The sequence below is a fragment of the Drosophila sulfurigaster genome, chromosome 3, assembly GCF_023558435.1.
Source record: "Drosophila sulfurigaster albostrigata strain 15112-1811.04 chromosome 3, ASM2355843v2, whole genome shotgun sequence".
Taxonomy (NCBI): Eukaryota; Metazoa; Arthropoda; class Insecta; order Diptera; family Drosophilidae; genus Drosophila; species Drosophila sulfurigaster.
In genome coordinates, this window is record NC_084883.1 from 15850507 (window position 1) to 15990184 (window position 139678).

A 139678-nucleotide genomic window follows, 5' to 3' on the forward strand; every position below is an offset into this window, starting at 1 on the left:
CATAAAACAGCTTAAATTAAACTTGACAGAAATGTTTCACAAGCAAGACAGTTGACGCTTGAATAATTCGCAAGGCAAAATAATCACGCTTATAAAAATACCCCTTAAATAAAAAATATGTGTAATAAATTTGCGCGAAAGTCATGTGCATTTTAAATACGAGTAAGAGGAAAAAGATATTAAACATAAAACATTTTGTAGCCCTTTCAGGATTACATTAAATTGCGATGACTTCAAAAATGAATGATGTCCAATTAAAAATAATATAATATAATGCCAAAATTCAGTCAAAATAACAATAGTCAAAAATATAGAAAAAATATTGATCAAAATAAAAATATTAAAAAAGTATAATTTTGAGTTTAATTATACCTCTGGTAGAATGTAGAATTTAAAACTAAATAAAATGACAAATGAATAAAAATTATTTCGATTTAAAAGAGATAATATAAACAAGACAATAAACATACGTAAATTACAAAATCTTTTTGTTCGATATTCTTTTTTTTCAATTATAAAATGTTTTGAAGTAAATTGCGTGGTAAAATCGAAATACAAAAATGATAGTCTAGCAGGCAAAAATGATAGATGCAAGAAAGATGAACAGGTTGTTACCTATAATATATATTGCAATTAAAGATTTTTTTATCACAAACTATTTTAAGTAAGTCGCAAAGAAGAATCCTAATTCTGAGTACTAAGTAGCTAAGCAAGTATCTTTTAAAATACAGTTTTATGCTTAAAACTCTTTAATCTGTCTTTAATGTCATTAGAAAGCTTTTCAACATCATAATATTCCTAGCAAATTTTCTTATGTAATAAAGAAATAAGTAATAATAAATACATACTAATAAACTTTCTCTTTTTAAAACTATTTTTCTTTAGTTTATTACAGAGTATTCTTAGTTCTTTCTTGTTCAGTGATCATTCAATATCCTACATTTCGTTCAGCTTGATAAGCTCCATAAAGCATTAAGGAGAAGCTGTCATGAAAATTGTTTTTCTTGGCAAGGAATATTGTAATTTAAATCTTTTGTTTCGTACTCACGAGCATAATCTTGATTAGTTTAGCGGTCATTGGCTGGCAAATGGAGTTGTAAAGGACAAAGGACAAGTGGGAATTTGCCATAAATTTGTGGAATAGTAAATTGCAAATACAGACGACGACGACGGCTAAGCATCTGAGGACATATGTGTGTCTGTGGTGTGACTAAAGCACTAAATTAAGCACACACTAAAACCAGAAACAGAAAACACATGCAGACGGAACAAGGCTGGTCCTTTGTGTTGTTGTTCCTGTTGTTGTTGTTGTGTTTGGCTGCGGCTAATGGCCAAATGGAATTTTCGTAAATTAGCATTAATTAATCAATGTAGCAAATGAATTTGTAAGCCAGATTTGTCCAAGCCAAAGGTGAGCATCAGGCAAGCCATTAAATAAATAAAATCAGCTTCTTGTTTAGCTTTGGATTTTGGCTTTTCCTTGCATGCATGCATACAAACAAGGACTCAGGACTGGGGTCCTTTCAATGTGTAATCAAGCAGTTTGTGATTGTGACATTTGAAAGCGAGATTAAATTTGATTGTGCGCAAATGCTGCAAGCCAAACACACACATACATTCGCATTTTGGTGGCAAGGACAACGTCTTTAGCGCTTGGGTTCCAATTGCTACGATTGCTCCGTTTGTAAAGCAAAGCAAAGCAAGCTTTGCTGGCAGCTGCTGCAGCAGTGTCAAATACGAGCAGCCAAAATCTGCATTTGCAAATACACAGCTAGCACGCACACGCACACACACACACATGCAGAAATTCCCTTCCCGGTTGGTTAAATTAAATATTGAGCCAGAGCATTGCTTCTGCCTCCGACTGTGATTAGCCCTAATGTCATATGCCTCGTTGCATGGCACAAAACAGACGCACAAATGCTTCACTCTAAAGTAAACACAGCATACAGTATACAATACTCGATCGCATTTGTGGTAGACACGAGGCAGCAGCACAGGTGTAATCAAGTCAGCACAATAAATGCCATTGATTGAACAGCTTTAAGGTAATTTCATTGTCAAAAGCCCAAACAATTTATGGTAAATAATAACGCCAAAGCTCAAGCACATCAAAGACCAAAGGCTGACTGACTGACGACTTGACTTGACTTCACTTGCCTTGGCTTTGGTAATTTGATGAGTTGCAAGCAAAGCTAAGCTAGCAGTCGATAAGCCGGCTATGTAATGCCACAAGCACATATACACACACTCATACACGCACACACGCCAGGCACACCTGTCTTCATTGCTCTGTCTCTCTGTTTATCTCTCTGTCTGCCTTTCTCTGTCTGTGTGCGTGGAATCAGGCGCAGCTTAAGACACTCAATCAAATGTGCAAAATCAATTGCTGACACACGCTAATCAGACAACATTTATACGTCTGCCGAGCTGTAAATGAAAATGTTGTTCAGCTGCGAAGAAAGACTTGCAGGTTACCCTGTATTAAAAAAAGAATGGGCAACATACCTAAATCAATATTTTAATATTGAATTTAATCATTTTTTGGTATGAACTATATTTTGTAAGTGAATGAAAGTTTTTTTTAATTATTTATAATTTTTTATTTCATTTTTTATTTGTAAAGATTTTATTTATTTATTGTACAGTTGTAAACTTTGGAATAGCAGGATTTGTCGCATATTTCTTTTTGTTAGTTCATCACATTATACTTGTGAAATGGAATCGAAGTTGCATGTGTAATAAATAGTATTTTGCAAATTTAAACGCGTAAGTCGCAAGCACTGCTATTTTAAAGTTCACATTTTAAAGTTAAATTTATTATTTTGGCATATCATTAATATTTTTGTTTACTAAATATGTATGTTTTTTAAATGTATTTATTTGAATTTATTTTTATATTATATTTATTTAATTTTCAAAAGATGACAACCAAGGTGTACTTTTTTAAGTTATAAATAATAAATTATTAATATTTCTATTCAGCTTCATTCCAATACAACCCAACAGTCTCATCCATACAGGGTATAGACGCTATACTATAGAGTGTACATAGAAATATAACCGTCAGGACGTGTTCCTTCTTTTGAGCCCCCCACACACAGCGCAATATAAGCTTTGCATAGCATACTTTTGCGCGTCGTTGACGCGTCTAAGAAAAGCTCAGCGTTTATGGTCGTAAATTCGATTTGCGCTTCAATCAACAGCTGCACACGTTCTTATTCCCCTTCCCCTTCCCTTTGGCCTGCGCCATGCTGAGTAATTGAAAACGATGGAGCAGATAGACGAAGCAGGTTTGTCAAGGCAAAACAAATTGTGGTAATCGTCTGAATCTAATCATTTTTAATCCAAAATCAAAAAAAAGTAATATGACTTCCAAATAACATACTATACTAAATACACGATAAATGTCTATGCATCGGGAGGTAACTACTTTTCAAGACTGAGAACAGGCCATTTGATACATAAACTGAATCACTGTGCGTGTTGGCCGTCCGGTCATGCAATCCCTCAGCAGATACGGCAGCGGATTAACCTTGGTCGTCATGCCGGTGCCCCGAATGTCCAGATGTGCCCAATCTAAGCACGGCACCAGCGAGTGCAGGACGGCAGCTGCCAAGCAGGACGAAGCGGGTCCACGGCCACAATTGCTCATGTCATACGTTGAGTTGCTGGTGATGATCTCCTTGAAGTAGCGGAAGAGCGGCATGCGCCAGATACGATCGCCAGTGATGCCGCCAGCCTTGCGGAACTGCTTGGCCAGGTACGCCGAATTGCTCCACAATCCCGTCGCGCTGCCGCCCAGGCCATAGTTGACGCCACGCGCCACCGATCCAATGGTCAAGATCATTTTCGGCTTGAAGTTCGCCTGCGCATAGAGCAGAGGATCTGCCATCATAACGACCGCCGCCTTGTCGACGTTCTTAATGCCCAAGGTGACGCCATTGAGCAGAGTCACCACATCGCCACACTTCACCGCCATGCCCGATGGCATGTGCTCGCAGAGCGGGATTACGGCCGTGATATTCATGGGCAACGAGAGGGCGGCGGCAGCGCGCAGGACGCCTACACAGACAGCAGCTCCGGACATGGCGCCACGATAGATGTCCATGCCATTCTTGGGCTTGAGGCACAGGCCGCCGCTGTGGAAGGTCAGACCCTGGCCCAACATAAGTACGCCTTTCTCCTCGGGTGCGGTGCCGCAGTAGGTGCACTCCAGCAGCAGCGGGGGCTCGCAGGATCCCTTGGCGATCATGAGGAATGAGTTGAGGCTCATATCTTCGATCCAGTCCATTGAGCGCACCTCCACAGACACGCCACACGGACACAGCGCATCCACAGCAGCTTGAGCAAAGATGGAGGGCGTCATCTGATTCGCCGGCGTATCGGAGAGACGTCTCGCCAGATTCTGTGACTCCGCCTTGAACAGACCACGCACCCAGGCATCGTGATCGCCCTTGCCGTACATGTGCAACTTGGGGGTGGCCAGACGATGTTTCTTCCGCTGGTTGGCATTGTAGCGCCACACGGCCAAGGCGGCACCCTCGGCCGCCTGTTCGGGAAAGTCCATGCCATCCACATGCACCTCGGCCATGCGTTGCAGCTGCAGGGCTCGCGCTCCCGTGCCCGCCGCAATGCGCACGTTTTCCATGCCCTCGTCCAGTTCCTCGAGCTCATTGTAGCCAGCTCCTGCCACGCCCATGCCGACCACAGCCACCGTAGAGTATTCACCTTCGAGACCATTGAAGAGTATTCCTCTGCCTGGCCTTCCGTCCATGCCACGCTCACGTATCAAGCTCATTATCTTGCCACCGACAGCGTCATCGAGCAGCACAGCATTCTCCGAGGATCGAATGGGCTTGTCGCCATCTTTCTGGTACACGCCCACAACAACGCCCTTGGGCTTGTCACACTTCGAGGAAAACGCACGCAACGCACGCACATTCACTCTGCTCTTGTAGGACAAGAGACTGCGAGCCACCTTAACCATACGAATATCGCGATACGAAGACATTATTCAAAAAAATAAAAAGCCAATGTTGAGTTTCGTCTTGGAAATGTACAAATATTGTATAAAATTAAACGAATCTAGAATTTTACGCTTTACACTTGAAATTTTTTACATTCGAAATTTTCAGAAAATTGGAAATGATTTTTAAGGAATTAGTTCTGTGCTCAGTCCGACAAGCTGTACTGAAGTGAACTCAAATGTTGATGAAAACTCACACACAAACTGCTGCACAGGTTGTGACACAGCCGGCCAACGCCTTCCTTGATCTGATGAAAAACTTTATCATACTCTTCTTTCTCTCATTTACTGAAATGCATAATGACACTTAATATGCAGCAAGTACTTCCGTCAAAGAGAAGTAAAAAAAATCAAATTTAATATCATATGAATTTTAATTTTGTGTGCGACGTGCGACGCAGGACAGACGTCGCTGCTGGCCAAATGCACAAGCTCAACAATAATAATAGGTGCACATAATTAATTTTCCAAGCCAGTGAATCAAGCATAATTGGGCTTAATTTTTTGGTGCGAAAAAATGCGCTTTAAGCGCAAATGAGGAGCTCAGATACGGCTACGGCTACGAATATGGAGACTGAGAAGGAGAAGGAGAAGGACGTGGTCGCGAGTTCAACTGGAACTCGGTGACAAAGCAGACTTCATGATTATGCAGGGGAAATGGCTGAGGATGGACGATGAGTTGGGGCTATATAATAGAGTTATCGCGATAGAAACTTGCTGAATATGTAAATCACTTTTGCGTAGTATTAGCTTAATAGTATTCAAGCTAATGTTGGCTGGCAATTTCTGGTATTATTTTAAGTGTTGTTATTTAGCAGCTAATTCATTATAAGTCAACATTTTAAAATACTCGAATTACAAGTATTCAAAGGTAATCAAAATAAGCTGAAGAAAAGCTTTTGTTTGATTTCTAAGCATTTCTTAATAAAAACATTATATGGCAAACGAGTAAGAAACCTACAGTCGGGTATGCTCAACTGTGGGATATCCTTCTTCCAATCTTCAATAAATTGTCGAAAAATTTTAGAAATATACCGCAAAATGACTAAAAAAAATGTCATAGGCTTTATTTGTTATATATGTAGGTATTGTACTACATTCAAAATATGTCATAGACTACCGAATATGTTAGAACTATTCCGCAAAAATACTAAAATATGCAAAAGGCTACGGTTGGTATGTAATACATACTATGATATTGTACTGCATTTAAAATATACCATAGAGTAGAGTAAAATATACCATAGCATCATCAGCAATACTTACTAAAAATATTCTGCAAATTGAAAAAAATTCTTAAAAAATCGAATGTACTAGATTTAGGTAACAAAAATCTTAAAATAATCGCAATTTCTATAAACTTGTTATTTAACTGTCAGTATTTTCGCACAACACTTCTCACTACTCTCTGTTAGTTTTAGCTGATGCCTTAGCTTATGCTAAGGAACATGCAGGTATACGATTTATTATGGAAAAACGAACATGGCAACCATAAAAAAACAAAAATTTGTTTTGCTCCTTTCGGTTAGTGCGTCTTCCGGGTATAACGACGTAAAATCCCTTGAAAGTCGCTATAACCGGAATCTACTGTAATTGAATTCTATTTGAATTTAATAGTGATGTGCATAATTCGTATAATACAAAAAACGATAGTAAATTAATATTTTATTTTATTAAATTTTTGTGGTTTTTACAGATTTTTCCTCTATACATAAGAACATCAAATGTTTTTGAAATCAATATGTGTTTTCTGAGATCAAGATTTTCATATTCTAGTACCAATAATAAAATCTTCATTTAATAGCTTTTTTGCCAGTGTGTGCATTATAAATTTAATTGGATTGAGAGCTGCTTTCGAATGGGTTTGGTTTAAAAAAGTCTTTTCCCTTTGTTCGCAATTTACTTTTGATCTCTTGCTTGCTAAGAATACAACAAAACTATGTTTCAACCAGAGTGCCAATCAAAAATCTTATCGTCAAGTGCCAAATGTTGCAAATGTATTTCCTTGCAAGCCGCATAACGAATATATTGTTAAAGATTTCCAATTAAAAGTTACAAACATGTATAGAAAGTTATATGAATACTCGTAAATCTGTAGTTTTAATTATACTTATCTTGTTGTCCATGCACAAATACTTAAGATTTGTATTTGTCAAACAGCAGTGAGACTGGAATTCAATTTAAGTTCAACAAAGTGTGGACTTTTGTGTCTGAATATGAATTTCGAGTATGTGTGAGTGCGAGTGTGAGTGTAAAACTGCCAACTGCTACAATTCACAAGCATAAAAGTGTGCAAATGGAAATACGAATTTGTAGCTGCAGTTCAAGGTATTTGTCTTTCATGGGATAGAACACAGAGATAGCAACAGACAGAGCGACATAGAGAAAGGGAAGTGTTGGAGAATTGGGTGTGCACATTAACCCAATAATCTTTGGTGCAGCAGCTGAAATGCCCCGAAACCAAATTTGAAATTTTGTTATTTCTCACCTTTGCGCTTGACCTGCTCGCTTGATAACACAGACATGGCCAAGACAGACACAGCTACAGAACAGAACAGAACAGCAAATATCCAGAACAGAATTGCTCAGCAAATGAATGTCCTGCAGCAGCAACCCACAATCACACTCACACACACACTCAGTACAAAGCAAACAGAAAAGCGGAGCTATAAGGACAGAAGACAGACGGAGAATGGGCAGAAAACTTGTGGTTTAGCTTTTGGCCTGCCTGGTTAGTATGTCTCTGAATGTGTGTGTGTGCGACAATCATAAATGTCGCCTTGTTGGATGATAAAATATTTGCACAAGTTGAATAGTTCAAAGTATTTCATTTTAAATTAACATTTGTCTTGGCGCACTCAGTTGGAATTATGCAATGTGGTCGCCGATAAGCTCATTTCAGCTCTCTCTCTCTCTCTCGCTCTCTGTGTATTCCGTCGACGCAATCTTTGCTTTTCGACTCAAGCATTCCAATTAATATGCAACTGCTAACTAACTAAGTGCAGCTTTAAGCCAGAGGTAAGAACATGCATACTCCCATAAACCTAAAGCTATGACCATAATTTAGCCGGATCTCTCTCCACTTTCTCTCCTCTCTCCGCCATCTCTCGCAACTTTTAGCCATGCACTTTGTCTGGCTTGAGTTAACACACACATCGCATCACACGTACAGTGAACAGCCCTCAGTCTCCTCTACGCGTGTGTGCGTGTGTGTGTATGTGAGATTCTCACGCATGAACACATTTTCGGGTCGCATTTGATGCTGCAGCTGTGTGCAGAAAGGACTTCGCAGTCCTATTAAGCGGCTTACAAGTAAAATGCTGCCAGATTTTAATTGTCTGCACGGAAGCAGTCGAAAAGAGCACGACCAAAAATACAAGAAACAAGAACAGCAACAACAATCATAGCACGTCGCATACGGGCCACGTTGCGTATGCGCAATGTGACATAGACTGTATGCCTGAAGGCTTATTTCGTGAGTATAAATAAGTGTGAGACTTCATGTGAGTGTTTGTGTGTGTGTGTGCCTCTTAAGTAAATTTCAGTGTAGTACATGGGGCAGGGCAAACACTTACGGTCTGTTGCGCATCAGTTGCTTGTCATGGTTTAGCAGCCAACCAACTAACCAACCAACAATCCTGCGGCAGTCAAATTAATTGTACCTGAACAGCAGCAAAAACCTGAAGACGCTATAAAAGTCTTTTGCATTTGCTCAGTTCATGATGTAATCCTAAAATTTCTTTGCAATTTCAATTTCATAACAAAATGCTTGCAATAAAAGTATGAGAGTTTATCGAGCAAGCAAAAAGTCAATGCTTTGCGTATTTAGAAACTGCATGCTAAAGTCAAAAGTAATGCTTGAAAATGTAGCTTAAGTTCCACCCCATATCACTATTCTTTATCTTACCAAATTTACATTTGATTGTCAGCAAAATTTCAAAGCCAAAGCGCCACTCAACACCCCCAAAGTACAGAGTATTTAATAATCGAGAATGTTCAGTGATATCTCTTCACTTTTGCGCCGTCGTGTGCCACAAAATAGGCAGCGAAAACGGCGTGTGATAAACTTTAAATTGTTTTTTAATGGTATTTGCCGTATAATCGAAATAACAACAAAAAAAGAAGAAGGAAAAGCGAACACAAGAAGAAAATAACACAAAAAAGATTAACTGCTGTTGGGCTCTTAAAATTTGCAATTTGGATATTCAACGTGCGCAGCAACAGCTCCCCGTCGAAATGCCGAAACACCGAAATGCTGAAACGCTGGACACAATAAAATAATGAGCACCAAATTACACAAAGCGTGGAAAAATGGCCGTGGGCACCATTAACCAGGCCCAGAGAGAGAGAGAGAGAGGGAGAGTGGATAGCGGAGCGCTCAAATGAATTCTAAAAGCTTTTGCGCCAAAGTGTTGACAACCATTTTGGTAATATGCTCAAGCAGACAGCCAGGCGCAAGTTGGCAGAATGGACGATGGCACCCTGCCGGGGCCAAAAGGATGCTAAAACAATTACAACGACTGCCAGGGACGAGGCAATAACAACAACAACAGCTACGACGAAGACAACGACAATGACAGGCGCAGATTCCAGCAAAATTTATTTGCTGTGCGATAATTTTAAAGAACAAAGACGAAAATTTTCGTAGCAATTCAGCTGGCTGGCGGCTGGCAAAAGGCGCAAAATATGGAAATCGGGGTATGGGTAACTGCCTTCGTTTTATTTTTTGCCCTATTTCGACCTTTGTGAAAGCCAAATATTGCTCGCAGCTTGGGCTTTAATTAGCTCAGGATATGCAAAAGGGATAAGACGCCTTAGAGCTCTATATTAATACAACTCTCTAACTTATTTCTGCATTAATTCATCTCTTTAATATGCAGTTTTTTATTAAGAATATTTCCTCTTGTCATAAACTAGGCCAAGTCATACCACAAATCCTGTTTCGTTATTTTTACTGCCATTTCTTTAGTGTGAAATTAAGTGCAGGAAATTATTTGAGGCATTTTCAACAATGCGTGTAATTTTTGTTGCTGCTGTTTTCATTTAATTTTCATTTCTTTTTTACAGACTGATTTAATTTCTCGCTCTTTTTTCCCCCGCCGCTCAACTTTTCTAATTCTTTTGTGATTGTGATTTGCGCCCGAACTTTTTTTTATCTTTCTCCGTTTTCACAGTCACAACTTGGGGTAGTTATTATCCACTTCATGGGGGCGCAGCATTGCAGATAACAAATTGTGGAAATGTAATGGAAAATTATGTTGATAATTTGAATTTGAATCATTGCCCAATGAAAAAGAGATCAAGTTTGTTTTTATAGATACGTTTTTTTTTTTTTTATTAAAATTTAATTTATAACTAAACGCTTAGTAACTAAAATGTTGTCGATTTAGCTTAAGTACACATAGAACAGTATGCTAAAAATTCATATTTTCGGTTTATTTTTGCTTTGTTGTGTCTTGGCAAGTTTAGTTGAAATCAAAATTCGGATTATGATATGAAGAAACGATTAAGTTGCATGTGAAATTGACAAAATTGCGAATTATGCGAGTTTTTATTATGTTATGTTGTGTATAAACTATGGACCGATTTGATGTAGATTGTATTTATATATTATTTGTATAATTCAGCGTTGGATATTTTACTGCAGCTGGCATTGTAATATTTTTATATATATTTATTATTATGTATGTATATTGCTCATTGACGTTACTTAGTTGAAGTTGCAGTTCATCTAGTTTAGTTTAGTTCAATTAAGCAAATCTGATTTAATTTCCATAATATTTTAGTATGCTTATCAATATGTATGTTTGAATGTGTTGTTGTGCGTATTTAATGCGGCAGTTGCTTTAAATGCATTTCATTTCATATTTAGTTACTCATTCATCTCGTGATATGATTCAGATGATGATGATTTAATCTGGCAAATTCATAAATGTATCAAAACTTAACATCACATTGCTTCTCCAATTACAATTACGTGTAGGTTTATTCGACTTTTATTTAGATGCAATTCGTGTTTATATGTATGCTAAATGCTAACTGCTATTTCGTATATTAAGGTTAATTTTAGTTTAATTATGATTCGATTGATTTAATTATGAATTACGTGAATGAAATGCTAGCTCATTTTGCTGATTTACTTTTACGTTTATGTGTGTAATACTTGTTTGCTTGTTCATCCTTTAGTTTTGTATTTGTCGATAGAATTATTAACATGTTGAAACGTTGCGTTTACTTTAAGTATGCATTAAGTATGCTTAAATATGTAATTTTATTTATATTGTATTAAATGTAAAATGTTTATTATATTAACGATATGAAGTGATCTTTTATTGTTTGTTTTTTTTCGTTTTTGTAGCTAACTATTGATGAATTATTATATTTCTGTTATTGCGCAGACGAATGTCTTATTTTCTTTAGATCTTTAGATGTTTGCAATTGCAATTAAAGTATCGAGTATGCTGAATAAATGCACTGTACTGGAAGTGGTTCGCTATACATATGTATGTGTTGATATCCGTATAAATGCAGTTGATCGAGTTTACGAGTTCACGGTTTACATATTGCTTAAATTTATTTAAACTTATTTATTCAGAATAGCGCCAATCGATTGCTATTTGCATCCACAACTCAACTCAACTCAAGTCGTCTATTGAATTTGATTTAAATTGGAAACTCATCGCTAGGTGGTTCAATGAATTTAGTAGAAACGTTTGATGGACGTGCTTGGTGGCGGCATGTTGACGGCAAAACTATTGTCGTGGTATCAAACATTGTTCTTGCGGAAGATATCATTTGGATGTTGGTTGCTGCTGAAGTTCTGGCGCGTCGAGCATTGCTGTTTTTTGGGGGGGGCGATAAAACAAATTGAAGGTAATGTTGATGAGTATTATATGCATATTATATTGAAGTACACAACAACGATACACAAAATGATTGCATTTTAATTGCTCATGTATGTGGCGCTGAATACCTGTCACATAGGCAATTAGCATACGTTCGAAACGTACGTATAAAGCATCGCTCAATCAGACCATCAGGACGTCAGGTGCGGGTGGCAGGTGGTGTTTAGATAATGATAGCTTAACTACTTTACACTGTTTGTGATTTGACGTTGTGTGTGCGGTGTGCGGTGTGTGGTGTCAGCTTGCCAGCCCGCGGCGGCAGCGGCAAGTTATTAAAATAATTGCCCGCCAAATCATTTATTATGGCATGTGTCTGCCCCCGATTGCACGGACATTGGACAACGGACACGACATCACGGCGTCGGATCATTAGTGTGCGGCCTAAGCTCTTATAATTTCAATCAGGCAAATAACTTACCGCTTGCTTCTTTTCCCAGGACTTCATGGCTGTTTTATATTTCTCGAATTCATGACACCAATCCGAATAGATTTTCTGATAGTCATTGCTTTTGTTCGGTGGCGTGCATCTGTGCGCGGGGGTAAAAAAGAACGGGGCAATAATTATAAGTCAATTATTGGCCATTTAATGTGTGGGACTCACCTATGCGCATCGACGGTTATGTTGTAGCTGCACAACAGCGAGCCACCAAGGTGGCAATCGTAGCGTCCACCGTCGGCCTCATTCACCGACACCACAACCAGTCCTCGCTCCGTGGTCTCAATGTATTTCGTTGGGCTGTACTTGATCTCATAGCTGCAAGCAAAAGCGTATTCGATTGAAGTCAACTTGAATATTGCATGCTTGACGCATTTTACTCACCGTCCTCGGTCCTTGGAGTGATGATACCAGGTGACCTGTTCGTTCTTCAGCACTTCGGGTATCTTGACAAAGCAACCCAGATGCACGCTCTGGCCGTAGGTGACTACGATTTTCTTCTTCAGCACACTGGAGTCACAAATGTCGCTTGTCTCGTTCGCCACATCCTGTTGTCGAACAATACATAAAGAGTGGAAAAATTTGCATTTTTGTTTACAACGAAATGATTTGGACTCTCTGAATCTCACCTGCAGCAAATCCAATTCGTATGGACGGCACGTGTTGGCCTCCTTATCCCAGCCGCAGTACGGATCACGGACGCAACGGAAGCAATTGTCGTAACGGCGATTGCACATTGCCAAATCGATTTGCTTGATGCGATGATCGGTGCCCACATACAGAGATTTACGTGTCTGGCTGATTTCCATCACCTGGATGGCCTCATTGGGTGCCACTTCAAAGATGTCCAACAGTTTCGACAGCGACTCGCCATTGCGATAATACTGCACGATTTTATAGATGCGACCCAGATTGGTGCCCACATAGTATACGGTGTACTCCTGGTTCAATATGTCGATTTTGATTCTGCCACACACACATAAAACAAAAGAGAGAAAATCCCAAACAGTTTAAAGTGCGAGTTGCATACAATGGCCGAGATTAAAATACATGGGGCGATGCGAAATTAAATGCTTATTTAATATGATAAACGACCTGAATATTAACGAAATTAAATATAACCCCATCTCTCTCTCTCTCTCTCTTTCTCTGATCCATCTGCATGCATTCTTTTCATTCGCATTTATGTTTTTTTTTGTTGTTGTCTTTTATTATTATTTTCCATATTAATAGCGGGCTTGTAACACCTGAGCGTGTCGGCAACTTGCAACTGTTGTGCGATGCGAGTAAATGTCGGTATTAAAATTCGTCACATGATTTCGCCATTTGCTGCCCGCCAGTTGTCAGTTGCCGAGCAATTAATCCATATAGAAAACCCCATGTAAATAATATTATATGGCAGTCACATTTTTTTGTATGCAATTATGCATATTATTTATCTATTTTTAATATTCGACTGCAATTAAATTTGAAATGCCAATAAATTTGCAAGTAATCACAATAGAACACAAAAAAAAACGAACTACATTTTTGCCATGTTTTTTAAGGTGAAGCAAAGGAAAAATGTGATTATCAAATAACATTTCATCAGAATGTTGCAATTGTATTTTTAATTACAACATTCATTTGCATTAATGCGTTAATGACTGAAAATGAGCCAGTTTTTCAGCTGCAAGCTGTTTTTCATTTCAATTTCAAGCACATTAATCTTATCCGAAGATTTCATTTTGTATTTGTTTTTTTATTATGTTTTTCAATCAGTTTTTACCAAAATGTTGTTATATAAGCAACTTAACAGTTTGAAAACTTAGTAACTGCATATGATAGGTGCTGAATTGTGGTGGCTTTGGTTAAAAATCTGATTTATTTTGTTTATTATGGTATATTTTGAATACCGTAGTATGTCAATATATGAAATTACAGTATTTTGTCAGTATATTTTAAGTAATAATACCGCTTTCGAATTATTTCGACATTATTCTCTATGGTATTTGAGATAAACCAAATATTACAGTAATCAATTTAATGTACATATGTAGATTGCGCTACAGATTGAACATGAGATATTATTGTTTTATATCTCTTCAATTAAAGTGATGTCAAATGAACATCGGATTTATCTAGAAATAAATTGTCAGTCCAAAACGTCATTTAAGTAGATTCATTAATAAAATGCGAAACTATCTTGATGTTGTCGACATCAAGGTATGCTTGGATAATTTGTTTCTATGTTATTTTTATTTATGATAAATCTGTGCTTTTGTTTGGCCACAATGAGGAATGTTTCAAATTGATGTTGATATCGCTTTTATTTTGGGAGCACAAAACACGCTTGACTTGGCTTAATTAAAGCACTCAAATGATGAAATGAGTTTGCTCGAACATGAAATTGCACTTTGAGAGACAAACCACAAACAGAAACACAGAAACAAATCGTAGAATACGCAAATAAATTAAAAATTGAATAAAAAACCATCCTTCATGTATAGGTAAAGAACATATACATACATACAAAATATACGTATGTATTTGAATAGAAGCAGAGCCAAGGAATGCGATGAGAAAAGGAAGGAGATAACAAGTGGAAATAAAACTTACTTGTCAACAACGAGCTTTGTGAACACCAAATCCCTTTTATAATAGACCGGATTGTTGTGCTCGTGATTTACGGCTTTGTCCATAAGTGGATGCGAGCGTATGAAATTCAGGACGGTATCTGGCAGATTTGAGGTATCGTTGACACATGTGCCGGGTCGCGGATCTGGCACACGAGAGTTCAGCACCGGCAGCCAGGCGGAGTTTGACGAGGATTGCTCCTTAAATTTACCTGCGAGAAAAGAGAGAATGAAAACAATATATATGGCATTATATTTTCGACTTTGAACTGAGCAACCAACATGCCAGGTGGCAAGTGTTGCAATTGAAGTTTTAAATCTGCGACCCCAAAGTGTCAGCTGTGTTGTGCTTGGGCGTAAACGTTAAGAGTCTCTAAGTGGGCGTGGCTCTGTGTGGCAGTGTGTGTGTGTGGCAATAATCCATTCAAATGGATTTTCTAATACGATTTATGTTGCTCCGCACACGCTGCAAAAAGAAAGAGAGAGCGGGCACTGAAATTACAAAACACTCAACGTCGTGAGTGCTCAGCTCCCACTCTACCTTCACAATGTGTGTGTTTGCTGCCGCTGCTGCTGCTACTGCTACTGCTATTGGATCTGTACGCTACACCTATATTGGATTTATCGCAACTGAAACTGTAGCTAGAGTTGTCCCCGTCCACTGAGCTCTGGGCTCGCCGTGTGGCACGAAAATCACATGAGGGCCAGCTGAAACCAATGTGCTGCAGTTTTGCAAATAAAATTTACCGATAAGTTGCATTTGCCATTTGCCAATCCTATTGCTATTGCTACTGCTACTGCTATTGCTATAGCTATTCGTATTTCGATTTCTATTTCTATTTCTATTCTTGTTTCTATTACTATTTCCACTCAAAGCACTTGAGGGATTGAGCGCAATTTAGTTGCTCGCTCGCAAAACAAAAGAGAAAATTGAACGTCAGTTGAGTTGACAGTTGGCAACATTGTGGCTCCGATAACGTTCATCACATGTGTGCGGGCATCCATTTTGCATACAACACTTAACATCTACATAAGCACATGCCTGCATACATAAGTAATACACGAGGGTTGCCTCGAAGGTTGTGAGACTCTCTTTACGACTTAAGCAGGTGAGAACTTGTGGCCTTTGTGTGGAGTTGACATTCTAGGCATCTAAGACTATTTAGGTTTCATTTAGAAATAGGACTCTTATTAATATTCTATTACTATTAAACTATCCCTTAAGTAATGAATTGCTCATCCAGATATATATTAAATAAAGCATTTATATAAAGGATAAAGAGACTTATCAGCTGTCATTTAAATATAGTCAGGAGATCAATAATAAAGGATTATATTTAAATGCCATTTAAATTTAGAAATTATATAAATAATTCACGAATCTATTACTAATCAGTTGACGTTTAAATATAGAATTTATATTCATAACACAGGGATTTATTTCGATTAAGTTGGCATTTAGATAAAAATGAAATTTTTTTCCAATAATTTCTATACTCTAATCTCTTATACTGCACATTGATGTTTCAAACTTTCTTTTTGCTTTATAAATAGTTAATAGTAGTAAATTTTTTCCACGCTTATGCAATCGAATGACTAGAATGGAACTGCTGCACTCACCATTGAAAGCGGCTTGGACCTCGTTAATGTGGAAGCTGCACACGGCTGATCCAATCAGGCCATTGGTACTGGTCGTGAATGTTGCATAGAAGCGTGTCTTGTCCGTGGGCAGTTGATAAACCGATTGTATCTCATTGAAGTAGAACGGAAATTCGCCCGAAATGCTGCAGTTGAGCCGTGCCTTTAGATATGTGGCCCAATTGTGGGCCAACAGATTCTTGCCTCCAACATCCTTTTTTTGCAAACACGTGCAATCCGCGAATAGACCGCCTTGCCGCAGTTAATGTACTCCACGGCTGTTTCTCGGAAAAAGAAGTACACATACTCGCCAATATCAAAGGAGCCAACGAAATTCGGTTCTGTAAAGAAACATAGTAAGTTGAGATGAGATGAGAGGAGCAGAGATTTCTGACGCAGATTGATGACCTGCTGCTGTGAGTAACGATCTACATAATTGAATAGCCTAAGCCGATTAGCTGTCGGCTACTCATGAATCGCATCATCACACAATACCACACACAACAGTGCGTATACGTAATGCAAACAAAAAGAATACATAACAAAAAATAAAAATAAAAAAATAGAAGAGGATTCAAGCGCGAAATCATTTGTAACGCGCCATAGCATCCAGAATCCTTTTTCAATTTTTATCTAGTGCCACAGCCATGAGCTTCGGTTGGCTTTGGTTGGGTTGCTTCTGTTCTCTTTTTTTTTTTGTTTGTTACTTACTGTCCAACCACTTGGAATCATATTTGAGCGTGCGTTTGAATTTGTATTCCAAGCGCTTTGCTGACGTATTATACAAATCCGTGCGAAAGATCACAGTATCCGCCTTCGTGAACTCAGCATTGGTACCCGAGTACTGTGTGGAAAGATACAAAATACAAATAGAGTGAATCAGAGTGAGATGCGCCAGCTGCTTGTTTAAAACTGTTGCTATTCCTGTGTTTAGGTAATGGAAGAGTTGCTGTCGAATTTCAGAGTGTACACAACTTTTTATTTGGTATATTTGCTATATAAAAGTTAAGTTTTGCATTCTAGAATTAAATTTATTACTACAAAAGATAGTATTTGCATAGTAATAAATTTAATTCCTTTGTTCTCATTTCCCTTGGCAGAAAGATTTTAAATACCAGATTGTGAAGTTCAATTTATTAAGTTTATCAATTTAATAAGTAAAAGGTTTGCAATCCTTTCTATCTTTTATAATAATAATACATTTATATCTTTTCTATTATTTTCCATATAAGATATGCTTTTCAATTGCAGTGTGTTAAATGAGATATGCAGTTCCATTTATTTGCTATACCAAATAAGTATGTCTACCCTTTTAAATCTGTAATATCTTTTATAATAATCATTTTATTTATTTTACTATTATGCCCCTTGAAAGTTAAATTTATTTGATCTACAAACAGAATAAGTCTAAGCTTCGTCAATTTTCTATGATTTCAATTTTTAAAGTCTATGTGAGAGTTCATAATATTTGCTATATCAACTGAGTAGGTCACAGTTTTCTATTCATTATAATCATAATAAATATATAATTTTATATTATTTCTCGTTTTACTTTTTTTTGCTTATTGTTGTATAGAAGAAATATGTTAATTGTTAACTTATTAAGTTCCCATAAATCTCTTTTTTTTTAATTTTATTAATTTACTTACCAGACCAGGCAATCCGCCAGGATTTCCCTCCTCAACGTAGATGGCCGTTGAGTTGTCCAACGGATCGTAGGGACACTTGGCAATGCCAAGACCAACTCCAATCACGTATTCCGAGCGTGGCAGATGCGTCAGATTGGACTATACCAAAGAAATAAAAAAGAGTTTAAATTACTTACTAATTTGCTGCTTCAGATCGAACGAAACACTCCAATTAATTTTCATTTCAATATTGTTTTGTGCATTTTCAAAGAAAAATCCCTTGAAAGTTGTTGCTAATTGTCGCTGTGGAACAATGAACCAAAAATATCTCTGCAATCCCTTTTTGCGCAAATATTGTTTTTGGTTTATAGCTTGGCTTGTTTTTGAGTATTTTGTGTACTTTTGAGCAGTCGCATCAGAATGCATTTTTGATTGGTGTTCACCTCTGTGAAAGTACATTCTCATTGTATTTTGTATTTCTAAAGAAATCAAAATGAATGAAGAGGTGTGAAGAGGGGATTGCTGCAAAAGGTTCAATAGTGTGTGATTTGAATGCAGCCGAGCAGTAATGACTATTTTCACAATGCATGGCAAAAAAACTTATATGTGTGCCAAGAAATCTGTAACAAGAAAGCTGTAGCCGAGTTTGCTCGACTGTAAGACACCAGATCATTATGTATATTTACTTATATACCGAAAATACCAAAATATACCGAAAGCTATATTTGGTATATTGATATAACACTACATTTAGTATAAATCCATATTATAAAACTATACCAAATTATTATACCGCAAAAATACTAAAATATACTGAAAGCTATATTTGGTATATTGATATAACACTACATTTAGTATAAATCCATATTATAAAACTACACAAATTTAATATATTCGGTATATTGATATAGTACTATATTCAAAACATACCATAGAGTACAAATTATAAATTATATCTTTACTCTTATAGTAGCTGGGATATAGGTTTTCATACAGACGGATATTGTCTCGGCTGTTGACGTTGATCGAGAATATATAAAGTTTATGGGGTCGAAGATACTTCTGCCTATTACACAAAGTTATAATACCTTTCTACCCTATACGTAGGCGGTATAAAAAGATGACAACGTCTATTCAGCTCGTATGAAAAGAACACATGCGTGGCTTTGCTTTGTGTGCGTGTAACGAGGCTGTTTCTGGATTGCGATCTTAAGTCAATACACACACAAAGTTGGCCTCAAAAATCTCTTTTGAATAGTTGCGTAGTTACAAAATGTGTCCTTGGCTGCAGCTGAAAGTTGTGTATACTCACATAGATGACATAATCCTTGGGATTGTGAGCATTGGTGCCACACACGTAGAGCCTATCGCCTTGCTGCATCGATTGTATAACACGCACGTGGTTCTTGCAATCGAACACCTGAAACGAGAGAAAATTTGACAGAAAATTATTGTATTGGGTTCAATTAAATCAGCTGCAAAGTATGCTACACAAAATGGCAACATTAAGTATACGCATAGTCGCACACACACACTCGTACGCAATAATAAATCAAAATTGGTCGAGTGTGCTCGAGAAATGCAACAATTTGTAATAGCACGCGTCGTTGCAGCCACTGTCGCTAAATCAATTGGCAACAATGCAACACAATGCTAGAAAATCCCTGCCACAGACGCAGCATTATGATGACTTAAGCAACACACACATACCCGACACACATCGAAGCATATATGTATATACAGACAGTTCAATTGACATCTAGTTGGAAGGCAGAATCAGCTGCAGACATGACAGAGCGCAATGTGTGTGTAGCATGCCACACACGAAAGTGGAGCGCACGATAGAAAGGAAAGAAAAAAAAAAAACGCGCTCGCTACAAATTGAAAAGCCACAAATAAATTGAAAAAGATTTCAAATGAAAGGATTTGCTGTCACATTATAAACGAGTTACAATAACAGCGCCAAGCTAACAGAAGCGCCAACGTTGCACTTGCAACTTGCCACACACACACAGCTACAGCTACAGCAATTCGGTTACGTTCGAATTTCAAATTGCAGCAACTCGCGTGTCTCGCCGCACTCAAAAATAGAGAAGAAAAATGGATTTGCGCGCGCTGTGTAATCAGTTAGCTCACCATATGATATAGAAATCAATCAAATCGTCGTGCATGCCACAATTGTGCTTGCTGCTAAGTGCCATCATCAACAACATCATCATCATCATCATCATCGTCGTCGGCTCATTGATTGTTTACATTACGTATACGACAAGGTTAACAAGCTTGTTGTTTTCTCTTTATGCACTCACCTGACTTTTGCCCTTCGACACACAGCTGACCACATCGTCACGCGTTGGCTCCAAATTGATCACATCGCGCTGCAAGTAAATAAATAAAAGCAGGTTAATAAACCAATCGATTTAATAGAAAATTTCTAGTAAATTATAAAACTGCAATACACATTTATTAATGACAATTCCGTCTTTGAAATATTAATATTAATACATTTGCTTGTAGCATTTTCTTTCCATTTTTTTTCGGCTACTCGCATAAACTACAACTAGAAGCTAAGAGAGAGGAGGTGGTGGAGGAGGAGGAGGAGGAGTTGGCATAGACTTCGTGGCATGCTTTCAAGCAAATTGATTTATAAATCACGTAATGTAACGAGCACATACGAAATATTTTCAAGCAAAATACGCGCACGCATCGCACAGACGGTTAAAACCACCCAACACAGAGCACAGCACAGAGTACAGAGCAGCTCAGAGAGCCAACATAAAACCAAAATCATGTATTATTTAGTAAAATTTGCATTTGCCGCATAAAGCAGTCACTGCGGCACTGACTGTGGCAGCAACAGCTACAGCAACACAGTGCGCACCTTGGCTGGTCGAGTATTTTCGTCCTGGCTGTAGGCAACGGAGCCAAATGATGCCCACGGCGAACGCAGTTACTCGCACTCTCTGCGAGTGTGTGTGTGTATGTATGTGTGTGAAATAACACATAAAATATATTGACGTATGCCGCAAGAGCAGCAGCTAGCTGACTGCCCCTTGTGCCCCCGCCCGCTTCAGGATGATGTTGATGGGTAGTTTGCCTGTTCGCCAGTTGGGCAGGTGGCGGCTCTGGAAATGTGGATGTCTCGAAACGACAGCAAAACGTGGCGTCTTTTCAGTTTTATGATACGTTTGCGGCCAGGTTTCAGCTGTTGCAGGTGTAGACACACACATAGCACACACACAGCATATACACCACACAACGTTTCACTCATAAAACACGCTTTTGTATGACATAAATTCATAAACAGCCTCCGCACACTACAGATGTTATAGCACTTGCTTGGCAAGTGTATATATGGCTATATATACAGAATGTTTCGTGTTATCGACTCTCACGAGTTTCGATAATTCGCAAGTTCGACGTTTATGTGGAATTACTCACAAAACACACACACAATCGCACACACCAAATATGTATTCACACCTTCGTAGGCCGAAGAATACTTTTCACACTGCGCAAAATATGAATGCCTTAATACGACAAAGACTATATTATGCACAAATCGAAGAACAAAGACAAAGGGCAAAGGATGCTTAGACATATTTTTGTATATCATTAAATATAGAATTAAATACTACATTTAATTTTAAGGAAAAGTGAGTACTGGCTCCGAGGGTTTCGACCATTTTAATTATGTTCTTTAAGAAGTAATTATATAACGTGAATATGTATATAATTAATATAGATGTATTATTCAGAGAACAATATTTGCTTTAACTTTCTAACTAATTCAATTAAGAAAACAGCCAATAATAATAATGATAATAGAAGTATTCTTTTACCTATATTTTTAATGTACATATATCTTTGCTAAACAATCTTAATTGTCTTGTTTAGAACTGAAATCATTTGTACATATTCCTTAAAAACAAAAATTCACAACATTTTTAGTACATACATGTAATTGTAAGATCTTTATATGTGATTTAACTTTCTAACAACTTCAATGAAGGCAAACACAAAAGGACATTTATTGCTTTACATTTTTAAATAGAAATTTTTTCTTGTATTTGCAATAATGAAATAAATTGCTGAGCAAAAACATTCCAAAATCATATACAGCTGTGCTCATTCAACAAAAGTATAATTTTCAATGGTACTTTTCAAAGTGATTATTAAGTTTTTAGTTACTTGTCTTTTCTAAGTAATATAAGCTTCATTAGAAGCAGTAATAGACAATTTAACAACGGTTGACTACAAAGCAGCTTAACTAATTCATGTTCTTGCTACAAAGGACATTCAGAGATGTAAGTTACATATTTTAATCAGAACTTAAACAATTTCCAACAAATTTGTATTTTCCTTCTCTCCAAGTTTAGTGTGAACAATTATTCAACGTAACTGCAATCAATTTACTACATGAGCTGCGCTAATTGATGAAAAATAGATTTGCCCATTAGATTTTTGTAAATAATTATTTATTTATTTAATTGTTTTCTCTATGAAATATAAGGTGTAATAGAAACTAGCTTTCACTAATTGATTTTCCTGCTGAAAGCTGTATTTTACATTTAGCTGTCAAAGTTTGACCCAGAAACTTCAATTTCTGTCTAATCGTGAGACTAAAATAGTCAAAGATTTGTAGGAAACTTAAAAGTAAAGCAGCTGCTGCTAAACTGAACTACAGCTTATATTTTATTAATACGCATAATAAATGGGACAGGATAAGAGAGAGTAATCCTTGTAAATGGTCGGTTTGAAAAGCATTGAAACATTCAGTTGTGGGTCCCACTACAGCTTTGAATAGTTGATTGTTTTTCTCTCAGTGTACATAAATTATGCGGTACTCAGCCATTACCACGTGGAGGAGCGTGGCAGTGGAGAGTGGAATCTGGGCTCGTGTGCATGGCCATGGCCAAAACTCGAAAGCGGAATGCCCATAATGCAGCCCCCAGAGCGCATATTAAATATGTTTTTTTCCATGCCTTGCCTTGCCCTTTTTTGTTACTTGTGCTTTGTTGTTCGTTGTATGTAGGTGGACAGGGACGAGTTTGGGTTTGGGTTGCGTAACTAAAACAGATATTTTTCACTCGTTTACTTCGGGGAATCGAAGATTTGTGGCATCGCATTTGATGCACGCCTAAAAGGTGGCTAAGCTTCTGCTCTGGTTGCGGTTGTTGGTGTTGTTGTTGTGTGTTGACAACGTCCGACAACAACAACATCAACAGCAATGGCTAAAAGGACAGGCTTAAGCCAGTGGCGGCTATTTGGCAACTACACACACACTAACACACCCACACATATACCCGGAGATATGGACAATTTTCGTGTGGAAGGCGCGTAATGAATTTTTAAAAATATGCCGCAGCGTGGCAAAGCTTGTTTGCCTAAAAGCGTGCTACACGTTTTATGTGCTGCTGCTGCTGCTGCTCGTTGTTAGATTTGTGGCCTGGGGAATTGTGCACAACAACAACAAGAGAGCAACAAAAAACAGCAGCAGCAGCAGCAACAACAAGAACAATAGCAACCACTCAACAAGCTGCGTTTGAAACGAAACTCGTGGGAGCTTAGCCTAAAAGCAAATGCTAGGATTATACTTGTATCCTTATTGTTATTGCCGCAGTACACACAGCAGTAGTTGGCTTGCTGTTCTCTGTATTGTTGTCAGTTTGTTACAGTTAAATGCATGCATACTTACATCACAATACGACGACGAAATATTCTGTAAATTCAAACGGAATACACGATCCCTGCAAATGGATAGACATTGATTTTATAGTTGAGTTGGATTTATTTTAATCGCTCTACTTACATGGCGCCCACATAAAGCGAATCGCGCTCCTCGTTCATATGGAAGGTGCGGTAATAGAGCTTGCCGCATGTGAATTCGCGCACATGATCTGTAAGTAAGAGAGAATGAGAAGTCACCATTTAATACACAGCAAATAAGCGTTAGTTAGCTTAATTCCATATTCAATATTTGGACAACAAATTTTCTTAAGTGAGAGCTAGCTGGCTGGCCACACACACACACACACACACTCACATAAACACACATATCACCCAAAAATTCAAGTTCTACTTCATTCCCATTCCCATTCGCAGTCCCAGTCCAATGTCCGACACAAATGAGCGCCTGTCAACAAAGTTTATGCACAGACGTTGACAAAACGCAAACACAGTGCACAGCAAGAAGGAGAGACAACAGCAGGAGGAGGAGGAGGAGGAGCAGGAGGAGGCACACAAAGCACAGCCACAGGCAGGCCACACACAAAGACAAACATCACAGAGAAAGAGACAGAGAGAGAGAGAGAATGGGAGATAGAGACGAAGCATGCGAGTGAGATATCCCATTTCAATCAAATGACATTTTGACATTTCTCTTTGCCGGACACTATCGCCGGCGACGTCGGCAAATGTAGCCAAAGTGCAAGCTTTAAATGTTGTTTATTTACTTTTAACTTTGGCCAACACAAATACACACTCACATAGTCACATTTAGAGACAGCGCGGAGAGGGGCAAAAAGTGCACTGACTAATGTAAAGAACTGCGCTGCTAACTGGACAAAGAAACTTTAGATCGTATTTCAATTTGGCAACTTTTGGGAGTATGCGTTGCTAGAGAGACATTTAATTTTTTGTTTGTTTAGATTTATTAAGCAATTGAAGGAGAGTTAGCAAATATACAAATTTTAAAAAATAAACTAAAAGCGCACAAAAGTATACTACAAAAAATAGTTGGATTTTGATTTGAATAAGCGAAAACTAATGAGTATCAAATTTTCTAAAAAATCGGAGACTGATTCGACTTTTTTGAATATATGTATAAAGCCATTAAATCAGCACAAGTAATATACTAGAAACATATTTCAGAATGATAAAACTGATAAACTCAAAAACGCCTAAAAGTATGCTACATAAAATTCATAGTTTGTTTTTTATAGACAGCTGCTGACATTTCCATTTTGCTGCTTAAGCTTTACTCTCCTTAAAGTTAGAGATTGGTTTCATTTCTGTTTCTATATTATTCTTAAGCAATCAAAGCAGTACAATCAATAGAGCAGCATGACATATTTGAGACTGATAAAACTACACTGAAAAAACGCACAAAAGTATGCTACAAAGAGTTGTGAGTTGGATTTTGATTTGAATAGGCGACAACTGCTGACATATCCAATCAATTTGCTGCTGTAATATGGGAATAAATAATAAAGCCTTGTTAATTATATTTAAGCATGTGATGTGCGTGTGTGTGCTTTGCGTGTGGATGTGTGTGTGTTGCGTATACTTATTATGTTAATTTCATTGACGTCGCGCTGTCTGCGCGTTGTTTGCGCTGAGCCTGAGAGAACGCTGAACATGCATTTACTTAATTAAACTAATTAATATTTGCTTAGAGTGCCTGACCACACACATACACACACACACACACTCGCACACACACACACTACTGAAGCGTTGTCATTTAATGTGATTGTCAGACAGTAAACTCTACATGTCGATATCGATATGTCGAGCAATTAATTTTCTGACATCTCTTGGCATTTATGCGATTATTGAAGAGTCTGCAAAGTGCCAAGAATTCAAGCTCTATTCTCAAATGAAAGCACATTTAATTGAAGTCATAATGATGTCAGGCTTAACAATGGCAAAAATGCTTTATAATCTTGTCTCGCATGCTAAGTAATGAAATGTATTCAGCATTCAGTTGACCCCAAAACACAAGATATGTCGCATCAAAATAAAAACAAACTCAAATCCGCATTCTTAACAAAAAACATTTCCACATATCGAAGAATATATCTGTCGATGTGTATGTGTGTGTGTGTGTATGACTAACTCTCGCATACAACAATGGAAAATGCAAATGCCCCTTTCATCGCCTCTTTCACCCGTCACCCGTTATCCCCCCACCTTTCCCCCGGCTTCACTCTTCGGCCACAAGTGCAGCTATTTTTGATTTCCGATTTAAAGAACATTTTGGACAAAAGCAAACACCGAAGCCAAGGCCCGGCCAAAAGTAGCTGCGTCAATAAAGGAAAAGCACAGAAAAAAAAAACTCCGAAAAAAAAGGAATCTGCGTCTTTTGTTTGCCAACGGGAAACAACTACAACAATGTACCATCTACATATGCATATATGCATGTGAGTGTGTGTGTGTGTGTGTTTTTGCATATATTGCGCACAATTCGGGTAAATGTCCTTGCCAAACCGGAAGTCGACTTGTATACGCTTGAATTGTTATTGTACCCGCTGACTTGTACTCTCCTTCCTATACACACACACATATACAAATACATATATGTATGTATAGTATATGTACTCGCATTTGTTTGCCGCTTGCTGTCGAACTTTTTCCGCATTTTGTAGTTTTGCTTTTTTACATTTTTTTTCTTGCCCGCTTCATTTTCTTTAATTTTTTTTGTTCTTGCTTCTTGTTTTTCTTTTCAGTTAGTTGTTGGCCGCTTTTCCGTTTTGTGCTGAGTTTTGTGACTTTAAGCTTTAAAACATATTCCCGATTTGTCTAAAGGCTAATGAATAAGCTTCAAATTGCACTTAAGACGAGCTAGCTTAAGGTGTCAAATGCCAGCTGGGAAGGCAAGTTGCGCTTTTAGAGCCTAATGAAGCACATAAGTTGTGCAAAGTTTGTGCAGCTAGCAAATTGAGTTTTTAACTTAACGAAGGGAAGTAGGTTAAGGCAACTGCTGTTAAACCTAGTTAGCTAGCCAAATTTAGTTAGTTCAACTAATTTGTAGTGTTTCTTGTACATTTTAGGCGCCAGTAGGGATAAGTAGTTTACCAAAAAAATAAGCAAAACATGACTATAAAAGCAGTCTGCATAAATATGGCAAAATATGTGCACTGAGAGAAATATAAAGTAATATTTAGGAATCAAGAATTTGCGGTGTTAAAGCTTTAACAAGAATTATGGTTTATGTACGAAATTTTAATTTTAAAATTCTTGATAAATTATGGTTCAAATAATTTGGAGCTTGTTTTATATTGGTTAAAAACATTATGTTCTTTTATTATTCACTTTAATATATATATACAATATTCTTATAAACATGTTCAAATAGTTTAATTCTTTTAGTTTTCAGTATTTCATAGTAACATATTATATCCGAACACAACTAAGCGTTGATCCGCTTGCATCATCTTTAATTATTAAACTGTCTTTAGGTCCAACGATGATAGAAAAGGAATTGCAATATTTGTTGTGATTTGATTGACAATTCACAAGAATTTGTCGAATAAAATATTTCCATTCTTTTTTTTATAGGTTGTTAAGAATCAATTACTTAATTCTATATTTAAGAATGTTGTTCTTTTAATAACAAGTGAGAAAATTTATTAATCATTTGTTCAAGAAACGGGATAGATTTAAGAATTGTATTTACAGCTCAGATTGTTCTGTTTTTTCGAGTGTACAGACATTTACGCATTAATTGGGTCTGTATCAATATGCTAACATTTGCTCGCATTGCTTTTAGTCAAATTTATGTGCACGAAAACTGTAAATGTTTATGGGGCTTATTAAGGGGGAACAAACGAACAAACGAGAGAACATCTTTGCAATGCCAAACGATCTGTGGCATATTTACGATGCCAATTTGCTAGTTCCATTGTCAGTCTACAATTGTCTCTCACACACACAGCATAAATACGCGTACAGCAGTCTATAAAAATATTATATATGTATCGCAGAGACAGAGAGAGATATGGCCATAAATGTTGTAGGGATATTGGAAGGATGATGATGATAGGCAAGTCTGCAATGTTTATTTACATGCAGAACGGGGCGACAGCATAAATTGTTACGAGTGCTGCGGAAACCAGAGACTAACTGTCTCTGTCTCTGTCTCTACCTCCATCTCTCCTTCTGCTGCTCGTTCTCGATTCTATCCTGGGAGCGATAATAAATTACAAATTGAACGGAAGCTAATCGTAGGCATATGTATTCTGGTTTGCGCCGGAAGGGCGACAACAATTTCAACAGCGTATTGATAGCTGTCAGCAGTGAGTATTTAGTTGCATTTGATTGCTGCAAGTTGGAAAGCTGTTGCATGCGACATTTCGAACTGGCAGCGAATATGGGAAATGCCATCAAATTTTAAGCCAAAAAGCAGTCGTAAATGTGCTTTAGCAACCTTCCAAAACTTGCCATCAACGTCGACGTCTGGTTTATTTGCTTTTAATCCAAGTCCAATCAAAATCAAATTGCATTTACGAGCTGCCTTTGAAAGCGCGCAATTTTATGGCATCCAAACATTTTTACTCGCTTTTTTTCTTTCTTTTTTGTTGTTGGTCGGCAATTCCTACTTTAGATTTTCGGGGGACTTTTCTTTCATTTCGTTTTTTTATATTTTTATTATGGATATACAGAGAGAAAGAGAGAAGCTCTGTATGCGTAAGTAAGAGAAGTACTCGTATTTATGACTCCATATATGTCAATAATTTTTATGCGCTTCATAAATATGCGTGCGTCTTTACGACCAACCGACAGTCTCAAGTCTGAAGTCTGAAGTCGGTTGTCCTCTTGCCTCTCGCTGTCAAATCAATTTTTTGTTAGCTCCCCTCGGAAATGACGGAAAAATGTCATTTTGAAAAGCGTTATTATCGAATCAAATACAAAAGAAATAACGAGACTCAAATGCAGTAAACATATTGCAAGCCCACCTCAGACGCATGCCTTCGGGCTTTCGAGTCAGAGCTTTGGTGGCAGCAGGACATTTGAAATCCTTTGAAATTTCACAATTACCCGTCCGCCCCTTTCCTGCCACAAACAGCCAAAGCAAATGAAAGGTAAGCTGCCACATGTGATGAAGGTTAACTGCAGCAAGAGCTATGTAAAACAGTTCAAAAGATTAACTTTTTATACCTGCTACCCATAGGGTAAAAGGATATTCAAGGAAATACTTTTGCGTTGGATTTTAGCTGCTTTGGCTGACAATTTTGTATAATTTGTACTCTATGGTATATTTCGAATGTAGTATTTCAGCGATATACTAATTATGACTTTCGGTATATTTTAGTATTTTTGTGGTATTATATTTAACTGACAATCTGGTATATTTTGTGCTCTATTGTATACATCGAATGAAGTATTGCATCGATATACCAAATATAACATTGGGTATATTTTAGTATTTTTGTGGTATTATGTTTGGCTGACAATCTGGTATATTTTGTGCTCTATGGTATATATCGAATGAAGTATTGCATCATTATACCAAATATAACATTGGGTATATTTTAGTATTTTTGTGGTATTATGTTTGGCTGACAATCTGGTATATTTTGTGCTCTATGGTATATATCGAAAGAAGTATTGCAACGATATACTAAATATAGTCTTGGGTATATTTTACTATTTTTGTGGTATATTTTAAAAATAATACCATACTATTTTGCTATTATTCCTTTGGGCCTTAGTTGATTTGGCTGGCTATCAATATATATATTAAATTTCCCTTCGGTATATATTAGTATTTTTAGTATATTTTAAGAATAGTTCCGCAGTGTTTTAAATTTATTGAAAGTGGGTAGCGAGTATCTCACAGTCTATCACACTTAGTTTTCCCATTTGTTCTCTTTTGTGTGAGAAATTTATCAGAAGAGAAGTTAGAAGTGGAGTTTTAGTTTGAATTGCAAAGAATTTATTGTTGCCAGGCATAAATTAGACAAGTTTCTAAACTTGGTTATAATATTTACCAAGAAGTATTTGTGCATAATTCATGCGTGTTTGCCAAAGACATTCGCCAAATATATATTTTCAGTCGCAGTCGCAGTCTCATTTTCAGTCTTAGTCTCATTCGGTAATCCCAGTTGACGATGACGTTGCATCTATGCAAATTTCCCATTATTTTCCTGGCTAATTATGAGCAATGGTTTCCTCTTCCTGCCGCAATTCTCTCTCGCTGTGTGTGTGTGCAACTACGTCAGCATAAAGCACTCGAAAACTGTCTAGACGTCTGATGTCTAGGCGTGTTGTTATCCACACTTGTGCGCTGATTCGTGGCCTGCGGCCCCAGTGGAGCAGAGCAAGTTGCAACTTGGATGTTGCAAGTTGCCAGTTGCCAGCTGCCAGTTGGCAGTAGTCTACAGACTGTCCCGACCGCTTTCAAGTGGTTGCCATTTCATTTGCTGAGAAATTGCATGTAAAAATAATTAAAACGCAGATGCACTTGCCACACACACACACATACATACACAGCTGTGACGCAAGCTGATCTTTAAGCTGCGCTTCATGCATTTTTGTGTTGGCATCAATATTGCAACTGCAGCGCGCATTAAAGTTGCTGCAGTCATTTTCGCTTGCATAGTGCGAAACATTTTCAACTCTATTTAGTTCGTTTTATAGCTGTCGACAACGCTCGGATCGTGGGGCAAGCAGCGGGGGACACAGCAGCAGTTGAGTTCATTTTGTTGCCAAATAGCAAATGCAAAAACAGTCGTCATAAAAAGCAGCAGCAGCAGCAGCATCGCCAACAACAAAAAGCAGCTGAAAAGCATTTATGCGCTAGCTTGCAACGACGGCGGAGGGAGGAGTCGAAGGAGCATTGCAAAGGACATTGAGTGGAGCTTGCGCCCAAAAGCAGGCAACAAAAACGCAACAAATGCGGCAAACGTTTCATTTTTGGTGTTTTACTTGCATGCAACGAGCGGCAGCAACTTCATTTGATGAGCCCGCAGCAGAGAAGAGAATGGAAGCAAGCTTGGGGGCAGCATCACGTGGCAGCGTGGCACATGTGTGTGCAGGTTTTTGTGGCGTGGCAGACACACACACACACACACATGGGGAGTGTGTCCATTTCGAGCGCCATAAACGAGCACTAACAATTTGAAGTTTTGTTTTTTTGTTGCATGCAACAACAACAACTCTTGGGTTACCTAGAGCAGTTAGTTAGTTGAGCGAATGCAGAAAACACACAGAGCTTGCTACATTTTGCGGTGGCAAAATGAGCACTTAAGTATGCGGATGATATGCTAACTGCAACTTTTGCATAATTAAAAGCATTAAGAGTTTACTCCCGAGACTCTCACTCTCTCACTGTCTCTCAAACCTTGCCACATCTTGCCTGCATTTGATTAACAATTCAAACGTTGCAATTTGCTAGCAACAAATTTCTGCACATTTCCTAAAATTAATTTGTTCATAATGTAATGCAATTCAAGTGACCAAAAACTAATACTCATGACTCTCTCTCTCTTCGAATCCATATGCAAATGCGAAATGCATTCGCAGGAGCTACTGTCAAAATTACAAATGCAAATTAATATTAAGTGACTTGTTTGTCTCTGTCGCTCTCTCAGTCTCTTGACTCTGTTTGTTGGGTATGTGTTGTGCAATTACTTGCACACACACACGCACATTTCATCTGGCATTTTCGTTTAAATAATTGAATTTCACTAACGACCAACAAAACATGACAAACTCTCTCTTGGCAAAAGCATTAAGTTGGCTTTTCCCCTAACTTCTAATGTGCAATTAATGTCATTCAGTTTGCATTTTGCATTTAACATTACATAATTAATTGCACTAGTTAGTTGTAACTGTTACTGCTGTAATTGAATCAGCTGCATTATGAGCATTTAATAGATTCTCGTTTGACTTTCTGCTCTACTGATAAATTATCCCATATTCATTCTCTGCTCTCTGCTCTCTTTTTCCCCCTCGTCTTTTTATCAGCCGCAACCGGAATTGCTTTTTGTTCTGAGTCGCTGCTAGTTGAGAGTTTATCAATCAAATGTTGCGAAACTTTGGCAAGCGTTTTATTCAGAAAAGTTTTCAGCTTAATGATTTGTAAATATGAAAAGCGAATGCGCGATAAAGAAAAGCACAGCGAATGCAATGAAAAGACACAGAGAAATGCTGTATGATGTATTAAGTTTATATATGCAGTGAAGATTTCAAGAAAACTATGAGTTTGGAAAGTTGATTGCGATCAGATAAAAATCAAAGAAATTATTCTAGAATAAACTGCTTATGCAAACGGATCTAGGTTGCTTTAGTTGACAATTTGGTATATTTTAAATGAACTTGTATATTGATATACCAAATATAGCTACTTCAAAGAAGTATTGATTGTTTTAGTTGACGATCTGGTATATTTTAAATGGACTAGTATACTGATATACCAAATATAGCTATGGCAAAGAAGTATTGATTGTTTTAGTTGACAATTTGGTATATTTTAAATGGACTAGTATATTGATATACCAAATATAGCTATTGCAAAGAAGTATTGATTGTTTTAGTTGATGATCTGGTATATTTTAAATGCAGTAGTATGTCGATATACCAAATATATGAGCTGCAAACGGATCTTGATTGCTTTAGTTGGCAGTCTGGTATATTTTGAACGTAATTTTATTATATTATATTGATTTGGTATACTTTAATAATAAAAACACACTGTCTAACCATTATTAAAAATACATAGCGGGTATCTTATAGTCGAGCACACTTGTTTGTAGGTTTCTTACTTATTTCATATTAATATTTATAACAATATAATTCTAATTATTTGACAATACTTAAAAACATAGTTTAAAGCACATCTTTTGTGCCTTCGTGACACAGTTTTAATGACCATTTTCACGATGACAATGGAACTCTGTTCAAAACAGCTGCATTGTGGGGGGAAGCGCCAAGACACACACAAAGCAGTGGCAAGTAGCAAGTGGCAAGTGTACTTGGTAAGTACTATAGTTGCAACTACTTATTTCGCTCATAAATTGTAGCGTCAAAGTTGTTGGAAAGAAACGTGATTTTGCTGTCGCTTATAAGTTCGAGTTGAGTTGAGTTGAGCAAAAGGACTTTAAAACATACTTTTTAATGATGGCTTTTGTCCTTTGCTGTGTCCTGTGTCCACACCCACAACTTGGCTGCTGTTGCTGCTGCTAACATTATTAATTTTTGCGTCAGGTGTTCGGATTGAAACTCAATTTTGTTAGCGCTCTGCTCTGCTCTGCTTCTGTTGCAAAGTTTTCGTTAACACACTTTGGGCCGGACTGAATACAGCAAAGAGGCTGATCAAAGCGCAACTGGGACAGAGTAACCAACAAGGACACACACACACACACGCACACATACAGTGACATTTAGAGAGAGAGAGAGGGAAGAGGGAGAAAGCAGCTTTTCTGCCGTGCGTTCTCAGCTTTTGAGCTAACAGCTTTTGACATTGCATTAACGCCAGTTGGCGACGCGTTCGCTGCTGCTTTAGCACAGCGTGTCAACCTCGATGGCAAGCAGGAACATGGTGCGGCGCAACGCCTGTACACTTCGTTACTCAATTTGTGGCAAGGAACTTTCATTATGTGTGTGTGCGCTGCGTAACATGTGACTCTCATAAAAGTCGACCCCGCGTCACCCACACAGCGACAAACACAAAAGCTTGAGTAGTACTTTACTGAAAACGTGTCACTGAGTTTTAATTGCGCGAACTCCAACACACACACACTCACAGAAAGTACAACATTACTGTTTTGTGCGTGGTCAGTGTTTGGATAACGCCTACACAGTTCAGCTTATCGCTTGCGTTTTATTGGGTCAAGCATTTGTGCAACAGTTTGAACTGCACCCCGCTACTTGCAGTGCATGCCCAACTGTGAAAGCAGTGCAATTGCAGATCACAAATAAATGTCTTGCTAAGCAGTGCAATTTCGTTGCTGCCTTTGCCAAACGGCTTCTTTGATCTGTTTTATTTATTGTTTCTTGAACTATAGATAGTCATCATTATTATAATTGTCAGACAGTTCCCCTTCACATTCTATAACACAAAAAACTAACTCAACTTTCGATAGAACTCTATAGAGACTGTGGCTGCTACCTGACTCGTCACCTTTTGTCCGTTTCCGTCTACCTAATGAAGTCATTCTATCAATAATGAGCAACTCTACACTCTTCACACAGCAGGGGCGTGGCCGAGCCGAAAAAAAAACAAAGGGCAACTGACAGGCAGACAGCGTTCTGTTCTCTTTCAGAGACAATTTAAAAATAGAACTACGAGAACATCTGCTCGCAACGCTGAGTCAACAAATGAACTGACAAAAAAATCGGAGGAAACAAGGCGAAGTTCGTTGATGCAGCGAAGTGAAACGGAGGAGTGGGAAACGTGCTGCACTTTGGGGCATTTGGGACTTCACAGCTGGACGAGTGTGAGCGCATAAATTGTGATCAAATTCGAATGCAATTAATTTCACTAAATCAATAAAAATAACAATTTTTCATTGCATGTGGCCAAACACAAACTAAGCAACTTTATTCGGCCATGAAAATTTATAGTTGACATTTTATTTAGTATAGTTTTAAGCTCTCTCTTTATATTTTTTTTGTGTGTTGTGTTTGTGGCTTTTCGCTTAATTTATGGCTTAAACCACACACACATACACACACACACACGTCTACATTTAAGCACATACATAGAAATATAAACGAGTCTCTAAAGCAGCTGCTGCATTTTTTAAGGAAGAGACAGCAACGTGCATATGGCTTAGTCAATAGACTGTGCAGAGGAGCAAGAGGAGCCAGGAGCAAGGACACTCTACTCTGGACACCTCGTTGCAGCATTCTGTGTTAAAAGTATGCGCAAACAACTTGAGCGTTTCCTTAATCGCCTCACGTTTCTGCTACAAGTGCTTAGCCGGCGAGTTTACTACAATATGCGTCAACAACAACAACAACAACAGCAACGGCAACGAGGAAAAAAAAGAATACAGTTTGTTGTTGCTGGAACGTGAACTTTGTGCTGCGGTTATAGCTGAGTCTGTCAGCCGTGTGTTGCATGCCACACTCACACAAACACACACACACACACTCCGCCCCCTTTTCGGACAGCATCTCTGAACGTGAACTATTAGAAAATGTTTACTGGACATGTACATGCAACATGAAGCTGCCTCTGTGCCACTGTGGCTGCTACGTATAAAAAGAACTTCAATAGACTATGAAAATAGTGCCAATCAAACTGCCTTTAGAAAATAGTTGTCAACCATTTGAATATGTGCTTTTTGTGCGATGTCTATTAACATTAACAGATGCTTTAACAGCGCAATAACATTAACGTAACATTAGGAAAACATAAATCGTTAATAAGATTAGCTTATTAATATATTTGTTCAGGAATTGAGTTTATTTTTAGATTATTTTCATGAATACAGTCTGTAAAATAGTTGTCAATCATTTACATATGCTGTAGTATTATGCTCTGTCCATTATTATGAACAGACGCCTTAACAGCTCAATAACATTAGCGTAACATCAGCAGTCGCTTAATAATCACGTGTATACGGTTGTTTTTAAGAAAACTGTATTGGAAACAGTCTCCCAAATAGTTATAAAACATTTAAATATGTTTATTCATTGAATTGGTGCTTTAGGCTCTATCTATTAACATTTGCACTCGTCTTCACAGCGAAATAACATTCATGTAAAAACAAAGATCAAATTGTTCATTTCATATGCTTTTTCTAAATACATAGTTATTAAGGAAAATGAGTTAATATTTCAAATAATACTAAAAATAATAGTTGGTTAAAATGGTGTTTTATGCTTTGTCTATTAACATTAACAGTAGCTTTAACAGCGCAATAACATTGGCGTTACATTTATAGTTTGTAACATTAGCTCATTACGTATGCGTTTAATAATCAGTTTCATTTCAATTTTGCAATTTGCTTCGTTTTCGATTCGTAGGAAATGTTGTTAAATTTATTGCATGCGTATATTTTCAAATTAAATTTTGCCGACAAAATGATTAATGAATCGTTTTTGGAGGCGACTTTGAAGAGAAACTGAAACAGAAACAGAAACCAAATAACATACAGTGAACAGCTTCCCAAGCTCATTTGGATTCGGTTAATGTAAATGACTCAATAAAGCGAATCATAATTTAACCGGTTTTTCAATCAGATGGTCGTAAAATTGCTTTTTCTTGTTTGAAAGAAATTGTGGTCTAAAAATGTACACAAAAAAGAAGAAGTATAAAACCTATTTGAGCTACTCTTGGCAACTTATTCGGGGGCTTTGAACTTTCCAATGCGTTCTTATATGCAGAGAATATAGCATAATCCCGCATTTTTAGTTAATATGTGTGTGATTACTTTGGTATTTATGCAATGCTGCAAAATGAATATGAATATGAATAACAATGCTTTCGCTCTGATATTAATATGCAAATTGCATGATGCTGTAAAAATAATATAAATTACAACAATACAGAAGGACAACCAATGCATTAAAAAGTAGTCAACGCTTAAAAAATATCATTTGTTCTTTTTTTTTTTGCTTAAATGCCTGTGGCAATAATGACAAAAACGTGTTGAATTAATATCGCGGCCAATAAAATAAATAACAAAAACAATATTGCGGCAAATAAATTACAATTATATTTTTTTGTTTATTATTTTGATTGCATGTAAATTGAAAAATAATAGCGCTTCCCAAAGTACAGATTCAATTTTATTGATGATTTTTTCAAAATGCATTCGCGCTGAGTTGCAATAAATAAACAATTAAGAATTAGCTAGATTGCTGACTAAGGAATGCAAAATAAACAATGAGTATTTAAACTGATTGTAGAAACCCAGTTAATTGCGGGTCTGCATTTTCTTTTTAGTTTGTTTTCATATTAGTTTGTTAAGAAGTTACAAAGTCTTGGAACATATTTAACATGTTATCAATGCAGTCAAAACACTAATTGCACTGCTTTGCGTAAATCCGACTGCAAGCAGTGCAAATGCATTCCTGTTGGCATTGCAGAGTGGGGCTTAGTCTATAAATATCGCGGATTTATATCATTAGTTTACCTCGCTTGTGTTTGCCATAACTGGACTGATCATTGCCGGCGCAGCAGGGTTGTTCATAGTAGAAATTCCATGTGTTTTCATAGTCGGCTGTAATTTGTTGTATTCCGCATGCCAGCAGAAGCAGCAGCAGCGGCAGCGAAAGAATCAATTGCACTTGCATGCTGAACCTGCTTGCACTGCTTGTTTTTCCTTACTTTTTTCTTTTGGGTGTGGGCACACTGTGCTGCCCAAACCTCAATTGGATTACTGCGTTTTTTTCGCCTTAATTTGCAGTCGGCTCACTTCCACTTACACACGTTCACCCAACAAGAGAGAGAGGGCGAGTTGGGAAATGTTTTCGATGCTGTTTGTTGATCCAAATGGCAACCGCTGGCAATTTACTTGCCAAGCCGCATGAAAAAAAGTCCTTTTAAATAACTGTTAACACATTTAAGTTGTATTATTTTTAATGGTCGCGCAATATTTTTACACTTGTTCCGCAATTGCGATGAAATTGATTTTCCAGCAGCAGCGGCAAATGGATTTTAAATAAATTTTCAGTGCGCAGTGCGTGGTAACAATTTCGATTTGATTAATTATAAATGCAGACTCACACACACACACATAAACAATTGAGCATACACACATAACGAGTGTAGTTTGAATTTTTACAGTTTCGCGCGTTTGTGCATTCAATTTTCGAGGCATTTAGCACTCGACAATTGATAAAAAAGAAAAAGGTACACACAGCATAAACACATAAAAAAAACCAGGCGACAAACTGGTTTCAGTAGTTGGAACCCACGCAGCAACAACCACAACAACGACAACAAAGAGCAGGCCGAAAAATTCTTCAACATTTCCGCCAAGCGATCGGACAAGTGTGAGCGAGAGGCTATGTGCGAGCGGCGCAACATGTAAACAAGCTGCTTTGCGAGGTTGCCAGAGCGTCGGCGCACACTCTTTTTGTTCATTTTATTGCTTAATTTAAATCTGCAGATAACCAAGATACACTTAACAAAGAAGGTGAAATACTAGACTCTTTGCTTTATGTCTTCTAGTTATCAGTTTCATTTAAAACATCTGTTGCGCGTATGCCTCTCTTTCTTTTTTAATCTGGCACCTCAAGTACTGCTTGCATTGCAATGCAAGAAATGTATACATTGACATATGTACATACGTATGTGTATGAGCGTATGTGCATACACACATAGGTCAAGATGCATACACACTAAATAAATACAAAAAAATAGCACTCGTTATATGAGAGAATTGCTCAATAAATTGTGTGGTGGGCATCTGCAACACTCTTTGTTTGGAACTAATATGTACATTCACGAATATCCGAAAGGCTATTTCCAATATAAAAACGACAATTCACATTATACAAAAACCGAACGCAGCCACAGACGCGCAAACTGTGTTAAAAGACAACAACAAGATCACTGACGGGTGTGACCGCAGGTGGAATTTCAAAATAATCCACTATGTGTTTAGCAATTGCTCCATAAGCACAAATTATTAGTGCGTGTACACTGTTTCAGGTATATTAGTATTTAATAAAAAAGTCATTTGGTTTTTATTCTCATTTATTCGAAATATAAGTTTTAGAATTGTCAACATAACCAATTTTTCAATTTATTCGTTAAAAAAATAATAAATAAAAATTGAGCGAAAGACGAGTAAGGTGAATCTGGTATTTTTAGTATTTTACTGGTCATACTGATCAGAGATTCCATGAAATAGTGAGGCCGTGTTTAGCAATCGGTGTTCATATATCGATAATATATTGGCGCGTTGGAAATGCTTAATTTAAATTGAAGTCAAACAATACTGACAGGCCATAATTCAATTAACGCCTTGTTAATTTGAAATCGCATCAACAACAGATGGCACAAAGAGTATATTTAACTTGTGCACTGAACTCTCAAATGATTTAATAACAATGGAAATCAATAGAAAGTAATTTTCAATATTTCATTTGGTCATCGTGGACATATTTCATTTGTGATTTATCATGAATTTCATAAACGGCATTTTCTCGAATGTGTTGTCGGTTTGCCTTTGCTCGATTTGCGGCATTTTGGCCACAAATAAAAGCCTAAAAGCAACAAAATGTGGCCGCACGACGCATAATTCCCAGACTGGGTGGCCAACTGGAATTTAAAATGGACACCTTGCTTTGAATACCAACTGTGAAGCTAAGGTGGGGTTAGGAGTGAGGAACAGAAAAAGCCGTGGGCTGCATGTGGCATCATGGTCATGGCTATTCTGGAAGTTTTTGCTGGGAAAGCGGCAACACGTTCTAACACGTTTGCTAGACAAAATTGTTTCAAAACGGAAAAGTATGCTAAAATTGCAGCACGCGCCATCGTCTGGTTGATTCTTCTCATTTTGCATTGCAGTTTCAATTTTGGAATGCAAAGTCGTGCACGACGCTTCCTCTCTGTGTTTGTATGTTGTATGTGTGTTTGTGTGTGTGTATGTGGCTATTCTAAAGTGCCTCTTGCTCTGTCTCTCCATTCGCATTGTCTTTACTTCTTTCTGTCTCTGTCTGGCTAGCTGTCTAGCTGTCTGTGCTTAATGCTCGGTGCTCAAAATGTGATTATTTTAAATGCTGCCGCCTGCTGCCGACGACGCCGGCGACATAACAATTTTGAATGGAGCTCGAAATAAAAGTCATTTTGTTAAGCAGACAAACGCACTCAAAGCGAAACGTCGTTTCACCTGCACTACGCACACACACAACCAAACGCACACATACATATGTATAGATATGCATGCCATTGACGTTGTCTGGTCTGGTCTGGTCTCTCTGTTTTTACCTTTGGGCGGCAATTAAAAACAGTTTGGCAGTCACAGTCGCTGCTGCAATTGAATCTCTTGCGGCGCCACAAAGTATGCAATGGCTTCTCCCTTAAATACGTCTTCACTATACACTCACACACATATGAAAGTGTGTGTAGTTACTTACATACATACATACATATATATTTAATTAAAAGGCAAGCCGTTTATGTTTTCATTTTTGGCAAGTGCGTCCTTTATGCTGCGCCGCATTTAATATCTGCAATTGTCAATGGAACTAGCTCCCTTGTCTCATTCTCTCGCTGACTATCTCTTTCTGTCTGTCTATCTGTTTGTCTGTTTGCCTGCTAATGAGTTTTCGCAGCGTCGCCTTGCCTCATTATGCCGCATGCATCATGTTTGTCTCTCTTGCCATGATACTCTTGAAAATTTTGACACATGCTACACACACACACACAAACACAGACACAACACGCATACACACATAGTCACTCATTTTGGTGGCTGCTTTGATGTCGTATACACTTTTTCCTTTCGTTACATTTTGTTTTTAATTTTTTTTCTCCCTTTTTTGGCAGCTTTTCAAGTGCAGCAGCTCTTTACATTGTTGTTGTTTGTATCCAAGTTGTTGTTGTTGTTGTTGTTGTTGTTGTTGTTGTTGTCGTTGTCATTGTCATTTGTTTTCGCATACAGCAGCAAAACGTTTCTTTACACAATGTCAACTTTCAACAAAGGACTTTAATTAAGTCCTTAATGACAGCTTAATTTAGCGCACTTTGGGCACACTTCGTGTGCTTTGACACATGCCAAAGACCGCTTCCCACCCCACTCCTCATTATCTACGCTCTCACTCTCCTTCTCTCCACCCATTTCTCATTCCTTCTTTCCTGTTTTTCGCTATTTGTCTGTGTTGTTAGTTTCGCCTTTCCTCTTGCATAATTTACATGACCATTTAATACCTTAAGCTCCTGAAATAGCATTTTGATGATCAACAAATAAAAACATGGCAAACTTGCTGCTTGACCAACAATGTTATTGTTGTTGTCACAGTTGTTGTATTGCTGTTGTGTTGTTATTGTCTGGTGTCTGTGGTCACTCAAGCTGTCAGCAGCGAGCGGCAACTTTTATGCATTATATAAAAAGTTGCACAAATAACCAAAGAACAGCGGCAACAACAAGAAAAACAGGCAAAAAAGTGATAAAAACTATTTGTAGTGTTGTCGTTGTCGTGGTTATTGTTGTTGTTGCTGTTGTTGTCGTTGTTATTGTGCCCAAGTTGGCTTACTCAAGTTACTTACAAAGATTTCAATGCACTTTACTCAGCAACTTGTTCGCGCAGAAAAAAAAAAGAGTGACCAGGCAACAACGACAACAATTTGACTTCTGCAAACTGTCAGAGCAAGCAAATGGCACTAAATATTAAGTTTGCCTTTGCAACTTGACCAGCAAGAAGAAGAACGAGAACGAGAAGAAGAAGAAGACGTAGTAGTGGAAAACCTTAACGTAAACTGTTGGGCAGGCTCAACACAGGACGACAAACAGCGCAAAACTTGGACGGGGCCAAAACTAATGAAAGCTTTTGTGAGCTGCGTGTGTGCGAGTGTGTGTGTGTGTGTGTGTGTGTGTGTGTAGTCTGGTATGTTGCTGCTGTTACTTTGCAAAGTTTTTGCCTTTTGGCTCGACCACAGAATTTCTCATGAGCTACACAACTATGAGTGTATAAAAACAACAACAGAGCGGCACTTATTTCAAGTTCAATTAATTTTAAGTGCGGCGGCCATTGTATTGCACATGCTTCTTCTTCTTGTTCTTGTTCTTCTTCTACATCTCTCTTTGGTTTCTGTTCTTGTTGCTGCGGCTTTTTGTTTGCTCTGCATGGCTTGTTTGTTTGTTTACTTGTGTTTTCTACCTCAACTTCAGTCAGACATGCAATGTCAACGCCTGTATTTATGCTATAAATAATGCAACATATTTTGCATAATGACAACTTTGGGCCCCAAATACCGCATCGCATCGAAGCAAAATGTTGGTGGCGTTGCGTTTATGCAACCGCAACGAAGCCTAATTGTATGTTGCACAAATTATATGCGTGTGGCAGCCACAGCAAACAAGCGTCGTTGCATAGTTTTGTGGCACAACAAATCGAATTCGCCAATGAACCATGGGAAATTTCGAAATAACAATAATATGAACGGAAAGACAGCAATGAAGACATGTGACAGAAAGTTAGACTATATTCAAATTAATTCAATCAATTTAACATATAATCAAATTAAATAAGCTAAGAAAATGACAATTGCTGAACATAATTCAAAAGAGTTAAATCAATTTAACAAATAAAATTGAAACAACTAGCGGCATTAAATTTATTCATTGTGCTAATAAAACAATGAAAAAATAAAAAACTCCTTTAGAAAACAGCTCAGTTCAAAGACAACACAATGAATTTCAAAAGATATATATTATATTTATGGGTTATTGACATGTTTGTAATGCAAAACCAAATAAATGTCATTGTAACAATACAGTTACATGTTTGAGTAACTAAAAAATATCCAATGCAGTTATTTGCATAAAAAATTAATGAATTCTCAAACAAAAAAAAGAAAAGCTTAAAGCATAAAAACTGTTATCCAATATGCAAAAGCATGCTTTAAAACTGCTTTAGGCGTTGTTCAGCAAAAAAAGCTTTGTGGAATAGTATTTTTTAAAATATCAATTAAATGCCGCATTTGAGTAGTTGGCAATCAAACAGTATTTTTTTCTTTTGCTTTTGTGTAGTATTTGGTTACAGTTAAAAATTCATTAAACTACTGTTTATTTCCATAAGCTTTTGTTGATTTTGCTGCATTTCATTGGCATATTTTTTATGCACGTTAATTTGGTTGCGATGCTTTTTATGGCCAAAAGCGGATTTGCTGCAACTTAAAGTTGCATTTAATATGAAAAATGCCAAGCCTTGATTTGAAGTGTGTGTATGAGAGAGAGAGAAGAGTGTGAGTGACACGCGACAGGGATTAATGTCAGCTAACATGACATTTAGCGCTGAAGGACTCAGAGACTCAGAGGCGGCCTAGGACAAAGTCAAGTTCTAGTCACAGTACAGCGACGTCTGTGTCACGGCCACCGCAACAGCAACAGCAGCAGGAGAAACAACAACAAAAACAACTGCAGACAGCGATAACAACAAAAGCCAAAAGGCAAATCTTGTCTAGCTGCCGTCTGGGTCGAGAGAAAGAATAAAGAAGAGTGTAAGGTGTACAGAGATGAGTGCAGTGAACAAACAAGCGATAGAGACAGCAACAGTTGAATGGAAAGAGATAGCAATCAGCTAGCCAGGAAGTGGCAAAGTCTAACTCTCTCTCTCATTGTGAGTGTGTGTGGTGCATAATTAAAAAACCATTTGGGCGACGTGGTTCAACTACTTTCGGATTTATATTGTGTCACTCAATGCAAATGCAGCAGACGGTGTAAAATTCGTTGCATTTCAAATGCGTCGGCAGCAGCACAAAAGCAACAACAACAACAACAACAACACCGACGACAACAACTAAAACAACGTGATGAACAGAAAAGGAAAAAAGCGTCGCATTCACAAACATTCACAAAAGGAATCAACAGACTAGAAGAAGTGCTTGCAAAACTTTTGCCGTCTTCTGATAAATGTTAGAACTTTGCCAGAAATCACTTTAAAACTGTTAGTTCAGAATGTATTTGCTTCATCTGAAAGATACTTTCCACCTAACGCGAATATATCAGCAAGTGTGTGCTATCTAGTTATTTATATCTTTGGGGTAGTTCATTTTATGAACTTCTTTAATTTTGTATGGTAATAATTAGTTGAGAAATTCTCTACAGCAACAATTTTAGTCTTAAATGAAAGCGTTTTATGACTGCAGAACTAAGAAACGTTTTTCTTTTTTCTTCATCAGTCTCTCAAATTATTTTTCCAGTTGTGGCCAGTTTATTTCCTTTTGTCGTTATTAATATGGGGTTTCCTTATTCGGTTTCTGTCTACTTCTTTTAGTTTTCCCTAGCTATGGCTTTTTTACTTAGTTAACTTTATTTCAAATTTATTTTTAATTTCTTCTTGATCAACATATTCTTTGCTTCAATCAAAAGATTGTGTAATTTGTTTGAGATCTACAAATTTGTGTTTATATTCAATTCAAGTATCATACTCCTTGGAAGAACAAATTAAATAAAAAATACAATCTGTATATTTTATATTTTGTTATATTTCTTTTTTAATCAATTTTTATCGACCACGTACAAATAGCGGTTTTTTTATCGATTTCGTAATTTCTTCCTTACGATATTTTCTTATTTCGAGTGTTGTGTAGTGCTTAATTACAGTGTTGAGAGTGCGTTAACTTATTAACTTCATTGAAGTGTTGTATAACGCATACAGATTTATGGAAAATAAAAGAAGCAACTCCACAAATCTAAAAATGTGAAATATTAAAAGTTCTTGAGTTGGCACGAGTTAATTTAATTGTTTAAAATTACTAGTAATAAAGTGACACAATCAATTGTGTGCAATGTGGTAAAGAAAAAACACTTCCATGTAAAATGTTTTTATTTGTTTGAGCTTTACTATTAGATTCAGATTCTTTTAGCAAAATATAGCCCGAAGTCCGTTTTAGCTAAATTAGTATTGACCATATTTCAATAAAGCCATTTCTCTGTAATAACTCATTTGCCTTTGGGCTGTCCAGGTGCTGTCATCGTCAGTTGCCAAAGTAAAAGCAAAAGCAAAGGTTTGTGGCCTAAACTCTTTTAATTAAATTTAGAATAATGAAAAATTAGCAATATAAAAGCTCAGCAACAAAAGTGAAAATCTGCAGCTGATGAAGGCAGTGTCGAGTGGCGGCAACAGCAAAGATGACAGCAGTTGCCACAGCAGCAGTAGCAATGGCAGCGGCACCAACAGCGGCAACATGAAGACTTTGTTGCCACTGAGTGTTGCCTGTTGTGGCCCCGTTCGTCACTTAAGCACAGAAGCCGCAGCCGCAGCGTTGTTGCATTTGCAGCAGCAATTGCTCCACAAAGGCTGAAAGGATGAGGATGAAGCTGAAGCTGAAGCTGAGGATGAGGATGAAGCGCCTTCGCCTCAGCTTCAGGCTCAACCGAAAAGCCAAACCGCACGCTAACAAGCTGGCAGCATGGGCCAAAAGTGCGCTTGACGGGGGTTGGCTTTGGCTTGAAAATTAGTTGGCAGCAAGTTGCGGGTGAGAGGTAATTGCAGCATCAGCAAAATGCTGCTCAGCACAACAATATGCACAGCAAGGACATTGAGGCGGCTCTGGCTGGCTCTATGTAACTTTGTGTGTGACCCATACGCACAATGCAACAGCAAAACAATTAACAGCAAAGACGAGGGAGAGAGGGAGGTGAAAGGAGCTTGCTTTGGTCTCTGCACCGACATCTCATGCATAAATCATCTGGCAGAATTTTAATTCCGAATGTCAAACTGACATAACAAAGCTGGGCGCATAGGCAAAACGGCAAACGCTTGCGCTCGTTTTGCATCTAGGGATTTTTGCCTTCGATTTTCGCTTCTGACATGTTGGTATTCAAATTGCCGTTTGTTAGGCCCGTTTGCAGCAGCAAGCAGCCAGAACTCTGCCTCTGCCACTGACTCTGCCTCATACTGCAATCCAATTCGGTTTGGTCTCAGTTCCAGGTGCAGTTTGCAATTGTTGCCTCGTCCATGTCTTTGGACAGGATAATAATTGAATTTCAAAGGCAACAATGACAATGACAGCAAAAAGTCAGCACACACATACGTTGCACATAGTTCGTCTTGTTTGTAGTTTGTGCATAGTTCTAGTTGCCACAGCAAAGTTGCCACAAAATGCCAGATTATGAATTTATCAATGTCGCAGGTTTATTGAAATTGATTTCCGCTCTTCTGAGGCAGTTGCATTTCCGTTTCCGTTGTCGTTCTCGTTGTCGTTGCGCAACAAGAGTTCCTGTTGTCTCGTGTCTCATGTCGACTTGCATTTATGCAAATAACACAAACGAATAGAGAGAAGGAGAAGGATGAATGACAGAGTCATGTATAAGTTTATTACATTTGCTCATAATTGATTGAGCAGCTTCAGCGATGTTTGCATTATGGGAAAAGGGAACAGTTCATTACTCCATATTCATTTGCATTAGATAAAGCTAAATATTCTATTCAATATTAAGATGAATTTTCAATTTTTCATTTTTGTTTTCCATTTGGAATTTTTGAGCTGCGTTTGAAAGTAGACACAATTTTCAATTTCAATTTCATTTTTGCATAATCGTAAGGTGTTTCCTCATTGAATTCATGCTGCACTCAGAGGGGGCGAAATACCCATAAGAACTTTACTAAATTCCTTTTGATGGGGAGACTTTTCCTTTGTTTGCTGCCGACTCGACTCGACTCGACTCGAGTCTGTCTGGGCTTGAAAGCCAATGCATCATTAGCAAAAAAAGAGAGACTGAAATTATGAAATGACTTAGTAGTATTTTCAGAATTCAGAATTCTTCAGAGTGTCTTTTCGGTATTGTAAACGACGACAGCACATTATTAATTGCACAGTCTCCCATGGAATACTTGCCTTTATTATTGTTCCTGCCATTCTGTCTGTCTATCTGAATGCCTCTCACTCTCCTTCGCTCTGCGTCTGTCTGATTGCGCAGCACAAACAATGGATTGTGCCTTTGTTGCCATTAAGTAAGTAGGCTTACTAAGTTGCAGCTGCAGCAACAATTCATTGTTCAATTTTAAGCGTATTACAAATGCGAACCAAGTAGCGTCTTTATACCCTTTCGCTGAGTCTAATGGCAAAACGTCTAATGAGTGCCATAAGTTTTGTTATTAAATTTCGATTATGTTGCTAATTAAATGAGGTAATAAATGAATGTACGTCACGTTATTATAATGAGGAGATGGGAGCAAAATTAGTGTTTATTTTTTTGGGGTGTTGTTCAATCTCTAAACTATTTCACTTATTAATTTAGTGCGCCACATTTTATTAGTATTTTAATTAAATAAGTAATTTTTGCTAATATTTAAGAAATTCATTTTTAAATTTTTTATTTAATTTTATAAGTTAGTTGATGTCTTTCTTAAGTAAACCGATTCATTCAACATATGTATGTCATGAAAGTGGTAAAATAATTTGAGTTCAGAAAACACGCTACATTGAGCATAAATTTTAAGGTATTAATAGTAATGTTATTCAAATTAAATTTTAATATTGGTAAATACAGCATAATAGGTTATAAATCAATAAATTAATTTGCTTTTGTAGAGTATTCTTTGCTTGGTTATGCCCTAAGCAATGTGAAAGTTTGTCAGCTGCGTTTTGTAAAATATTTTTTGTAGCATACCTTTGAGCGCAACCCGCTTGTTTCTGACATTTGTGTTTTGTCACGACAAAGCCACAGAAACAGAGCGGAATAGAAAGCCAGAAATAGATCAAGAGAGAAGAAGAGAAGTGTAGAAAGAGATAGAAAGTCGTTTACACACACAGACACTAAACTCGTTGCGACTCAAGTGCAAATAAGCAATAAGGCGTCGAGTGTGTAAATCATTTGGCATTTTCAATTTTACTTCAACATCAACTTGAGCTTCAACCACAGGCAACAACTACTTGGAGCTAGGTGAAGTTGACCAGAAAAGCGCCCAGCTCTCAAAGTGGCACAGCACAGAGAAATGGAAACTTTTTGGTGGCACATGGAAAACATCGTTTGCTGCTCCATCCATATGGCCAATGGCTACTTGGATTTTCAGTGCACTTGTTTTAGTTGTCTATGAATGCGCTTGTATGCACACATTCCCACATTCACATTCACATTCACATACTCGTAATTGTGCTTAACATGAAGTTTTACTACTTAAAAGATCCCCTACTACACATACTACATATATACTATATTCTATTTCGAAAATAAGCCTTTTTGTTAGTGGCATTGAGTGCTGTTTGGTTTCGTTTGGGATTGCTTTGTATTCTGGGCTGAGGGTTGAGTTGGGGTCAACCCTGACTCGTTTCCTCGTCATGCAGCTGCCACTTGGGAGCGCATATCCACATGCCTCTGCAATTGACGTGCTAACCAACAACACTGTGAGTACTTCAGTTAGTTTGTGTGTGTGTGCCTGATCTCTTTCCCTTTTGAGTATGCAACGTGCTGCCCCACCGATTGCTACTCTAATTTTCCCTTTTTGCTACTCTTGTGCCTTCTCTCTGCTCGAACTGCCTTCGAACAGACGTATTGCAGTTTTGCATATGTTCATTCTTTGTTCAATTGTTGTTGTTGCCTGTGTGTGTTTGTTTGGTGTTGATTCCCCAGCGTGTTTGTCTATTGTTATTGCTCTTGCCCAGCATTTTACATCAAACTCTGTAGTGCCAAGCTGTCCGTCCGTCTGTCCGTCTGTCTGTCTGTCTCTTACTCTCTAGGAAGTCTGTCCAACTGTCTAGCTGTTGCTTTGTTTAGTTGGCGTATTTGTTACCAGGACACTGATGCAACTTTTGGGCCACTCTTATGCAAAATGCATGTACTACACTCCGAGTTGTTGTCTAAAACTTTGTGCCCTGAGATTTTGGTGCTGCGTAAAACCCACAACACAAATTGGCAGCTTTAAAATAACATTGAAGTTGCTTTTTTAGCTTGTTTCTGTAATTACGTCACACAGCTTGCGCAAATATGACAGCTAAAAAATTAATTATTTAGGCCATAATTTGACCCCCAGCATCGCGCACACCAACATACACACATACACACAGACACACACACACCCATACAAAAAAAGTTGAAATCGAAAAACCGTGCGCGTCCCTTTGAAGTGCTCGCAACACGGGCCGCACAGCTGGAGGCTGCAACTGAAAGTTGCTTTATTTCCTACCTGAAATGTTGCTGCCTCCGGGCAACAGCAACTCGCTGTTAGTAGTTGCCTTCCAAATATTTTCGCATTTAAAAATTGCGCCTATTTTTAGTAATAATTACAACAAAATCCAACCAAATAACTCCGCCATCGTTGCTGACCTTATGCCATCCACAGGAAATTAGCCTTGTTAGTGCCAAGTTTTTAATAGCAATTTCCCAAAAATTTCAATTTATGCCGAACCTCATTTAAATTAGCAGCATTATTTTGCATCAATTTACGTACTTTCAAAGGGCTTTTCAGGGAAGATTTATTTTCTATTTCAACAAGTTAATTTATAGTCTAAGATTCCGTACAAAATAAAAAACTATATGAATATTAAAATTAAAAATCGTGCATATAAATTCCATTTAAATTTATGGTGCATCAATGTTATTTTGCATAACTTTTCTTACTTTAAAAGGCAAGATACTATTTCTATTTAAAAAAGTGTATTAATATTATTTAAATTGTTTAAGTTTCTTTTTAAAATATAAATCTTCTTTATATTATTAGGCTTCACATATAACATGTACTTTCTGAATTATTCAATTTATTTATAGTTTATGTCTAAAGAGTTGATTAGGATCAAAATTTTGCAAATGAATTCAATTTGAATTTATGTTGAATCTCATATAAATTAGCATATATTTTCAAACTCTCTCTCATTTAAATTTGCATAAATTTTCCCATTTTTAAAAATTAATTGATGCCTTCACAAGCAAGATCTATTGCGAAATAAATTTCAGTTTAAAATCAAAATCTAACTCATCAATTCAACTTCCATTCGTTTTGTATCTTGTATAAATTAGCATAAATTTGTATACTTTCAAAAGATGAATTTCATTTTTTAACAAAATAAATTTATAGTTGATAACTAAAATGCTATTTGAAATATACATTTTGAATATTAATTAATTTAATTTCAATTTACTTTTAATTTATTTACATTTTCATACTTTCAAATAGCTTTACAAGCAAAATAAATTTCTTTTTTTTATAAAATGGATTCTAGATATTTTATTTGGTATTTAAAATCAATTTCTTTGAAGGCATCACAAGTCAAAGTGTATTTTAAATTTCGAAAATTTAATTAATAATTTAAAATTCGGTTTAAAATAAAAATCCTGCACATCAATTCAATTTCAATTTATGTTGAAGCTTATATAAATTAGCATATATTTTTGTACATAATGCTTCACAAGCTAGATGTATTTTATATTCTTAATATTTAAAATGTAGTTTAAAATAAAAAGCTTGTAAATCAAAGGCTTGTTTAATTTTGAGAATATTTTGGATCAACAGAGAAGTTGAATGCAATCATCGTAGAATTTCATTATTCGAAATGAGTTTCGTCTTTTGCTTTAGTAAACAAATTAATAAACTTTGCTCTAATCGGCTAACATAAGCTTCAAAATTAAACGATAGAATTAATTCACATGCTTAATAATGCTGAATGACAGGACTGCTCGACGAGGAAATACCCTGTAAGTCACATAGTTAACTACACAACAAAATCCACTAAATTTTAATATACCAGCATATTTATAAGTACATTTCTACTATTTATATCATAGCTATAAAAAAATTGTCTAATATCTGTCAGTGTTTAGACACCAGTTGTCAATTTACAGGGTATAGAAATGCGCACTAACGCAATTAAGTGACGCGCTGTGAAAAAGGAATGATAAGTAAACATGACAAGGCTTTTAAGTTTATTGCGCCAGCCAACTCTCATTTGGCTCATGCCAGAGCAAGGACATTTAACTACGCCATAACCTTCCCCATTCCCCTCCTCTTCCTCCTCTGTGCCGTTCCCATGCATTAAGGGTGCACCGGCATATGCGAGCTGTGTGTGGTGGCTTCTACTTTCCTTTTTTTTTTTTCCTTTTTTGTTTTTGTATTTTCCTATGGTTTTTCCTGCCATGACGGAGGGGGGATTGGAAATTGTGCACTTACTGTCACTTTTCATATGCAAAGCACTTTGTGTCTGTCGCTAATTTAATAATATTCAGCATTTTACAAGCGGAGCAGACAGTCAAAATGTTTTGCGGCAATGCTGTCGACCAGAGTTACAAAGTGTCCAATTAAATGATTTTTACCCTGTCGTTAGACCTAACCATTGAATGGGAATAGCGAATGTTCTCTCATGGATCCACCTGGTTGCCCTCAGTCTTCCTCTCTTCCTCGCTCTCTCTCTCTCTCTCTCTGCAGCCACTCGCGATTTTTTCACAGTCAGTGCATTTTGCAATAAATATCCGAAATTGCAATTGGCAAACACACACGCAAACTATTTGGCAAGCATTTTGGCTACGGAAGTTGTGAAAAATCGTTGACAAGCGACAAAACACTTGACAGCGTCAGCAGCCCAAGGAAACAGCAGCAACAAAAAAATCCAGCCAAAAAATGTCACAGTCACACAAAAAATATATGTATATATAGAAAGAAAGCAAAACAAAAACCAAAACCAAATCACAGCGAGCTGCAACGACAACATGGAACAATGTATTTGCCTCAAGTGAAGCACAGCAAGATATCCTATAGTTAACATACTTTTTATTTGAGGAATTTATAGGTAGAAAATAGAGAGATTACAATTACGGTTTTATTTTATCATTTTCTATCTTTTAATATTTATAGATTTCAACATTTGGATGAATCTTTTTTTGAACATATTTTCTAGCATCATCGATTAGCTTATAAAATTTATATTTAAGTGCTAAAAAGAAGAACAATTGTTCTTAACTTAAGTTAATTAAGTTATATACATTTTATTTGATCTTAAGCAATTATTTTTTCATTTTCTATTATTTTATTTTAATTATATATTATTATTTTATATTTATATTATTAATAGTAAGTTAGTATGTGGCTTAAGAAATGTTACCTAATTATTTACATACGAATAAAGTAATATTTTTGAAACAACATTTTCTTTCATCGCTACGTATACGTAATTTTTCATGAACCCATCTAAAGCCCTCACCGCTCTAGGGTATCACAAGAGAAAATGGCAAAAGAAGCACAGGGAAAAAAAATGGCAGAACGTGTAAAAATTTGTGGTGCAAGCAAAGCCGAAAAAGGTGCAAAAAATGTGTAAATGTGCAATCAAATGAAAGAAAACCAATAATCGAAAAAAATGCCAACGCAGCGCACACAACTTAGGAATTATTGGCTCGCCTCGCTGCAGGGGTGTGTGTGTGTGCGAAGGATTCGCGTAATGGAGAAGAGGCTGGTGAACAAAGGGAAGTGAGGGAAGGTTGAACAGCAATTGCAGTCAGGCAAGAAAATGCACTAAATAAAACATGAAATAGCTGAAAATCGAGCATGTGAGTAGCCGAGGCACGTGGCAGGTGTGTGCACAACAGTCTCTGTGTGTGTGTGTGTGTGTGTGACAAGAATTTCAGCTATAAATTGTTGTCACAATGTATATTGTAAGTGCGGCAAAAGAGAGGCGAATGAGGAAATAAATGCAGAGCGAATGAAAGAAACAATAAATCAAGTTGAGTTGCGTTTGCGTTGCGATGCGTAAATTGCAAAACAAAAACGAGGGGCGCATCTTCAAATTGCGCACTCGAAAGAAGACTGAAACAGAAACAGAAGCGGAAGCTGAACTTGAGGGTTAAACTCACACTATAAGAACAACCTATTGTTCAGATGCGTTCTTAAGGTGTTTCCGCCGCGACAGAGAGAGAAAGTCCAAATGTCAAAATGCAAAATATTAATCATCATTATTTCAATCAACATTTATTAACATGGACTTTGCATTAGCACATAATGTATTTTGTGCCTTTGACCTCTGCCCCCTCTCGCACTTGGCAACTAGAAAAAGGGACCAAACATCGTTGTCGCATCCTTTGCCATCCGCCACACGCACATTATATCTATCTATATAGTAGAGAGAAGTGAGGCTAAACCACATTTTCAATTCGCCACAGGACAGTGAAATCAAAAGGACCTTGCAGCTAACCAACTTCCCTTGCTCTCGCTTTGTGTCTACCATAAACACTCTCACAACCCTGTCACAGGCCACGGCCAGGCCGTTTGTCTTTGTAGCGCTGCCTGTCTGTGGTTACTCTACGCTCTCCTCCCCCCTCTTAGCTGTTCTCTTACTCTCGGAATGTTGTGTGCTTGGAGTATCCTTTGGCTTGCCGTTGCCCAGCATCAGTCATTTGTCTTTTGTCATATTAATAATTCCCTTTTATTATTTTCACCATTACCGCACCAAAAATTTATATATATATAATGTGTTGCTGATGGTCATGCTATCTCCTCCCTTCCTCCCGCTCCCTTTGATCCCCAGCGTCCCTCATTATTCGACATTTATAATTTCTGGTTGTAAAGGTGCCGCGCACGCACCTTTTTGGCGCTGCGTTTTTTTTGTCCCCTTTGCTGTGGCTGCTGTTGTGCGCTTTTTGCTGTGCTCTCATTAATAATAATAAGTTTAGGAGGGGGTATTTACCCCTCCTTCCCTCTCTCGCTGGGTTATCGGTGGCATTGTTAGACAAAAAGCTCCGCTTAATGCCATTTATACCCATCCTTAAAAGTTAATCATCTCAAGCAGCGTCCTGCTCATCTCATTTTTTAATACGCACTCATAGATCATTAATATAAATTCCAGAATGACGGCAAAGTAATATTAATGCCTCGCATAAAAAATGCTTTCAAGTGACTTGAGTTCAGTTTGAGTTTGAGTTCGAGTTTGAGTTTGAATTGAGTTAAGTGCTGCCATTTTCCAACCACTTTTCTAGCATTTGCCGATTGTTAATTGTTAGATGAATATAAATATGGCCGCAAGACTCAACTAAAAAACTTTAAAGTTCTATCATAACTTTGGCATTTCTCTACATTGTGCGTGTGTGCGTTAGGAAAACTTAAACGAATTGTTCATTGTTCAATTAGAAAAGTTCGGGATGGAGTAGGGAGGCAATCTGAAGCACTTTCACATGTTGTTGGCAGCTTTTTAAGTGCTTTCCAGATGCAAAAACAATTGGAAAACATTACGAAATCTTTGGCATAAAAGGATAACATGTGTGAGAGCCAAGAAAGTTGTAAATCTACTTGAAAATACTTTGGAATGCGTTTATTTGATTAGCATTATTTTGCGAGGCAAAGGCCCCAAAAGACAATTTGGCTAATTCAAATCAAAGACACACACACACACACACACTCTGAACTACATGACATACACACGCAATCAAGTGGCATCAGCCGCAGCACACAAGTCAAGTAAAATGATTTGCAATTATTATTGTTTAATAAGTGCATAAGCCGACACTTATCCGACCCAAAAGACACAGACTTCATAACAAATGCCCTTGATGCCCGTTGTTGATGTCGCACAAGTTTGTGGCAAGAAGCCGTCGCTCAAAAGCAACAGAAGCCGAAGCCGAAGCCGCACAACAAAAGAATTTATATGCTGGGGTAGCACAAATTATCATAAGATGGCAGCATTTTTGAAACCCACCCGAGAAACCCCGAAAAAACGAGAGTGAAGCCAATTGTTGCTTCGAGTGGCATAAATCCGGGCACCGCATTGAAGCACTCAGTTCTCTCTTCGCAGTTCGCTGCTCGAATCTGGCAAAACTCGTCTTTAGGCAAATGATAAATTGACAAATTTATTTGGGTCAAAGCGTGCCGCATTCATCATAATTTGCTCTTGGCCCCGTTGTGTGTGCCAGCTGGCCAAGAAAATTGAAAATTTTGTGAAATGGGCTCAGACTCAGTGTGCGCGTTGTGTGGCACTTGGGTTGTATTTTTAATGGAGTTTACTTCTTCGGGGGCCTAACACTAACAACTAAGCAAGACTGACACTTTTGGCTAATGCACATATAATGAGCTTAAGCCAGGCGAATGCCAAGGTTTTCACTTCTCCCAACTCTGCAACTCGAAACAAGAACGTAAAATTGAAACTGGACCTTGTAGTGAGTTTCTCTGTTTCTGAATCTGAATCTGGGTCCAAATGCGAGCCTCGAGCGTTCATTTGCATAATTAATATTGATGTACTTATGTTGTGCTGCTCCGAGTTCGTTGTTTTGTCATTGTTTATTTATTGTGCCACTGCCAAATGAGCAACATCCACCTGATTGAAGTTTCCCAGGCAACGGAGCTCTAACATTGAATACCGTATACAGCAGAGCTTCGAACAGAGACAGAGATAGAGTCAGATATATATGCAATAGATAGAGACAGAGCTTCAGCCTTGCAGCTTATCATTGAGGCAACAACAATGGACTGGAATTGCAAGTCGATTTCAGTGTCTGCAAATGCAATTGTTGCAGCTATTTATGAATAATGCAAAACATTTTCAATTTACAAGTGGACTCCCAATTCGAACAAGATAGACGGATACAAGCACATATACTATATATTTATATACAGTCGAACTTTTGGTCGATTTGAACTTGCAGAAAGGTTCATTGCACACTAAAGCTGTCTACTTAAAATAAATGTATAATAAGAGTAATTTAATTGGATATCCAAGTTCGTTCACTGCTGCAAAGTTGTGCTTAAAGATAGCTGCAGGTTAATTGCTCCATTTGTATAATAGCCAATTGGTTATTTGAAATTGAACTCATCAATTATCAAGCACATTTCCTAATATCAAGTTACTTTAGATATACGATTAATTTCCTTGTGATTGGTAGAGAAATTGATGCACAGAGACAGACAATGAGAGTAGCAAACTTATTGATAGAAATAAATAATAAATCAAGCGCAATGTTTGATTTAAAATTATGGGTTATTTATGAAATTAGTAAGTCAAGTACATAAATATAAAACAATGAACCAAATTTTCAATACAAAAATGTAATGCTGTAAAAGCAACACAATGCGGTATTATTCTTGAAATATACAGACTTAATGCACTGAAAAAAATACTAAAATATACCAAAGGCTATATTTGGAATATTGCTATACTATTTCATTTGAAATATACCAAATTAATGCACTGAAAAAATACAAGAATATACCGAAGAAGGCTATGGTTGGTATATTAATATAATATAATATTACATTTGAAATATTATATACCAAATTAATGTATTGAAAATATATTTTAATATACTAATTACTACATTTGGTGCATGAATATACTATTTCATTTGAAATATACCAAATTAATGCAATGAAAAAATACAAGAATATACCGAAGGCTATAGATGGTATATTGATATGATATTACATTACAAATATACAAAATTAATGTACTGAAACAATAATTAAATATACTAATGACTACATTTGGTGTATGAATATACAATTACATTTAAATATACCGAATTAATCCACTAAAATATACCAAATGCTATATTTGGTATATGTATTTAGTAGTCTATTGAAAATATACCATAGAGTATAAATATTTAATGGATTCCTTAAAATGCAGAAGTTCGTTTTATATCTTATAGAAACCTCTAAACATATTGTTAAGAAAATTATTCCTTACTGACCCACTTTTAAATTGCATTGTACACAACTAAATGTATATTTGTTGTGCGATGTTTATCGTGTTGCATTTGCTTTTCTAAAAGGCTTCGGCCAATCAGGTGTGAAACACTTCATTGTGGGGTGTGATTATAATGCAACAATGAATGGCAGCCCGGGACAGAGCACGAACCCATTGTTGTGCAAAGGCAAGAGAAGTCGATGCATTTGTTTTTGTAATCACACTTGGACACACTTACCTGGTGACAGCTCCTCGGTAATCCCTTGAATGGTGCGCGTGAACAGTGTCAACATAAGGACACTGGCCAACAGCAGCCATTGGCGTTGCTGCCACACATGCTGGGCATGTTGTTGCTGTGGCTGCTGCTGTTGCTGCCGGTGTTGCACTTGTCGAGTTGTTTGCATTGCTGCTGTTGCTGCTGCTGCCACGCAGGTGACTGCCACTGTTTGCTTTCTCGCACACACTCTTTAATGTAGTAGGCAAGTAGTTGTACTTGTGTAACTACTCCTCATACATATGCTTGTGTATTCTGGATTGTTTCGATAGTGTTGTCAGCTAAGTTGGAGCTGCAAAAGAAAAGAACATATCGTTAAGAAAACAATCACGATTCTGCCATTAGCTAAATAACACTATTATTAGAAGTTCTCCAGTCGTTTACTTGCATGGTAAATTGACTGGAAAGTTAGTCGTTAGAAACGAACTATTTATTAATAACAAATATTTTTTAAAAATGTATTTGATTACTATTGAATTTGTCTGTAAACGTAATAGATAATATTATATTAAAAAGAGATGATAAAACTTAGAATGAGCTATAAACTCATTTTTAATTATTAATTTGAAGCTTATAATCTACGTTAATAGAATTTAAATGATTTATGATAATACTTTGTTTGTTGTTTCCTTATAAAGTATTGTTATTCTTGCTTTAAAATTATTTATTTTATTTATTCTGGAGTATTTTTGAAAAAAAAATAAAAACAAAAAAATAAAGGAAAAATTATATAAAAGATTTAGAACATTCCTTCCATTAATATATAATCAGAATAGGTTATAAAATTAGGAATCAAGAAATTGCCAAATATATGTTAAGTTTTATTTCTTCGATGAAATAATTTAAAATGAAATAGAAAATATGTTTTTGATACTAACAAGAAACATTACTATTCATACGTTTAATTTATTGTTTCTAATATTTTTTCTATACATTTGATAACATTATTAAATATGAAAAGAAAACGTTGATTTGGATGTTGCAGAAAATCGCATCCATCAATTTCTAGTGAAATCAAGTTATAACGTTAGTAAAAAACATATTTCCAACATCTTTGTAATTATGTTTTGTATTAATCTAACACATTTAATTTATTGTTTCGTAGTCTTTTCGTAATGATCTTTTATATTTTATGATAATTTACAATTATTTGCCGAAAATTCAATCTATCAATTTATAATGAGAGTAAGTTATAAAATTAGTAAACAAAAATGGCCAACATCTTCATAATTATGTTATATATTAATTTAACAAATTTAATTTATTGTTGCTCAGTCTTTTACTAATGATCATTAATATTTCATAAAGTAATTTTAAATGAATGAAATCATTTACTAAAATTTCAATCCATCAATTAGTGAACAACAAATGATCAACCTCTTAATATTTATGTAATGTATTAATTTAACGCATTTAATTTATTGTTTCTCAGTCTTTTACTAATGATCATTTATATTCCATAAAGCAATTTAAAATGAAAGAAATCTTTTAAAATTATTATCAATTTAAAATGAGAATAAGTTATAAAATTAGTAAACAAATATGGCCAACATCTTCATAATTATGTTTAGTATTAATTCTTCAGAAAGTTCCCCTAAGAAATAGTATCAGAGGGTGAGCCTCGGTCTTGTTGACGCGTCTCGCATTTGTTGGACAATTTGCCAGGCGAAGATGAAGTCAAATCATTAATATTTTCAACGTTGACTATATTGACAGGCAGCGTCGTCTCGTTTTGTCTGACGTGCACAAAATCAGACCGTGTTCGCCGTGACCGTGGCCGTAGCCGTAGCCAACGCAATCGCATCCGCATCCGCGTTTTGCAGTTGCTCTTGGTGGCAAGCCGGGCACATCACTCACAGAGAGGACCGCGCGCCGCAAAGTATGCAACGTCATGCGGCGCTGCGGTGCGTTTCATCATCGTGGCGATGGCTATGCGAACTGAACTGGAACTGGTTGGTAATGGTAACAGTCAGCGGGAAAGAGAGGTCGGTGGACGGTGGACGGTGGACAAGGGGCAACATCACCGTTAGCGATGCTCGTGGGCGCGCTGGGGCTACACGTCAAACACATTCATCACAAGTGCCAGAGTGACAGATGGCAAATGCGCCTACAGCTGCTTTTTCTTCTGTCCCACTCAGACTCACTCGCTTTTTCTCTCTGTCTCGCCGAGTGGCCTGCTTGGCCTTATGTCATTCGCAAGGGCAAAAGGACAAATGAAAATTTTCCAATTATTGCAGACACTCACTTGGCTACGCGGCCGCAACGTAAATTTAACGCTTTAAACTGACGCCCATTTGTCCATTTTTCATGCAGCCGAAGCGAAATCTAAAATTTAGATGAACGCAAATCATTTGTCAACGCTCTAAAATACCCTATAGAGTACATACATATATAATATGAAATATACTCTGACTGCATTTTTAAAGTCAATCTCTTTGGCTTTGTGCCCAAAATGTCAGAAATGTCACCAAGCGTGGGTGGCAAAAAATAAACAAAGTATTTGTGGAGAGAAGAACAGCAAAAAAGAAGCTTGCCAAAGCCAGCAACAGTTTGGAAACAGTTTACATACTTTTTAACAACATCAATCAGTGACAGAAATATCATTTATTACAGCATCTAGATTGTAAACTCTTACAGGGTATCTGTCAGTCGTATAACTAGCACACTTAGCATTCATGTTACAGTTTCCAGTGACGCGGCAGTTGATCAAAAACGCATTTTGACTCTGTCAGCGTCAGCGGGCACGATTTTAATAAACGTAATGTGGCCACATGTGCGACTGACATGATTTGGCATTATCGCAGGATAACCGAGCACCGAAAATACAGCACATAGACTCTCTATACTCTCGTATGTAGTATATTTAGAAGTGTGTTGTTTAGTGAAAGTGAGAGAAATTTTTTTGGGCCAGCAGTGGAAGATTGGCTTTCCATTTTGCTGATGTCGTTGCGAGGGTCAGGCTTTGGGATTTTGATAAATATATTTTAGATTTTTTTTTGAACATCTTTTGCTGGCATATGCTGAGTAATTACACATACACACACACATACACATGCACTACACATACTTTGCTGTAGAATATTGATTGAATTTGAGCTTTATTTTGCAGGGCTGGCTGGCTTGGCTTGCCATATGCCAATGCAAAGCATAACACAAAGCCGCCCCATAAAAGCCACTTTCATTTTCACATTTTCACAAAGTGTTCAGCTAGAAACTTTCGCTAATATCGAATGTAAAACGCTCCAAAACCACGTGTGTGTGTGAGTGTAAGATTGTGTGTGTGTTGGTGTGTGGCAAGTTTTACGAGCGCCTGTTAACCGCGGGTATTTACACTAAGTCTAATGAAATGTTTAACAAGCACTTTGCTGTGCGCAAATCCCAATGACCCATAATATTAGCATAAAATCACTTGGCAGCCAAGCGAGGGGCGGACTAAGGAAAAACACCAGCCACCCAGCACTGTCCTCTTGCCCCTGACTCTTCTGGTTGTGTGTGTGTCTCATAAATAGTGTGGCAGCAACCAGAGTGAGTGAGTGTGACTACTTGGTTAGTCTGCCAACGTTGCATGCCACGCCTGAGGGCCTCAAGCAAAATGCTCATTTAAATTGCGCACTTTAAAGTTTTTGGACGAGCGTGAAAGGCTTAACGAAGCGATCCACAAACTCGACTAGTCCTACTCCATATATCTTTCTCTCTCCTGGACGAGTACATCAACAGCATCAGCATCAACATCAGCATTAGGAGCAGGGAATCTCGAGTGTTGGCGTATTTTCAATTTGAACGCATAAATTTTTATGTTGGCCATACTTTATTTACTGTACTGGCCCCATTCTCTCTCTCTGTCTCTCTCTCTCGCAATCTCTTGCTCTCGCTCTACGCTGTTTGTTTCCACAAAATAAATTACATTAAAATTCTAAGCCATCAGCCGCTGTGGAAATTTATTTTTGCACATTATCCGCTTGCCGCAAATTGTATTTATTCCGCAGTCTGCGCTCTGCGTTTGCTTCCGGCCAGCAAAATAACAAAATAACAAAACAACAGCCAAAAAAAGCAACAACAGCTGCTGACGTTTTAGTGGCACTTACTCTCAACTCATACCTAAAACTCGCCACTGTTCTCTGCTCTGTTGCTGTTGCTGTTGCTGCCACTGACCAAAGTTGTAAAGTATCCTTCAAGGCAATTAGTTTATTTGTACAATTTCATTTCATTTAGGCGGTCGGAATTTTAATGCATTTCATTAAGTTTCTGTGTAAATTTTACACTTTCATTTGTTCCACAAAAAAGGACTAAAACAGCACAGACAATCAGAGTCGTAAGGAACGAGAGCCTGCCTGAAAATAACTGGCACATCGCATACATAATAAACCTAAAATTCCTCTTCTTTATAAGTTTATTTATTTTACTATATATATTTTATAAAGAAAATTTATATGTCTACATAAATTCTGCAGTGAATAGCATAAATATAAACAATTTTCTACATTAGTAAATAAAGAAGCTAAAACATAAAGTGTCAAGAATTCAATTTTAGGTCAGTCTTTTAAACCATACTAACATAAGTACATTTGTATTATCTTCCAAGGGGGAATAAAGCATTATTTTGCGTTATTTAAATTTACCATTATAATATTCTACAAATACATTAATAGACCGTTTGCACTGAGGTTTTTGCAAGACAAATTTTAGTTTATTTCCTTCCATTGTTTTTGTTTATCAGTATGTTAATCTGCTTAAGTACAAATGACCAAATAGATATTTACTATTTTTGTCTCTTTAAATATGGACACTTGAATATATCCCTTATATATTTTATTTTTATTTTACAAAAGTTTTAATTTAGAAACACCTTTTTGATTTTAATACGATTTTCTGACTCTTTTTTAAGTTAGTATTAAAATCTAAATAAATGTATAATATAGAGAATTCAATTTACGAATTAAAAAATATATTTGGCATAATTCGAATAATACCAATAGGCGCAAATTACTTTTTTGTACTCTAGAACTTAGTTCAAAGTTAAAAATAATGATAAATAAATACATGAATATATTTTTGTGGAAGAAATTGTTATTATTAATTTATTAGCTGAGAAAGATTATCATTATTGTAAACATTTAATATTTATATCACAGACATTTTTCTATTTCTTTATGTTTGCAACACTAAGGCAAGGAATAATAGAACATATTGAAAAGTCATATGTTTGACATAGAAGGTAATTGCGAATACCCAGCCATATACAAACATAGTAAGCAAGGAATAATGTTGGAGACTATATTGTAGACTCGTATTTTGAAAATATATGAAAAGCTAATATTCAGGCAACCTTTGATAGAAATACCTTCATACAAGCCAACCTTGCATACTTCATCTATTTTTGCTTGGCAATAGCAGCACACTAGTGTACCCACACATACACAAACATTCACAGTTACACATACACTCTCACGCTCAAGTGTGTGTACACACATACAAAGGGAATATTTATGCAGCATTTGCTCACATCCAAATGTATAAATTATCTGTATTACGACACTGATACTTACTCAAATAAGGAGCACAATTAAAATCCCTTTTGTTTATTAACAAATGCAGCTGTGCAGTTAAAGTGTAGCATATTTCATATAATGTTTTGGCAGCGCAGAAAAAAATGTAAACACAATTTGGTATAATACACAAATAGAAGGGCCACAAAGAGACGCGTTGAGCGCGCCGAGCGTCTCTCTGCTTTTGTTTCTGACTTCTGCACTTTGATTTAAGGCACTAGCAGCACTTTTCTTAAGTTAATTTCATAGTCTACACAAAGTGCACTAATTCATTGATTAACTGCATTGATTTACTTAATGTTTAACTGGGTTTTTAGCATAAAAACAATATACACGAAAAATCCACAACCGTACGAATTTCGATGACAGACGGAGAAGTCGATGCGCTCTCATTGCGTGTGCTGTTCCATTCCGCAACGTTTCGTCCTATTGGGCAGCTGCTCTCCTGTGAGAGAGAGAGCACAGTGAGAACACAGCGCAGCTGTTTCAATGTGATTCACGTCCCTTTGGACGGGGGTGGGAAGCGGCATTTGGCAACTGGCAACTGTCAAACTGACAGCCGAGTCCAATTCAAGGGTTTTATGCGAATGTGAAACTGCGCAGACGCTGCGCTCGCTCGCCAGCTGTTTCGTTGCCACAACGTTCCATATTCGCTGGCAGGCTGGCAAAAGGACGTTTTCGATGTTTGGGCTGTCAAGGGTTGTTGAGCATCTCACACAACTCTCGCATCTCCTGCATCTCGCACCCCTGCTAACTGCTCCGATACCGACAATTACCTGGAGAATTGGCATTAGCCCATTTTCGTTGCGTTATAAATTGCGATTGTCACTTTGGAGCATTTTGTGTGTGGAGAGTTGAGGAGGTGGTGCTCCTATGGTCTGGTCTGGCCTGTCTGTCATACTGAGCTAGCAAGCTGGCAGTGCACATTGTGCCCAGAGGGTGTCTGGGTGTCTGCTACTTCGATTACATGTCCAACCTCCTTCCCCTTTTCCTCTACTCAACAACACCCTTTTGGCTCCTCACACTGCTTATGCAATTACATTTAACTTTGGCTGAATCTGAAGATGAAACACGAGCCATAGCATCGGAGGAGGGGGGTGGACCAAGGAGTTGCGTTGCCTGTGACATGGAATTAATTTTCGATTTTATTGTCAGTTTGTCAACTGTTTAGTTGTTGCTGCTGCTGTTGGTGCTGCGCCTGACTTTGATTTAATTGAAAATGCATGAATATGCAATTTTTAGATCGTATAAACTCGTAACTGCCAGTTTTTATTGCCTGACTCATTGAGTTGGAAGTGCTCAAAATTTTAGGTTTAATGGCCCATTTGGCTACCGTCAACATACCCTAGACTTAACTGACTTGAATTACAAAACACACGCACATAAAAATATTCATGAATTTTAGTTAATTCAACAGAAATTTACATTAAAACACACACGTAATAATACAAATAGATTCATATATATATAGTTTATTTTTTATCAACATGAGTATGTGGGAGGATTTTATTAAGTGTTTCAGGAAAGGCACCAAGATCAAGGGATGCTCAGCGGACAAGATTGCAGAGCTTTTCCAGCGAGTTCCTCCGGGTCAGCGCAAAAATTTAATAGAGTTTTCCAACAAACACAATGAATACGTAGAGTAAGTTAGTTCTTTCTATACTCAATGCAGTTTTAATGTATTCCAACTTCTTTGCAAAGTCGTGTGCGCAAATATCCAGATAAAATGCCAACTATCGATTGGAAATATTACAAGACGAATGTGCGAAAAGAAATGGTTGATTGGGTGACGGATTTCGAGAAGAAATACGATAATGTGGACAGCATGTTTTCGAATCGTCATTCCATGATTGATTTCTCCAAATACTTTGGCGAATTGGAAAAGCAAACGGAGGAAGTGAAACTGGAAGTTAAGAAATTCAAAGAGGCATCCAATGAACGCATCAAACTTCTACAGCTGAAAATGGATGAGCTGAACTGCATGAAACCCTATTCCGAAATGACCATGGAGGAGTTTTGTTTTGCCCATCCCAATGAGGCGCCCGATTTTATAAATAAACCCACTTTCTGGCCGCACACGGTCGAGGAGAATTTGCCCAACGTGGAGCATGTTCATGAAGAGGAGGCTAAAAAGGAACCGCAGAAAGATATATCTGATCCTAAGAAGCCACCTCCAACAGATGCTCCTGCTGGCAGTGAGAAACCGGATAAGGGAAAGGAAGTGGATAGTAAGAAGCCAGCTGATTCTCCTAAAGAACCCGAGAAGGGAAAAGTACAAGCTGTGCAAGTTGAACCGAAAGAATCAACCGAAAGCCAGATTACAGAAAAAGTCGCAGAATTAGCTTCTAAAGGAATTGAATTAGTCAAGGAATTAGGATCTAAAGCAATCGTTGTGCTGCAGAATTTGTGGGAGAAATGGGAAGCTAAGCGAAAACAGGTGGCGAAGGATGCTGAAGCCGAAAGAATGAAGAAAGAATCGGCGAAAGCAGTTAAGACTCTTGATGGAAAAGCTGTTAGAGACGTTGCTTCACCTGAGATTTGCAATAAGACCATAATTCGAGGTGAGGAAATGGCCAAGGCTGATGTTAAAGAACAACACGTTGACTTGACCATAGAAGGAGAAACGGATCCGGAGGAACAGATTTCTAAGCAAAAGACAAGAGAGGCAAAGGGCAAGGGTACAGTATGTAAGGAGGAAAGTGAAACAGTCTGTTCCCAGAAATATCAAGAGAAGGAAACCGTAAAATGTCAGGATAAAAATGAAGAAATTGAAACAATTTGCCAGAAATATGAGGAAAAGAAAAGCAAGAAAGATGCCGATAATATTTGCCAGAAATATGAGGAGAAAAAGAAAACCGAAGATGTCGATTCAGTTTGTTACCAAAAATATCAGGAGAAAAAGAAAGCTAGCAGACTGAGTGCAGAGGAAGAAAAGTCGTGTAAAGAAGCCACAAAACAAGACGATGCCAAGTTGTTAGCAAAGCAAAGTGAAGATGAATGCAAGAAGCCCAAAAAAAAGAGGAGAACAAGTGCAAACCAGATGAGAAAGCTTCGCTTGATACAACACTAAAACCTGCAGCAAATACTGAGCAACCAACAAGTGTTGTAAATGCTTCAACTCCAACTTCAGGTGATGACAATACCATAATTGGAATGCATCAAGAGTGTTTGACAGGTGAGAATGAGATATTTTTGGGATCAAACAGAACGACAAAGATTGACACTGAGAAGAATAAAGTTGAGGCATTCGATAAAAATAAGGTTCAAGCGTCTGATGGCAAAAAGATTGAGATATCTGATCACAAAACTGAACCAGCTCAGCAACCGAAGCAAGTCTCGCAAAATGAAATAATTGCAGCTGCATTGGAGAAGCAATTGTTTAAGACTCAAAGTTCCACAGTTCCCAAATCGGAGCTTTCTGATGAAGGCAGCAATGAGTTCAAATCTTCGTCAGATGTTAAGCAGCTGGGTAAGCAAGAGAAAGCGCAAGGAGATCCCGAAGAGATTGCCAAAAATATGTTCATAATGGCCACAGGAGCTGCTCAACTGCTGTCGGATGCCAAGCGGAGCATTGATCAAGTGCACAGAGAGAATGCTGGCCAAATTGAAGTGCTGCAACATGCCTATGAGACGGCAGAAAAGCAAATCAATCTGGCTCTAAGTCAGGCCTATAGTGCTTTAGCTTCCGCTAAGAAACTCGCACATCGTGCTCAAAGTACTTTGGAGGCCGACGAGCAGAAACTGGTGGCCACCATTGAGAAGCACTCGATGTTGGCCAAGTTGTTGGCCAATCAGGCTGTGACGATGCAGAAAGAAATCTCTAAACTTCTCGCTGGTCTCAACAAGAAACAATGAGTTTAGAGTTTTATTATATATTTGAATGTAATTTTACATTGCATGTTCGAACTGTGTTCGCATTAAATTTGCGGTTAAATTTTCAAAAACCAAGTGAAAGCGAAGCGGGGGTGTTGCAGGGTTGCAAGGTGTGTGTTGCATGATGATGGTGCTTTCTGTGCTACATATGCAAATTTTGTTTGGAAAGCTCAAGCAATAAATTTTGGTGCAAAAAGCTAAGCGAAATATCGAAACTTTTGCTGAGAGTGGCCGAAACTTTGCGGTGAATTAGCCAAAAATTTCACTTTGGCCAAAAGCGTTGCGTTACGATATCTGAGTGTGTGTGTGTGTGTGTGTGTGTGTGTGTGTGAGATAGGTGTGGGTGTGTCAGCTGGCCTAGTAGATTGCATAATTATGCAAATGTGTTGTTTTTGGGCATTCAAAGTGGCGCATTTGAAAGTGTTGCCTACTTGTTGGCCCTCTCCACGATTTTCTCCTCTCTCCTCCCCTTCCATTTCGCTGCACAATTTTCACAATCAAAACACATTTGCATAATTATACAAAGCACATTTCCTACACACCTAAAAGTGCGAGTGTGAGTGCGAGTGCGAGTGTTTGCATTTAATTCAAGTTTGATAGTTTGTTATAAGCTTTAAGCCGAACGCAACGCTACGCATCGAGGGCACTAGAACAATGGAAACAACAATCGGGCTTTGTTTTATTTGTATTTTTATTTTTATTTGCAATTTCAAAAGGGTGGGAGGGGAAGGAGGAAAAGTTTTGGGCTTTTAACAAGCCATATAAATTCAATTTGGAGCCAAACTCCTTGATGAGCAACGTAAAGTGCGTTTTGTAAGCTCGAATTAGCATATTGCCTTAATCGATTTCATAGGTGACAAAAACACTTTGAAAGGACGACAGTTAATTTACCTTTTGGGACAGTTTTCGTTTTCAGGATATTTGCATATTTCGATGGCAGATTCAAAGGATGTTTTGTGATTAGGCTAAAAAGGATTATTCATGAGCCTGAGCTGAGCTGAGTTGAGTTGAGCTGAGTGCCCAAAAATTGTGTTTAAAGCACAATCGTTATTGTAATGTCAGCCAATATTCAAGGCAGCGGCCATTTGGCAGCCCAATTTCGAAACGCAAAACTCTCAGTCTGAATTCAATGCCAAAAATGTTTAGAGACAAAGACAGTCAGACAGACAGAGACAGCGACAGCGACAGCGATAGAGACAGAGTTTTGGCTTATAGTTTTATGTTTTATGTGCTGCCTTGTTGACAATTGCCCGCTGTTTCTTGTTGCACTCTCGTCGCATTGTCGGAAATATAAAATATGGCCATTATGTTTATTGTTTTGCAACCACACAGAGAGAGAAAGAGAGTTGCATGTTGCAAGAGTTGTCACTGGCAATTTCCAATTGAAATAGATTTTTTGGCAAATGCTTTCAGATTGTTGTGTGTGGCTTGGTTTTTTGGCAGCACTCCAGGCATAATTAAAAGCCTTTGTTTGGCCTCAAGATGCCGCCATAGAGACTTGGTTATGGCCATAAGCACTTGACTGGTTGTTAACATTTTTTACTGCCGTCGTTTGTGGCATTACCCGGGATTATTTTGGCCACCAAAGTAATATGTAGTAAGTATGTTTGTTAGTTTGCGTGTGTGTTGTGTGCCGTGTTTTTAGTGTATTATTCTCTGTGTTTTCCCGGCTCACCTGGCTGCCTGCCTGATTAACGCTTTTTATGGCTGCGCAAATATTTGAGGCAGTTTTTAATAGGCTACTTCTGGGCCTAAGTTATGTGGAGAAAAGCCTAATTAGCAGCGTTTAACTAAGCCTCACGGCCCCATTGTGTGTGTTTGTGTGCTTTTAATGCGACGTGATCGTGGTTATTAAAACAACAAAAAGGGGTAAATGCCAACCCAACGGGCTCACCCTTAGCTGCCTTGTAGTTGTAGTTGTAGTTGGTTGCCAGCAAAATGTAAATTTCAGCTGAGTGCCTCATTGCTTACACGTTGTCCACGCAGCATGGCGCCGCAGAGTAGAGAGCTCCTGCTGCTCCAGTTCCTGTTGCCTGCCGCCTGCTGCTCGGCGTTGCCTTGATTAGTCCAGGTCCAGGCTGCTGCTGCTGCCACCTCCACTTCTGCCACACACACAACGTGTCCTTCATTCCTTCATTCAGTAACTAGACAGGAGCAAAGGCACCGCAACACACTTAACGACGTAGTTAGCGTTAGTTAACGTATGTACGTGATATCGTTAAACTGGTATAACGTTACCAGACCCCCACAGCATAATAAGTGTCTTATTAGTTATGCCAGCACACCAGCAACATCACGATTCAGTTACTACGATTATTGTTGGTGCACCTACGATGGACATTCCAACCAACCAACATTCAACCCCGTTCACGCATTCACGGATCACGCATCACGTGCCAAGCTGGGAGCTGCGAGCTGGGAATCATTGGATGCCACTTGACAATTTCCATGCGACCAGCTCGAAATTTTAATAGAGAATCCGTTTTGTTTACACAACTCTCGCTGTTGCGCTGAATGACTAATGCTTCAATATCATTGACTGGGGGCGACAATTTGCAATATATATCGAAGCATTTCGATATGCCAGCTTCCACATCCAATTAGCCGGTTGTTCAAGCAGTTGGCAATTGATAAGCGTCAATGACTTTTAATTAATTCAAGGCAAATATTGTGGCACAACAATTGCAAGTTTTCCTTTTCGTTTTTTTTTTTTATATTTATTTTTAGTGGCGCAGTGTAGGAAGAAGTCCAAAATCAACAAAACAACTTGAAATCTATTTGCACAGCTAAGAGCCAAAATGCTGTCCACATTACAACAAAAAAAAAAAGAAGAAAAGGAGGGAGAATGGATGAAGGGCAGAGGAAAAGTAAAAGACGAAGATGAAATTAACGCAGAGGCAGAGGCAGAGGCAACGAAATGAAAATTAAATTCCAAACAGCCCTTGGCCTCAACTCCTGTACTCCAAGTGGTTGTTGCGATGGAGGAGGAGAGGATGAAGGAGAGATTGCTGCGGCCCACGGTCCAGTTCCAGGTAATCGCAAACGTGTAGTATTTACTTTTAGCTTTGCTTGTTTATTTTTTAATTTCCTTCCAATTAAGCAACAAACAAGCCGCCTTCCCAAACAAACTCCCCCACTTTTCAATTCTCCTTCTCCTTCTCGCTCTTTTGCTCTCTTATCGACTCGCCCCCCGTTCGAACTCAACGCAGCTGACGTTGGCAATAAAAACGCCAAATGAAACGAAATGAAATCTAGTCAAAGTTACGTAAATGTTAACGCAATCGCAATCGCAAGCGTAATGAAAACACGTTGGCACAATTCATTTAAAATCTACATTGGGCCAAAACAATTTGGCATTCCAAAGACACAAGGACACAGAACGTACAACGTAGAACGTAGAACAGAGGACACAGATGTGTATGCTTTTAGGCGCATTTGTGGTTAATTTCCATTCGCACGACTTGCGGTTCTCTTCAGGCGAGCAGAAGGAGAACTCCTGTGCTCCGATCCTGTGTCCCTTTATGCTCATTACTTATGCACAAGTTGTACGCATAAATAAAACATGTCAGGCGAGTGCGAGCCTAACTGACTTGCGGCTGTCGACTCCTATGTACACACACACACACACACCCTGCCCGATCCCTACTAGGATCCATATCCATAACCCCGACTCACGCGATTTTTGTAGGCAACACGCATAGCACTTGACAAAGGTCCGTAATGTGGGGACCAAAACAATTAGTTGCCGACCGGGCAAAAAAGCGACTGTTGATAAGCCTTAACTATGTGCAATAAACAACTATTTTATAAATACTTTAGTTTCACAATTGTCACATCAATCTAAAGAAATAAGAATTTGCAGCGACAATATGTAAACCAAAAATGAATACAGAAATTCTAAAAAATATGTATTGCTAAAAGATTTTTTTCTGACTGAACTAAATAAATATATGCAATTATTGTGTGTAATAATAAACTAATTGAACTATTTAAGCCAAGAATAAATCGCAAGTTGGCTTAAAGTGTTAGAAAAAGCTTTATAAGTTTACGCAAGCTTTTTAAAGCTTTGTATTTCTTAAGTGTTATATTTTTAATCAACTGGATTGTTCGAATAATATATTTATCTTATCTTGTAACTTTCTCTGTTGCACGTGATCAGTTGAGCTAGTTAGCCAATAAATGTTTTATTAAGCATTATATTTTATTATTGTTCTCATTGAAATTAATAATATTAAATTTTGCTTATCATCATGAAAATTCGCATTGTTTGGATTATATTGAGTAAAAGTTCTATTTGCAAATTTCTTTGCACTACACATTTTTACTATTTAACTATTTAAACTGAACAAAATTATATTTACTATTGAAATTATCAATTAGGTATTAGTGAATTTCCTTTCGATAATTGTTGTTATTGTTATTGTTATTGTATTAGTACAATGTACCAATAGTAAAGAAAAATATTATACCCTGAAATCTTAGTACTTATTCTTAGTAAAAACTAAACTAAAAAGTATTTAATATTTAGAGATTTCTTAAACATCGTACGTCGATTTATTGTATAAGTTTTAATAGCAAATGAATATCATACCCATTAAAAATCATCCATTATAAGACATAAACTGGGACGATTACGAAAACGAAAAGACACTCAAAACCAAAATCTGACAAATCTCTACAAACAATTTCGTACACAAATCTAATACACTAAAAAGTCACTTCAGGGCCATCTGGTGGAGGAACTGAATAATGGTGCGAGTTGGTCGACCGCTCATGCGACCCTCCAGAAGATAAGGTGGCGTACCGTGTCCACACAGCACTCCGGTGCCCTTGGAGTCGATATGCGCAAAGTCCGCGCAGGTGGCCAGCGATTGGAGCACTGCGGCGCCCAGGCAAGAGGAGGCGGGTCCTTTGCCTTGATTGCACAGATCGTAGGTCATGCTGGGTCCGACGAGTTGCTTGAAGTGCTTCCAGAGTGGCATGCGCCACATGCGATCACCCGTGAGGGAGCCCGCTTTCTTGAACTGCTTCCACAGTGTGGTGCGATTGGTCCACACACCAGTTGCCGCTGCACCCAGTCCGAATTTCACTCCCCTGGCATAAGTGCCAATGTCCACCAGCGTCGAGGGTTTCTTTGCACTCTGGGCATACAAAAGGGGATCGGCCATCATTGCGATGCCAGCCAGAGCCGTGTTCTTCACGCCCAACGTTGTGCCATTCATTAGGGTGATTACATCGCCCGGCTTGACAGCCATGCCCGATGGCATGTTCTCGCAAAGAGGGAGCACAGCGGACACATTGATGGGCAGCGACAAAGCTGCCGCCGCTCGAATGGCAGCCACAACAGTTGCAGCTCCACTCATCGAGGCACGATTCTTGTCCATACCGTTCTTTTCCTTCAGGCACAACCCGCCGCTGTTGAAGGTCAGACCTTTGCCCAGCATCGTGATGGGAGGATCTTCCGGGGAGGCACCTACGTAGTTGATCTCGAGGAGAACTGGCGGCTCACATGAGCCTTTGGCCACCATCAGAAACGAGTTGAGGCCCTGCGCTTCGATCCAGTCCATGGTGCGCACCTCAACTGATACACCACAGGGACACAGGGCATCAATGGTGGACTGAGCAAAGATTGTGGGCGTCATGTGGTTACTTGGCGTGTCCGACAAACGACGCGCCAAGTTCTGCGACTCTGCCTTGAAGAGTCCTCGCGTCCAGGCATCGACACCTTCGGTGCCATACAATTCCACTTTGGGTATAGAATGGCGCTTGTTCTTCAATTTGTTGGTGTTGTAACGCCACACGGCCAAGGCTGCTCCCTCGGCGGCCTGTTCGGGGTACTCCATGCCATCGACGTAGACGATTTTGCAGCCATGCAACTGCAGGAATCGAGCGCCAGCTGCGGCCGCAATACGTGTATTCTCCATGCCCACATCGATGTTTTCCTCCTCATCGAAACCTGCGTTCTGTGGACCTACGCCAATGACGGCCACGCTTGAGAACTCTTTGTCCACATTGCTAAACATTCGGCCTATGCCCAACTCTCCGGTCATACCCGACTCTCGCACCAATTCTGATATTTTTCCACTGACACGATCGTCAAATTTCTCACCGCCCGACGTCAGCTGGGGATCCTTCTCGCCCGACTTCAGGTATAGCCCGATTACAACGCCATTCATGCTATTATCGCATTTGGTTCGGATCTGCATATGCCTGGCACATGGTGCCTGGAATGCAATGCGACTCATTCGAAGTAAATTCAAGGCGGATTTACTATAAACTGTGGCCTGTGATTTTGCCATTTTATTCGTTTTTTTTATATCTCTTTTCTGATTTAGAATACGCTCTCCAACAATAAAGATATATGTATTAAATAGTTGCACTTTAATTTTAACAATTTTTTCGAAAGGTTACAAAAAAAAAAACTGTGTTTTAAAAATATTAAGCGCTAAACATTTAAATACACTGAATATACTGAACTGACTAAAGAACTTTTCCAATCGGTCTCTATGAAAATCGAGTTGAGTTGGAAGTTTAAATCTGGTGAACTATGATGGGAATTATTTCTAATATAAATTTCTAATATAAAGCTATCGAATTTCTTTTCTTTTAATTTTATAAACGGAAGTGAATAATAAAAATGAGTGTGCTCGTCTATGAGATACTTGCTACCTACTTTGAATGCATCAGCCTAATTTATTGGGTCGGAGATGACTCTTTTCTCTTGTTAAATACGTTTGCTGGACGCAGAAAATTATAATACTCTTCTACCCGTTTGCAAGTAGAGAGAAAAAAACGATTTTCATTCTCATTTCCTTAACGCGCTATTAACTTGTCTCCATCTCAAGACTCGTTTTCCACCTTTTGTGTGATTTAATGGTCAAGCAATTGACAAATTGACAACCTGCTGACAGGCCGAAAGACAATTATGGCACTCATGGCACTTTTGAGTCAGATTGAAGTTTCAGCTACCACTTCAACCGTGGCCATCGACTTGCAATTTGATGTCATGCAAATGATTAAATTTGCAATTATACAAAAAATCAACAGCAACAACAACAACAGTAACAAGCTGACGTAATGAGTAAGTGCAATTGAGAGAAGCCCAGGAGAGAGAAAGAGGGGGAAAAACACTCGTTGAGACTGCAAAAAAATGCAACGAAGCCGCAGACGAAACACGTAAAAGCAATAAAGCAATAAATTGCCCAATTTGAAGCACTATTGTAGCCAATAATTTGCAGAGCCACTTGGCTGCCTGGTTGGTTGGTTGGTTGGTCGGTTGTTTGGTTGCCCAGTTCGCCAGTTGGTTGGCCATGGATCACACACACACACACATATACGCACACAGATATGCGCTTGTGCCCATATAATTTCAACAGAAATATGCACATTTGTCAATGTCGCGTGATTGATGTGGTCGAACGCATTTCCGCCAAGCAGCCATCGCGGCCAAATAAAAAAAGCAAAAAATCAGGGAAAAAAATAACGACAGTCAACAGCGTGTAATGTACACACACACACACACACACACATACAGACGTGTAGTGGCGGCAAATAAAAACAGCGAGAAACAATTTTTTAATACTATATGTATATACATATAAGTGCAAAGAGAAGGTTGGGAGCAGGATTGCGTGTGAGGCCCCAAAGGATGCTGGCGGCTGCGTTGGCGACATTACGCGATTTTACGCATGATTTAAAATTAATGACAGCAAGGGAGAGACTAAGAGAGTGTGAGAAGGAGAGAGAGAGAAAAATGGAATCGGAGTTGTAACATAATGTGTAGCACACACACAACAAAAAGCAAACACACCTCTCACACATAAGAGAGAGAGAGAGAGAGAGAGAGAGGGGGGGGGACAGAGCAGCAGCAAAGTGGAGTCGCAGGCAGTCAGGATGTTTAATTTCCTAAATGCATAAATCTCACTAATACGCACAACAAAATCTAAGCGCGGCTTATACGATTGCCGCTTTTTTGTGTCTGGCTAACAACAACGAGAACAACATCCGAAAATCATAAACAAACTTCAAAGGACATTTACGGCGGACAGTCGACAACTGCCCAATGCCAAATGTGTGAATAAAAAAGCGAATGTTGAGCTTATTACGCACAGATACGAGTCAGAGGCAGAGCACACACAACAACACAGCACCTAGGCAACCACAACAATTCAGCTTCATTTGTGCTGACACACGCACAAGCACACGCACACACACACAGAGAACATTCGTTACGTATACGCAATGTTGGCGCTACCTGCACACCGATAACGGCCTACTTGCCCACGCAATGCTTTCATTTCTATTTCCGTTTTCACTGAACGCCGCCGCACAATGCCCACTTTAAACTTACGACTCTTTGGATAAGTCGACGGGGTGTGTGTTTGCCCATGTGTGTGTGTGTGATTGTTTGAGTGTGTGAGTGTCTGCCTCTGCTCACCTTTCAGACTCTGTTCGCCCGTTCATTCGTTTGTTTGTTTGTTTGTTTGCTTGCTTGTTCGTTTGTTAGTCGGTTTGTTTGTCGGTTTATGCTTTAACCTACGGAAAATTGCCAATTGTTGTTGGCATGCAAATTTATGGCTTATTTGTTTTGCCTTTTGTATTGCGGCTTCCAAACGCACAGACATATATGTATGTATGTATATGTAAGGAGATTCGTGTGTATGTTTCCTTGCAGCCAACCGCTTAATGCACGTCAACCCTTTTCACAGCACTAATACAACTGAACAGTAGCGTTCGAAAGACACATTTCAGATTCATTTGAGAAAGCAAAAATCTATTGAATTGATAGAAATTTAATTCACATCAATTTGCAAAAGTAATCTTAAGCTTTTAACGAAACAATTTGAAATAAATTTATAAATAATTGCATATAACTATGTAGTTAGTATAATTAAAAGTGAAAGTTTAAATTAAATATAAATATAAACTACGCAAGACAATAAGTTTTATAAAAGTGTTAGGCCTTAGACACACTTCAAGCCGCTCCTGATAATTTTTACGGCAAGTTTTGCTTTCTGACCCAAATGCCGGAAGTCAGACGACGATGCAGGCAAAAAGCTTTGACCTATCAGTAGATTTCATTAACAGAAATTTAGATAAGCATTAGTGTTGATGCTATCCTTAGGCTTCATTCGAGAGTGTGCGAGTGTGAGTGTGGACTTTGGGGACTCATATGAGCAAAAGTTTTGCCACTTTGGCGACTTTAATGTGTAGCAAAATTACACTTCAACAGTTAAATGTGGATACATTGACTAGCAGATGGATAGATAGTCCGTATTTGAAGTACATTTGTTGCTTGCAGAAAAGTGCACAATCTGTACATGGAATATCTCTCTCATGTGGCTCGTAAATTTGCCAGCTGCATAAATCACGCAATTGAATTCTAATTTTTGGTTTATACCAAGACAAGCAAACAGACAGGCAGCCAGACAGACTGACAGACAGACTGAGAGATAGACAGACAAGCAGACAGTTATCGGGCTGCAGAATGAGAGTTAGAGTAGCTTATTGTGTGGCTGCCTAAGTCGAAATCAATCATGATTTTTAATGCACAAATGGGAGCAATTACAGTCAGTCGAGCAGACAAAAGAATTTACACTTGATTTATAGTTGTTTTGCCTGCCAGCTGATTGTTTGTGTTTATTATGTGTTGCCAGTAAGTGTGTGTGTGAGTGCAATTTAATCTTTTGTCTAGCCGGTTTCATCATAATGAATGCAAACACCCGTTAAAGAGTTGTAAGTACTTTGAACGGCAATTGAAAATGAATCTGAGGTAATTGTTACTACATTGAATGAAAGTAAAAGTCGAAGCGAGTCGATTGTACACGCTATAATCTGTCAACACCTTACCAAACCAACAATTAGCACCTCTTCACAAAGTCAAATACTGTCTCGAGCAAGCTATAAAAGACTCGGTTAAACTTGACCCAAAACTATTTCTCGTTTCTCGCGTGCAACATCATGAAGTGTTCGGTTATTGTGACGCTCTGTTTTTGCAGTTTGCTTAGCTTGACAGCGGCGAATTTAATCGATGATCTGCGCGAATTCAAAGCATTGATACCGATCAATACAATCAAAACACTTGGAATTGGGCAATACGTTTTCGACATCAAATTTCGAAATGCGATAAACTATATTCGCAGCAGAGACTTCATGCGTACCTTGGCTGATATTTCAGAGAAACTCAGCGGCAGTGAGATTGGCAATTATCTTAAAGCGCAGAGCTCCGGTCATGATCTATTTGGAGCTTTCTACAGATTTATTAAAAAACATGCGTCAATTTCGCATGCCAAGTAAATTGCTCGACAACTTTCAAGCGCCACGGAGTTTGGAAAGCTTTCTGGTCAGAGTAAAGAATATTTTACCACGTGCGCGTTTTTATAACTTTGCTGTGCAGAAAGTTCGGAGTAGCCCAGAGTTTGCGACATTCTACAAAGGAATCAAAGCACCTGAGTTTAAGCGACTTGTATTGGCAACTAGGGTAAGTCAAGCTTAGCTTTTTTTATACCCGCCAGCCATAGGTTGGAAGTGTATTAAAACTATAGCTATATTTCAGTATTTTTTTCGGTATATTAATTTGATTAGCTTTGACTAAAATACGTGTATCTTAAAATCGAGCCCACTCGACTAGAGTTTATTTTTTGCTTGTTTAGTATATTTTTTTGCTATATTGATTCGGTATACTCTTCTGATTTTGTCAAAAATGGGTACCGAGTATCTCACAGGCGTGCGTACTAGACTTTGTAATTGTTTGGTACTTTTCCGGTATATTAATTTGGTAATTTTTGAAAATAATATCGCACAGTTTTACTTTAGTTAAAAATGCGAAGCGTGTATGTCACAGATGAGCACACTCGATCGGAGCTTTCTTGCTTTTTGAGTAATACTAAATTAGTATATTAATTCGGTATATTTTGACATAAATAAAAATGCGTAGTAGGTATCTCCCAGTCGTGCCCACTCCACTATGGGTTTCTTAATTGTTAGGTATTTTTTCGGCATATTAATTTGTCAAGTCTTGGAAGTAATGTCGCAATGTTTTATATTATTTAAAAATGAATAGCAGGTATCTCAAAGCTCTCATTCTTATTAGATTTGTATCGGTATATTAATTAAGTTATTTTTGAAACTAGTACCGCATTGTTTTACTTAATTTAAAAATGGGTACCGAGTATCTCACAGTCGAACACAATCGACTTTAGCTTACTTATTTAGCACTCAAATTAAAGTTATCAACAATTTGTTTACTTTTCGTTTCATGTGAACAGCAATTGCCGCAACTGAGAGACGACATCAGCAAACTGACGAATAATTACATTGATGTTGACGGAATCATTGCATTGGCTTTTGATATTTTAAGCTGGGGTCCATAAACATCTAACTTAAGGGTTGCTTCGCAGTTGCCACTGACTGCAAGTTATAATTAAGTATTTATGAATTAAGAATTTCCAAGCAGCACATGATTCATTCAGTTCACAAATGATGATGAAGAGTTGGCATTCACGAAAAAAAATATACCAATAAATAAAAACACAAAAAAATGTTAAGATGCTTACCCTGAAAAACATGCAAATCACAGCTAAGTGCTCTTCAACCCGTAAATTTTGACCGTGTCGGGGTCAGCTCACAGTTCACAGTTCAGAGTTTCCAGTTTCGACTTGGTCCGTTCCGCAAGAAGAATTTCGAAAAGACTCGACAACTTATTGTGGGCTTTAATTTGTGTGTGCGCCCTACGGCGACGTGCCACAAATGACAAGACATTGAAGTAACCCAGAATTCTGTTGCTGCATCGATTACACGGCAGGAGCAAAAATAAGTTAACAGAAGCAGGAGAAATGGAAACGTGTGGCACAAGGGCAACAAAGCCTCATTTGCAATATGGTGACAGGTTGCACAATATGCACTCATTAGAGCGGTTTATGCGCCATGCCACTTGGGACACTGTAAGCTTGCCACATGGGCAAGAGCCAGGAGGCAGAAGGCGGAAGGCAGCAGGCAGCACGATTTGCGAGTGAGCAAAATGAATGTCTACGAGCAGAGCACATTTAGTAGATGCGTAGCAAAGCTTGAGCGTGGCATTCATTGATTTGACCTATGCCATGTCAATTAAGTTGTTGTGTCGCCTCAAAGTCGACAACATTTTTATGCTGTGCTTCGCACAATTTGCGCAGAACGACACAGTTTATATGGTTTGTCATGCGGCAAGCTGACTTGCCACACATATAAGCGCCTGAAAGCCGTTGCCAAGTTTATTTTTTAAGAAACAAATTGCTGTTGCTGCTGTAGCTGTTGCTGAATATGCAACAAAAGTTGCAACTAGAACACACGCCCACAACAAGCCATCGACGACCCACATCATTTTTGCAACAGTTTTTGGCTGACGCTGAAGCTGATGCAGAGGCGTCGCAACCCGTTGGAGTTGCAACTGAAGTTGCTGCTTCTGCTCTGACTGCAGCTGGCATTGATGGCGACTGCCTGCTGCTGGCGGCTGCTGTTTCTCCATTTTGCTTGACATTAATTTTATGCTATGCAGTGTGTTGTGCTGTTGCTGCAGCACTAACGATTTGTGCGAGTTTGTTGCTGCATGCCAGGGAGTGCAGAACGACAAACGACCAAGAGAGAGTATGAGAATGAGCAGCAGGCATCGCCATCGCCATTGCCATCGGCAACGGCCCAAAACGCGCTTAAATTGTCGCATTTGTCTTGTTGTTTTAAGTTGCCGCTACGCTTGCTTTGCGCTTGCATCGCTTGCTGCTGGTTGCTGGTTGCTGCTTGCTGGCTGTTGGCTGAATGCTGCATTGCATAAACTTTGTGTAATCCTTTCAATTTGTTGCATACTTTTAGGCGGAAATTAAAATAACAAGCGCAGTCGCCCAGCTAAACTGAACTGAACTGCACTGAGAGCACGCAGCGTGAAGAGAAAAGGTAGCTAGGCCAGCGATTTGTTAGAAACTTGCTCTACACGTGTTCCACAACTCACTCACACACACACACACTCACACTCACACCAGCACACAACAGCATCACGAACGCATTAGGATCAGTGGCTGTTGCAGCTTGCCGCAGGTTCTTCAATTAGTGTACTACACAATGTTGCCTATGGCCCCGGCCTTGAGCTCTGTTTTCCACTCAACTATTTTGACTTGCAGCTGAAATTCAGTTCTGGAGGAGTGGAGTAAGGGAGCACAAAACCTTCTACCGCCTGCTGTGCATTAATTAAGTCAAAAGTGTATGCCGTGTGCGCCTCCATTTGCGGTTGCCTCGTGATTCAACTTGCAAGTTTGCCTGTTTCGAGTGCGCTTTGTAAAATAATCAAATTGAATCAAGAGGCATCTTTAGCAACATGCCATATCCAGCTAAGCAATAGCTATTCCCCATCCCCATCTCCATCCCCATCTCCGTCCCACATCCACATTCAATGAATTCAACAGCATACGATGGAGCATTTTGTTATTCCATCTCATGCGCAGGCTGCTTCGTCGTGTGGTTGCTGCTGTTGTTGTCATTTGGTATCAAGTAAATAATTGCTGTTTTAAATGCTTGTCAGGCATTGACCATACCTTTCGATAGTGCACTCTTTGTAGTAAGGTCCACGAGAAGATGGAAACTGTTGGCGACTGCAAAGGGAAAATATTATTAATCAATAATTATAATCAATCTTTGCTTCCCTTTCCAGTCTTATCATTCCAATATTGAAGTCTCCTTAACAAGAATATAATATTTAATCAATATCAATAGTAGTCAATAATAATCTAACTTTCAATTTCAGGTAATAGTTAAGTTTAAGTAACTTGAGTACATAATCATATTATATTTTATTTCCTGTCCCAAAAATACTTTACTAGATTGCTGAAAGAAGTATTGTACATATTCCTAATTCAAAATTTGCTATCTACTTTTCAACCTAAATTTTTTCTCACTATATGCATAGACAAAATTAATAATGTAAATGATACTATGATGAATTATTTCTCAATTTTAATTACAAATAAAATATAACATTTTAGTCTTAAAGAGTATTCAAGTTTCGTTATTGCTCTCTGTGCACATACGTGCATTTAATACTTGGCTGTTTTGAGCATTTTGGCTTTGGCTTTGGCCAATTCGGCTGGCTGGACCCTTTGGCTTCTGCTCTAAACATTTTTGAGTGGCCGCGCATATTGCGTTGCTGCTCCGCTCAGAGCTGGCTTCGCTTCTGGCTCCTGGCTCCTAGCTCTTGGTCTGGTCTGGCTCGTTACCGCCTTAACCGTAATATCAGTTACCGGGAGAGATCCGGAGTACAGTTTAGCTGCTCCCACTTCATATTCTATCTGCTCCGTTTGACCCGCTCTCCGATTTCGAAATATGTGTGTGTAAACGTTGAGAGGGATTTTGTATTTTATTTTACTCATCGTTTTGTTTTTTTTTTTGTTTTGGCCTTTGGCCTGTTTGCACGGCAACAACGTTCAAACTAACTCATCTCAGCTTTGAGAATTTCTTGTGCTTTACTTATTTTATTTTATTTTTATTTTTTTTTTCTTGTTGGCCAGATTGTCTGTGTTTGCGGTGCGGTGCGTTTGTTGTTGATGTGTACGTGATCTGGGTTCGCTTGTGGCTCGCAATGCCCTTTGCTTAGCAATTAGTTTTAAACTGGTTGGGCTCGTGCCTGTTTCGGTTTCCTCCTCGAGGTACAGAACAGTACCATGATGACGATGACTCCAATGTACTCCACAAAGTCGTATGTACGCTCATTAGAGCTGACCGTCAAGCATTGTAAAAACAGAAATGGATTTTTATGCTCTGTCGTCGCCGTCGCCGTCGCCACCGCCTGATGCATCCATAAAAGCATCTCCATCTCCAGCTGCTCGTGTGCGTCTGTGTGTGTGTAATCCAGTTAAACAATACCCAGACCTTCAGCTCTATATATGGCTATAGCTACAGTCATGGCCATGGCAAACAAAAAAACACAAACAAAAAGAAATCAACAACAACAATCAATGTTGGCTGTAATCAATTAACGATTTAACGTTCGCTGTGCGGCTGGAACAACCCGTCAGCATTTGGCGCCATCTCCGTCCCCAGCAACAGATCCAATTCCACCTTCAAGAGGGGAGGAAGAGAAAGGGACAGCAAGTGTGGGTTGTGTGACTGTAAAATTGAAACGCACCACATTGACAGCGGCTGCATGAACACGTCATCGGGGCACAACGACTGCGACTGCGACTGCGACTAAGTCATGTGGCAGTGTGGCAAAAGCAATGGCGATGGCAATGGCAGTGGCAAGTGGCAAAGTGCATTCCGCTTGCTGCAGCACATCAAATTATCGACAGGGTTGTCATCTTCGTTGCAACTGCCATTGAATAATATATGAGTTGCACAAAAAGCTTTCTGTCTCTGCAGATTAAAAGTACTTTCAGCTAAGCCAAGAAGAATTGTTCAAGATAAATCGATATCAAATTTTGATTGTTTTAATTTTGAGCAGTGCAAACTAAATTATTCAGTTATTGTACAAAAAGTTCATAAACTGTAAGAATATTTAAATAAACTAAGCCTAAAAGAATTTTTCAAGGTAAATCGATATATGAAATTGATTGTTATAATTTAGAACAGTGCAAAAAATTAAATATTTTTTTCTTGTATAAGAAATTCATAGAATTCCTTGATATATTTTTTTTAAAATAATAACTCTTAACTTTCTAAGAGATTATTCTAAAGTTCCTTTAACTAAACCATGATGAATTGTTTAAGGAAAATCGATATATGTGTAAATTGAGGAATGCATAGATTTGAGGAATGCAAACTTAATTAATAATTAACTTTTAAATATATTTTTAAATAAAATTTTAAAACAATATTTATTATTTACTTGTAAATAAGTCTGAGAATTATTCAAGGCAAATCGCTGTAAGAAAAATTCTTATAATTTAGACATGTTTTCTTGTATTGATACTTTCTGCCACGCAATCATATAGTTTAGTTTTGGATCTAGTTTATGGACTTTATAAAAAAGTTAGGGCAAGTTTTTATTGAATTTTATTCAATTAAGGCCACTTGACAACCCTTAGATCAGAGCAGAGCAGAGAAGAGCAGCGCTACGCAAAAGTTTATGTGGGGCTAATGTGATTACTCCTGTCATTATTGCGTTCCTTTCTCTGTCCTTGTCTCTGTCTCTATCCCCGATTTAACTGTCTCTTTCTCTCGCGCTGCCATTAAATTGACCGCTGGTTGACTCTATATACATATATACTATATAGACAAATATACGGTTGTATGTGTGCGTGTCTGTGTGCATTTAACTGCACGTTTTCAAACTTTGAACCTCGTTGCTGCGTCTCTGCGTCTGTGTGTGTCTGTGTTTGTGTGCGTTTGATTGGTTATTGACTTTTAACAGAAAAATTGATGTAATGCAATTAGTTTTGCAGCTAAACCGTTTGATGATTGTACAACAACAACAACAACGTGGAGAGAGCAACAAGAACAACGAGTTCGAGCGAAGCTAAACGAGCCCTTTAGCCAGAATCAGCGCTGCTTAATGCATGAGGGGCAATCGCATGTTGACAGCCAGAAGGGCAGAAGGGTTACTCAACAGAGAAATTCTTATCTTATTTCAGTGTACGAGGGTGTGTGTGTGTGTGTGTGTGTGAGTTTAAGGGGCGAATGACGCAAGCATTCGTCAATTGTTAAATGCGGAAAGTGCAAACATCGAATTAATTTGCTTACATTGCGTATGATTAATGAAAGGCAACAAATTACTTTGAGAATTACCACACCGCATTCTTGACTTCAACATTTAGACGTGGCATATTATCTCAGATAGTGATAATAGCTTGGGTATATATTAATCCTGCATGGGGAAATTTAAAATGTTAGCAGAGCTTCAATTGTAGTTGATTGGATGGAATCGTGTCTAGAAATTTGATAATTGTAGCTAAATCAAATTCAGTCAGCGCCAAACGAACAATTAAACCGAGTTTGTCTGATTGTGCGGATGGAAAATTTGTGAAAATTTCATAGCTAGTGTGTGTGTATGTATGTATGTATGTGTATGTATGTGTGTGTGTGTGGGTGTGTTGAAACTACGAAATTATCAATTAAGCCATGGGTAGCTATCAATTACACGCGTGGCTCCAAAATGAAACCATAACGCGGAATATATACAACAATAACAACGGCATTGAGATGCTGCCGCTGGTACATATGCGGCCAAATGAAGTGAAACATTGCATGAGGAGGGAGAAATCAGGGGGGCGGCAACTGAAGTACAGAAGGGAGTTGAAATTTATTACAGTTGCACGAAACAAAGCGTAAAACTTTTGCTGCTTAATTGAAAAATATAAATTGTGGCAATGTGCGCGTGTGTGCATATGTATAAGTGTGTATATGTGTGTGTGTGTGTGTGTGTGAGTGTGTGGCGGAAGTAAAGTCAAAAGCAGAACAACAACATTAATAACGCTCGCAGCGGAAATAATAAAAACCATTTTAACGATGACGCCAAAAAAGAAACAAAAATTATATGAAATATACATAAAATGTCCCAATATTGTGACCTTACACTTTGCAGCTGTAACTGTGACTGTAACTGCGATTGTGACTGCGACTGTAACTATAACTGTGGCTGTTAAATATGCTTAATGTACTCTGCTCATCGGAGGCCCACTCCATTCAACTGCTGGCCAATTACCAAGTACATGAAAGTGAAAACTTTGCGCATAAACCAGGAGCGTGAAACTAAAAGACAACGTCAATTGGCTGGTCGCCCCCTTTCTCCATTGGGTTCTCATGCTGCTCCCCAGTCGCAATTTACAAGCGGAAAAACGACAATCAATGCGGGTCAATATTTGTCAGGGGCAAACAGCGTGCAGTCAGCGCATGAAAAAAAGGCACAAAATCACACAGCTAAAAGGCAAAAGAAAAACAAAACGACAACACGGCAAACGACAAGCGGTCACACATACACACACATATATACACACACTCACTTATACAGGTACCGAAAAGTGAAGAAGAGGTTACAAAAAAAAAAGAAAGTACATACTGCTCTCTTGGTTGTAGGTAGCCAAAAGTTGGCACTCAGAGAGACACAGACACAATTATCACATTGCCTTTGATGATGAGCTTCCTGCACATCAAAAGCCAAAAATAGAACATCCCGAAAAGGCAAACCATTCGCATTTTGCAGCAACCAACCAGAAAAAAAAGGGGAGAGCACAAAAAAAAAGGATCGAAATGAGTAAAACGTAACGAACAAACAAACAAACAACATGCACTGTTGTCAGCCACACACAAATTTTTGGATATGTCTCTATCGGAGTGAGAATGTTTCGGAGTGTGTGTGTATGCTGGGGGAGGAGGATGGCTGAAGGGATATGTGTGTATTTGATAAAATCTGTGGCCCCTCTGATAGACAGTGGCAGCCGTTGAGCAGCCACAAAATCCACATACAGTTCCCACACACACAGACAGACACATCGAGTGAAGGGCCAAAGCAAACACACCTTGACTTCTGGTCAGATATTCTGATTTGTTTGAGTTTCTACTTTTGCAGCTTAACAAATTAAGCGCTCAATCGGCAGGTTACCAGCACAAAAACAACATCAAAAACAACAAACTGAAAAAATGTGCACAAACACACAAAAAATTGGTCTTCAAATGTCGGCCAAATGATTAGCAGACTTATGGCAGATACATTTGTAGCTAACATGTTCAATTTGCAATCTGCCATCAGTCGAACAATTGCATTTGGATTTTGAAAAAATTATTTGTCAGTTGTTGATTTTCAATCTACCCTGTAAATAGTTAATGGCAACTGCTCATAAACAAAATGAATTTTGATTTGAAATAAAAAATTTTTTTTTTTTATAAATTTAAATAAATTGATTTGAAGAGAGATTAGTGGAAATAAAGATAATTTTAAATTAATTTTGGGATTATAAGTTATTATAAAAATAATACATTTTTTTCAACTCTGATTACATTAATGAGTTAAACTAATTACAATTTTTGAATATCTTGAAATATAACATATACGATATAATAATAATACAAAATAACTACACTTTATTGGAGAAAATAATTAAGAAGTGTATAATTAAAATTATTTTTTTTATAAAATAAACAATAGAAGGTAATTAAGCATTTAGTACTTAAACAGATTACTGTAAGCAAAAACAAAAAATTAAGGTGGAAAATAAAAAAGCTTCAAAATGAAAAAGTATTCAGAAAAACATGAAATATCAATGAAAACATTTTATGTAGAAAGAATATTATCTTCAATTTATGTCGGATTTTGTAAAGAAGAAATAGAAAATAATTTATATATTCATTAATAATTTAAATTAAAAATTATTAAATAATGGAAGTAGATGTGAATTATGTTTAATTTATTTTGGAATCATTTTGTTGAGTTCAATTTAGTGAAATAAAAGATAGTTACTTTAATGCTATGCAATGCCTCTACTTTAAACTAAATATTACGAAAAGTATATTATATAAATGTATATATATATTTATATCTAATATCTTTTCGTTCAGTTCAGTTCAGTTGTGTTCAACTGTTCAGTTGCGCATACTTTGTTCTAAGCACAACAATTTCCATGGTATAACCAGCTTATTTGCCCACTTTCATATCTGAAGGACTATTGAAAACTCGTTGCATCGCATACTTGTCATTAGTAATGTTTGTCGTTGTTGTTTCTATTGGCTTTGCCTATGCAGGAGTCCAGTTGTGCTCACCCCCCTGCTCACCTCCTGCTCGTAGCACCTGCGCCTCGAAGCTAACCCTTCACCTGTGTCACCTGTGCGAGCTGCTGCCATTTTTGTTTGCTCTCACTGTGCACGCAGTCAACCTAAACGCTAGCTGCGTATGTGTGTGTAAGTGTATGTATGTACACTGTACATAGTGGAGGACCACTTCAGGTGGCAGAGCAATCGTATGACGAAGCTGGCATTGAATCCTGGTCGACTCGTTAGTGCTTTCGTCTATATGAAAAGCAACTTTTGATGAATTTATTCGCTAAACATGTTTATTATTTGCTGGTAAATCACACAGCAATTTGCCAATTTTAAGCGTGTATACATATAGTAGGCACACACACACACACAAATATGTAACATATGTATGTGGGCGGGTGAATGGGTGGAGTCGAGTGTGCTTAGCGGCATTTGAGCACCAACCGGTCTGTGTGCTGTGTTGATTAATGGCCACACACAAACTAACAAACAATTTATCCAACACTCTGTGAAAATGTTACACGGACACGGGAACAGTCGCAAAATGTTGCCATGTTCAGCATGAGAATAAATATGAAGTATAACTTGGATGCCACTTTTATGTAGCAGTTGAAGTTTCAAATTTATTTCAACTGCACTCGGATAGTTATGCGATGATTGAGTATGTGGCTGGCAAAAAATAAGATTTGCTCGTTGAGGTTTGTCCATTTAATAATAATTGAAATTTATTTGTGTGAACACAAATTTTTTTTATCATAACTATGACTAGAGATTTGAATGTAAGCAATAATAAAACATTACGTATACGTAACATGTGAACATTCAATTATTGAATGTAAATTATTTGTATCTTTTGATAAAACAGGATTCGCAGTTTAAAATCTGTTTATTTAATAGTAATTCCCTTTTATTTGTGTAAATAACAACCACGAAATAGTTTCCGCCTACTTGAATGCAAGACATAATAAGATGCAAATTTAAAAAATTACATAATTGAATTAAATATACGTGAAATCTTAGATGATAATAACAATTACTACATTCAAAATTACGTATACGTAGTCTTTTGTTTACTTACTACAGAGAAGAAATTAAAAATACTGCTGCCTTTCAATATTTTATTTTTGTAAAACTCTTCATATGCTCTGCATTTAATATTTAAAATAAATACGCAATTAAATCAATATTTTTACAAAGCTCTTAAGACAAATAAATTAAAAAACAAAGAGAATTTATTAATTGACTAAAATTCATGTAAACACTTACATAGATAATAATATTGAATAATGATGACTAGGAATCCTAAAGTATCTAATAAATTTAGTTTATTTACTAAAGGGATTTAATTGAGAATGCTGCTAGCTTCTCTAAAGATTATTTCAGTAATTTTTCAGTAATTACAAAAACAAATAAATCTAATCATGTTAAATCAACAAACAAGAGCTGATTAATAAAAACTTTTACGCTTTTTACGTTTACTTGACGAATTAAATAAATACAAAATGTTGTTAGTTTTTAAGCCGCTTATTTTTGGATGAGAAAATCATAATAACTCTTTCTGTATAATTCCCATTAAATAGGGATACAATGCTCTGTCCAAATGATTTGAAATACTCATTTAACATTTTTACACAAACCTCAAATCAATTTGTTACTTGAATCGACACTGACTCCGCACCCCGCTTTCCCCTCGCTCAGTTTTTGGTTTGGGCATCGGATTGGAGGAATTTGCTGCTGGCGTTGTTAATATTTTAAGCGCTGTAATTAATTTAAAGCCTTGTAATTAATAAGCAACACCAGCAGCAGCAGCAGCCTGTTGTTGCCGCTTGTTCTCGTTGTTGTTGTGGTTTTTGTTGCTTTGCCATGACACCCTCAATCGGATTTTCAGCAGCGGCAACAGATAAGCGTCATCATTAACACTGTGGCCAGCATTTGGGCAGTTAAATGGGGGTTGAATAGTGAATTATCTAAAATTTGTTTTTAAGTAAGTTTCTGCCAAATTGTTTTCACTACTTTACTTAAAGTTACTTTAGTTGCAGCGACTAGACTGGAATTTAAATTAGTTGAAATGTTTGGCTGCAAGCGATACAGCAATTGCCGCTTGTTTTGTTTGATGATTCCAATCAGACACATCATCAATCACAATGCGGCACGCGAACACAAGCCACAGGAGAGAGAGGGGATTGCGAAGGGACAGTTGTCAGTTGGCTGCTTAATGCCATTGTTCATGCTGTTGCTGTTGCTGTGGCTGTTGCTTTTGTTGTATCGGCAGCCGTGATATTGCAATTTGATGCTTCATGTTCGGAGGCGTGCCACATTTGGGGAGAGACTCCAACTGTGGCAAGTATGGGAGAGAGAAGAAGAAGGAGTATTGTATTCATAATCGCCAATTCATGCAGGAAACAGGCCATTATGCTGCTGTTTAACTTATTAGTTGCCATGAAAATTGTGCTTTACGCCCCGCATTTTGCTTAATTTCTGTATCGAGTGCTGCGTCATCTTCAGATTGGCTGTCACCTTTTGAGTGGCTCGTCGGAAGTGTCCAATTTTAATAAATATAATTAACAGCCAAGGCTGCCTCAAAGCTCTCTCTCTCTCTCGCTGGTTGTACTTGTTGTTTGCCTGAGGGGCACAAGCATTATTCTGCCTCCTCAATGGCAGCTGTCACACATTGTCTGAACATGCAACACACACACATAACATGACAGACAAGGTGTCGTTCTCGTTGTCGATGCTACGATGTTGGTCATAATAAGCTGCTTAATTGCAAATGCATCTGCCGCTGCCGCTGGCAACATTCTAAACACATGCATTAGCATATGCCTCTCTCTTCACCCTTCTCAATTTACTGTCTTTAGTTTTAATTACTCGTCAAATCATCGCATCGAGTTGTGAGCCACTGAAAATGCTTTCTCGCAGGCAGGGCGACCAAAAATTTAATGTGCCATTCTGAATTTAATCCATTCAAAAACATACATATTTATGATCTCATAAAAAGCGACTGCCACGCATGCCACTTGCCTCATGCCCCCTGCTTCGGCAGCACACTTTCTTTCGAGCACATGCAAATTTGCAACGTTTTTTGCCACATAAAATTACAAGAATTTTATGGTTAATAAAAGAGCTGGGCACACACACACGCATACACAAACACACACACACGCATTTGCGAAATCGCAAGAAATTAACTTCTGTGCAATGCGCTGGCATGTCCCATGTCAGCCCACTACACTGCAAAAAATAACTTGGTTATGATTCAGGTTGCAAAGTAGTAATAAAAATGGTATTTGTTTTTTACTTTTTTGTTAAAGTCTGTGAAAATAAAAATGAAGTAATGATTAAATTTATAATTTTATAATTATAGTTACATTATTAGCCCCATTCATTAAATTAGTGTTTGTATATCAGTTTATTATAAATAAAAGTTTACAATTCTTAATATAAATCTAGTTTATATACAATATTTTATAAGGATTTTGTAAAGGATTTTGTAAAAAAATTGTAAAAACTATTAGAAATTAACTACGTTTTCTTACATTTTTTTTATTATTAATTTTTTCTGTTTAAGTAGAGAATTTCAAATTGGCTTTCACTCTTTTTCATCTCATTTCTAAAACATGTTCACTTGATTAATTTCTCTTTATATTATTGAAATAAAGTGTTCCAATTATCATTTTCATTATTACGAAAATAGTACTTAACAAATTTTATATATTTTTGAGTATTTTTTTTAAATAGAGCCTAGTTATTTATAAATTATTTGTTTGCTGAGTGCTTCATAAAATCATTGCCAATAATATATTCTACTTTTTTCTTATAATTCATATTGAAATTTAAAATATTTTGTTCAATACTTGTCTGGATTCTGATTAAACTATTTATTTATAACACTATTTATATAAATTAAAATGCAATCTTTTTTATTTTTACATTTTGATTACTTAAATGAAGCAATTTATTTGATTTATTTACTTTAGAACAAAATAACTATCGATTAACTAACTCAACTATTTCTCTGTGTGTGTTGGCAATGTAAGCCACATTATTGGCTTTGGCACCTCGCTGCTCGTTGCCAATTTTGTGCCTGCTGCAGTTCAAACACAATAAAAATTATGCGTGCCATAAATCCAGCTGATGAGATTCGCCCAAGCAAATGTCGTTATCGTGTCAAGCTTAAGTAGGAGCTGGAGCAGGCGAAATGGAGAGAGAGAGAGAGGGAGGGGTTAGCGTGTGACGGGTTGTAAAGTGCGGGTGTGCGATAATAATTTTCGCCTAATAATGATGCGCGTTATGGCTTCACGCGTTTCGGTTGCCATAACTTTGCATGTCCTCCGTCGAGATGACAGTGCAGCCAAACAAATGACGCCATCCAGAGGCAGTAGCTATAGCTATAGCTGTGGATGTGGATGTGGGTTGTGAATGTGCTTCGCGGAGTACGCGCAAAACTCAATCATAATCTGTTGCCCTGACAAGGATACAAAGACTGAGATGTAGTCGTAGAGATGGAGATGGAGAAGCAGCTTTTGGTTCTTGGCTTGGTTGTTGCCATGCCAACTTCTAGGAATTGCCGCAGCCACTGTGAACAGCAGCTCGTTGCAATAACTTCTTGTTTGGTTGTAGGCGACGCCTTCGTTCTTATTGTGCAACTGATAATCAGTGGCATTGGCATCGTAAACAGCAGCCGGAAGTAGATAAGACACTTGCCACACTGGCTTAACATGACTCTTAATGTACTTTCCTCACTCCCGCTTCATCCTCTTCGCACACAGATTAGGGCTCATGAGCATAAAAAGTATATCCTTTTTTATATGCTTGACAATGTTGCATTGTGTTGCTCTCTGACAGTGACTCTGGATAGCTTGCTCAGTTAGCTGGCTGGCTGAGCATGGAAAATTAGGCTTTTGATTGGGCCAAAATGCAAGCTATGAATAATTTATGGCAAGTGAGGCAAACAAACTGGTAGCTGAGGCTGTTAGAACGCCTCGCAACATGAACGGAAGCTAAAACCTATGCATAATTGCCTATAAATGTCTCTCTGTATATTTCAAGAAGTTGAAAATGACCAAGTCGTTGTCCTTTCTCTCTCTCTTCTACAGAGCACTTTGTGCATTTCCGGCAAGTGCGTCTCGTCCACAGCATGTTGACAAGAAATTGCATAATTATGGCTTGCCGGACAAGCGGTCAGATCAACTCAACCACAAATGCTGTCCTTACACGACGTTGCAAGCAGCACAAGAAACAGCACAAGTTGAAGTCAAGTTGCAGCAGGATATGCCTTTGGTTTTGGTCAGCAGGCAGCAGACCAACAAACTGGGTCTGGGAGGTTTAACAAAAAAGAACTCACATTCCCTCCACTTCCAGTCCGGTTTTGTGCATATGCATGTGCCTTGGCAGCCGAGCCGCAGGATGTTTAAACAGAGCGAACATTGTCAGGGGAGCGGGAGAGAGGGAGAGATGTGGAACAATTGAATTGCATAACATGAATAGAAATGAATTGGCAGCCAGCAGTAGTTGTAGTAGTGGCTGCAACAACATGAGAAGTTGTTGCAACTCGACTGGAGCGTAGTGCCAATGGCAAACATATCCTGCGGCTTACCGAACCGTCAGGCTTGCCCGGGCGGGCCAAAAAAAGTTAACTGCCAACGCATTTGCATACTCAAGGTTGAGAGTGAGCTGGAAAGTTCATGTGGCACAACCTTCTAATGCGAGACATTTATGCACTTTTCAATCAACTCTGCGGCCGTAAATATTTGCATATGCACTTTTGTTTGATTATTCGATTACTTGTTAATAATAAAATAATAATGCAATTGCAAATTTATCAATTGTTAAAGGCAACTTAAAGACTAAATCGTTTCAACCGGGTAGCCAAGAGCATTTTCACACTCGATTAGCTGTGTGTTTAGTGCATTGAAACACGTGCCTGCATATGTGGATGTGTGTGTGTAGCTAGCTTTTGTTTAGGTACTCAGATAAACGCAGCTGCTGCTGCACGTGCCACGGCAAACAGTTTTCGTGGAAAACGCTCAAATCGCTGAGAAAATTACGCTGGACGCTGTTAGGTTGCTATTGGATTTTCATTAAACTGGCTGCTGGCATATGTGTATGTGTGTGTGTAAGCTACTCTCTTCCACTCTCGTTCTCTCTCTCTCTCTCTCGCTCACTTACGCGCTACGTCTGACTCTGAAAAAAAGCGTTGCCTACTTTGTGGCGCCGGCGAAATGGAAAGTTAAGCACTTGAAGCGCCTTTAAGTGCAGACTCCAGCCTCAGCCCTCGCTCTGTGAAGTTGCTTTGCAACCCCTTTTCGCTCCTTTCGCAAATACGTCGACAATAAGACGCAATGGCTTTTGTTCTTTTTTTGCACAGTTGCACACAATAATGAAAATGTTGTTGTTTGTGAAATTCCAACAGCAGTTGCCAGCACACTTCAGCGAACGCACACACACACCCCCACACACACACACGCATACATAGACAGCAGCTACATTGCATTACTTCCGCCTCAATGGTAATAATTTTAAAATCAATACAATTCAATAAAGTTTTATTACTGACGCTGCCTGGGGAACGAGTTGCACAGCTTTTGGCAGAGACAGAGAGAAACAGGAGAGCGAGCTTATCACATGTGTGTATGTGTGAGTGTGTGTGTGTGGTGGTGATACAATTGTAGAATGCTTTGGGAATTGCGCGAGTTCTTAAGTCGCCGTTTTTATTGTGTTAACCGCTTCGCGTTGGGGGGACAGTTTACATAATGCCCGTATTAGCCATAAACTTTTCGCTCAGCCACCTCAAATTGCTGGCAATTAGAATATGCACGTTTTATAAGCAAATTGTGGCCACGCCAGTGAACTTATGGCAACGCCCATTTGTATGCAAATGCCACGGCACGGCCAGTGTCTGTCTGCTCCCCCCGTCTCCCTCTCCTCTTCTGCACACTATTGCTCGTGCTGATGAATCAAAGTCATAACGTGGCCAGGGAACAGTTGCTTTCGCCGTTGTCGTCGTTGTCGTTGCCGTTGTCGTTCTCATTGCCTTTGCCGTTCGCATTCGCGTTACGCATCGTTATGCACAGCGGCAGATGACTGTTATTAAAATCAGTTGTTCGTCAGCTCCAGCAGCATCAGCAGCATCAGCCCAGACAATGTTGGGTCCCAGTCTGCTGCTGCGGCGCCAGCTGTGCAGCTAGCGAGCGGGCTTGGACAACGAAAACGCAAACGAGACCGAGATGGAGACGGAGATGGAGACGGAGACCGAGCGAGAGCTCAATTTGTGCTCTTCCATAGATGGGGACGCGCATTCATTTAATGTCTTAATTTTGCACTCATCCAAGTGAAAAATTAAAATGGATTCTGTTTCAGGCTTTTGGGCAGTTCTTGCTTGCCCGCTTATTAACTGCAGCAGCAGCGGCAGCGACAGCAGGTGAAATGAACTTGCCACGCGCATAATTCTAATGTTTCTGCTCTGTTTAAATATTAATAATAAAGTCGAGGGGCCCCGGCCACAAATTGTTAAATTGAAGCTAATAAAATTTAGTGTTACGCTACGCCTCAACTTGCCACGCCTAGCTCCTCGTCTTGCCTTGCCTTGACTTGACTCGCATCGTTGCCACCCATTTTATGGCCCACAAATTTCATGGCGATTAAATTTGATGGCAGCGCATGCATCTCACGCCTCACGCTTCAGCATCAACGCATCTCCTTCCGCTCCCGCTCCGGCTTCTCTTTAGCTGTCTCCTGGCTGGTTTGGCTCCATTGCGTAATTGTGGCCAAACACTTTCGAGGCACATCTATCTGGCACGAGAGCACAAACAATAGAGCGTCCTTTGTGCTTGCCAAAATGTAGCACATCTCGGAAAAAAACAGCTAAAGCGGCAACAGAAAAATTGCTAAAGAGCAAGTGAAATTCATTTTCTCGATTAGCAATTACCCTGGAAAAATACGGCTTGGAATTCTCTTAAGTAATTTACTAAGCATATGAAGAAAATATGAGTAATTTATCTAAAGTGAAAAAAAAAACATATACCAATACTTTTTTTGTTGTTTAGTTTGAGCAAAGATGAATATTATAGCTCTTGATTAGCAGTTAAATTAGAGATAAGTAAGATTTTTAAATTATTTTTCTGTTTTAACATAATTGAAAAAATGAACGAGTTTGTACGAAAATGAACGAAATTATAAATTTTTTCGTAAAACAGAAAAAGTTCCATAACTCAATCATAGCTCTAAATATAGTGCTAATCCACGAATAACCTTTACTTGTTTATGTCAAATGTAAAATGTCGCACCCGACAAATCCCGCCAGAGATTTACGCATAGTTAGTTTATAGTCTAATAATGTTATCATAAAATATGTAACTTTATAATTAAGAACATAATTTGCTTATTAGTTAGAATATAAGCGGTTTTTGTATTTTATAATAATAAAATATTCTTATTAGCAAATAGAAAAATATAATAATGAAAGTGTTTAATATTTATTTATTTATATGTTAATTATTATATATAAATTACTATAACAACAAAGCAAAAGGGAGTGCTAGCTGCTAAGGCCATCGACACCGTGTTTAATAATAAAAAGATATACAGGCAAAGGTGATATTATTATAATGAAGAAAATTAAAGAGCGTAATTTGGTCTATTATTCATATTAATTTAAAGGAAGGAACATTATATAGCATTTTTATAAGATAAAAGCATCAACAAGCCTCGTTTGGTGTTTACCAAGCATAATAATATACTTTATTTAATAATATTAAATTAACCACTAAAATGGCTTAACTTACGAATACCATTAAATAAATTTATCGTATGCGTAATTGCTAAATTTATAAATTCTTCTACAAGAAATTACACATATCTAAATTTATTTTACTAAATAAGTTCCAAGTAACAAATACTTTTATGAACTCCAACAAAATATCTTAGACGTATATTTAAATACACAACTCTCTTTCTTATAATATACAGGGTGTAATCAGCGAGAAAAAAAGTAGAAACTGTAGAAACTCTGGCAAAATTAAAGCACCAAAACGCGTAAAATGCAAATGTGCGCGCTTTGTTAAGGGTTCGTGGTTGGGTGCAGGGGTTGCGGGGGTGGATTGAAGATTGGGGCAGGGGTTTGGTTTGTGCAAATTATGGTTTAACACCTCATTGAACTCTGCAGCGTTGTGAGCAACGTTAGAAGCGAGCTGCGAAAATTTGAATTTGAATATAAATTTCAGAATTTCATATTCAAATGAGTTTTCAAAGACTTTTGGCCACGGCTTGTGGGGAATCGAGTTAATTATATGTACCAACCATACAGCGCGTAGAGATAAATCTAAATTATGGCTTATTGTTTCCCTTTAAATGCAAATTAGCCCACATTAAATGGCAATTTAATTGCACTTCAAAGCGAGAGCGCGCGTCAATGAGACTTTCGCTCAGAATTAAATTCGATATTTAAACTCTCGACAAGTGCCTTGAGCCAAACGCTTTTGAAACAAGAGCCGTGAATGGCTGGGAAATCGGAAATTGCAAATCGTAATTGTTTATGCAAGAGCCGGATGCAGTCAGTAGTGCATATGTAAAACCTAATTACAACTAATTACTATTTGCACAACTGACAACCTTTGACCCAAAGTAAACAAAAACATTCATATATCCAATGTATGAACATTTGTTTGTGTGTGTGTGTGTGTGATTGTGTGTGTGTGTGGTTGGCGGTCAACAAGCTAATTCAAACCTTGGACGCTTGCCCAGCAGCCGAGTAAATAAACAAAACGCTTTGATTAGAAAATTTCATTACACCAAATCGAACGCTTGCCAATTGTACGCGGCTTCACAAAGAGAGTGAGAGAGAGAGTGACAGAGAGGGAGAGACACACACACGCACTCACACACACGCACACAAATGCAAATACAATCAGTGGCAATGCAAACAAATAAAATGCACAAAGGGCAGTTCCATTGCCTGCCCATGCGTCAGTTCATTAAAATGCCTCCTCTCAGCCTCCTTCTGCCTTCTTCTTTGCCCCTCTCTCTCTCTGCTTCAGAGGCTTGCCTCAGCTGCTGAGGCTTGCCTCAGTCTGCACCGAAAAACGCAATTTAATAACGGCTGCAAATGAGCATTCTGCAACATGCTGCCATCTCCCTCTCACTCTCTCTCTCTCTCTCTCCCTCTTTGTCTGTGTGTGTTTGGGTGTGCCTCGTGTTTGTGTCAAATTTTATGGCCCAAAGGCGCATTTGAAATGAAATCGACAGGCTCAGTGTGGCGCCACCAAACGCACCCGAAATATCCAATGCTTCTCTAACGCTCGACGTTACACTATTTGCTCACAGACGGCCAACTCAATTTATTAACACACACGCACACACAAGCAAGCCTACATACACGCACACACACACACACGCACGCTCACAAACTTGAAGCCCAAGGGGCACATGCATATACATGGGCTGGGGCATGCAACTTGCTGCAAATGCAGCCTAACTAAATTATTACAAATGCATTTGTGCAACAACTTTGGCAGTTTGGCAAAAAACCATTGCATTCGCATGGGGGCAAGCAAGCGAGCGAGCATGTTGCATGCCACATGCATCTGATAGATGTACATTTGACCCTAACTTGGGCATCACTATGCACACATCGTGCAAGATATACGATGCACCAATGATGGAATACAATTGCATGCATCTTTCTGGGATTTACAAGAACTTTGCTGGCAGTCGCAGTAATCAAATGGAAAACTGGGGAAAAGCTGTTTCATTAAATGTGAGGCAAAAACAATTCTTTAATAAAGCCGAAAAACTATTGCATCAACTTTACTTTAACTTTCAAGTAATCTAAAACAACTAGAATTTACTTTTTATACCAGCTACCTAAAGAGTAGAAGAGTATTATAACTTTGTGCCCCTAAAAAAATTTATTAAAAGTTATCCCCGTCCTCATTAAGAATATATATTCTTGATAAGGTCAATAGCCAAGACTATAAAACAGAATATTCTGGATACTTTCTTCTCTGTAGTATATTTTAAATGTAATAGTAATATATCAAATATATCTTTGGCATATCTTAGTAATCATTCGGTATATACTCGTAAATGTGATATATTTAAAGAGTTTTAGTACTTTCAACCGCTTCAATCCCTTAATAAAACTTTTCGTTATTTTACCTAAAGTTAAAAATACACATTTCATTTATAATTCAAGATGATTTAAAGCTTCTCTGACTCTATTTAGTTTTATATATGTCACACGCAATTATTTTATGAATTTAAATGCCTGAATAAATCACACAATCTGTAGTTTCAACCGCTTAAATTCTTCATTCAGACTTTCAGTTATTTCTCCTAAAGTTATAAAGAAAACTTTCATTATTAATTCAAGGCACTTTAAAACTACTCCAACTCTCTTTAGTTTTATATATGTCACACACAATTATTTTACGATTAAACTAATTTACATATTAATAAATCATAACTATTCTTTTTACTGTTCCCCCATTTTTAAAAACCCGATAGCACACTTTAAAAATATTTAATTGAGTAGACCAGCAAAGTATTTATCGTAATTTGACTGTCGAGAGTCGAGAGTTCAGATAACAATCATAATATATATTAGTTGAAAATAGTTTTATGAAACTGACACAATTTCAATAAATATATAATTGATATTCGATTTATATTTTATTGGCTCGTGAACGGCCGCAGATATTTCAGCACTCAATTAAAATTGCATTGCAAATAATTGCAGCACATTTAAAGGCAAACGGACATATTCAGAGTCATCCACTTGGACAAACTCGCGAACACCCACATGGACACACACACACTTGCACACACACTTACAATTAATGCATTTTTGTGGTAATGGCTACAAATTAAGCGTAAATTACATGGCCAGCGATATTGATATACCGCATTTTTGAACGATGAAATTGGTTGAACAGTTGCTCTTTTACTTTTTTAAATGCACACAAATTGTGTTGATTTATCTGCAGTAATTTTATTAAGAAAACCAAATGAAAATTGCACATTAAGTGTTATAAATATAGGTAAATAAATTTTAAATTTTTAAACAAATTCTTATAGTGTCAATATTTATTGTAAAGCTGTTACACGGACAATAAAAAGTGATTGGCAAAATTAAGTATACGCAAGGTGAGTTTTGTGTCTAAAATAAATAGAAATTTAATTGTAATACATATACAAATATGATTTAAGTTACCTTTTGAAGATCTTTAAACAAATAAAATAATCTATTAAAAAAATTTGTATATGCATAATAAAATTTGATAGGAAATGATAAGTATACGCCACGTGAGTTTTAATTATAGGTATTATTATAGTATAATTATAAAATGATAATACCTATTAGAATATATTTGATATTAAGTTTTGTTACACGTTCAAAAGGGTATGTTGGGAAATATTAAGTATACGCAATGTAATAAAGCTTTATTTGGTTAAAGTAAATATAAATTTAATTGTTATATCTGTTAAATTATTTTCAATAATTTCTTTTGAAAATTGGAATATCATTAACGATTTATAAGAAATTTTCAATAGAAAATTTTATTATTAAGTACAGACAATTAAATAATTTGGCCCTTTAAAAATTAACTTTAGATCAGGTGTGGACCATATTAAATTTAAACTTTCAAATACACGGTAGGTATAAATATTTTAAATTTAAAACAAATTTTTACAATATAAATATATATTGAGGTGCAATATAAAGTATACGCAATGCAAAAGATTTTTAATGCATTTGATTACAATAAGTATATATTCGATCATATTACCAATTAAATTAATTGTTCAACATATTTGTAAATATCTGAAGAAATGTGTAAGGAAAAACTTTTCTTATTTAATTACATATAATTCAATCGTTGGGCAGTTCAAATTAAACGCATTCGCGCATGAATCGAATCCAATTGAAACTTTCAGATTGAATTTGCTTTGCTAAAAAGTCAATTTTAATACCTCTTGAGTTAGTTAAAAGAGAAGTTCGTATGTGGTAAGTTAGCTTTGAAGCTTTTTCCATTTGTCAGTGGAACTTTTAGTACTATAAATGTAAACATTTTTTTGTTCAATTGCCTTAATGAACTGGCCTCTATGTTGATCTAGTGCTGATGCTGTTAACCTTGTGCTTGTTAGCCTTTTTGTATGCCATTAGCAACTAGCCACACACACAAAAGAAGAAGAAAAAGAAGAAGCCTTTGGTGTTTGTCGAACTATTTTGCATTCGAAGCAGTCACCACACAAGCAGTCCAAGCACGCAACAAGAGACTGGGAGAGGGGATTGAATGAAGATAACGCCCCGATTTCAGCACTTTGAAAAAGTTTAAATATAAATTAAAAACTTTTCTCATTTTTTTCTCTTCTTTTTGTTGTTGTTGTTGTTCTCGTTGTTGCTCTTTTATTTGGCATGTATTTTATGTGTATGCAAAGTAAAAAGTTTGCTGGGCGACATTGAGCAGCGCAGGAGTTGTTATTAAGTATACGCAATGTTGTGGCTATCGGCATTAGCACATTTTAATCTTTGGCCGTAATCCTTTACCAATTTCCGTTTCGGTTACTTTCACACAGCCTTGAGCCATGTGGATATCGCGATGCCGACGACGAACGAGATGAATGAATCGTTGGCTCGCAGCTTAGCTTGAATTTATGTATTGACCGTTTTCGTATTTGCAATACATTATTGCTGTCAGATGAAGTTGTCCCTTTTGTAAAATTAATTGCATCCTTTTTTGGCTAAAATTACCAAAGGAGTGGGAGAAAGAGAGCGACTAGCAGACGACATTGTTGTAATATTTTTGTTAGTAAAATGTGGTCAAAGTTTTGGTTGCCATAAAGGCGCAAACAACTAGCTATCCGTATGTATGTGTGTGAGCGGGTGCATGTGTGTGTGTGTGTTTGGATGTAGGCTAACCGCAAACATCTGACCGTAATGCAAACGCATTTGCTGCTCGCAAGCGCTTTGAGCCTTGTGAACACATTGCGGCCCACTTGGAACTCGCCTCAACTCTCTACTCAACTCAACTCAACTCGACTCGGCAAGTTTCAGAGTAACCGAAAAATGCTGTTGCTGATCATTTGCTTGCTTTTGCATTAAAACAAACTGTAGCAGCTTGCGGCGATGGGGTGGAGGGAAACAAGTGGGCGGAACAACTAGTTCAACATAAAAGGCATTGCATTTTGCTTGCTTGCGGCTTGCTTGAGGCCAGCCCCGAGTCAACCTTGTGCAACGGGCAAAAATCAGTGGAAGTGGCAGCAAAGTGCACTGGGTATGTGTGTTTCTGTGTATATGTGTGTGTGTGTGGCCACTAAATGTAATCTTTGACTGGGCCATATATCTCCTTTGCAGCGGCTTAGTTGGCCAGACCGAAAAATGTGGTCTACAAAAGGAAATTAAGTTCAATAAAAAAGAATTTGTAATTTATTAGGGTCCAGTCAGCTAGCCAGCCAAGCAGCTATTGACCATGGCTTTAACTTTTTTGGTGCAAAACTAATGGTGGTTGCTACGGATTACAAAAGTTGGCATTTATAATTTCAAAACTAATAATTTTGACAACTTCTTAATATGCAATTTCATTACGCGCAAGTTGCAACTGTCAACAACTGGCAATTGAAAACTGGCGACTGGCGAGTGGCAAGTGGCAACTAGCGTTTTGTCGTCTGTCGACTGGCTCCTTTTAGCCACTTCAGCAGCTGCAATTGCAGCAGCAGCAGCAGTAGCAGCAGCGGAGCACGAGTTGTTGGCCCCTTCAGGGCGTTCATTTTGGTTGACTGTAACTTCTGTGCAACCGGAGCATAATTGCATTTCGTGGACAATTAATTTCTTTTCTATTGCCCATTTCGTCGTAATTTAATTGCAAATTACTTCCTTTTGTGCTTGTGTCCGTTTCAACTCGTAATTGTAGCTTCATTTGCCTTTTGCTTATGCCCCAACGATTCGCTTGGCCCAGTTCGTGCCTAACCAGGGCCAAAACCAAACGGACGCCACCAACACGCAGCTCTTACGAATGCGAGTGCAACTCGGACTCTGACTCTGGTCCCAGTGCATTTGAAATTAGCAAAAATGTAAAACAAAATTGCAAAAGTTTCTCAGAAACAACAACAACAACAGCATGAGCTATAAATCTGGTCAAAATGTAGTCTCAGCAGTGCTTTCATATGATTCCCAGTGTTAGCATATTCGTCTCTCTTGCGCTGTTCGTTGAGCAAAATGCAGCTTAAAAAATGCACTTGGCAAAGTCATGCGTTGACAAACAGAGCACAAGTTCTGCATAGTGAGGTATCGAGGGAATATGGCATGTGATATGAGGAAATCAATGAACGATCTTCCTAGAAATTTGACGAAACATTCTCATTATTCAAATGAGAGAAAGAGAGCTTCGAATGTATTTCGAATGCAGTTCCTGCATAGGTACAGGAAGGATAGCATTTTGATATACGGAAATCAATGAATGATTATGTATGAAATTCTAAGTCTTATAGTCTGAGAGGTGCTCATACGAACAGTCAGTCAGACAAACAGACAAACGGACGTATATAATAGTGTCTGCTGTTGACGCTAATGAAGAATATATATACTTTATGGGATCGGGAATGACTTCTTCCGTCTGTTACATCCATTTCCAGCAGCCACAAAGTTATAATACGCTTCTTTCCTATATCAATATACCAAATATTATATTTTTTAATTTGTTAATTAGTATATTTTAATATTTCAAAATGAGTAGTGGGTATCTTACGGTCGACCACACTCGACTGAAGCTTTCTTACTTGTTTTATATGCTATCAAAGTTATAAGAGAAATATAAAGAGAAAACGGAAGAGAGAAAGAGAGATTACTGCACATTGAATTCACCATTTGAAGCTTTTAGCTGAGAATATGCAAGAGAAAAATAAGAAAGCTAAAAACAATCTTCAGCCACTTGAGCATGGCATTAAATTTCATTCGACATTTTAGCATAATTGAAGCAAAATCCAGACGGCGACCAATTGCAAGAAAGTACAAGTAGTTTTCCTTTGCTTTTGCCCAGCTTTGCTTAGTGCTGCTTTGGTTGCTGCTGCTGGTCAGAACATGCTGGCAACACGAACTCAACAAAGGCGACAACTTTGCACTGAGCAAACGAAAGCACGACCCGACCTGGGTGGGTCATTTCAAAGGATGGGAGGAGGAGTCAGGAAGGTGGAAATGGACGAACGAAGTCGTTTGCTTGCTTTGCCAACAAAGTAGAAAATCCGAAAGAATAACACAAAATTTTGCGCTTTACGTTTACAAGTCGGTTGCATCGACTGCAACTTTTGTGCTGCTTTTGCTTTTGCTTTTGCTTCTCGTTTCTTTACTACACTTTCGTTCATTTGGTTTGATTGGAGCAGCACCTGGTTTTTTGGGGAAAAGAGAAGAGAAGAGTGGAGTGCAGCTGCAGCTGCAGCTTCATCAGTGGCAATTGTTTTGCCTGCGCTTTTGGCATTGAAATTCATTTGAAATTTATGCAAAGTACGTTGTGAAATGGCGTAAAAACACTGGCACACATAATCCAATCCGAAAAACGGATTTACTCTCTGTCTCTCTCTGTCTTTTGTTTTTTGGTAGATAATTATCTTAATTGCAATTTCTGGCAATTAAATGCTGGCAACTGCAGCCAGGCCAATTATATGATAAGTTGTATTTAGCACGAAGAGCGAGAGAACGTTAAGCGTAATATGTTTCAAGAACAACTTGTGTTTAGCCGCAAAACAAATTAAATGCCAATTAATTTGGCAAGTTTGAAGCATTAATAAATGCAAGCACATTCATTACACCTGCAGTTATAGCCAAAGTTTTTGACTCAAATGAGGTTGAGAGGTGGAAGGCCGAATGTTGAAGCTGCATCATTTCTCAAAGGCAGGCAAATGAAAGCACTTAATCTTGTGCTTGAACTTTGCAACACTAGAACTCGCACTCTGACTCCGACTCACAAACCGAGAACCCAAAACACTTTTGTAATTTTAATCAATTCATCTTAATTTCGTTTGAAGTGCACATTAACCTAATGGCCAGAGCGAAGAGGTGGTCCAGCATCCAATGTTCAACAACCAACTGCCAACTGTCTTAGTCCAAGTCCAAGTCTTGGCTAACAACTTGCGGCTGACTAACAAGTGCTTTTCCTACCATATTAAAATGTTATCTGCTCAGCTCAGCTCGCCAAAGAGACTGATAGACAGTCAGAGAGAGAGAGAGATAGAGGGATGGTGTGTGAGAGAGAGAGAAACAAAATATAAAAAATAGTCGAGTCCTCGTTTGTGCTAACAGCCACAGTATGTGTGCGTGGGCGTCGTCTTAAAGGCAAAGGCAAAGGCAAAGGTGATGTTTCATTTTCACATTTCTCATTTATCTTATTTAGCCTGGCCAAGAAGAGATGCCTTGGGGCCTCTTTGGGTCGGCCAGCGAGCGCATCCTTCGCAGCAATGCGAGTATATATTTTAACTAAATGTAACTACTGGACTATCTTATACTCTGTGTGTGTGTGTGTGTGTTTGTGGCTTGCAAATTGATGCGAAATACTTGTGTTTATTAATGAGAGCGCGGAAAATAAGCGCTGAAGTGTAGCAAGTTCTTCCTCCACAATATAAATTTGCGGCCTTGTGGCTGTTGCTCTTCAGCTGAGACGAGAGTCTCAAGCCTCGAGTATGCAAATGCGGATGAGGAACTGGAAGTGGATGCGGATGCGGATGCATTTGCAAGAAATAACAAATCATCTTTTGATTAACTCATGCGTGTCAATTTGACGTAAACCAAATATTTGTTCAGCACACACACACACGCACACGTGTATGTGTTGCTAGGAGAAAGAAAAAACCGATTGCATGCCAAGGAAATTGCAGTCAACAACTAACAAGGCTTCGAGTATTTGCCTTACGTCTGGGTGGAAACTACGTACAAAGATACTTACCATATGCAAATGCATAAACTAAATTTTCCCTATAAGTACAAATATATATACAAATATATTGGTGTGCATGTGTGTGTGTAGCAAAAAAAAACACGTATTTTTACGCTTCATTGCAGAGGAAAATGGTAGCATTGTTACAACTAGCAGCAGGGTTCACTGCGCAATACCCTGTAAACGGAATATGAATCAAAGTAGTTTACTCTGTGAAAAGAAAGCACAATGGAAGCATTCTTATACTCCTTTCATGCACTCATTCAATGGGTGCAAAATATGCATCTAAAGAAATGAAAAGGATCTGAGCACAGCGCCTGGAGCCAAAAGCAGAAGATGGAAATAAATATATACTTGAGCCAACTGCCAGCGGAAGTGTCCTCGTCTGATTGAGATCCAAAGACTAACAGGTAGTACAAATGCCCCAAACTCTATCTTTATCCTTCTCTCTATATTAGCCCAATCGATATGTAAATTGCGTTGGCGTTAAACAATAATCAGGGTCGAGACTTTGATGCTTTGAAGTGTTATCAAATCGTCTCGTTGTATTCTCCAAAAATATTAAATATTAGTTTAAAATCAACAATTTGAGTCAATTGTTTAAAGACGCAAAGTACACTTTACTATATTTTACTTGATCAAGGTGTGAAGGTGAATTGGCATAAACTTCCAGCTAGCAGAAGGCTGATTGGCAGCTGTGAGCAGCAGAAACAGCAGCAGCAGCTCTAGGCAACAGAGTTTGTGACTACAATTGTTTGTCATAGCGTTGAAAATCAAATTAAATAAGCACTGATTAGATTGAGATTGTAAAGATAGGAAGCAGAGAGCATAAATGCTATAAGCCAAGTCAACTTGGCTGAGGTACAGCGACGGAAATGGAAAAGGAAAGGGAAGGGGAAGAGGATGGGGAAGAGGAAGGGGAAGGGGCAGGCCAAGGAAAAGACAGACACGCGACACAGCTAACGTCAAATCTAAATGAGGTTATAATTAAAAAAGTTTTCTTATTTGCTGCTGCTGCTGATGCTCAACGCAGGCAGAAGCAGCATCATCCAGCTGCAAATGAAGAAACAAGTAATTCGCCTAATAACGAGCTTATGTAATTAGCTCATAAACAACAACAACAATAACTGAAGTAACAACAACAACAACAACAACAAGAACAGTACGAACAGCAAGTAAACAGCATGGCAATTGCAGCCGAATCATAACAACAACAACAACAACAACAGCAGCCGGAAAATTGTACAAGTCGAAATGTAATGAAAAAGTTACGGCTACGAAAAAGTTCATAAAATTGAAGGTAAAAACGGCAAAGCTGACGCCGCTGTCAGTGCAATCTGGCGCAGTTCTGAGTCGAACTTATCTACTCTCGCAAATATGTAGCGAGGGTTGCCCAAAGAGATGTGAAACCAAAAAAGATTGCTACACTAGAATGTTCTTTGTTTTTAGAGTATTTATAGCCACTAATCGAAGCTTAAAATGGTATTATAATATTTATAAAATTCCCAAGAGGAAATACAGGCAAAAGACAGTAAGTCTGTCTGTCTGACCTTCTGTACATATGAACTCGTAGATCTCAGAGATAAGATATAGAGCTATGATATGGAGCTAAACCTTAATTTTGATGACACTTCTTGAAGTTGAACGCAACTTGAATTATTTCAGACTTTTTTCTAGATCACTTCCGAACGTAGAAATCGAAAAATATAAAGAGAATGAAGAGAGTTAACTGGAGTTTTTTTGAGGCAATTGGTACATTTTATAATAAGTAATAACTATAGCTTTTTTGATACCTGTAAATTTTGTTGCAGTCAAATAAATTCAAAGAAATTAGTCACAACAATTTCAACATACATATATAAAAAAACCCTACTGACTCTTAATTGGTTTGATTAACAGTCTGGTATTTGTTATTTGGTACTCCTTGATATACAATATTTATATTGACATAATACTATGAAATATTGTAGTTTTGGGAATATTAATGCGATATATAATATTTATACAATAAAACCTTTCTATTTTTGTTTTCATTTATTTGCTGACTGCAGGTTTCCCCCTTATTATTATACGAAACTTTGCTATGTTATTTACAACTATATGAACTGCCCTCTTTAGAAGCGTTAAAAACACTGCGCAGCTGTGAAAAAATACACATGACTGTAGCGTTTCCATAAGTTGATAGTTTGTCTCGCTTTAAATTTGAAATGCAGCATAAAGATGCAACGTTTGTTAATTAACTGAAGAAGAAAGCATGGCTCAGAACAGATCAAAGCTGAATGGCCGTGAAGAGGCATTAAATTTCGTGCAGCACGTAGGTCTCGTACCTCCGGACCCGGGGCACGTTTGCGATTTTAATTACAAAATTGCGCAAATACTCGTAATTGACCGTTAGAGTCACATTAGCAGAGCCACAAACATTGCTGTCAGCGATCGAGTGTATCAAATGGATGCGTTGTCGTTGTCGTTGTCGTTGTCGCTCTCGTTGTTGGTAAAATGGCAATGCTCGAGCCGCTGCTGTGTGTGCTCCATCGGCAATGGTCATGGTTGGTGGTTTAGTTGCCACATACTCGTATGCGTCTGTGTCTGTCTCTGTGTCTGTGTGTGTGCCACTCAACCATTGCTGCACCGGAGACAGTCCGCGGCCAGCAACACTTCCGGTGACATTTCAATTACCTCCACCACCTCAAATGCAACTGAATGAATGAAGCCGAACCAATGGCAGCTGCTGACTAACAACAAGTGCAGCTCCTCGATTTGAGAGAGACAGAGAAAGGAGGCAGATTCATGGGTAGTAACAATTTTTTGATTAATGTGTCTGCTGCAAATTACAAAGGGCAGACAATAACCAAATGATTCCATTCCACTTCTCGATACCGTGTCCAGTTTTAAATGCTGCCCGCTGTGCGGTGAACGCGTCCAAATGAAATAAACATGGCCACTAATGTAATGTACATCCACTGTACTTATTAAGCACACAATGAGCAGCTCGAACAGCAAAAATTAAACTGAAACTCAACTCGACGCCACTGAACTCATGCCTAATTTTTACTTAATTTATATTGGCACCGAGTTTGCAATTTACTTTATTAATTTTAGTGCCAGACCGCGAAAACTCTGGACTCGCAATGGAGCACCGCAAGTCGAGTACTGAGTGTTTTCTCTCGCTGATGCACTGCAAGTGGCAAAGCCGCAGTCAAAATCATTTTCTAATTAAATTCAAGCCAAAGTTTGGCAAGCGAATGAAAACAAAAATTTCTTTGGCTTGCCGAAAACTTTAAAATTCAATTAAAAATTATGCAATGCCAGCGCGACAGTTGAGACAGACTGAGACTGAGACTGAGGCAGCAAGCAACTCTTAAAAGAAATCAGCGACAGCTGCAAATAGACTAAAGATGCAAAGCAGTAGAAAGAGAGATGGAGAGAAAGTGCGCGAGAATGAGAGAAAGATACTCACACGCAGGCCATGAAAATGAAATATAAGTAGACACCAAGCTGATGATGGCCCAAGAAAACCAAAACGAAAAACGAAAACGAGTCGCTTGCAGTAATTTTGTGCAAAATTTTTACTAAAAATTACTGCTAAAGAAAATTTGCACATAATTTGATTAAAAAGTTACACGCATTTGTAGCAGCAGCAACAGCAACAGTAAAAGCAACATCAATTCTGGCTGCAACAACATCAGCGTCAACTTTGTTGCAGTTAGCAGGAGTGAAAAAAAAAACTGGAAAACAGATTCATGCGTGTCTTTCTTGATCCTGGGCGACTAAGAGATGCTCTCTAAAATGGTGTTGAAGACAACTTGCAACTTAAAATCTTTAAAATACAAATATTAATTATCATATTTATTTTTTTTATATTCATAAACAAAAGTGAAATAAGTAAGCCATAAAGAAACAATATTGAAAATAAACTAAAAACAATGTAAATAATTTCAAAATTATTATGGTTTTACATTTTTATTCTAGAAATAGTTGTAAGTGTTGTCAACTTTTACTTTCTTCAAAATATAAATCGTCATTATTATTTTCATTTTTTAGATAAGTCAAAAAGAGTAAGAATTGTATTACACATGTATTTCCATATAAAACGAGCTGAATTCACGGAATTTAAACACAATATTTAAAACAATAAAAAAGGTAAATAATTTGTGGATCATTTTAGTACATGTGTTTATTTTAAAATTCAATTTATAGAAAATTCTTACACGAAATATACAATTCATATTTGCTTGATTACTTGTTTTAAAACTCAATAAATTTGAGCCGGAAACTTTCGAAGTTTCGAAGTTGAGTATATAGAGACTATGGACTTCAATGAGAAAACATTTACACAAGTTTTAAGACCTTATTTCATTCCGTATTCTACACCCCTCTATTTATACAGGATATTATACAAAAAATTGCATCGTGTGTGGCTTAAGCATTATAACTTACCACATTCATTGCGATCTGCTTTGGTTGCAGCGAATCTCTTTTTTTTTGCCACAGCGCATTCTCTGTTAACTGCAGTTTTGTTGTTCGTCGGTTGCAACTTCAACTGCGGCTTAACAACTTTGAAACAGCGGTTTGAAAACTTTAAAGCGACTGCGAGATGCGCTTGGATTGAGGTCGAGGTGTGATGCAGTTGGACAGGATCAGATGAAAAGGCGCATGTACTTGCTGAGAGTATAGAAAGCATAAAAACAATTATATTAACTCCTAATAGGTGCTTGGCAGACGTAAATGGAAGAGGAGTTGACTCGAAACGTTTCATGGGCTGGGGACACGTCAACTTTTTTGTGCCAAAATTAAAAAGTTGCAGAACTTTTTGCTGGGCTAATCAAATATTTGCAGCAGGAGCTGTAACTCTAAGGATGACTATGATGATGATGACGGTGATGAGGATGGACGCATTCGTGCGGGGCGTAGACGAAAGGACTTAAATCCTTTTAGACACGTGTGTGCACAGTACCGTTAATATGACAGAAACACCAAGCTCAAGCGTGCGTAAGTGTGTGTCTGAGTGAGTGTGTGAGCGAGAAGTGGGAACGAGAATGGGGACGAGAATGAGAATGTGTGTGACATGCAAATCTTGTTTGCCAAGTGCCACGTCACAACAGTCAGTCCAAAGCAAAGCACACACACAGCAACAAACAACAACAAAAATGAGAGCAAAAATGTTAAAATACTTTTTGAAAGCAGAGAGTGAAGTGCGTTTTTTAATTGAAAATTATTATAAAAAGTTGTAAATCCCTCGCATTTATGTGATGTGAGCCAGGACTTGAGTAACGGGCAACGAGAGAGAGCGAGTAACGAGAGAGAGAACATGGCTTATTAAGGGGAGCTATGCGGGGCCAAAAAAGGTGGCCACATGTATAACGGATTCATGTTGTTTAATTAAATTAAACCGCCAGCTGGCGCCATGTCTGTGCCCTTTGTTGTGGAATAAAGGCGTTATTAATATTATTAACATTGTTATTATGTGATGTGGAGAGTTTTGGTGCCCCAAAAAAAGGGTCAAATGTGCTGCACCATTTCAGGTACTTTGCATAATGCGACATGTGAAAATTTTCATTTTAAGTGTCAATGGGCCTCGATGCCTTTTGTCTTCATTACGCGGCTGCTGCTGCTGATGCTTATACTGATGGGATCTCATAAAATGTGTGTAATGTAAATAGGGCTTATAATAACTGTGGGCAACCATCAAACGCTAAGGAAGCGGGGGAATGGAAGGATGTTACTCACTTTCGCAACTGTCGCAGTTCTCAGGATGGAACCCCAATGAGCTAGGCAATTGAGCTGACCCTGAGAGCATACATACTCTAGATTTTTTATGTATCTCTCTCTCTATTCATGTTTACTTTCTGTTCAATTTGGTTTTGGCATTACCCCAATATGCCTTGTCAATCGTTTGTCTGCCTCTCTCTCTGTTTATTTGTTTGTTTGTGTGCTTTGATTTATTTCATTTGAAAATGATGCAGTTTGTTGCCATCAGCCGACTCGTTGTCTGAGAGTCGACCACTTGAGGGGCAACTTAACAGCATAGTATAATAGAACACAAGCAAGCAATGCGATTTCCCTGATTGCGAACTGTGAACCCCTCTACTAGCAAGTTCTATTGCTTATATGGCTTGCAGCTATTTTTATATCATTTTTCTCTCGCACATTATGCATCCCTCAAGAGTCTGTTGTGTCTCCCCCCAAACCACATTCATGTCTCGTCTGAATCTCTGCAGTTGTAGTCACAATTTTCATGTGAATTTGTATTTATTTATTGTGTACTTAAAGCTACTTCACGAACATTTTCAATTTTCTCCCGAGTTTTCCCTCTACTCGTATTTACTTATTATTTCCACAATTCTTAAAAACTTTTCCCTAGTTGAGGTTCAATTTTTAAGCCATACACACGTAACTGGCAGACGACTAACTAAATACCGCACTTGCTGCTTGCTGCTTGGTACTTTCATTTTATTTTATTTTTTTCTTTCTTTGACCAAAACTTTTAATTAGCTTGTTATTATAACTAGGGGAAAAATATATTTGAAAGCATGTAATTTTTAATTAATGTCATCTAAAGTTTCCTCGAGAGTCTTAAACAGAATGCTTTGTCTTAGAAACGGGGACTTAAAAAAAAAACTTTTTGGCTTTAAAAGAAAGTTATTGGAAAGGAAATCTGGTTTCTAAAGCTGACAACCTCTGAAAAAATTTGGTCGAAAAACAAAGACCTCGGTTAACTTGACAATTAGTTGAAAACTATTTCCCATTCATGCTGCTTTAATTTCTGATAAAATTCTCGTGTACAATTAGTAATAATGCGTTTGCCCCATGGGCAAGTGTGTCTGCAACATCAGCAATGTCTGTGTTCCCAGTGCTCCAAAGACAACAAATTGCACATATTCACACTTTCATAAATTACGTTCATTAAATTGCAAATTTAAATTTAATTTGTTATTTATGCAATTTGATATTTTTCATGCATTCCCGCAGCACTGAAAATTTTATTTGTTTTTATTTGTGGAAATGACATGTAAATTTCATGACTATTTGCTATTCAGTTGAGCTGCGATTTTGTTAGATTTAATTTTAAGTGAATTTCTTTTTTGTTCATTTCTGATTATACCCTGTAATCAGAAGAGAAAGGTTAGTTAAATTACAAATTAAATGTATTTCTAATTGATATACTCTTAGCTTTTCAATTGAATCTTATCTACATATATTTTATTTTCTTAAATAAATATTTCGAACATTGTTAAGCAGTATTTAATAGTCATGTATTGTTCGGATTTTCCTGATTGTACTCGCTTTTTTTTGTTTTATAAATATGCAGAAGCTATTAAATGCAGTTATGCATATTAAAATTAACTTTTTTGTTGGGCGTATAAATTGTTTATGTCGCGGTTGTCATTTGTTCCATAGTCAATGCGAATGTCACTCGCAAATGTTTGTTGATCATAATTGATGTGTTTTTCCCATATTTACGTCACATGTAAATTGAAACTGGAACAGGCCAAAATTAGGCAAAAATATCCAAGACAAATTTCATATTTATTTTTTAAACCGAGTGACAGCAGCAGAAAAAAAAAAAACAACAACAACAACATTAACATGTTGATCTCCCCTCGCATGATGTGAAAATTTGTTTGCGAATTTGTAAATAAATCCGAAGCAGAAGCAGAAGCAAAAGCAAAAGAAGACTCATTCATTGATTCGTTCATTCATTCACTTATTTATTTTTAGATACGCATCAAGTTGATTTATTTAGATTAAACTTTTCGCCGCTTTTTCACTCGCAGTGGTCTGTGTAGTCGACGCAAAAATGATTTACATAAGAAGGACAGAAAAGAATAAATTGATTTTAAATCATTTTCGCAGACGACTTTATCGGGGGGTTGTGATGTTGACACGAAGCTGCTTGATCGGCGGAGGGGAGAGGAGTGCGGGAATGGCGGGTGTTTCGTATGCAAATAAGCATGAAAATAAGAATAACAAAAGCCAAGTTAACGAGTATTCAAAAACAAGATTAAAATAGGAGTGTTCCAGCACACACACATACACACACACGCAGACACATACTGCCACACACAGACAACAAGGCGTTCGCACCGCATGTTGTGATTTACCGCCCTCCTTTCCCCTTCCTTTGTGATGTGACAGTTGCAGTCCGTGGAAATTTCCTAGCTTCGACCTCTCTCTCTCTCTCTCTCTCTCTCTCTCTCCCTTTCGATGGCATGTGTGAATGCGAGAAATTCCATGTTCTGAGCTATCTGCGAAACCGGGGAATCCGAGCTGGCGAATTTCAAATTTTGAATTTTGATACAAGCACAAGGCCAAGCATGACTGCGGAATGAGATGCCTGCCTGCCTGCTTGGCTGCCTAACGTGTTTGCTATTTGCTTTTAGCCGTTCCATTTTGCCGTTTTGTGCAGTGCATTTGATGTGGATTTGATTTGTGTTTAGCGTTGATTGAAAACTGCGACGAAACCTCAGAAAGAAGAGAGAGAGCGAGAGAGACGACGACTTTGAAAATTGAGTTGTACTCGAGGAATATTTGCATATTCACTCAGCAAAACGAAAGCTCCTGCTCTCGTCGTCGTACTTTCACTGCAAGTTCTGAACTTTACTTATAATTCACTAGTGCGGATTTTTGGTCTTTCACTCTGACACAAAATATGGAAATTGCACTTGCCTCAACTCTCTGTGACACTGGCGACTCTGCCTCTAGTGCTGCGGTTTTGTGACAAGCCACATCAATCTATCAGCATTTTCGCACTATATGTTCGAGTGCCAGTGCCTAGCGTGTGAGTGTGTGTTCGAGTACTCGATCTCAGTCAGCAATGCCATGCTCATGCTCTTGCCCAGCCTCTGGGCAGCAGCGACGTGAACAAGCTGACAACGCGGTGCTTGGTGCTCCCCTCAAATTGAATAGATTGGTAGATGGACCACTCGGTCGGTCGCTCGCTCGCTCTGCCAGTTGGCTGCCAGCATTTTACCCAAAATTTTGCATATATAAATATTTATGAATTTATTAAAAGCGAACCACCACACTGCGGACTCCGGAGAGCGCCGAGTGCCGAGACCCGGACAGCGGCTTGCGGCGTCTGCCTAGTTGGATGGTTGAATGCATAAGTCAGCGAGGCAGGCTCGATGCTGGCACACACACACATGCCTCCGCCCCACCCCCCTTCCCATTCCATGCTGTTGCATGCCGCATGCTGTTGCACAACAACATGACACAGCGTAGGCACACACTGGCTCATGTTTAACGAAATGTTTGGTACATTTTTGGAAAATTTGCACTACACGGCAGCGGGCGAAAAATGAAAAAAAAACGAGGCAACCAATCCAAAATGGCAGCAAGAGCAGCAGCAGCAGCACAAAAAATGAAAGTAGAAGAAGAAAATTGCACAAAATGGCGCGCTCGTCAGCTCGTCGACAGGGACAGGGACATGGCCCGGGCCTGGGCCTGGGCCTGGGTCTGGGCCACTGGAGCCATTCATTTACACGAGAACAAGGCAATCGGATATTTGCGGCTGGCAAACGAGATTGTCAAGTTTTTGAGTGCCCTTCCCTCCCGAGTTTACTGCGACCCTTGTAACCCTCCTGCAATGCAGTGCAGCGAGCCTGGCGCTCAAAATATGACGCACAGAGGGGCACGCATAATGCATGAAGTTGTCATTATCAGGGCCAATTCAACTGAGAATTTCGAGCCTAATGTTCGCTTTGGTCTCTCTCGCTCTCTCTCTGTCTCCCTCTCTCTGTTGTCCTGTAATGCCAAAAAGGAACACAGGAAACGACATTTGGCAAAAATTGAAATTTAGCCAACCTCTCTTCCTCCCCAAACGCCATTCTAACCATGTTTGGCCTCAAGTGTTGTGTCGTTGGTGATTGCAAATTTTGTTGTGTGCCGCTGACCATTGACCCTCGTTGCCAGTGTTGCCACTTGATTATACGCTCTTGTTTTCGCCCTGCAATGGTATGTGTGTGTGTCTGTCTATCTATGTGTGTGTGTTCAAGTAATTTAAACTTCATGTCAAATTCAGCAGCGTCATTCAATTTCATCGATGCATAATTTTACAACCTGCCCACTTGAGGCTGCCAGGGCCATGGCCACATAATTACCTGAAGCACTGTAATTGCAAAAATTGTTCTCTTCCCCCTCTCTCTCCTTCCTCTGTGTAATCCGCCACCACAGTCAGCCAGCTGGCAACAACAGGCACAAGACCACAATGACGCTATGTTTTGAAGCTCCAGCCATACAGATGAGACGATGATGGTGCATGGCTTTGACGTGGGCGCGTTTTCAGAGCGGTTGCCTTAAACGCAATTTATGCAAATTTGGATGTCTAGCTGTTTCGAAGATAGAAGACAGCAGACTGCAGACAGTAGTCGAGAGTCAGCGACGACAGCAGCGACACATGGCAATCAGCGAAATGTGTTGACAGGCGGCGGCGATGTTAACTTTCCCCCATCCCGATCCCCATTCACGACATCCTTCCGGCCAGTCGTGGCACATTTAACACGCTGGCCGCATTAAAACCCACGCGATTAGCATAAACGCATTAAAAATATGCCTGCCTGTGTATAAGGGTGTATTTTTGGATGTGTGTGTGTGTGAGGGTATGTGGAATTTTGCATATAATGCTGTTTGTTTTGACATGCTCGATGACAGTGTCAACGAAAACGCAAGCCCTGGGCCCACAATCCGCAGCATCCCAAAGGCAACTTGGCTGGGCCTCGGGTTCGTCACGAGCTCAAGCTAATCTCACAATATTTCAATTGCCGAAACATGTTGCTGTTTTATAGCATTTGCATATGTGCGTGTCCTCTAATAAAGCCCCCAACCCACGCTTTAACGATTGTTGCCATATAAAAGCATTAAGAAACAAAGAGAAACCCAATAAAGCGAGGTAGTGTGGAGAGTGGAGAGAGGAGGAGGAATTTATTAAATTTAGAAAGTTTCAATGACTTGAGAGCAAACTAACAGCCTTGGGGAAGTGTGGAAATAGATTTAGATATAAGTAGATATAGATATAGATATAGATATAGATATAGATATAGATATAGATATAGATATAGATATAGATATAGATATAGATATAGATATAGATATAGATATAGATATAGATATAGATATAGATATAGATATAGATATAGATAGAGATATAGATATAGATATAGATATAGATATAGATATAGATATAGATATAGATATAGATATAGATATAGATATAGATATAGATATAGATATAGATATAGATATAGATATAGATATAGATATAGATATAGATATAGATATAGATATAGATATAGATATAGATATAGATATAGATATAGATATAGATATAGATATAGATATAGATATAGATATAGATATAGATATAGATATAGATATAGATATAGATATAGATATAGATATAGATATAGATATAGATATAGATATAGATATAGATATAGATATAGATATAGATATAGATATAGATATAGATATAGATATAGATATAGATATAGATATAGATATAGATATAGATATAGATATAGATATAGATATAGATATAGATATAGATATAGATATAGATATAGATATAGATATAGATATAGATATAGATATAGATATAGATATAGATATAGATATAGATATAGATATAGATATAGATATAGATATAGATATAGATATAGATATAGATATAGATATAGATATAGATATAGATATAGATATAGATATAGATATAGATATAGATATAGATATAGATATAGATATAGATATAGATATAGATATAGATATAGATATAGATATAGATATAGATATAGATATAGATATAGATATAGATATAGATATAGATATAGATATAGATATAGATATAGATATAGATATAGATATAGATATAGATATAGATATAGATTCAATCCGATTTATATATAGAGAGAGCATTACAATGCAGTTAAATTACTGCTAGTTGCAGTATGGAAATATAAATAACATCAAAGTTTTTACACGTAATAAACATTCACATGCACATTCGAGTATGTACAGACATATATTTAATGGATAAAGAAGTGGCTGCCATTCAATAACCGAGCACACACTCAAACATACACATACACATACATGAACACACACTTACAATCGCACATTTGATATGCAAATTTTTATATTGATTTATATTTAATCGCTTTTAAGTGCAGCATAAAAGCAATAACAACAATAACAACAGCAACAACAATAAGACAACAACTATGAGCTGTTGCACTGGCTGCTCTGAACCCGCATAAATATTACCGCCAGAAGCAGATGATGCCATCAAAATGTGAGCAAGGGAAACGGAAGGTTTTGGGTCTCCGCCGCCAACGGCTGAGTGCAATGAGTGAGTGAGTTGTCCGTTGTGCAATCATAAATAAAATGCACGCATATAGAATATTTATATGTAAACAAGGCCAGCAACAATGCGGAGTCGAAAAAGGAAAACCGCGCGCTTTAAGCAAATAACGTGCTCGTTGGTGGCGTATACGCCTTGTGGGCCAAGAACTGTGCACTATACGCAACCACACAACAGTTCTGGCAACAATTTAAGCGCATCGCATAATGCAATACACACGCACACACAACCAAGTGCGCACACACATTTGTCGTTGTCGCTGGCATCGTCATTTAACATTTTGCCTTCAAGTCTCGTTGTCTGGCGAATCACTCACTCACTTAGCGGTGGCTCTGTATGTATGCATGTGAAGCAAACGCATGTGTGTGTGTGTGTGAGTGGGTAATACGCACTATGCCACAAATTACATTGCTGCAGCTGACGACAACGTCATACACATACTACGGAGTAGATGAGCCCGGAGGAGACTTCGCGTCGCTCGCTGAATTTGTATTGCATACTTTGCGGCGCTCGAGTTTTTAACCTGTCGACGCCGCATTCCCATTTGCAGCTGCATCTGCAGCTACAGAGCTGCAGCCTTGGCCTGGCAATGTGCATTTCGTGTTCAGTTTGAGTAGCGCATAAAAAGAGAGTGAGAGAGTAGGGGTTGCATGTACTACTTATATGCCATCACTCATTTGTCTGTGCGTTGCATTGTTTATCTTCTCGCAGCTCTTGCTCGTTTTGCCCCTTTTGCTGAACTCAGTTTCAGTTCATGCCACTAACTTCTACTTTTTCGCAGTGTCTGCTCATTTTTGGTGTCTCTCTTGTCTCTTGTCTCCTGTCTCGTGTCTGCTGTGTAGCTTTCCTGTTGTTTTAACGTGTTGTCAAATGTGACAAAATTAAGTTAACTGCCAACATTAACGCGCATACAACAAAACTTTGTCGCGCGGTTTTTCCCAAAAAACTTTATCGTATGCCAGCACTTACTGGGACTGTGTGAGTTGGTGGCGCATATTTATGTGTGTCTGTGTATGTTCGTGTACTAACTAAATTTGATTTGCATGAATTTTGTTTGCAATTTGAATTAGTTTAGTGAATGAAAGAGAACATAAATAAATTAATTTCTGACTTTTAGAATGTTTTCATATTTTATTAAAAATGCGCTGCTTAAGTTAAATGTGTTTGAGTTGTTAACTCACAAGCTTATGATGTCACTTTGTCCAGCGCACTATGGGCCAAAAGCCCAAATATGCGGCATAAATGATTTTTTTTTTGAAATAGTGTTGTTTAATTATTTTTGGTATCTTGAATACTTATATGATATAAAAAATTTTGATAAAATTTTTGGGAATACCCTAATTTTTGCGCGCTTTTAAAGTCAGCTGTTCAGTGTCGTTTTGTTTTAGACAAAAACCCGTGAAAATTTTGACGACTTGCAGCTCGTAAATCAATTGAACCAAACATTAAAAGTTAAAAGTGTGTAAATGGAAAATAAAGGTCAAGGTATGTAAATTAATAGTTACTAAACGTTTTTCTATATTTCTAAATGTTTGTGTTGTTTTGACTAATGTGTTGCAAATGTGTTGTTCTAGCTTATTCTAACAAAAGTACATGTGTTCTGTGAAGCTTTTCTTTTAGGTGCCTCAAAGTGCCTTAAAGGTAAAAATGTAATATTTTTAACAAATCTCTATAGAATCCATTTTTAGTAATGGTTTTTGCCCGTTTTTGCCCGTTTTGAAATAACAATACATGTTGCAGGTGTTTATGAGTTCTCTCAAGCAGCGCTGCTCAAAGTGTTTCTTTAATAACTTCGACAATTTTTATCTGATCGCAACCAAATTTTCAGGAATCATAACTACTATGGTAATTATTGTATATACCAAAATTCGTAACTCTAGCTTTAAAATTAGGCTTGTTATTCGATTTTTTTGATTTGCGGGGGCGGAAGTGGGCGTGGCAAAATTTGAAACAAACTTGATCTGCGTGCAAACATAACAAATGCTGTCGAAAAAAATTATAGCTCTATCTCTTATAGTCTCTGAGATCCAGTGTTTCATACGGACGGTTATATGGGGGCGGGGAAGGCGTGGTCAAATTGACACAAAATTTTTTCCGAAATTCTATCTTTTTCTCCTAGATATTTGTGCAAATTTTCAGAATCTTAGGTCCATTTTAGAGTTTATGCCGCAAATTTGGGCTTTTGGCCCATAGTGCAGCGTTAGCGCTCAGTCGTATTCGCCTATCAGCGAATTGCATAATTTACGCATCAATTGAATTGAATTGAATTTGATTTTATGCATTTGGCCGTGTGGCAACCGCCTGACCAAATCAACAGTTGCAAATTCACGCACACTCAAACACAAACGCATACGCATCCATATACGAGGCATAAAATCAACAAGTCAGCACCACTGATGCGGGTCGCGACGTGGTTGCCCCTTTTGGCCAAAGCAGACACGCGCCACTGCATCGATAATAACAATTGAAAATGTGCATATTGTGCAAACAGCACAATAACGCTACAGCTATAAACAGATACATGGAGCATCTGGACTATCCGAGATCATTTGGTGTCGAGCATTTATTATTTATGTAGATATTTAGTAATAAATAATTTAGATTATTGTTATGGGATTTTGAAACAAATAAATCACGCTTAAACATTTATTTCCAAATTTAAAATTTGAAGTTATTTTAAATTAAAACATATTTATAAATAGATATTTAGGCAATAATTTAATGATTATCATATTTATTTTATTAATATTTACAGCTTATGTTAGTTCAATTCGGTGTATTTGCATTTTAGCTGTATTATTTTGAGATTAATACTTTTATCATCGCAATGATAAAATAATCGTATTAAACTTCCCAAACCAAATTATAATTTGATTGTGAGCAATAAAAGTATTAAGTAAAGCAAAACAGTATTTATTTATTTATTTTCAACAATGTTAATAAAATGAACTTTAAGAACTGAAATATAAAATATACACTTAAACAATTAAAAAGGAATTGATTACATGCCGTATGCGTAATGTTCCTGCCTGCTGTTACAATATTGTGTCGTTTCACTTGAGCTTTATCATTTTGAAGTAATACTGAGAGCATGAAGAGTAGCTAATTCAATTGAATATCGAAGCATCGACTGGTTTAAGCTTGTTGTCGCAGCGTCAATCACTTCGTGTCCCTTTGTGGCATTATTCTCAGTGCGCACTTAAGCTAGTCAAAGGGTGCTTTGATCTGTTCGACACATATGGCGAACATTAAGCTGCCACAACAGTAACCACGGCTATAACCGTTGCCCTATTCGCCCTATCACTCTTCTCTCTCACTCTCTCTCTCTCTCTGCCTCTTTATTTCTGTGGTCACTAAGCAATAGCCACCCAAGTGCTTCGTCATTGAAACATTATCGCTGTTGATGCACTGATTGGTTGCTCATCACACACACACACACACTTACAGAGCGCATCCTTTGAGTTCGGATGCTGTTCGCATTTCCAATAATTAAACAATCAGCTGGTCATTGAGGCATGCGGCTCTCGTGTCACTTGATTCGATATCCCCCGAAAACGTTTGAGCGCAGCAACATTTCGGCAAGCAATTGCTCGCAATTGCAAATTACGGCACCGTTTGAGTGCGAGAACTTGGATGAATACACTCAAGTAGTCGAATGAGTGCACCACCCAACGTACCTGTCGGAAAATCCACATTGAAGAGCTCAACAAGTTTAAAACATAGCTTGAAAATCATTCACTAAGCCCTAACATATAGTATACATTCAAAATATACCATAGTGTGAAAAATATACCAGTCAAAGCAACTAAGATCCGTAGAAAGTTGGAATTTTTGCCCATACAAAATATTTGTTTAATAACTTCTGCAATGGATAATTATAACGACTATAGTTAATATTGTATTGGGCGTTGAAAAATTTGAAACAAACAAAAACTATTATACTCCAATCTCTTATAGCCTCTGAGGTATAGGTGTTCATAAGGATGGACGGACAGACGTCTCGACTGTTGATTCTGATTAAGAATATATATACTGTATAGGTTCGGAGATACCTCCTCCTGCCTGTTACATATATTTCCTAGAGGACCTAGAGGACTACCCTTTTGCCCTATAGATTAAGGGTATACAAAATATTTGTAAATCAAAAAAACTAAAATTGAATTTGATCTGAAAGTTGGCTTTAAATCGTGATCTGTTACAAGTCAAACTGTCAGAGAAGTTTGTGGAGAAAAAAACTGTTTTTAATTCCTACGCAAACAAAAAGGATTCAGTTTGGGGCTATGTTCCTTTTTTTGTTTGCAGTTGCTAACACACGGCAAAGGAGGCGGCAGCTGCCAATTTCAAAGCAATCGCCAGCAGGACTTCGATTTGTTTTTTTCTAACATTTCTACGTCTCGTTTTTTTTTCTTGCGTTTGTTGCATGTTGCGAATGCGGGCAAGCATTTCAGTGATGACTGCGGATCGTTCGTTCGTTGGTTGGTTCATTCGTTCGTTCGTTCTTTCTCTTCCTATACAAATCAATTTATGGCTGACCAACGATTAAACAATTTTTGCCCCGCTTTGTGCAATTGACGTGCCGATAATTACGCCTGCCGAACATCGAGTGCGTTCACTACAAAAATTGTGTACAGAGAAAAAAAATACAAACACACAGATGGAATCCAACAAAATGGCAATCACAAAACAAGTTGAATTCCAGTTTTTGACTAGAAATTACCCTCTAGTTAAATGGGAGTTATGGTGAGTAATAACATTAACATTCATTTAAAAAATTAAAATAACATATTAATTATAATATGCAAATATTGACTCTATTTTTCAAAGTCAAAGCGGATGCCCCGGGCTAAGCTCCCAATAGGTACAGGGTATTAAAAGATGTCAAACAAATTGCGCAAACTTTCGCTCTAAGTAAGATGGCCACTTTTTATGCGGCTAGGGAAAATGTAGAAAATCTATGCTTGAAAGTCAATTTCCTTGTTTATTTAAATTTCAAAGCGACAACATTTTCAACATTTTGTCAAAAGAAAAGCAAAAATCGCAGCTTGCTTTTTATTTTGTATTTTTTTTCGGGGAAGGAGGGAATAGAGCGAGCAAGGTGTTTGTCGGTCGTGGCCCATAAACTGGATTAAATTTCGTTTAAAATGTAAATGGAAAACGCCGACAAAAGGTGATAGACAAGCGCAGCTGAATTATATCCGAAATGGCGTCTTATGCGCAACATCAAAAACTAAACAAACACCTCATCAAAAACATCAAAGGCAACACTTTTGTGTTCTGCTGCAGCCTAAACAGCAAGCGCAAAAAAAAATGAAATAAAAAAGTAAGTCCGGAAAAGTATTTTTTTCTGTGGGGACGCGAAAAGCGGTGGAGGAAAGAAAAGTGACAGAGAGAAGGAGAAAAAATTGGCAAGAAAAAGCATTTTCTTGCGCAGAACGCAGAAAATAAAATCAAGAATTTCACACCTTATCAATTTTGTTAGATTATCAAAACGAAGAATGGCGCCAGGCAGCCAACTCTCGACGCTCGACGCTCGACTTGAAGGGAAGCCAGAAAGCTCTTAAATTGCATCATCAACTTGTGGCGCTCCAACACTGATGCCGAAGCTGATGTTGATGCTGATGCTGATGTTGATGCTGATGGCATTGATGACGTCGTTCGTCCTCGTGTTCGTGTTGTGCTGGTTGTTGTCATCATCATCGCCACAGTGTCATTAAGGAAGTCAAAAACTTAGACCCCAAAACGCGTTTACAGTAAACCCTCAGAACGAGGGCAGACTTCGCTGCCTGCCTGCTTTGTGTGACAGCAGCGTTGACATTTATTTTGATTTCAGGTCGAGTGCAGTGTGTGGTGGAAGGAAGCGAACTGGGACCATCACCCAGGCGTAAGTGCGTTCTGCCCCCCGCCCACCGTCCACTCTCCACTTTCCACTTCCCATTTGCCACTTCAGTTCGCAGTTCTCAGATGCCTGAACCCCCCGACCTATGTGGCGTTAACCTGAAGTCGAGCTCATGCTAATGTGCATTCAGCTTAGCTGCGTAAAAACCGAGCGATGAGGGTTGCTGCCCTTTTTTGTGACTTAGCCAAGTTCTTTTCGCTTTTCTTTTTGTTGTTGTCGTTGTCGTAGCATAAAAGCCACTAAATTGAATTTTATGTGACAGTGCCAAGTTTGATGTGTGCGTTTATTAATGGCTGCTGGGATCAGGTCTAGCTATAGTTGGGGTAATGATAGCTGCTGAACTCAGCTCGATCTCCAAATAATTGATAGCTATTTGGCCAGGGGTAATTGCAACTGTTGTGTTACTTAAATGCAATGAAATATGGGCTTACAAAAGTATTTCGCGAATGCCTCTGTCAGCACAAGTTACGTTTACAAATGCCAGCAATGTCCTGGCCACGTCTGCCAAAGTCCTCAGCAAATTCTCCGCATAACTTGTAGCAGCAAACTAGACGAGCATATGTAAAAAATGCACACACACACTCGTCCAGTGTACACTGGCATAGTTGTGGTCGCCATAAAAAAGTTGAAGAAGAAAAAAAAAGAGCTGGTAAATTGTGTGACCCTAAAAGTGTCCGGCAACACATAATGCCAAGTTTCAGTATGTTCAGCATTCGGTATTCGTTGTTGTATGGCATAAGGGATAGACTGGCTGCACTCACACACACACGCACACACACAAACTCGCTCAGTCACTCGCCAACACACAAATCTGACCACGTCCCTTTTATGCAACGTCTACTGCGTGCCTCTGCCCTCCTTCGATGCTCCTCCGACGAATTGCCGCAAGGAATTTCACACAATTGCTGGAAAAATTGCAGAAAATTGAAAATGTGCGAGAGCATATAAATTTTTACTACGTCACTTGTAATGCTAAATTGTTGTTATTTATGCTCGGCTGTGACTCATGCCAACACTTCACCCCTCTTGCACTTGCCCTTGAGTCGCTTTGTCTTTTCAGTTTTTATTCACTTCAAATTCTTTAAAAAAATAATGTAGAAACTTCTCTCTAATAATTTGTATGGAATTCTCCCAGAATTATTGGCAAATATCCACAATCTATTGTTCTTATATTTTGGAGAACAAAAGATTGAATAAATCTGTCGATAAATGTGGAAAAAAGTAGATTTTTTTTAAATTGGTAGAAAGCCTTTTCTTATAGCGTAGATTCCACTAGTGGCCAGTCTGTAGAGCACGCCCCGGCCACTGGACATCGACATCGAGAGCATCATCAAGTATACGCCCAGTGAAATAGCATATTTCTTCGACGCTAGCCACCTAAAGGTGGCATCCCAATCAACGTAAACTCTCGGTTGCAACATCAAAGCCGTTTCGTACTGTGTGAAACTCTTGCCGAAGAACAGCAAATACGATATCTGAATGCAATCGGCATCATGGACAATGACGTGCCGTTGCTCCTCATCCTTGATCACAAGCGTTGGCATCACAGCGAACTCGACAACCGCCACACAACTGAGCAAGGCGCCACAGCGTGAGGCGCCCCAGCTGCTGCCATACTGACTCTGACTGAGGGCATCGTCCACATTGCAAAAGAGTCGAATGGGTTCGTCCAGGGGCAAACAACCGACAGTCAGCATAGAATACAACTCCTCCAGCTTGCCGCCATAGAAACCGATCTTCACCGGATACTGATCCCGGAGTGAAGAGTAAGCCTTGGTGTGGGCACACTTGAGGCTCGGGGTTACTTCAAAGATCTGTGTGGGCGGCGTCGAGGGAGCAGATATCTTGAGATGCGTATAGAGTTCTTCGAACTCACACGGTTGCAGAGTGCTGAGTGCAACACGTTCGCCGTGCTTCACCAGCACAGCATAAAGCAACTTGAAGACATTCTTGTGACCGCTGCTGTAGTTGCCAGTGAGTATCTGTTGCAGAATGAACTCAAGGCGATCGAAGTCGGCAATCACATCGAAGATGGCATTCATATTGGGACGCTGTTTGCTGTCAAGAAAATCCTCCGGAAAGGGACACAGTAGCGACTCGCAGCGATAGCTGTTGGCAGCTGCCACAAAGAGCGAGAGGCGAGCATCGCATGCCAAGAGATCGGACTCCAGATGCTTCTGAAGTTTGTACAGTTGCTTCACAGTGGGCGTATTCTTGGTCCTGGCGAAGGGTAGCAGGGCGCAACTGTTCGCTGCATTCGAGAGGGTTTGACAAATCGATACTTCGACGGCATGTGAATTGTCCAGAAAGGATAACAACTTCATGGCCAAGATTGACCAATGGGTAAATTTTTTAAGAAGAAATTTAGTTGGCCCAAAAAGTTGGAGTGAAAGAATTTGAATCAAGCTTACGCGGTTTCAACGTACACTTGCTTTTGCTTAAAGCTGAAATTTTATGTGACACAGATATATTTTGAAATTTGCCTCAGTGACATTTGCAAATGACAAAAGCTTTGACTTTTCCCCGAGCTGCCAGCCAGGTGCGTCTGCCAGCTGCCAGCTGAGATTGACGGATTTTCTGCGACTCTTGCGATACGTTTTTTTTTTCGGTTCATTCTTTTATTTGTTTTTTTTTGGTGCTGCTGCTGCGTGTGTGGTTGCTGCTGTTGTGCAGATTGAATTTAGACACTTGTGTGACATGTCGTGATTGTCGCACTGCCACTGCAGCACTGAGGAGGTGGGAAGGGGAAGAATGGACAATTGGGGGACTGATGCGAGGGTGTGTCTGTAATTGATTAATGGAGCTGATGCACGACGCGTAGCTTATGTCAGCTTGCATGTTTACAGCAACACCGCCATCGAGTTATTGGGGGAGGGCTGCCGTTGCAAGCCAGGGCCAAAGGGCAATCAATTGGACCCCATTGAGTTATGGTTGGACATGAAACCCACCACCAGCCAAGCAGTCACCGGGCACAAACCAGTCAATAGCTGGTCAGTACGCATAATAGACCTGTGTCGTCGTGTCAAGGGTAGCCCACTCTCGGTCTCGTTGATCAGAGCAGCTCGACAACAATTTCATTTCAGTCTGCATTTCAACGGCCGTCGCTTTATCTACTTTAAAAAGTGCCTGGCAGCGGGATGCGTAATTTATTGATATACTCTACCTAAATTATGAGTCTCCTGGGGGGCGCGAAAGTACATTCGTTTTTTTTTGTTTTTGTTTTTTTTTTTTGGCTTGGTTCTAGCTGCAGGTGTCGGTGTAGAAATCAGTTAACCGAGAAAGTTTTTCAACTTTTTTGCCATAGCTGGTTGCCACACTCTCTGCCTGGCAGCTGCCCTGTGAAATCAGAAGTTTCAGTTTATTCAAATAAACGCCAACATTAAGAGAGTTGCAACTGTTGCGCTGCCACTGCCACTGCCCCAGCAGCGTACAACCAAGCGAACCGAAGCGGTATAAATCAGAGACACTGCAAGAGAAAGAGCGAGAGAGAGAGAGAGACAGAGAGACAGAGAAAACCTGAGCTGGGCTTCAGTTTGCCAACTTTTTTCGTAGATAAACTTTTGACGCACCAAAAGCCACCACCTTTGCATCATTTAACCCTCTTTTTGTGCCACACTCGATGCGCCCGAAAGCGTTATTAATATGCGCCGTTTTCTTTTGCCAATTCCCTACGGCCCCCCAAAAGGAACATCCACTGAATAATTGCCTCGGCATATGCTCGAAAACGAAAACGTAAACGAAATGTCTCCAGCCCGAAAAGATTCTTCAGCTTATTAAACATAAAATGCTCTTGCTTCAAATTCGTCCCGTTTTGCGTTATCAAAAGTGGAACACATCGTTTAATTGTTGCGTGTTTACAAATTCGTGATTAGAAACTCGAGAGGAAGAAATACGACTTGAGAGATTCAACTATTTGGCCAATGTTGATACGGCATTTTTGCAGCTCTCCAAGCTGATAACGCAGCGGCACAGAGTTCTGAAAAATAAAAGTAAGAAGCCAAATTAATTATGTGAAAATGATTGCGTGACATTAGTGAATGTTTATTTAAGCACATTTTGGAATCATGGTTGAAATATAAATGTCAAATACCTAACAATACCTAACTAGTAAAAATATTTATATTAAAGAAAACATTAAACCTAGCATTAGCAAATTAACTTCTTAAATAATATATTCCTAATTTTTAATATAGCTAAACTTTAAGTAAATATATTAAGTTATTTAATTTCAATTCGTATTCATCAAAATAAATTGGTATTTGTCAGAATTACAGATTTATTTTATTTAATCATGTCATTAATTTTCTGATGACTCTTTCCAATTCTCTTTTTTTCTCTGACACACTAGCAACATAAATAAATTTTAAGCAAAAGTACAAAATTGAATTTACAATTGAAGACTGAGCTGCGTGAGGAGATTAGAAGTCAACTCCAGTTCGCTTTAATTGCTGTGACTGTTTTGTGAAGAATGCGGAACGAATCATGGATATTTTTATTGCGGTTTAAGAGTTCTGCTCTCCACAAATAGAAGTGCTCAGGTTGTTTTCAATTATAGGCCCGCCATTTGGGCCAAATCAATTGGCATATTTTCACACATAAACATAAATTGCCTTCGATGCTAGAAAAATAAAAGGACAGGCATGGAAAAACACAGACGAAGAGCGAGAGCGAGAGAAAAGCATTAAGAAAAACACGCGCGTTTTGCTTTTTGCCATCGCGCCATTTCATAAATATGTACAGCACGTAGACCAGCTCAATTGCCAATTAGAAGAAAAACGCCTTGGCACTTGGAAAGTCTGCTTTAAAATACAGAGACATAGAGGAGAGCCTGGGAATGAAAAACTTTGCAGAAGTTCGGTGGCAAACCGCCGGAAGTTGATTTGTATACGAGAACGTATGTGGTAGTAAGAGAGTTTTTAGCTTCGCATGTATTTCAAGTGCTGGATGGAATGATTCCAGACGTACCATAATAAAGCATCGAGCCCAATAAAATAAAATGCTGCTATGATATTTTTCTCACGTCTGCTGGTGAAAATTATTAGGCAGCCGCGTTCGAGCTGCTTCCATCTTCATCTCCATCTCCAAGACAGAAGCATACATACGAGCACTGCGGACACACCTAAATAATTGTTTAAAACATATTCGAAAGGGCGCCTAGATCGAACCTTTTGAAAGTCAGCTACGTGCCGGAGGTGAGTTTCAAATGGGGCAAGGGAAAGGGAGAAGTGAAGATGAAAGATGTGGAAAGGTGACTCACCTGCAGATTGCTTAGAATTTTGGAGAACTTGGGCGTGCCAATGCTGTCGATGAGTTTCGAGAACTGTTGATCCGCTTCGATTTTATCGAAAAATGTGGCCAATATTTGATCCTGTGGCAGCGCTTCCAGTACACTATCGACCAATCCCTGCAGTCCCTTCACCTGTTCCCTTGTGCTGTTCGTTTGGGGTTCGAGGTTATCTGGGGGCAATGCCACGTCTGCAAACGAAATCAAAAAGCCAAAGTCAAATCAATAACTGGCAAAATATTTAATTAAAAGCGCCCAATGTCCAGTGCATAACTACGACTATGAACTGATGATGTCTGGGCTTTGCCCTTGTCTACATTGTTCGCTGCTAACTGCAAATAACTCTTGCCCAAAGGTGATGGGCCATTTGTGAGCATCGATAATGCTTCAGCACGAGAGACAATTCGAAGTTATGCAACCAACAACTTGTTTGTCATGTTCTCTGTGTGTGTGTATCACATATTGAAAAGCGTTAAGGCAGAGTTGTGCCATTCACTTGTCACTCATACGCACCGTTGCACGCTGAGCTGCTGATGTCCTCTGCAGGCTCAGATGCAGACTCAGTCACAGTCTCTGGCTGAGGCGTAGGCACTTCCGTACTGCTCGGCCCAATGGCCCGCAACACGTCCTTTACCAGCTTGAGCACATCCAGGCCACTGGCATTCAAATAACGAGTGAAGGCCTGAACTTCCGGCAACTGGATGAGCAACTGCTTCTTTTCGGCGAAGTAGCGACTGCTGAGGATTCTGTAGGCCCGTTGCACCTCCGCGTCATTGCGATGGTAATCGCTGACAATTGCATGCACTTGTTGTGTAGGAATTAGTGCCACAAACGCAGACATGTCTATGGGGGGACACAGTCGAAGTTGCTGTTGTTGTCTCCTCTTCCAGTTCCTCCTCAGATGTTGAGCTATCCACATGGGCTTTGGTTTGAGTTTGAGTTGCATTTGATGTCTGACTTTTGCGTGTCAGAAAAATCAAATCGTCGGACGCGTTGTCCTCTTTGCTGGCCGATGAGCTGTCCTCCTCGCTGGAGTTGGACTCGCTCATAGTGATTAGCGCCACGTTGGTGTCCTCCTTGTCACCTGGACTCAGACTTACAATGTCCTCGACCATGATAATGTCATCGCTTTTACTATGTGGTGCAGCGCTGGCAACCGAACAGATCGAGATTAACAGGCTCCCGAGGAGACACAGAGATGCGACGCGTTCCCGTTTCATTTTGCAACTAGATTGACGATCCACTGCAACAGTAGCATCAGCAGCAGCAGCAGCGGTGCCAAACATGTGCGGAGACTTGGGGAGACTTTTGTGGAGACCACGCTTATTATGGGTGATTATTTAATTGAGTTTCGTTTCGAGAGCGATTGTGTGTCACGAGATGTGCAGCGAACAATTGAAAGACGGCGGCTTGAGAGAGATTGTACAATATTTCATAAGTTTTAATAGGACAATTGATTTATGCGGCGCATAAATAATGCTTATCTTGCTTATCGTATATCAAAAGCAATTCGATTGGGCAATAAAGCAAGACCTCAGGCCTTGACCAATGCAGATGCCAGATTTAAATCACACTCCAGCGCAGACTTCGGTGGGTAATGTCTGTGTCTGTGTCATGAAGTGCACACGGAAGTGTGTGGAAATTTCACAATTTACAAGAAAAACAAACCAAAGTACGACTCTGTGTGTGTGTCTGAATAAGCATTTATCCATATGGTTGAGTGTGTGTGTGTGTGTGCGTCATTCACACTTTGACAGCTGTTACTGTATCACTCAGTTAGTCACTGGCTGTCACTCATTCTGGGCTTCAATTCTCGCTCGCATGTCAAACTGTGCATAAAATATATCAGCACACATACACAGACATACACTCGCGCACACAGACACACAGACATTCACGCTTGATATATTCATTCGTTCATTCAGCAAGTTAAGTAGGAATAAAATTGTCAATTTTCATGTCATTATTTCATGTCGTCGTGGCATTCGCGTTCACTTTCGCATGTGTCATGAGTATGAAATGAATATCAGTATGGGTGCGCACACAGTTATGATTTATTCACTTGGTTTGATTTATTACAAGCCTGTCTCTACCTCCCTCTTACACTTCCACCTCTGCGTCTCTAATGTGAATGTAAATTGTGCGCATACAAACCAATAATTGTATCGTCATCAACGCTGACAGCTCTATTGAGGCAATTTTTTAGGTAAATTATTTGACTTGACTTCAGTTTCAGTTTCGGTTACAGTTACAATTACAGTTTGGAGTTCGGGCAAATTGCATAACATACGACACTTTATAAATTTTTTAGCGTCCGTCCAGCCAAGTCTAGCACTTGCCACAAGTGTCGTAACTTTCACGTCACGCCAAAGTTGTCCCAGGTTGCCCACGCAGCCACGCAGCGGAGTGCTTGGTCCGCTGCTTTCGCGACAGTTGCGGACCAAACTTATAAATTAATTTTACCGCACCAAATACTTTCGCAAGCTCTTGGCATACCTCAGCTGCTCCTCGCGTTCGCGTTCGCGCTCGGCCTAAGGAATTGCATGGAAGCGCGCCGCAAGTGTTGCGGTTATGGCCAACTTACTCATAATTAACTGCAGTCCAGCAACTTGTGGCGGGGGGTAAGGAAAGGGAGGCAGGCGAAATGGGTTCGAGCGCACCTGCGACTGCTTCGATGGGGCTTTTTTGCTTGCATACTTTTAGGGGCGCAAGTTAATTTCCTTCCATGGGCAAAAGGATGTGTGCGTCGCGTCGTTTTTGGGGGTTGGTTGGTTGTTTTAAAACGTTCGGCGCTTTTGTTTATGTTGCGGCACAAGAACTCGCATTTTACCGCAAGTGTCAACATTTATTTCCAACTTAACACTTTGGCGTAACATTGCGCTTAATCCGACGCGCCAGAACTTGACTAATTTTGTGCAAAGTTCAGCATTAACATTACCGCAAATTAGCAAAAGTTTTCGCACAGCCAAAAAAAAAAAAAAAACAAAAAATAAAACTGAAACAACAAAACAGAAACTGAAACAACAAAAAAATAAAATCCAGTTTCAGGCGCAAAACAAGAAGCCGCCATTTGAGTTATTCTCGTTGTTGTTATTGTTGTTGCCTGTTGTCTGCTCAGTCGCTCACTTTGCCTCAGTTGTAGTTGTTGTTGTTGGCTGTGCTATCTGCCTGGTTCACTGACTGCCATAAATTAACTTGTCCTGGCAACGGAGCAAACTGCTTGCGCGAGCATTTTCCTAGTTGTGGACTGCGACTTGCCAGATTTTTGTTTTTAATCTGTAACTTGTTCTCGTTGCTGTTGTTGTTGCTGTTGCCCCTTTTGGTACCGTTGCTCATGTTGAGTTTTGGGTACTTTTAATTATGTGCCTGTAGACTTGCGAGTGCCAATTGAGTTTGTTTGCCAAGTAGTGTAAGATCTTTAACTTTGCCAATTGCCAAGTGATTCTTCAGTTGCTTCTTCAAGTTTTTCTTTGGCTGTCGCTTGTTTTTTAAATAAATATTTTCACTTGCATTTAAATTTATTATCAAATATCCATTTCAGTCATTGTTGTGTTTTACTTCTGCGTCATCAACTGCCTTTTATATTCCTATTCTGTTTATAGACATCTATCAATATTGTTATTGTCGCATCGAAGCAGCACTTAGGCAAGTGTCAAGCTGACATTTAGACAGTCCTAACTGTCCACAAAATGTCAGGCATCAGCGATAAGATGAACTTTGATTGTGGCATTAAAAGTGTAACAAACACACAAAAGCAAATAGCAAAAAGCAAAGAGCGAAGAAGAGCGAACATTACTGTTATTGTCAGGTGTCAAGACTAAAATGTTTTGATAATTTTCATGAATTCTTTTTTCTGTTGTGCAATGCGAACTGTTATTTTTATCGTTGTTTATCACTGTTTTTTTGCCTGACCGCACACCGAACACAGGGATGCAAGGCAGCTGCAAGTTGCTTCTGGCATGCCCCAGTGACATTTCCATTCCTCTGCTTTAGAATTTCTGCCCCTTTCTCTTCCTCCTCTTCATCTGCGGCACCTGCACCCGCACAATGTTCAATCAATTGTGCTAGTTAGCCGAGGGGGAAGGGGATGAAGACTGGTTGATGCTTTGAAGCGCAAAGTTTGCTACGCTTTTGACACGTTTGGCAAATATTTGAGCACGTCTAAAAGCGCGTAACGTCCGCGGGGTGAACATATTTTGATTTTGCAGCGCAACGCAGCCTCCCATCTGGCCTCCTCCAGTTGGAGGAATTATGCTTCCTCGTTCTGTTCTCTCTGTCTCTCTTTTGGTCAGCATTGAGTTGCGTGCCAGCGCGTGCTTTGCCCTTGTCCGTGGCTTTAATTAATTTTCGCTTCCGTTAACAATTTTTTATGTGCGGATTTGAAAAGGCGGACAGAACGGCTGTTTGGCACTCACACATAGCTCTATTGCTTGCATGTGCTGATTTCGTGTTTATGCTTTCTTTAATTTGCCACAAATATAGTAAAGTAAGTACGAACTGTTGGCCAGTTTGGTCTGCCATATTTGTGGCAAAGAATTATTTGCCGGATACATGCGATTAGATTGCCTTCTGAAACGCGTGCAACAAGTTAATTACGCTATTTCTGTTGCTGCTGCTTCAACTTAATATTTATTGTGATTTTATTTGGATTATTGCCCCAATAATGCGGCATTGCAAAGTTTCCGCTTGCTCTATAAACAAATTAAATATTTAGTTGTTCAATTCGACAAAAGACCTCTCTATCTCTCTCTCTCTCTCTCTTTGCTCGGCTTTTAGTTGAATGGGCAAAACATAAGCGTGCCCTGCATGCTGCCAAGTTGAAAGTTTAAAAGAGAGAGAGAAGAACTTGAATGTGGGGAAATAAAAACGGAAAATAAATAACAAAATGCTAGCAAAGACGTACGAAAAATAAGCTAAAAGTCTTTTGAAGTTGCAAAGTAAAAGCAACGACAGCGGCAACGATATAAAGTTGGCGCTTTTTGGCTTTGACGCACGTAGCTGCCGATTTGAAAGTTTGTCCTATATGCTGCCTTCTATCTACGTATATGTTTGTGTGTGTGTATGTGGCATGTGTGTGGCACAACAAGCCCGCCAATGCGAAGCCGCGGCTGCCTGTCGAAAAAGCCAAAAGCAATCGACAACAACAACAACAACAGCAAAAACAACAGCAGAAAGAAAGAAGAAAAGTCGTGCGACTTTTGCGAACCGCGTCCTCAGTTGCCTCCTGTCCCTGCCCTTGCCCCTGCCACGTGCCCCCGCCCCTATTTTCTGCTGGTGCTGCAGCGCTTTTATTAAGCTTATACATTTTTTATTTAAGACTTTTCGCTTTGAACGAGTTGAGGCAAAAAAACTACAGCGCTTGTGTGACATTTATTTGAGTTTCTCGTCGATTCGATGCATTGCTCTCTGTCAGTTAATCATGTTTCAAATTTCTGTCACATTCATTTGCTATGCGAAATGTGGCATTTGCAACTTGCAATTTGCATCGTAAATTATCAAATCGTTAATGCCAATTTAAACAAAAAAAACACAAAACTGCGACATTTCATTAAATGCCCAGCGGACTGTGGATAAACTTTATATGCAGAATGAATGTTTGAAATATTCGCTAAAAAACTGACAAAATGCAATACGGCACCACTGGGCATTTGGCATTGGATAAACTTAACTCCCACTTCAGTCCCGCTTGAGGCCCTTCTGCATCCGATATATAATTTAATAAACTGCTGCAATGCGCTTTTGGTCGCTTTTGTGGCTGCAATTTATATATTCTATATGCATATACTATATATGTGTGTGATCGGAGCAGACACTTTTTATGCAACTAACCCAGCATCGCATCGAGTACCCTTTGTGAAGCGGTTTTCAATTCAATATTTAAAAACAGTGCGCAAAACAAATAACAAATGGTTGACACTATATGAAAAACTTCTATACAAATAGAAGCTCGGGTAAGCTGGGATATTTTTGGTTTCCAATTCCTGAATATTTAAAAAAAAAACAAAAACAGATAAACTAAAAGCATTATATTTACTAAAACTGTATTATCTTGTCGATCAAGGGTCTAAATATTTTAGTTTTCAAAATTTTATTAAAAATATTGCACAAGAGAAAAAGGAAAAGATAAAGACAGAAATAACACCAACAAGTTCGATTAAAGGATACCTCTGACATTTTAGATTTATGACTGAAATATATTATATAACAAAGTTAAATGCATATATATTATTATGTAATCTTCTCAGGCACTCTTATACTTTTCATTTGTAAATTAAGTATAAATATAATATAATAATAATAATATAATATAAACATAAAAGATAACTTGGAAAGAGCTATTTAAGTGTGTTAGTTTTAAAAATTTAATTAAAAATGTACAATAAAAGCAAAAGAAATAGACAAAGACAAAGATAGAAATGTACCGAAAATATGTTATGATAAACTATGCTCGCTTAGAAAATACCTCTAAAATACAATATTTATGACTGACATATAAAGGAAAGTTAAATGCGAATGCTTTACTTGCTTAACTTGATTATTATTTATTCAGGCATTCTTCTGCTCATCTTAACTTTCCGAGAGTAGAAAGAAATATGCATTTGGTTCACAAATTAAACTGCTAAATAAAAAGAGAACTTGGTCGAGAGACAAATGTCGGGTAAGTTTCCTTCAATTTGTACCAAGTGTCGCATGTGTAATATTGATAACGATTGTGTGCGTCACGTTCAGCATATAAATTGCTTAGTTTGAGCATATTTCAAAAAATGTATGAAAACCATTTTGTTATCGGAAGAGGTGCGAATTGCTTTTGTTTTTATGCTCTTGACAACTGTCAAAATAGTTGGCCAGCAAATGACCAATGCCAAACTGGATCCCATCCTCGCCTCTCACACACACAGGGATATATATACTATATATAGATATTGGCATGCATAAGTAAGGCATGACACCAAAGGAAATCAATTTCCATATGCAAAAGTTTTTAGTGCACGTGCCGAGTCTGCTCTGCTCTGCTCTGCTCCCATTCTCTGCTGTCCGAAATCGACTTTGCTCCATAAAATATTCAAATTGCGCTGTATAAACGTCGCATAAACATTTTTTGTGCCCAGATGCAACTCAAAGGAAAACAGCCAAACACATACAAATATACATTGTCGATATATTTGTGTATGTGTGTGTATTGGAATTGGTGTCCCCTTATGGTCTTTACCTTTTGCTCTCCTTTTGGTCGTTCGCCTTGCACCTAGCGCATAAATTTTTATGTTAAAACGCCAAAGCCGTAGGCAGTGCGAAGCGAAGTTCGATCACTTAATATGTCCCGTGGCAGAAATTCAATTTGCAGCACATCCGTAGACGATGAAAAAAACTGCAAATGGTGTTGCCTTTAATGTCCAAAAAGTGCAAATGTGCCACTGCCCCAACTGCTGTCCCAACAGCTGCCAACTCCATCTCCTACAGCCTGGCAAAACAAAGCGCAACCAAAAAAGAATTGCCGTTAAGCCCTCTTCGTTCTCTCGGAAATAAAGCGTACACACACAAACATATATGTAACACACACACACAGACTCACACTTCGACAGGCAATTGGACATTTTGGTCAGTTTGGTTACTTTGTTGCCATCGCTTTTGATGTCCGGGCGCAGCACATGAGAAGTTTGAGTTTTGACTGTTGCCGATGTCCCCCCAGCGATTGATTGAAAATTGATTTCATTATGAGAATTTGACGCATTCCAGCTCACACCTCGCCCATTTAATTGGATATTGTGAGTGGGGCCTTCTCTGGGTATTATTTTGTATTCACACATCCATTTTGTTTATGAATTTTCGCTTTGAATACGAATATTCATTCATTCCGATCTATTTGCAAATTAGTTGCGGCATTTGTTTGCAGTCGCTTGACTGCCTCCAAGAACTTTTGTGGAATTTTTTAAAAATTAATGTTAACCAACAGTCATTCCCCGAATTTTGTAGCCATCTCCCCGGCGGAATTAAGCCGCTTATAGGGCAGCCTGGTTGGGCGGTTGGGTGGATGTTTTTTAATGCCGTTGCCAGGACTTTAGTCTTTTGGACGAAATACTCGAATAACGATGTTGCCATTTCACTTAAGGCCGCTGCCCAAGTGCACTTCTGCTTGCCACAAATGGCTGTTGTTCAGAGCCACCTTCTTCTCTCGCTCTCCGCTCTTTATGCTCTTGGCATCTCCCACACCTTTTTTGGCGGGATATTTAGCATAAAAGGTGTGCGAGTTGGGTGTCTGCGAGTCTCTTTGCTGTCTGTCTTGGCCGTGTCTCTGTTGATATTTTGCATCAAATTTCGAGAAGTTCGTGTTGAGCAAAGTTGAGCGCAAGGATTCCGCGAGGATGTTTGAAGGTGTCGGTTTTGGGTCTGAGGTCGCCACAAAGTGCACTAGATACATTTACATAATGCTAAGAACGTTTCTCTTCCACGAAATGCTAATGAGAGCAAATTAAATGCGACCAGAGTGCACCAAGACACAAGCTGTACACATACTAGATATATGGAAATATGACTTGACCATCAATTTCGCACGTAGATATAAATATTTTTATTTTGATGAAGTTGTTCTTAAAATGATTATGGATAAATTGATAATTTCTTAAAATGTTGTATTAATATTTCGTAAGAAATCTAAATTGTGTTGCTCTTCTTTCATAAGCTTTTATTTCATAGTGCAATAAGGTGGGACTTTTAATATTCATACTCTAACTGAACATAGATTTGTATATTGTGAATACCAAAAGTCATGTATATCTTTTTAATGGCGGATAACTAATCAGACAACGAACAGTATACATACATATATATATTATATATATATAATAATATAATAAAATATTATATATATATAATAATATAATAATATAATAATATAATATAACTATCTCATTCTTCAAACTGATTACGAACAAAATAAATTTTCGGGAAAAACTTTGACTTTTCACTGTTTGGCTTTGGTTATACTTCTTGTGTTTTATATTTGGCATTTTTGGCTTCCCATTGTTTTGTCTTATTTAAACTATATGCTTATTGCTTTTGTCTTTTAGTTTTTACTTAAGCACAGAAAAAATCTTTCTAGTATTTCTACAATTTAAAAGCAGGCTTTTGTTTCAGTATTCACACACTCGATTAATACAATACTTAAACGAAATGCAGAACAAGCAAAAAACCCGTGACTCAATGCGTTAGCGAGAAGGACAATCTTATCAAAATTGAAGGTTTACCACGGGATACGGATAACTTTTGGCGTACAGATTTAACGCTGTCTCCCTCGCTAATGAGCGGGAAGAAATGTCTGCGTTATCGAAGGTACAGCAAGGGCTTGTCTTTCAGTCATCGAGAGCGTCAATTGCTCAGCATTAATGGCTTGTTGCCGCATGCTGTGTTTACCATGGAACAGCAGGTGATAGCACATCAAAAATACTTTGCCACGTTAACTTCCCAAATGGCTAAATACATATTCCTCACGGATCTTGAGGCACGCAATCGAACGTTGTTCTACAGCTTTTTGATGAGTAATCCCGATGAGTATATGAAGGTCTTTGTAAGCGCTACCACTGGATATTTGGTGAAACAGTTTGGTATCTTCTACACTGTGTTTCGCGGCATGTTTATCACCATCAAGGATCGCGGACATATTTACGATGTGCTCTCCAATTGGCCATATGCCGAGTACGTTCGTTGTCTTATTGTGAGCAATGGCAAGTCGGTGCTCAGTTATGGCGATCAAGGTGTCAATGGTACTCCAGTGATTGTCTACAAAAAGTACTCGAATGTCGTGCACGGCGGCATTGAACCCGATTGTTGTCTGCCCGTCACACTGGATGTTGGCACGGACAATGAGCAAATCTTGCAGAATCCTCAATATTGTGGCATTCGACAGAAACGTATCTCGACAGCGGAGTTCGACGAGTTCTTCGAGGAGTTCACACATGCTGTGATACGGCGCTTTGGCTCGCGTGCCATCATACAGACCAAGGACTTTGGCTCCTCGGAGGCCATCAAGCAGCTGTCGTTGTATCGCAAGCAGCAGTGCATCGTGGACATCGATCTGCAGTATATGGGAGCTTGTGGACTTGCGGGTATATTGGGAGCACTACAGATCACTAAGCTGCCGTTCAAGGACAACGTGCTGCTCTTCCATGGCGACTCAAGCTTCTGCATTGGCATGGCTCGGATGTGTGTGGCTTACTTAAAAAGATCGGGACTGAATGAGAGTGCAGCGAAGTCAGGCATTTGGTTCTATGATGGCAAGGGATTGGTAGTGTTTAACCGCACTTCTTGGAAGGTGTCCGAACGAATGCAGGAGTTCCAGCATGTGCATAAGCCGGTTGAGGGACTTGTCGAGTCCATTGATGCTGTCAAGCCAAACATTTTGATTGGCTTCGGATTGGGCGAAAAAGCTTTCACCAAAGATGTGCTGAGAGCCATGGAACGTAGTGCTCAACAGCCGATTATATTTGCTATGTCACGGCCACTGGAGGTGATGGAGTGTACAGCAGAGGATGCCTATACATACACCAAAGGTCGATGCATCTACATCTCGGGGCATTTCGCTGCCATCGATAAAGTATGCCAACAAAGTGTATCAGCCGGGCTACTGCAGCAGTGATTACATCATATCTGGCCTCACTTTGGGTGTAATGCTCTCGGGGATGACCGCAGTGCCAGATGAGACATTCCTAGTGGCAGCTGAACGTTTAGCCAGCCTCGTTTGGCCAACGGATCTGGTCAAGCGGGATGTCTATGCTCCGCATCGGAAACTGAGATGCATCAACCTTCGAATCGCTGACGCTGTGCTATGCTTTGCCTATCGACGAGGTCTGGCCACACTCTGGCCAGAGCCAGAGAATTCCATGCACTACATACAGAGCAAGGTGTACGATCTCGGCTATAACAAAGTGTTACCCGATACTTATTGCATGTATGAGCCACAGATTGGCACCGCCGAATCGTTCGATTACTATAAGGAAAATGTATAAGAAATCTTCAATTCTTGAAATTAGGTATTAACATTTAAAAACAAAATAAAAATCGTTGCGTGTCACCGACAAGTTTTATAACAATTTTATTGTAATTTAATAGTGCAATAAAGTGGGGCAGCATGAACACTCTTAACTGAAAATAATTGTGAGCATTATAAATAGCAAAATACGTATGTACATGTCGTAATGCCAAATAGCTAATTGAAATATAACATTATTTATATAACTAATCTATTATCCTAACTAAAGCAGAGACTGACTGATTGGGATCAAAGCAAATTTCGTCCAATCGATTGAATTGCAATCTTTGGATTCTTGATTCTGATTTCAATTGTATGTCTTGCATTTTATTTTTAACCTTTTTTGCTATCGACAAGATCCGGCGACACTTTAAAGCATATCCAGAGCAAGGTGTATGATCTGGGCTACAACAAGGTGTTACCCGATACCTATTGCATGTATAAGCCACACAGATTGGCACTACTACAAGAAAAAGATATAGCCTACGCGGTGTATTTATCGATTGAATTATTAAATAGGTTGCCCTGTAATTGCATACTGTATCTGTCTTTGCTTGTTGCAATGTGACTAATTGTGGGGCATGCCACATCTTGCAGCAGTTGCAGACAGACCTAGTAATTTCAATGTGCCTCCATCGCAACTCGAGTCTAGTCACAGCCTGTGGCCAATTAGCTGCATGCAATTTCCCCCCTGTCAACCAAATGTGTGTGTGCGATTTGTGTGTGTGTGTGTGTGTGTGTGTGTGTGTGTGTGTGTTATTGACCTGCGGCTGGTGTGCGAGTTGTGAAACTATTAAAAACAGCAAACCCAATTGCAGTTGGATTGTATAATAAATTGAAAGAACCACCAGAAAATTGCATAAAACAAAGCCGCAAACAAAAAGGCAGCCAAATTAAATTGCATACATGCGATCCGAGTGTGTGTGTGTGCATGTGCACGTGTGTGACTGTGTATGTGTATATCGTGGTGTATATTTCTGCCATTGACAGGTACTTCACAAGGGGGCCATAGTTTTTCTGTGTGTGCGCTCCTTCGTCTGCGTTTTATTTCATTTATCAGTGCGACAAATGAAATGTACGCAGCAGAACTCAAGTCAATTCGATTCTTTTTATTGTGGTTTACCTATCGAAGTTGCCCGCATTTAATTGAAAATAAATAAGGGAAATGTATTTTATGTATATCATTGACTTTTCTGCCAAAAGTCGAATCGTAAAATGGAAACATTTGTGCCAAGAATTTCACCTTGAATCGCTTTGAATTTAATGTAGTCGCGTGTATTGTGGAAATAAACATTTCTCAACTTAAATCCTGAATTATACCTCTATTAATTTCATATATAAATACGAGTGCGCACCTACATACACGCGGAATTTTACTTACCTTACCTTTACCTTCAACCCTTAGCTGCCCCAACACCAGCTGCGAATGTTGAACATTTCTTAGACTTAAGCCCCTGAAACAGTGCACAACTGATGCTCTTCGAGTTACCGCAAAGTTTAAACTAGCGACCGCAGAAAAAATATATAAATTTACACGTTCAACTAATATTAGTTTCTTTTCCCTTCAGCGAAAGTAAAACAGGAATTTTCTATTAAAGAA

General features: G+C 38.4%; 8 protein-coding genes across 8 annotated transcripts; 3 read left to right on the forward strand and 5 right to left on the reverse strand.

The window, feature by feature from the left end:
* Positions 1-3319: 3319 nt before the first annotated feature.
* Positions 3320-5200, reverse strand: LOC133841877 (cytosol aminopeptidase-like). Its single transcript, XM_062274666.1, has one exon. It carries the CDS (start codon positions 5012-5014, stop codon positions 3437-3439), a length of 1578 nt encoding a protein of 525 aa, XP_062130650.1. The 5' UTR covers positions 5015-5200; the 3' UTR covers positions 3320-3436.
* A 6250-nt stretch (positions 5201-11450) lies between these two features.
* LOC133840815 (semaphorin-2A) lies at positions 11451-62328 on the reverse strand. The gene is given in 16 exon segments (XM_062272898.1): positions 11451-11867; positions 12353-12461; positions 12536-12688; positions 12755-12918; positions 13000-13336; positions 14969-15197; positions 16606-16843; positions 16846-16964; positions 17335-17467; positions 18273-18410; positions 19564-19671; positions 20561-20629; positions 23950-24001; positions 24064-24151; positions 56438-56765; positions 62020-62328. Coding segments are annotated over 15 exon segments (2175 nt in total). The 5' UTR covers positions 56604-56765; positions 62020-62328; the 3' UTR covers positions 11451-11795.
* Positions 62329-63384: 1056 nt separating this feature from the next.
* LOC133840816 (centrosomal protein of 164 kDa) lies at positions 63385-65963 on the forward strand. The gene is given in 3 exon segments (XM_062272899.1): positions 63385-63661; positions 63721-65085; positions 65088-65963. Coding segments are annotated over 3 exon segments (2307 nt in total). The 5' UTR covers positions 63385-63506; the 3' UTR covers positions 65875-65963.
* Positions 65964-70423: 4460 nt separating this feature from the next.
* On the reverse strand, positions 70424-72361 carry LOC133842071 (cytosol aminopeptidase-like). The gene has a single exon (XM_062274983.1). The coding sequence runs from the start codon at positions 72189-72191 to the stop codon at positions 70608-70610; it is 1584 nt and encodes a 527-aa protein (XP_062130967.1). The 5' UTR covers positions 72192-72361; the 3' UTR covers positions 70424-70607.
* A 3491-nt stretch (positions 72362-75852) lies between these two features.
* On the forward strand, positions 75853-77318 carry LOC133845769 (uncharacterized). Its single transcript, XM_062280329.1, is given in 3 exon segments — positions 75853-76184; positions 76240-76372; positions 77160-77318. Coding segments are annotated over 3 exon segments (624 nt in total).
* A 43912-nt stretch (positions 77319-121230) lies between these two features.
* On the reverse strand, positions 121231-124277 carry LOC133841972 (protein mono-ADP-ribosyltransferase Parp16). The gene has a single exon (XM_062274841.1). It carries the CDS (start codon positions 124093-124095, stop codon positions 123004-123006), a length of 1092 nt encoding a protein of 363 aa, XP_062130825.1. The 5' UTR covers positions 124096-124277; the 3' UTR covers positions 121231-123003.
* A 1286-nt stretch (positions 124278-125563) lies between these two features.
* LOC133841973 (uncharacterized) lies at positions 125564-128736 on the reverse strand. Its single transcript, XM_062274842.1, has 3 exons — positions 127569-128736; positions 127029-127246; positions 125564-125747 (listed from the first exon to the last, which is right to left on the reverse strand). Exons 1-3 carry the CDS (start codon positions 127999-128001, stop codon positions 125640-125642), a joined length of 759 nt encoding a protein of 252 aa, XP_062130826.1. The 5' UTR covers positions 128002-128736; the 3' UTR covers positions 125564-125639.
* Positions 128737-136464: 7728 nt separating this feature from the next.
* On the forward strand, positions 136465-137685 carry LOC133845770 (NADP-dependent malic enzyme). The gene has a single exon (XM_062280330.1). The coding sequence runs from the start codon at positions 136465-136467 to the stop codon at positions 137683-137685; it is 1221 nt and encodes a 406-aa protein (XP_062136314.1).
* The last annotated feature ends 1993 nt before the right edge of the window (positions 137686-139678 follow it).

Excerpts from the sequence above, each read along its gene's own strand:
- LOC133841877 (XM_062274666.1), bottom strand. The coding sequence starts at position 5,014 with ATGTCTTCGTATCGCGATATTCGTATGGTTAAGGTGGCTCGCAGTCTC.
- LOC133842071 (XM_062274983.1), bottom strand. The coding sequence starts at position 72,191 with ATGGCAAAATCACAGGCCACAGTTTATAGTAAATCCGCCTTGAATTTA.
- LOC133841972 (XM_062274841.1), bottom strand. The coding sequence starts at position 124,095 with ATGAAGTTGTTATCCTTTCTGGACAATTCACATGCCGTCGAAGTATCG.
- LOC133841973 (XM_062274842.1), bottom strand. The coding sequence starts at position 128,001 with ATGCAACTCAAACTCAAACCAAAGCCCATGTGGATAGCTCAACATCTG. Across the intron at positions 127,247-127,568 it reads CAGCAGCTCAGCGTGCAACG|ACGTGGCATTGCCCCCAGAT; the intron begins GTGCGTATGAGT and ends TTTCGTTTGCAG. Across the intron at positions 125,748-127,028 it reads AAATTCTAAGCAATCTGCAG|AACTCTGTGCCGCTGCGTTA; the intron begins GTGAGTCACCTT and ends TTTATTTTTCAG.
- LOC133845770 (XM_062280330.1), top strand. The coding sequence starts at position 136,465 with ATGGAACAGCAGGTGATAGCACATCAAAAATACTTTGCCACGTTAACT.